The following is a 144,179-nucleotide window of genomic DNA, read 5'->3' as shown; positions in this document are numbered from 1 at the left end:
CCTACAAAGCTACCCTACCAACTCAGGGAAGCAGTGAAAATGGGGAGACAAAGAAACAGATAACAAACCAAAGAAATGGAGGAAAACAAATGACTGGACATAGAGTTCAAAACCACGGTTATAAGGTTTTTCAAGAATCTCCTAGAAAAGGCCAATTTATTCAGTGAGACCCTCGAGGGTATGCGAGAGACCCTAGAGGATATGGAAAAGGACCAACTAGAAATTAAACATACACTGACTGAAATAAAAAATATTATACAGACACCCAACAGCAAACTAGAGGAACAGAAGAATCAAGTCAAAGATTTGAAATACAAAGAAGCAAAAATCACTCAACTGGAAAAGCTAAAAGAAAAAAGAATCCAAAAATTTGAAGATAGTGTAAGAAGCCTCTGGGACAACTTCAAGCATACCAACATCAGAATTATGGGGGTGCCAGAAGAAGAGAGAGAGCAAGATACTGAAAACCTATTTGAAGAAATAATGACTGAAAATTTCCCCCACCTGGTGAAAGAAATAGACTTACAAGTCCAGGAAGCACACAGAACCCCAAACAAAAGGAATCCAAAGAGGACCACACCAAGACACATCATAATTAAAATGCCAAGAACAAAAGACAAAGAGAGAATATTAAAAGCAGCAAGAGAAAAACAGTTAGTTACCTACAAGGGAGCACCCATACGACTGTCAGCTGATTTCTCAACAGAAACTATGCAAGCCAAATGGGAGTGGCAATAAATATACAAAGTGATGAATAGCAAGAACCTACAACCAAGATTACTCTACCCATCAAAGCTATCATTCAGAATTGAAGGTCAGACTAAGGGCTTCACAGATAAGAAAAAGCTAAAGGAGTTCATCACCACCAAACCAGTATTATATGAAATGCTGAAAGGTATTCTTTAAGAAGAGGAAGAAGAAGAAAAAGGTAAAGATAAAAATTATGAACAACAAGGACATATCTATCAACAAGTGAATCTAAAAATCAAGTGAATAAAAATCTGATGAACAGAATAAACTGGTGAATATAATAGAATCAGGGGCATATAAAGGGAATGGACTGACAATTCTCAGGGGGAAAGGGGTGTGGGGCGTGCGGAAATAGACTGGACAAAAATCGTACACATATGGATGAGGATAGTGGGGGGGCGGGTAAGGGCAGAGGGTGGGGTGGGAACCAGGTGGAGGGGAGCTATGGGGGGAAAAAAAGAGTAAAAATTGTAATTACCTGAACAATAAAGATGTAATAAATAAATAAATAAATGAGGGCAAATAATTGATAATCTGACACTTGCAAAAAACATTTGCATTATAAGAGAAAACAAGACAAAGAATGCTGGTCAACATCTTAAGGGTGAAGGTGCCCCCAAACTCAGAACATGGCAGTAGTACACTCAAACTAACACCAATAAGAATCAACACAAAATGGACAGGATTCGATATCTACTAGGGCGATCCATGTCACGCATGGTTTATGAGTGTGTGGTTGAGGACATTGTTTATGAGGAGCAAGAAGGGAGAAAGAAAAGTACAGATGACCTCAGTAAAGAGGTCAAGGCCAGAAATGTTGATTGGGGAATCTGGTTTGAAGTGCTAAGATTTAAGGATCTCTGAGAGAATTTTAAGAAAGGAATAGACTGCTTTCTGGAAGTCTGGTTCTATTTGGCTTGGTAGTTCCATTTGTTCATTAAATTCCACATATGAGTGAAATCATATGGGACTTGTCTGCTTGTGATGGTGTTGGTGTTGGGGGTGGTGTAGGGATGGAACAAAAAAGAGAAAAAATTAGAGAGGACTCATGGACATGGACAACAGTGTGGTGATTTCTAGGTGTGTGAGGGGGTTGGGTGGAGATGGAAGAGGCCATAGAGGGGATACATCCTGGTGGAAAGGAAATAAAAAAGAAGTGAGGTGAAAAGAAATGAAGAATAAAAAAATAAAAATGGGAACCTGGGCGATGAACCTATGGAGAGCCAATATAATATTCTATCTTCTTTTTTTTGTTTTGTTAGAAATATTCTATACCAAAAGGTGAAAAAAAAAAACACCGTATTGTCTTAGGTGCCCACTGTCTCTATCCGCTGCTGGACCTGAGCTCCCCTAATTTATTCTTCAGAGTATTCCTCTTCTGCGTATGTCTGGGACTTGATCCTATCAGCTTTCTGTCTTTTAGGGATTCTTAGTTTGAGGCTGTTATCTTTCTGAAATTCCTCATAATTTCTATTGTGTTGATTAGACACTTATTTGTTTATGCTAAATACATAATCTCTAGCCCTTATCTTTAGCTTAAATATTCAAAACAAAGGTCATTAAATTATAAAACCAGGTATTGAGTTTCTTAAACTTGTTGCATCTCCCTTCAACCTTAATGTAGTTCTAGTCCATGGCATGCAACAGGGTGAAGAAAAATAAACATACTACCACTTCCTTCCCCAAAAACCAAGCAAAAATAAAAATAAATAAATAGAAAAGGAATAGACAGAGTGGAAGACTGTACATCATGGTTACTGTTTAGAAATGAACTGCGGTTGGAGGACCAGAGGGAGAGTGTGTATGTGGTCATTGTTATTTTATTATATATATATATATATATATATATATATATATATATATATATATATATTATATTTTATTACAGAGAGGAAAAAGGAGGGAGGGAGGGGAGAGAGAGAGAGAGAGAGAGAGAGAGAGAGAGAGAGAGAGAGAGAAAAGAGAGAGAGAGAGAAACATCAATGATTCATTGATAGGCTGTCTCCTACACGCCCCCTATTGGGGATTGAGCCTGCAACCCAGGAATGTGCCCTTGACCTGAATCAAACCCTGGACCCTTCAGTCTGCAGGCTGATGCTCTACCCTCTGACCCAAACCAGCTAGGGCTGAAATCTCAAAAATTAAAGCCAGTTTGTTTCCTATGGAGAAACACTGTGCTATAACATAAGCAAGCTTGAAGTAAGCTAGAGGAGAAATTGTATTTAAATGGTGCCAAGAGGCATTGCAGTTGTTTTGCCACTGAGCTTTAAAATGATTTCATAATCCTCTCTGTTTCCTCACTGAGGAAAGGAAAGCTTAGTCCTAACCTTGGAGTGCTTCTCTGTGGCCCTTGGCTGTTCCCTCTGAGACTTTGCTCTGTCCTTTTCATAAGAAATGGCCTGTGCTTGCAGCTCTTTTTGCAGCCTGCTTCCTCTCTGTGGAACAACTAAGGCCCACAGGTTCTTTTGATTGTGTACTGTCCTGTTCTCCCTTAAAGAGGCCGAGCTAGCAGGCAGGGTTTCTCCTACTACCATTCTCTTAGAAGCTTTGAGTGTCCAGTTAATTTTATTGGGGTTCATGGCATTAGAAAAGCCACCTCACAATTTGTTTTCAGGTAAGCTCTTCACCTTGGGCTTCCTGGAGGTGTTGTAGGACAGTGCCTTTAAAATGCTTACGTTCTGAAAATCCTTGAGGCACCACGTAAATGCTTCTGAGGTCTTAAGGGTTTTATAAGTCTTGGCTTCATCCTTAGACCATGGTTTCCTGGACACCTTGGATCTGATGTTAGCCCAGAAGCCATTTCTTTATTTAACATTATTTGACAATTGGACATGTGGGAGAAGGTATAAACAGGAAATGGATATTTGAAACCCATAAATGTGGGTTCTTTTTTATTTAACTGTCCTTCTTCAGCTTATCTTTCTCTTTGATTTCACTTTCAGCTGCTTCCTAGCGAGAATCCCTGTCATCCTCGTTTCACTGTCACTGTGCTCACTTTCCCAGAAGCCCGTGCTGTCAGTCTCCTCAGGGGCCATCAGGCCTCCACTCATCCTTTCTTGGAGGCCCTTTTGGCTTTCATTCTCACACTTCTCTACATTATGTCGGCTTCCCCCTGCCTCCTGTTCAAAGGGACTCCCACACGTGTGTGTGTTTCTTTTTAGTGTCAGCACCCTATTTTTAATGTCAGTATCTGTGCCAGTTACTTATTGCTGCTTAATAACCACCTCCAAACCTCGTGTCTTAGAGCACCATTTACTTGTTCACAAATCTGCAGTGAGGCCAGCTCATTTCTTTCCCACTTGCCACCAGCCGGGATGACCTGGAGCTGGGAAGTGGAATCATCCAAAGGCTTGTTCGTTCACGGGTTTGTCAGGTGCAGCGGGCTTTTGGCTGGGACGTTCGCTGGGGCAGCTCAGCTGGACACCTGTATGAGGACTGACCACGTGGCCTGGGCTGCTTTGTTCTTCACAACATTGTGGCTGGGTTCCCAGGGTGAGCTTTCTTGGGGAGAGGGTCAGATGGCACCAGACATAGCAGGCACACAGCAGTCACCATATCCTATTCACCAGAACCCAGTTAGCCCTCAGACCAGCTCCTATTTCATGGACAAGTGCCAAACAATCTGGAGACGTGCTTCAAAAACTCGGCATTCCTCACCTTGTCTTACCAAATAACCATTGTATCTGAAGGAAAGTAGTTCTGCCCAAGTCATGATCACTGACATTCAGGCAAGTTTGTTGTTGATGATGATGTTGTTTTTGTTTAGTATGTTCTCTTATTTTATGGGAAGTAACAGAGAATTTCAAGATAGCACTTTTGGATTAAGCCACCATACCCATTATTTTTTTATTCTAAAAAAAATGTAGGGCTCATCTCGCTAAACTTTTACAGTGAGAGATGTAACACAGGGAATCATTTCTTTTTGGAATGCAATTCAAATTAGCATCAAACCTTTGTAGTTCAGTAAAAGATGTATGGCATTAGAGTCTATATTTAAAGATTCATTAATTAGTTTCATTTTGAAAGTCTTACTTTTGGAGGCGCTTGTTGACTAAGTCCTGAATACCTCAATATGATATCCCTAAGACGTTTTTTTTTTAAAGATTATGAAGTGTTAAGATGGGAGAAAAGGTAAGAGTCTTTCTACCAGGAGCAATGTGTAGTCATTTTGTGGAAGAAAGACATGAAAAAGTCATAGAAAAAAGAGTATAAAATCAAGTGCAGAAGAGATATTGTGTGGCAAAGACGACAACAGTAAACATATTTTTGTGACTCCTGGTTGTTTTCACTTTGGTCTTGATTCTGAGTAATTTAAGGTTTCACATTCTAAGACCCTACCAGAGTATAGGTAACATTTTATTGCAACTGAATTCATTTCAAAATTTCATACTGGTGTCCACACTTTCATAACTAAAGTATATATTTTTTTATTCATGCAGAATGATGAGCTTATAGCAAAACTGCAACCTTCTTCTTCAAAATGTATACGTCTGGATAAAGAAAAGGCACCTCAACAGGAGTTATCAGTGGAAGCACTTCTAAAGAGACGTGAAGAACTAAAGGATAGAGTAAAGAAGGCGAAACAAGAAGCAATAAACCTCAGAACACATATGGAAACGAATATGGTAGAATCCTGTGAAATAGAAGAGTATAAAAAGAAGAGTGAAGAAAGAGCAAGACGGGATGTAACAGACACAATAGAAAAAGTCAATTCACTTTTAAAGGTTAATTTATTGATTTAATATGCTTTAATTCATTTCACTGCAAATTACTTTTCGGATAAATACAGTATTTTTGCCTTTCCTCTACTTCCTTTAATAGCAATTTATTTTGTAGATTTCTGGAAGGAAGGTGGCGTTTGTTTTTCCTTTTCAGTATTTTAGATTCCAACATTATCACTAACTTGATCTTTCCAAATGATTTTTAGTAGAGGATCATTTTAGTTTTAAGACTAGTTGATGTAAAATAAGACTATTAGGAAGAAAAGGTAAAAAACGTGATTTTAAAATTGTACCATACACTTGAATTAAGTTACATTTTTAACTTTTAATATCTTATACCAATTCTATTATTCTTTGAATTATCAGATTATAGGAGTACTAATAGAAGAATGATTAACTTTATAATTCAGAATTAATTCAGTGGACATTGATGATAAATATATTAAATTTCAGCTTTTTAACATTTAAAGCTGATCTCTGAGTTGATGACTCAAAACCAAAGAAAACAAATATAAGTGTTCAGGTTATACTTACTTTAAGAATTTATACTTTTTATTTGCTGTAGGCTCAAAGAGCATCTCAAGAAATGTCAGAGCAGATGATAAATAATCACCCTTCAACGATGAGTCATTGGGAACGCAAAAATAAAGAGGTGGAATCAGAAATCTCTAAAGCGAAAACTTCTCAAGATGATATCAAAAGAGAATTGGAAAAGTATGTGCAACTCTACCAAGAAGAATTGGAAGGCATAAAGTTATTGGAAAATAAGCTAACTGAGTAAGTCAAATGCAGAATAAGAGAAAATAAATTTAACTCATTAATTCGCCTCTAAACTTTAAGCATAGTTACTATTGGGCCAGGTTCATAGATTAGTAGTTCGTGAAAGCCAACTAAATCTTATAGCTGTGGAAAGTGATGTTACTAAATAAACTTACCTTTCAAATGTTCCTTCAAGACAGTTTCATCTCTCCCCCTTTTTTGCTTTTACATGCCTTTATTCTCCCCCCCTACCCCCCGCGCCTTAATATTTTCATGTAGTTAACTGGGTCTACTACTAGTCTTTAAGCTGAGTGTCTTGAAGCTCTAAAATTTAGACAGTGATATTATTATAAAATTGCTTGTCAGAAGTCCCCTAAATAGAAATACTTAAGATAACAACTTAAACACAAAGGGTTAAATTACTCCAACACATTCTGGTACTTGGTATATTTACTTTCTTGATTGTGATCTTTGTTATTATCAATAGGCTAGAGGCCTGGTGCATGAAATTCGTGCATAGATAGGGTCCCTAGGCCTAGCTGGTGATCAGGGCTGATCGGAGCCTTCTGGCTACTGGCCAGGGCCTCCTTCCGTTCCGCACCACTCCCTGGTGGTCAGCGCACATCATAGTGAGTGATCAAACTCCCAGTCTCTCAGTCGAACTCCTGAGGGGACACATTGCATATTAGTATCCTATATATACTATATATACAAAATTGCACGAGACCCAGACCTGCCGCACCTGCGGGACCCAGACCCACCACGCCAGTGGGACCCCAGACCCTCTGTGCATGAGTAGCCCGCTGCCTCCAGGCTGCATGAGCCACAGGCCCCACAGCCACAGGCCCCACCTTTGTGCCAAGAGGCTCACAAGTGGGGGGGGGGAGGGGGAAGAAGGACTGAGAGGTGCTCCATGCACCTCCTGGTGACCGGTTGTTTGGTTGTACTTGCATTCCGGTGTTATGGCCTCGGGCCTTTTATAATCTAGATAGATGGCCTCTGGAGCTGTTTTAGTTCATTTGATCACCAGGCAGGTTATCTTGTTCTCCCTTAGAGGCTGTTGCTCTAAATTATGCCTTGGTGTCAAATGATTAATACCTCCAAGGTAATGAGTGTATTTTGTACACGGTGGTGAAGGCAAATGCTTGTCAATGTCTTTGAGGGATGTTTTTTTAAATCTCTAAAGTGGCTACTAAATATGTCCAAGGGCATCTTCAAGGGTCTTGTAAGTACAGCCCTTCCAGAGGCAGCAAGTATGACCTGATCAGCCGTCTGCATCACTGACAGCCTCCCTACTTTGGGTTAAGTGTTTAGCTGGGACCCCCTCCCCCCTCTTCCTGGAAACATCAGTACTTTGTTAGAAAAATTAAGAACCTAGACTTGAATAGAGTAGATCGGCTCTGACACATTTTCTTTGCTAAAATGATATTTAATGGGCAATTCCATTTACTATCCTGGCTACTTTAAAAAATTATAAGTCACTTTAAGGAAAAATAAAATACTAAGCATTTGTTGTTTACAGTTTTCCCAGAACTACGGAGAGGCTATCAGAGGTTGGCAACAAACTTTTCGTAGAGCAACAGCTGAATGCAGTATTGCTCAGCAAGAGAACTTCTACGCCAGGAGATAACTTGGGGATTCCTACCTCAAGGCCATGCACTTCAACTTACCGCAGGGTTAGTTATATTATCTTTTTTCCCCTTGGGCTTCAGATTTCTGATATAATCCTTGTGTTTCATTTGGTGAAATTCTGAGCTGCTTAATTGACTAGTACACACTAATATAAAATCTTAATTATTGTGCTAATATAGAAAGAAGACAGAAGTTTTATAATCATTTTTAAGTCCCTGGAGCTCTCGTTTTTAAGAGATACCTATCATTAACTTTATTTAATCAATGTGACTAAAGTGACACATTTTAAACTTCTTAAAAAGCTGCATTTCAGTTTGCTTATATATAGTAATTGTCTATATATAAGCAATACAATTGTATAGTATTGTCTAATAACCAGTGATTATGATTTAATGATGTTTTATGGTCTTTTTCAGGCCAAGAAAGGTAGCACAGGCCTTTGCTAAATGAGACTTCAACCTATTTTTTTCAGTGTGCTTCATCATAACACAACATAGAAGAGCAAAGCTAAGAATTTCTAGAGAGCCTTTTGGCCAAATAAGGTCTCAGTTTTCACAAATTTGTGAAACTGGGCTACTGGTACAAAAAAAAATCAAATAGTTTTGTGAATTGTTAGGCAAAACTATGATGCAGACTTGAAATGTTCTCACCAGAAAATCAGAAAATGTCTTATTTTCCAAAATTAAGAAGAAAGAGTACGTAAATGCAGAAGCAATGCAAGGGAACATATTTGAGGAAATTTTTTTTTTGTTTGCTATTTTGGGAGAAATGAGGTGCTTACTTTTACAATATCTATATAAATTGAAAAAATAGTTGATTTTAAACTTAACATTGTAGTTTCAAAGTATACGTAGTTTCCTTATCGGGCATTGGTTCACCAAATAATGCTAGACTCTGTAAGAGAGAGTATGAAGCACCAATCTATCAAGATATAGAGATAGGTCACCAAAATTTCTTTTAAAAAAATACATTTTATTGATTTTTTTACAGAGAGGAAGAGAGAGGGATAGAAAGTTAGAAATATTGAGAGAGAAACATTGATCAGCTGCCTCCTGCACACTCCCTACTGGGGATGTGCCCACAACCAAGGTACACGCCCTTGACCGGAATCGAAACTGGAACCCTTGAGTCCGCAGGCCAACGCTCTATTCACTGAGTCAAACTGGTTAGGGCACAAAATTTCTACAGCAACTGTTGTTTACAAAATTCTTAGACTTATTGAAAGAAGGTGCCTTATAGAATCACTGGGGATGTAGTTATTGCCATTAGGAAAACAACTAATTCTATGAGAGATGGTAACATGTTGTCAAAATAATAGAAAGGAGTGGGTTTTGGGATGGGGCAGTACAAAACAACAAACTTCTAAATATTTTTAAATTATGATTTTAAAGAATAAATGTTACAAATACATCAATATTGAATTTGTTTATCAATCCCTTTATTTGTAAAGGTTTAAACATTTTGGACTATTCCTACTGTGGTGTTCTGTCTTATTCGGCATTGTTTTTCTAACTTTAAAGACAATCCTTCCTATCTAATAAAGATGTAATATGCAAATTGACCATCACTCCAACACACAAGATGGCCACCCCCTATGTAGTCAAATTTAGCCGCCCCCATGTGGACACAAGATGGCCAGCAGGGGAGGGCAGTTGTGGGCCATCAGGCCAATAGGGGAGGGCAGTTGGGAGGGAATAGGTCTGCAGGGGAGGACAGTTAGGGGCAACCAGGCCTGCAAAGGAGGGCAGTTGGAGGCAACTAGGCTGGCAGGTGAGGACAGTTAGGGGAGACCAGGCTGACAAGGTAGGGCAGTTAGTGGTGACCAGGCCAGCAGAGGAGGGCAGTTGGGGGTGACCAGGCCTGCAGGGGAGGATAGTTAGGAGCAACCAGGCCAGCAGGGAGGGCAGGTAGGGGTGACCAGGTTGACAGGGGAGGGCAGTTTAGCACAATTGGGCCAACAGGAAATAAGTTAGGCATTGATCCGGTTGGCAGGGGAGTGGTTAGGGGCTGATCAGGCTGGCAGGCAGAAGTGGTTAGTGGCAGTCAGGCAGGCAGGCAGGTGAGCGGTTGGGAGCCAGCAGTCCTAGATTGTGAGAGGGATGTCCTTCGGGATCAGGCCTAAACGGACAGTCGGACATCCCTCGAGGTGTTCCAGATTGGAGAGAGTGCAGGCTGGGCTGAGGGACACACACCACCACCCACCATGCACGAATTTCGTGCACTAGGCCTCTATTGATTTGCATAATAAAGTAGCACTCTAATCTGTGATTTCAGTTCTCTTCACATTGATGATATTTAGGTTTGTTGCCTTTGACATCATTACATGGAGGTGAGCCTTGCCCAATTGATTGCATTGTACTGATATAGATTGCTACATATCAGTTTTGCTAAGTCTTACTGTTAGTTTTCTTCACATTCTAGTTTAATTCTGGATGTTTATCCAATGTATCAGAAGTGATTTCACAGATTTATTTATGTTATTATGATAAATTACAAAAGTTAAAATTAGCTTGTCATATCACTTGATTTTCTTGCACATAGAATTGTTTTCTTAGAACTGAAAACTTAAAAATTTATTCCCAACAATTTTATAACAGATAGAATTTATTTGATTTCAAAATCTTTTATATTCAACTGCTTTTCAGTATTTGTGTTCCTAACACAATGCATGTCACATAGTTCCTCATTGTTCTTTCAGTTTGTGTTAAATAGGGAGACTCAATTTTACATTGATTGATTTTTGGACTTTTGGTTCATTTCTAAGACTTTCATAAAATGTTATAACTTTAATAATTTATTTAATTTTTTTCTATTTCCCAAATGTGTATTCAGTTAGCAACACTTGGTATACAAATACATGAAAGCTAAAACAGTTCCTGTTCCTAAGACTTTAGCTTTGTACATGGCAGACAGAACATTGCATCTCAACACAATGTTGAGTCTCAGTGCTTCCTGATGAAGCATAGACCTCATGTTTACATGAACAAGGCAGTGTCTTTCTATTCTGAATTTTACGTCTATTCACTCTCTCACAGTGGGTATGCTAGTTTCTCAGAAGACAGGAACAGAGCTTAATAAACTTGTTTATCACATCAATTATATGCTCTAGATAATTCCTCATGTCTTCACTTTATTTTGTCCACTTAGACAATTGCCCTGTAGTCATTTCTGTAAGTGTAGGGTAGTCAACTTTCTTGTTGGAGCTGGGCTGGGGTAGGTGGCAAATGACAGCCCTGTTTCCCTCTTGAGATTACATCACAGGCGTCAGGCAGATGGAGATGGACTTACCAGCTTGCTTACTCACACATACTAAGGCATTGGAAAATGTGGTTTAGATGTGGGGTCACAGTTGGCTTCTGAACACTCATCCCAAACCAGGCAGTTTCACACCCAGTTGTGAGTGGAGGAAAGAGATAGCTGACCCCTGTCCCTGGGCAGGCTGCTCCCTGCAGAGATGAGAGCAGACCCAAATTCATGTGACTGTGGGCAGACATGTCTTTTCAAACAAGTGTTTTGGAGTTAAGCAAGCATCCTCAGTTCCTTTTCTCAAGTGCACACATCAGGTACACCTCCCATCCTCTCGTGAGGAAGGTAGAGGGAGTCTAAGGCCTCATGTGGAGACTGGAGGACAGAGAAGTGAAGGTGCTCCTATAATTTCTGATGGGGTTAAATCACAATGGAAATTAAGTTCATGTCTTGTGTACAGACCAACTAAGGATGAAAAAGGATGGGCAGAAGTATACTAGACGGTAAAGAGAAATTTGTTTTGTGTTTTACTGGTAAATTTTGCTATATATAACCCCCAACACAGATAATTCATTTGTTGATTGATTTTGGTAAATCAAGTTTTATTTGGAGGGAATGGATAGTTCCTTTAAGGAAGAATTTCCTTAGTTTAACTAAAAAAATTCTCCTTCAAGTTTCTTGCCCTGTGGCTAAATAATCTGTGCTTTATAAATTGAGTGTAAAGACTGCTACTAATAGGATTTATGTTATTAACTAGTGGCCTGATGCACGAAATTCGTTCACGGGGTGGGGTGGGGTGTCCCTCAGCTAGGCCTGCAACCTCTCCAATCTGGGAACCCTCGAAGGATGTCCTGCTGCCAGTTTACAGGGATCAGGCCTAAACCAACAGTCGGACATCCCTCTCGCAATCCGGGACTGCTGGCTCCTAATGCTGTCATGCAGTAAAGGCTCAGACAATCAACACTGGGGATAGAGGGGAGGGGACCAGCCAGGCTGCAGCCCGGGAGAGGGACAAACCACCCAACCCGGGATCGGTGCCAGTGCCAGCGCCTGTGCCTGCAGCCTGGGAGAGGGACAAGCCACCTGCCCCATGGTCCCAAGCACCTGCACCTGCTGCACAGGCGAATCACCTTCCCAGGGTCCCCTGTGGCTGCGGCCAGCCCTGGTAAAGCTGGCCTGTGTCCTGGGTACCCACAGCTGGACAGAGGGAGGGAATTCTGTGCCCCAGGTGCCGGCGACCAGCCGCAGGAGGGAATCCTGGGTTCCAGTTGTGAGACGAGGCAGAGGCAGTTAGGGCCAATCAAGCTGGCAGGGGAGTAGTTAGGGGCAATCAGGCAGGCAGGCAGAGGTGGTTAGGGGTGACAGGCAGGCAGGCAGGTGAGTGGTTAGGAGCCAGTGGACCTGGATTGTGAGAGGCAGTCGGACAAGGGGTCCCAGATTGGAGAGGGTGCTGGCTGGGCTGAGGGATCCCTGAATTTCGTGCACTGGGCCTCTAGTCTGAATATATTGAGTCCAGAGTCACTTATCTCTTTTATGGGCTTTTCCATGATTTAGAATGCAGACCCCATCTTCTACCAGCATATCCATGACAGCCCGAGTCAGGCTGCATTTGGATCCCCAGCATTGAGAACAGGGTCATCGGGGGTCACCACAGGCTCCGGTTTCCTCGAAGACACCCCATCTTTCCCTGCAAAGGCCACTGCTCCAGGTACACCTCAGAGGGGTTCCCATTCCTGTGGCCTGGGCTATGCAGGACAGACCAGTGGGCTGGGACCTGGGGATCAGGAAGGAGTGGCATGAGGTGCAGGAGAAGCTGAAGCACCACCAGGAGCAGACCCCTTACCCAGCAACACAGAACCCAGTGTGGCCCCTCAGCACCTCCATGGGCCGCCTCCCGCCTCCACAGCAGGGAAACGCAGCTTAGGGGGGCTGGGGGCTAGCAGCACTTGGCCTGAAGGGGGCTGGAAAGCTCATTTTAAAGAAAAAACAATTTAAGTTAAAAAAAAAAAACCTTAAATTTTTATAAATAGCAGTTTTTCTTGGAATCACAAAGTAATACATTCGGTGTGAAATATGACTTGACTTGTTTAAACTTCTTTAAACCAATGGTATCAAGTATTTTCTGAAGTTATGGTTATTCAATGGACCAATAATAATTGCATTTTTATCAGATTAATCTAAATAGCATTATATATGCCTGTTCTCTATTATCTAAAATTAAAATGAGTCTGAATTAATTTTATTTATGTGATTACTTTTCTATTTGTGCAATCCCCAATGCTCCAGTCTCTAAAAGTAGTATTTAAAGGACACATTTCATAAGCTATACTGTATATCATTCCTCTAATAATGTCTCATTTAACTTAAATACTAAAAATAATATTTGATCTATTTCAGATGTCACAGGATTATGGAAAAAACCTATCTAGAGAAATGAAAGATGGTATGTTGCCAAAGTTTATTAATAATTTTAGATATTATTGATTTTTTAAATAAACTGAGAATAGGAAATGGCATCTGTTTCCATGTTTGGATAAAAATATACTTTATTAAGTATTTTCTTATCCATGTGAATGGAAAATATGAAATATAAACAGTCATAAGGAAGAATATGTTTATTCCACATGTAATCATTATGTTCTAAAGCTCTTTAAAGATCTCAGAAGTCTACCAGTATGTATGTCTCTTCATTTCTGGCTATTCTCTTCCTTCCCTCTGCCGTGGACTGTCGACATGCACACTGAAACTATGGTCAGAAAACTGGCTTCATCCACTCCTCATGTTTTTGCTAGTGCTATAAGGCCAAATAACCAGACTCATCTAGTAATACTGAGTCAGACAGTTACAGTTCATATAACTGTCAACTGAGGGGCAATATTCAAAATTCCAGTCATTGACTTTGGCATTCTTTTACCTTGCACCCTCATGAAAAACTCCAAATTCGTTTGCATGGAGTAAAAACACTGAGGTCCACTTAGTTCTTGCCAAATAACGCAGCCTCATATTTGCAGCTCTGCCCCTTTGCTCTAGCAGCTAGCTAAACTAGACTATTTCTAGTTCCACAAATGGTCTTCCTCATTCTAGTCCTGGCATCTGCTTCATTTCTCTTTCTGGCATTCTTTTCTTTATTCCATCAGGCATGAACTTACATATCACCTCCACCAAAAAGCCAACAATATTGACACAAAACTGGGATGTCTCCTCTGTGCGCTCCAATAGTGCCTTGTGTTACATTGGTTGGTAATATCTATCACTCTGAGTGGAAATTGCCTGTTCGTTTGTTGTATTTTTTCAGTTTATAGTAAACTAGAGGCATGATGCACGAAATTCATGCAAAGGTAGAGTCCCTAGGCCTGGCTGGCAATTAGGGCTGATGGGAGCCTTCCAGGTTCTGGACGGGCCTTCCTTCATTCCATGCTGCCCCCGGTGGTCAACGCATGTCATAGAGAGTGATCAAACTCCTGCATATTAGCCATTTATATATACAGATGATTGTTCAGGGGTGGGCTGTGTCATCTTCATCTTGTAACTCCACTGCTTGTCATACTACCTTAGTGCATGGTGTTGAATAAATAAATGAAGGATGGGGAAAACCAGAAGCTTGGATACTTAGCCATGATACCAATTAATACAGTGTGCAACCACTGAATTAATAATTAAGCCATGGTATTCTTGTGCTGTGTATCCAGTTATAGATGTCTTTATTCTTCTTAACACTCATACATAATTGTAGTTTAAAGAATATAATTCTTTTTCTTTCCAGGTGCTGCTAAATTTCAAGCTGAATCCTATAGAGTTTGTCCTGAGGATCTGTAGGATCAATCAGTCAGTCAAGTTCATGTCAAGATCTACAAGAATATAAAGAGACTTTGCTGGAAAATCACATGGTCTGAAATGCTGGAAGCCAATTCCAGCATGCCAGGAGGGCTGAATCATCTGGGATGGCTGAAAGGCATTTCTCCAAACCTGAAAAGGATGATTGCTTGCTGCCAGACAGCTCAGGGCATCTTAATCTACATGTTATTGCCTCCTCCTGGCCAAACACCTGAACAGCTGGAGGTAACTCCACCAATCTGACAATGGATTTGTGTATGAAACCCTGACCTTTGATGTGCTATCTCCACTTTGCCTTAGGACAAATTGTGTTCATAAAAAGCCAGGGGTCCTGAGACAAGGAGAACTTAGTTCCTTTAGCGAAGTCTTCTCTGACTCCCTGTAATGCCTATCAAGATTATGTTTCATCTCTGGACTCTTATTTAATTTATACACAGCCCCTTCTCCAGATTGCTGAACGCTTCTAGATGCTGGATCAAGACTACCGGCTTTACTGAAACATAAACAGTAAAAAATTATTTACTGGACTGTTTATATAGCATTTTGTTTTCCATTAGACTCATGACATGAACTTTTGATTAAAGAAAAAAGTTTTGATCATATGTTTGATGAAATTTTATATTGTATTTTAAACTGGGGTATTTTGGGGGAATCTAACTAAGTTTTAAGCACATTTTGTACATGAAAGCCAGCACTATTGAATTATACATACTCAAATTGCCCAAATACCAACTGTTTAAACAATATCCAAACAAACAACTTGTCATTCATATTTTAACTAGAGGCCCGGTGAATGAAAATTCATACACTGGAGGGGGGGTCCTTCAGCCCGACCTACCCCCTCTCCCTCAGGGGCGGGAGGCGACCCTGTGATCAGGGAAAGGCGATGCCCCATCACACCTCTGCTGCTGCCACTGCTGGCAGCGCAAGCCTCGGCCGGCCCTGGTTACCTGAGCCTTGGGTGGCCCTGGACAGCTGGGCAGCCACCATCTGAGACCACCATATTTTAATGATGCTTGTTGATAGATTTTTTTTACATATTCCAATTTTATCCCCATAGTTGGTCCTAAAGATTTAGACAGACACAATTTTGATAGTTGCTGCTTTGGCTTCTAGTTAACTGTATTAAAAATGTTATAGTGCCATTGGACTTACATAATTTTAAACACTGATTTAAAAATCTTTCCTCATGGGGGAAATAAAGTTTGCCTAAGGCTTTTCTACTTTTCCACTTATTGCTTTTTTAGAAAGTCTTAAAATTACAAAAAAGTTCCAAGTTTCAGTACAAAGAACTCTCTTGCCCTGAACCATATGAGAGTAAATTGTTGACACTATGCCACCATGCCTTATTCCTTTAGAACATTCCACTTGCCTACCATACCACCTTCACAGTCAGAAAATTCACACTAATACCTTCTATAATTTCATCCTCACATTCTTTTCAATTTTTGCCACTTGTCTGTGGCATCTGTTATAGCATAAAAACCCTGTTCAGATCCATGTGTTACACTGAGCTGTAGAGTGTATTCTTCCCCTTCAGTCTGGAACAGGTCCTTAGTCTTTCCTTGACTTTCATGACCTGGAATCTTTGAAGAGGAAGTTCCACTAATGTATGGAGAATGTCCTTCAATTTCAGATCATGGATTTTTCTGATGTTTCCTATGACAATACTTAGATCAGACATTTTTAGCAAGCGCATCACAGAAGTAGTCCTTTACTCTCCTCATTGCATCCTGTGATGTGACCTACAATTTTGATTTGCTATTCTTGGTGATGCTAATGTTGATCAGTGAAGGTACTATCTGCTGGGTTTCTCCTCTGTAATGTTTCCTTTTTCACTTCACAAGTATTGCTTTATAGGGAAGTTTTTAGAGTCAGTGTAAATATCTCTTCATTAAACTTTTGATTTATTCATTTATCAATATGAACTCAGTTTATTTCATTTAATGGGTTATAATTTGTTAAAATTATTTTTAGAATTTTTCTTTTAAAAATATTCTGTATTGGAAGTTTCAGTCTTATTGAAAAGTTACAAGGATAGTACAAAGAATTCCTAAAACCATTCCCCAAAGGTTAACATTTTACTACATTTACTTTATCCTTTCTCCCTTCCTGCCTATTACCGAAATAAATGTAAATATAGGTTTGTTAGATATAATATATGAATCATTTGTAAGTTGCAGACATGATACCTCTTTACTCCTAAATACTTTAGTGTGCATTTCCTAAGAAAAAGGAGTGATCTTACATAATCCTATATAATAAAGAGGTAATATGCAAATTGACCATCACTGCAATACACAAGATGGCCACCTCCATGTGGTCAAAGATGGCCGCCACTACATGGCCGGTAGGGGAGGGCAGTTGTGTGCAATCAGACCAGCAGGAGAGGACAGTTGGTAGGGACCAGGCCTGCGAGGGAGGGCAGTTAGGGACAATCAGGCCTGCAGGGGAGGGTAGTTAGGGGTGACCAGGCTGGCAGGGGAGGGCAGTTAGGGGAGACCAGGCCTGCAGGGGAGGGCAGTTAGGGGTGAACAGGCCAGCAGGGGAGGGCAGTTAGAGGCATCCAGGCCTTCAGAGGAAGAGAGTTAGGGGTGACCAGCCCTGCAGGGGAGGGCAGTTAGAGGTGACCAGGCTCGCAAGGGAGTGGTTAGGGGGTGATCAGGCTGGCACACAGAAGTCCTTAGGGGCAATCAGGCAGGCTGGCAAGTGAGTGGTTGGGAACCAGCAGTCCTGGATTGTGAGAGGGATATCTGACTGCCTGTTTAGGCCCCATCCCTCGAGGGGTCCCAGATTGGAGAGGGTGCAGGCTGGCTGAGGGACACACATCCCCATGAACAAATTTTGTGCACCAGACCTCTAGTTGTAGTATAATTATCAAAGTCAGAGAATGAAAATTGGGTCAGTATTAATATTTAATCTTGGATATTATTCAGATACTAGAGGCCCGGTGCACGAAATTCGTGCACGGACGGGGGTTGTCCCTCAGCCCAGCCTGGACCCTCTCCAATCTGGGACCCCTGGAAGGATGTCCGACTGCCCGTTTAGGCGTACATCCCTCTCACAATCCAGGACTGCTGGCTCCCAACTGCTTGCCTGCCTGCCTTCCTGATTGCCCCTAACCGCTTCTGCCTGCCAGCCTGATAACCCCCTAACTACTCTGCTGCCAGCCTGTTTGCCCCCAACTTCCCTCCTCTGCCGGCCTGGTTACCGCTAACTGCCCTCTCCTGCAGGGTTGATCACCTCCAACTGCCTTCCCTTGCAGGCCGGGTGCCTACCAACTGCCCTCTCCTGCTGGCCATCTTGTGGTGGCCATCTTGGGTCCACATGGGGGCAGGATCGTTGACCACATAGGGGCAGCTATATTGTGTGTTGCAGTGATAATCAAGCTGCATAGTACTCTTTTATTAGATAGGATAGAGGCCTGGTGCATGGGTGGGGGCCAGCTGGTTTGCCCTGAAGGGTGTCCCTGATCAGGGTGGGGTTCCCTTGGGGCGTGGGGTGGCCTGAGCGAGGGGCCTGTGGTGGTTTGCAGGCCGGCCACGCCCCTGGCAACGCAAGCGGAGGCCCTGGTATCTGGAATTTATTTTCCTTCTACAATTGAAACTTTGTAGCTTGGAGCAGAGCCAAGCCTGGGGCTCCCTCCGAGGCCCGCAGCCATTTGTGTTGGGGTTATAATTGAAACTTTGTTGCCTTAAGCGGGTGGGCCCGGCCAGGGTGTGCGGAAAGCTTTGCTTCCCCTGTTGCCGGCGGCAACCCTGGCCTGCTCTCTCAAGCTCCATTCTGCCGCCATTTGTTTGAATTTGTTTACCTTCTATAATTGAAACTTTGTAGCTTGAGTGGAGGCTTAGGCCTGCAACGACTGGCGGAAAGTTTGGCTTCCTCTGTTACCTAGGAAACCTTGCTCTCTGTGGCTGTAGCCATCTTGGTTTGGGTTAATTTGCATACTCGCTCTGATTGGATGGTGGGTGTGGCTTGTGGGTGTGTCAGAGGTATGGTCAATTTGCATATTTGTCTATTATTAGATAGGATTTGCTATTGTCTCAATAATATTCTTTACAGTCCAAGTAAATCCAAGATGATGTGTTATGTCCAATGTTCTGTTTCTTTAGTCTCTTTTAATCTGGGACAGTCCTTCAGGTTTCCTTTGCTTTGCATGACATTCACAGTTTGAAGAGTATAGGCCAGTTATTTGTAGACTTTCCATTTGGTTCCTGCTGAAGTTTCATCATGTAGCTTCACGTTATGCCATGTGGCAGGAGTGTCACAAAAGCGATGCTGACTTCTTCCCATGCAGCAAATCTGCAGGCAAATGCTCGGCCCCTTACTGCCAGTGTTGACTGTGATCATGTGGTTACAAAGTGTCTGCCAGGTTTGTTCACAGTAAAGGCACTGTTTACCTATTGCATGTCACAAATATCTTGTGTGGAGGTACTCTGAGTGTCTGTAAATATTTTGTTACTCCTTAAAATTACACATACTAGATTTAGCATCCATTGATTATCATTTCAGGAATCAATTATTATGTTGTTTGCCAAATGATATTCTTATTATTTCATTCCTCCTACATTGATAAATGCTTAATGACAAATAAACAAACAAATAAGTGAGGGAGAAGGGAAAGCTTATTATTTTGGTGCTTAATTTCCCTAGATGGGCCAGTGGTCCCATTTCAAGGTGAGTTCATGTGTTTTGACCTGTCCCCATTATTGTTTGGACACTTCCTTCCTCTCTGGACAACAAGATGTTCCAAGCTCATCCTGCAGTTTTCTGCCCCAGCCCTTTTTCATAAAATCCCAGATTCCTTTCAGGGGCCAGTGATGTTTAGAAACAAGATCCAGGCACGAATTGTGGTAGATGTGCATATTGCTATTGGGGTTGTCATTGCTCATAGGTTCCTTCAGTGAGCAGCAGGGAATCATGTGTGCACATATATACACATACATAGATGCATACATTAATCTCCAGTTCTGCATAAAAATATATTGAAAAGCAAGAGTTCTTACCAATACTTCCATTCCAGTCTAATCCAACATGGTTCATTCTAGTTGTTCGCTTTCCATTTTTACCTTCCTTTCTGACAGGAGGCTGGCTCTCATTATTAGTATCGTTGATGAATAGTTCAATCTTCTTGTTGTAACCAGTCTCTGTTGTCCCTGCCCCTATGCACATGTCCTTCTCCCCCGCCGCTTGAATTGTAACACCCCATATTGAATTGTCTCCACTGCTGTCCCTTCCAACTGTATGCCCTCTGTACCCCATCCTTTCCCAGACCCCTGTGCCGCCTCTTCTGCAGATGATTGCCCCCATCAGGCTCTGAAAACCCAAGAGGGGCTGTCCTTCTGCCCTGTATAGATGCCTCCTGACTTTGTTCAGTCTTTGATCTCTCATCCTATGTCGTTCACCTTTCAGGGATGCTCTGACTTAAGCTCCAGCACTGTACACCTTCCTCATTCCATCCAGGCTCCAGCACCTCACTCTGGGCCACCACACCGCCCTGATTTTGTCCCCATGCCTTAGAACCAAATGTTTGGGAAGGGAAGAGAGCAGGAAGGGCTCCAAAGACCTTTTATAAACACCTGGTCAAGCACTACAAATACACCATCAGATTTTGACCGGTACTGTATTGTATCTATAAATAAATTGTAGAGAAAAGACATTTATACTAGCAAAACTGAGTTTTCCAAACTATTTAATAGTCTGATTGATTAACTCTCAATGTTTTAAATATTTCCCATAGCCATCTTGCATTTGTTTTTTAGATTTAATCTCAATCATTTAATACTCTTGATCCTGGTATAAATATCAATTTAAAATTCTATTTTCTTTTTCTTGCTAGCATTAGAAATAAAATTATATTGCATTTTGAGCTTGGATTCAGTACCTTGCTAAACTCTTGTTTTTTTCTTACATGAATAATTTATCTGCAGATTCTTTTGGATTTTCTATATGAACAGACATGTAATCTACAAATGGTGATTGTTTTGTTTCTTCTTTTCCTGTTCTTAGAATTTTCTTTCTCACTGCAATAATGGTCTCAAAAAAGGGGGTGTCCACGTCTTGTTGAAATTCCAAAGGAGAAACAGAATATCTCTCTGTAATTATGTATATAGTAGGGTTTTTAAAGTACACATCCCTTATTAGTGTGTTCGTTTCTCTTGCTCTAAAACAAGTTGTTATCAGTGGAAGTGAAGTTCTTGGGGTGCTGCTGGAAGAAGCATTTCTTGAGACCCCCAGACAGGATGAGATATGGTGGAAAGGTTTATTTCTGTGGAATTACACCGCTGGGTTTCCAAAGTCCCATTTCCTTTAGTCCAGTCATTGAAGAAGAATAGCCGGGGTTGCAGTGGAGCAGCAAGCAAAGCCATTGTCCAGAGTTTCCTTTCTATGTTGGAGCTGGGTCCAGCTTAGCATCAGGCTAGTCACAGTCCATTAGTCCAGTGCGTGGGGGGTCCACATGGAACAAAAGAGCTCCATAAGCCCCAAGTCTCGCAAATCCCAAGAGAGCCAAGAACACAAGAGAGCGAGCTCCTTTGTTTCAGGGGTGGGGAACCTTTGTTCTGCCAAGGGCCATTTGGATATTTATAACATCACTAGTGGCCTGGTGCATGGATTAGTTGCACATTAAAAAGAAATTAATTAGAAGAAATATTTTAATATCACTATTCGCCCTTTCTCTATAATAGAAGTGTCAGGGATGAAAGAAAATTAGTAACATGTATATAAAAATAATATATAAATTGATTAATAAACATTAACAGCATGATATTACAACAATAACATGATCTGAAAACAACAAAAACATGATATTAAAACAACTGATAAAAACAATGACTGATAAACTTATTCTAACACTGAGGCCAGTGTCAGATGTAGACAAATCAATTCGTGGAATCAGAACAACCTCTCCTCCGCAGATTCTGTTAATACTTCAGCTTCAATTATGTGAGGTCGCAATCTTTTGATAATAAATCTAGTACCATTACAAAGACCCCATTTACTATTAAGATCTCTCAGTAGCATGATGACTGCACCTACTTTCAATTCTAATTTATGACACAGCATTCCCAAAGGAGTAATACTTTCAAGAAATTTGATGGGGAAATTTTCCTTTTCAGCATCATCTGTTGAATCTAGTATTATTGTCAATTACACTGTTGTCTCTGATTCTTAATGCAATATCCATTCCCCAGCCTTTTTCACCATGTGGGAAAAGAATAGAATACATCATTGCATCTAATGTAGAAAACAGGATACTGATTTGTTTCATTTTAGTGGCATTTGGAGTATTGGAATTTGGATTACAAATGAATGAGCAAGTCCCTTTCCAAATGAGGTCCTCCATCTAACTTTCTGAATATGACAGCAACTTTGGTTACACAGGGATAATTTTATTTACCCAGATCACTATTAAGGTCATATTTAATCACCATTGTTACTTCTGTGCAACACTGCCACTTTCTTTTACCTTGAGAATGTCAACAAAAAAAACAAATTCACGATCGACAATGACAGATCCAAAAACACACGTGCGATTGGTGGTGCCAGCAAGAGTTTTATATGTATCATGCATGTGTGAGTCAATGTAGCCTTTTATAGATATAGAGCAAACTTGCTTAATTATACCTGCTTTCTTTTTTTTTTATTGAGGTATTATATGTGTACATATCTTACCATTCCCCCCCACCCCACACCCATACATGCCCTCACCCCCCAGAGTTTTGAGTCCATTGTTTATGCTTATATGCATGCATACAAGTCCTTCGTTTGATTTCTTATCTCCCCCCTCTCCCTAACTTTCCCCCTGAAATTTGAAAGTCTGTTTGTTGCTTTACTGTCTCTGTATCTATCTTTTTGTTCATCAGTTTATAATGTTTTTTATTATCCATAAATGAGTGAGATCATGTGGTATTTTTCTTTCATTGACTGGCTTATTTCACTTAGTATAATATTCTCCAATTCCATCCAGGTTGCTGCAAATGATGAGAATTCCTTCTTTTTTATGGCAGCATAGTATTCCATTGTGTAGATGTACCACAGTTTTCTGATCCAGTCATCTGCTGACGGGCACCTAGGCTGTTTCCAAATCTTAGCTATTGTAAATTGTGCTGCTATGAACATAGGGGTGCATATATCCTTTCTAATTGGTGTTTCTAGTTTCTTCGGATATATTCCCAGGAGTGGGATTACTGGGTCAAATGGGAGTTCCATTTTCAGTTTTTTGAGGAAACTCCATACTGTTCTCCATAGTGGCTGCACCAGTCTGCATTCCCACCAGCAGTGCACGAGGGTTCCTTTTTCTCCGCATCCTCGCCAACACTTGTCGTTTGTTGATTTGTTGATGATAGCCATTCTGACAGGTGTGAGATGGTACCTCATTGTCGTTTTGATTTGCATCTCTCGGATAATAAGTGACTTTGAGCATGTTTTCATGTGTCTCTTGGCCTTCCTTCTGTCTTCTTTTGAAAATATTCTGTTTAGGTCCGTTGCCCATTTTTTTATTGGATCATTTATCTTCCTCTTATTAAGTTGCATAAGCTGCCTGTAGATGTTGGAGATTAAACCTTTATCAGTGATAGGATTTGCAAATATGTTCTCCCATGCAGTGGGCTTTCTTGTTGTTTTGTTGATGGTTTCTTTTGCTGTAAAAAAGCTTTTTATTTTGATGTAGTCCCATTTGTTAATTTTCTCTTTAGCTTCCATTGCCCTAGGGGCAGTGTCAGTGAAGAAGTTCTTTTGGCATATGTCTGAGATTTTGTTGCCTGTGGATTCCTCTAGTATTTTTATGGTTTCCCGTCTTATGTTTAAGTCCTGTATCCATTTTGAGTTTATTTTTGTGTATGGTGTAAGTTGGTGATCTAGTTTCATTTTTTTGCATGTGTGTGTCCAATTTTCCCAACACCATTTATTGAAGAGACTGTCTTGACTCCATTGTATGTTCATGCCTCCTTTGTCAAATATTAATTGAGCATAGTGGTTTGGGTCAATATCTGGATTCTCTATTCTGTTCCATTGATCTATATGTCTGTTCTTGTGCCAGTACCAGGCTGTTTTGAGAACAGTGGCTTTGTAATACAGCTTGAAATCTGGTATTGAGATCCCTCCTACTTTATTCTTCTTTCTCAGGATTGCTGCGGCTATTCGGGGTCTTTTTTTATTCCAGATGAATTTTTGGAGAGTTCTTTCTGGGTCTGTGAAATATGCTGTTGGTATTTTGATGGGGAGTGCATTGAATCTGTAGATTGCTTTGGGTAGTATGGACATTTTAATGATGTTGATTCTACCAATCCATGAACATGGTATGTTTTTCCATCTGTTTACGTCTTCCTCTATCTCTTTTTTCAGTGTCCTGTAGTTTTCCGCGTATAGGTCTTTTACCTCCTTAGTTAAGTTTATTCCTAGGTATCTTAATTTTTTTGGTGCGATGGTAAATGGGATTGCTTTTTTAGTCTCTCTTTCTTTAAGTTCACTTTTGGTGTATAGAAATGCCATAGATTTCTTGGCGTTAATTTTGTATCCCGCTACATTGCCGAATTCCTTTATTAAGTCTATTAGTTTTTTGATGGAATCTTTTGGGTTTTTTATGTACAATATCATGTCATCTGCAAATAAGGACAGCTTCACTTCTTCTTTTCCAATTTGGATGCCTCTTATTTCTTCTTCTTGCCTAATTGCGGTAGCTAATACTTCCAGTACTATGTTGAACAGGAGTGGTGAGAGTGGGCATCCCTGTCTTGTTCCTGTTCTTAGGGGAAATGGTTTTAGTTTTTGCCCATTGAGTATGATGTTTGCTGTGGGTTTATCATATATAGCTTTTATTATGTTGAGGTATGATCCTTCTATTCCCACCTTGTTGAGAGTTTTTATCAAGAAAGGGTGTTGGATTTTGTCAAATGCTTTTTCTGCATCTATTGATATGACTATGTGATTTTTATCTCTCAATTTGTTTATGTGATGTATCACATTTATTGATTTGCGGATATTGTACCATCCTTGCATTCCTGGGATAAATCCTACTTGGTCATGATGTATAATCTTTCTGATGTATTGCTGGAGCCGATTTGCTAGGATTTTGTTGAGGATTTTGGCATCTATGTTCATGTGGGATATTGGTCTGTAATTCTCTTTCATTGTGTTGTCTTTATCTGGTTTTGGTATTAGGGTGATGCTGGCTTCATAGAAGGAGCCTGGAAGTGTTCCTTCCTCTTGAATTTTTTGGAATAGTCTGAGGAGGATAGGTTTTAGTTCTTCCTTGAAAGTTTGGTAAAACTCTCCTGTGAAGCCGTCTGGCCCCAGGCTTTGTTTGCCGGAAGCTTTTTGATGACTGCTTCAATTTCTTCCATAGTTACTGGCCTGTTGAGCTGTTTAGATTCTTCTTGATTGATTTTTGGAAGGTTATATTTTTCTAGGAATATGTCCATTTCCTCCAGGTTGTCCAGTTTGTTGGAATAGAGTTGTTCGTAGTATTTTGTAACAATCCTTTGTATTTCGTCGGGGTCTGTTGTTATTTCACCTCTTTCATTTCTGATTTTGTTTATTTGGGTCCTCTCTCTTTGCTTCTTGGTGAGACTGGCTAGAGGTTAATTAATCTTGTTTATCCTTTCAAAGAACCAGCTCTTGGTTTTGTTGATCTTTTGTATTGTTTCTTTGGTCTCTATGTCATTTATCTCCGCTCTGATCTTTATTATTTCCTACCTTCTGCTTAAACTGGGGCTTTTCTTGTTGCTCTCTTTCTAACTCTTTGAGTTGTAGGGTTAGGTAATTTATTACCATTGTTTCTTGTTTTTTTGCAGTAGGCTTGTAGAGCTATGAACTTCCCTCTCAAGACTGCTTTCACTGTGTCCCATAGATTTTGGATTGTTGTGTTTTCATTGTCATTTGTTGCCATGATATTTTTTATTTCTTCCTTGATCTCTCAGGTAACCCAGTCATTGTTTAATAGCATGCTGTTTAGTCTCCATGTGTTAGATTTCTTTGGATTGTTTTTATCGTAGTTGATTTCCAGTTTTATGCCACTGTGATCTGAGAAGATACTCGGTATGATTTCTATCTTCTTGAATTTGAAGAGACTTTGCCTATGTCCCAGCATATAGTCTATCTTTGAAAATGACCCATGTGCACTTGAGAAGAATGTATATTCTGTGGCTTTGGGGTAAAATGTTCTGAAGATGTCAATTTATTCCATCTGGTCTAATAAGTCATTTAGGATTGCTGTTTCTTTGCTGATTTTTTGTTTAGAGGATTTGTCCAATGGTGATAGTGGGGTATTAAAGTCTCCTACTTTAATATGAGTGTATTGCTGTCAATCTCTCCCTTGATTATCCTCCAGGAGTTTTTTATGTATTTGGATGCTCCTGTATTGGGTACGTATATGTTTCCCAGAGTTATTTCTTCTTGATGTATTGCTCCCTTAATATTATGAAGTGGCCTTCCTTATCTCTTGTTATGTCCTTCACTTTGAGATCTAATTTGTCAGATATAAGTATTGTTAGCCCAGCTTTTTTTTCATTTCCATTCGCCTGAAAAATCTTTTTCCATCCCTTCACCCTCAGTCCGTATGCGTCTTTTTTTCTGAGGTGGGTTTCTTGTAGACAGCAGATATATGGGTCTTGTTTTCTTATCTAATCCGTTACCCTGTGTCTTTTGATTGGGGCATTTAACCCATTTACATTTAAAGTTATTATTGATAGGTACTTATTTGTCACCATTCTTATTCTTAACCCCTGTGTTCCTTCTTCACTTCCTATATTGTTTTTTACACAGACCCTTTAACATTTCTTGCATTGCTGGTTTAGTGGTGATAAATTCCCTTAGTCCTTTTTTGTCTGTGAAGCTCCTGATTTCATCCTCAATTTTGATTGATAGCCTTGCTGGGTACAGTATTCTTGGATTCAGATCCTTCCTTTGCATGACTTTGTATATTTCATTCCATTTCTTTCTGGCCTGATGAGTTTCTGTTGAGAAATCAGGTGCTAGTCTGATGGGGATTCCTTTGTATGTAACTTTCTGTCTCTCTCTCTGGCCACTTTTATGATTCTTACTTTGTCATTGGTGTTTGCCAATTTAATTATAATGTGCCTTGGCATCGGTCTTTTGGGGTTAATTTTGCTTGGGACTCTGTGAGCTTCTTGGATTTGTGTGGGTTTTTCTTCCCTATATCGGTTTTTTCTTCCCTATATGGGTTTTTCTTCCCATATATCGGTGAAGTTTTTTGTCATTATTTCTTCAAACAGGTTTTCTATTTCTTGCTCAGTTTCCTCTCCTTCTGGCACCCCTATTATGCAGATGTTGTTTGTGTGTGTGTGTGTGTGTGTGTGTGTGTGTGTGTGTGTGTGTTGTCCCAAAGTTCCCTTGGGCTCTCCTCCTGCTTTATAATTTCTTTTTCTAGAAGCTGCTCTAATTGTATATTTTTTCCCACCTTGTCTTCTAGTTTACTGATGTGGTCCTCTGCTTTTTCTAGTCTACTCTTGATGCTTTCTATTGAGTTCTTTATAGCAGCGATGTCATTTTTCATTTCTTCTTGGTTCTTCTTCATTTCTTCTTGGTTCTCACTCATATTGTCAAATTTGTCTTCCATTCTTTTCAGCCACCTTGTGACCATTTCTCTCAGTTCTTTCTCTGACATGTTGTTAGACTCTATTTCGTTTACTTCCTTTTCTGATGATGCCTGCTTTTCTTTTATAAGCGGGCTATTTCTTTGTCTCCCCATGGTCTCTCTTCTCTGGATGTCTGGTTATGTAGTTCTCTCTCTCTTGCATTGATATAAAGGCACAAAATATGACACAACCAGGTACAAAACACAAGGCACTGAACAGAAATGTATTCATGCTATTGGTAACCCCCCTTAAGAGTGACCACCAGAGAAAGGCAAATTAGGGAATGGAGAGAAAGAAGAAGAGGAAAGAGAAAAAAAAGGAGTGTCAGAATGAAATTGGGAAAAGGAAAAAAAAGTAAGAGAGAAAAGAAAGAGACTAAGAAGGAAAAGGGGAACAAACTATATATATATGAGGAGAAAACTCCAGTAGAACAGCCACTAATCCCAGCAAATGCCAGCAACAAGTACCTGAAGATTAATACAAACTACAAACAAGAACTAATATCAAGTGAGGTGAGGGAACACAGAAGCAAAAAACAAACAAAAACAAAGCAAACAAACAAAAAAAAGAATAAGCAGAACAATCTCACAAAAAAGCATAAAGAATCAATATAGTCAACATTCAAGCAAACAACAGCATAAGGACAGAGAGAAAAACAATTTTTTGGATAGTTAAGACAGAGAAGAGAGAGGTGTGTATGGATGTGGAGCAGGGGATTGGAAATTAGATATATAAGTAGGGTGAAATTTTAACAGGGCGTAAACAGAAGGAATAGGGAAAATCTAAAGCAGGAAAAGGGTAAGAGAAACAAGTCATCTAAAGGGAAAAGGTTAGGAATAGAGTGATGACATAAAGTTAGAGTTGAGATAGAGTAAAACAATGCAAAAGGAAAGATGAAATTAGAATGGAGAATACTAATCCCAAAGTAAAATAAAGTGAAAATAAAATGACACATTAAGAAAAAGTAAAATAGTATTAGTAATAATACTGATTGAAAATAAAAACGTGAAAATTTAAAATGTAAAAAATCAAGTGAGGAAAGAAGAAAAAAATTAGTTTCTTAAGTAAAAGATGAAGAAAATAAAAATAAAAAACAATAAAAAATTTTAAAAATAAAATGTGCAATAGTGAAGGTCATTCACTCCCTCTATTGTTCTGTTTGGCACACCTGTTTCCCAGTCAGGTCAGTGGTGCAGATACCTGCGTTCCACTGCTCCTCAGTGTTGTAAGCCAGTCCTGATTTTTAAGCAGGCGGTGTCTTAATTTCTCATATTCCTTTATTTTTGATTACACAAGAGTCAATTTGTGATTCAGCCCCTGGGTGGCAGTGTTTCTGGATTGACTTCCAGGTCTATATGGCCTCTCTAGCCTTCTTTCCCTGTGGCACTCAGTACCGGTTTGTGGGAGTGAGCTGCCTCAGAGCCGGCTCTCCTAAAGTCACTTCCCACTCTGATCCCCAGGCTCCAGAAAAACAACTTTCCCCTGCAGTCTCCCAGGGTGTCCCCAACTGGGTGATCCTATGTATTGGGCTTAGTAATCAGAAACAAGGATTTGAAGAGGAAAAAGCCCAAGTGTGCGAACAATGGGGCTGCAGGCAAGTCTGTGTATCCCCTTTTCCCCCTTGGGTCTAAGCAGCCGGCACACTTTTAAGATCCTTAGGCTTTTCTTTTGCTTCAGAACAAAATGGGTTGCTTTTTAGAGGTCCCTTCTGTTAGCAGCTCTAGAGGACCCCCTTCCACATTCATGGATCATGCCAGCCCCATCAGCCACGGACTTTTCTAGGCACAGACTTCCCCTGGTCCTCCAGCTCCTGCAGTGCACGCGTTTCTCTCTCCTGTCGGGACCAGAGACATCACCTTATCCCAGGCGAAATCTGACCTTTCCGTGGTGGAGTGTAGACCTCTTCTGAAACTGCATCTTTGTGCCAATTAGGTATCGGTGTTCTGGGGCTTGCAGCTGTTCGGTGGTTGCCTCAGTTGCAACTTTTCAAGCTTCCGATAAGATCCACTTTCCCTTCAAGATGGCGCAGTTTCCGCATCCGAGCCGGTCGCTCTGAGAGGGAACCCAATCACAGTGGGAGCTGCCCGGTTAGGGGAACCTTGTCCAGCAGTCCCCCACCTTCTCCTGGAGTTTAGCTGTCCTTTAACTCACCAACAAATACCCCCCGTGCGACCCTCAGCTGTTCCTTCTTTCTGCTCCGGGACAAGGCTCGGGACCTGTCTGTATATTCTGCTGCCATTTTTTTTTCTAAGTTTTTTTTTTTTTTTTTTTTTTAGATGCTGCTCTGCTTGTGTATTTTTTCCTACCTTGTTTTCTAGCTTACTGACGCTGTCCTCCACTTCTAGGGCAGTGGTCAGCAAACTCATTAGTCAACAGAGCCAAATATCAACAGTACAACGATTGAAATTTCTTTTGAAAGCCAAATTTTTTAAACTTCTTCTAACACCACTTCTTCAAAATAGAGTCGCCCAGGCCATGGTATTTTGTGGAAGAGCCACACTCAAGGGGCCAAAGAGCCGCATGTGGCTCACAAGCCGCAGTTTGCCGACCATAGTTCTAGGCTACTCTTGATGCTTTCTATTGAGTTCTTTATTGCAGCAATATCATTTTTCATTTCTTCTTGGTTCTTCTTCATTTCCTCTTGGTTCTTATACATATTGTTGACTTTGTCTTCCATCCTTTTCAGCAACCTTATGACCATTGCTCTGAATTCTTTTTCTGTCATATTGTTTGCCTCCATTTTGTGTACTTCCTTTTCTGGATATGCCTCCTTTTCTTTCATATGTGGGCTGTTTCTTTGTCTCCCCATGATTGCTCCTCTCAGGGTTTCTGGTTATGTAGCTCTTTCTCTCCTGCGCTGACTTTCTTTAGCCAATGCCATCTGTGTTTAATTTGCCAGTACTGGGTGAGTGCTCTTTGATTCAGCTGTTCCTTCTGCTCTGTGGGAAGGCACTGGGCCCGTCCACGAATTTGCAATTTTTGTCTCCCCCTTAGCCTACCTCCCAGGCGCCCATGGTCAGGGAGGTTGGAGTTCCAGTGTTTGTGGATTCCTAGCTGAGGTAACTGGTCTCTGAGCATTGTGGTTGTAAGGTCCCAGGAGGTATCTGAGATCTCCCCAGTTGAAGGTAAGGCTGGAGTTCCAATCAGAGTCAGTCTACGATCACAGCTGTCTCCACTTCGCAATGGCGCAGCCTCTGGAGCAGAGCTGGCCGCTCAAGGAGAGATTTCAGCCACAGTAGAGGCTACCCAGTCAGGGTTGGGGGGAGGCGTTCATCCATTCATGTATTGAACATGTAGGTTCTCAGTCTCATGCAGTATTCTATGCAGAATATACATAAACCTTTTAGTTTCTGGACTGTTAGTCAGTTCTAATCTAATGGTCATTTCCCAAATTAAACCCTACCCAACAGTGAGGAATTCAGATCAAGCAAAGAGTAAGGCTTACAATTTCCTGGACAATGAAATTACTGAAATGACTAAGAACATTTTCCCCAAATGAGAACTACCTTATTTAAAAGTGTTAGGTGTGCCAACCACGTAAGATCAAGTATCAAAGGAAAACTGCTACTCTATCTGCTTAATTTATATGGTAATTTGGTTGAATCATCAATAAAAGAATGTTAGGCCTAGGTAAGAAAGGACTTAATACTGGCTTCTCTCCTTTCTGATCTCTCTTCCTATGAAGGGCCAATGTATTTAATTGTAAATTTAAAATATTATTTCTTGACCTACTAAACTCAGAATCTCCAGAGACAGAATCTCCCCAAGTGTGGCTGACAAGATTTACTTTCTAAGTGCCACTGCTCAGGTATGCCAGTGGGTCCCTTCCCCACTCCTAGAGATAAGTCATGATTTGTCAATATCAGTCTTTGTAATGCCATTCCTTTTTTCCAGCTGTTGGCTTAGGGCTAAGCATGATTCATTTCTTGCCAATGAAATTTGTGCACGAGGCTATTGAGGCCACTGTGTAAGATTTTCCTTCCTAATAAAAAGAGGCAAGGGAAAATTTCTTTTTTTTTTTTTGTCTTCAAAGGCCCTTGTGTTTGTGGGGGGGGGGGAGATGGAAGGGGGAGGGGAGATATGGATGGGGACTGTGTTTCTTGGAACTCTAGCAGCTATCACTTACCCATGACAAAAAAAGTCAAAATTAGCTCATAGTAAGCAACCTAGACCCTGCTATCATTGAGCTACTGGGCAAACCCTGTATCTACTTACTTTCAAACATCTTGTTGTATGAGAAAAGTAAACTTAAATTTTTAAGGCAATTTTGGCCAAATATCCTGTTATTTGCCGCCAAAAGCAGCCTAACCAGTATAACAGATGATTCTGATGCAGAGCCAATTCTGCGAAGCTATGATAAGGAGTTATGATGAGCAAGGAAACTTTGGCTTACCCAGTCTCCCTAGCTTTTTGACATGGTGCAAAAAAATGAATGATCACAACATAGAAGATGAATGATCACAATACCACCTTTGTATTGATAATTCTCAAAAATTTCCAGAACAAAGGAGGCATGAACATACAATGGAATAAAGACAGTCTCTTCAATAAATGGTGTTGGGAAAATTGGACAGATACATGCAAAAAAATGAAGCTTGATCACCAACTTACGCCATACACAAAAATAAACTCAAAATGGATACAGGACTTAAACATAAGACGGGAAACCATAAAAATACTAGAGCAATCCACAGGCAGCAAAATGTCAGACATATGCCAAAAGAAATTCTTCACTGACACTGCCCCTAGGGCAATGGAAGCTAAAGAGAAAATTAACAAATGGGACTACATCAAAATAAAAAGCTTTTTCACAGCAAAAGAAACCATCAACAAAACAACAAGAAGGCCCACTGCATGGGAGAACATATTTGCAAATGGCATCACTGATAAAGGTTTAATCTCCAACATCTACAGGCAGCTTATACAACTTAATAAAAGGAAGATAAATGATCCAATAAAAAAATGGGCAACAGACCTAAATAGAATCTTTTCAAAAGAAGACAGAAGGAAGGCCAAGAGACACATGAAAACATGCTCAACGTCACTAATTATCCGAGAGATGCAAATCAAAACAACAATGCGGTACCATCTCACACCTGTCAGAATGGCTATCATCAACAAATCAACAAACGACAAGTGTTGGCGAGGATGCGGAGAAAAAGGAACCCTCGTGCACTGCTGGTGGGATTGCAGACTGGTGCAGCCACTGTGGAGAACAGTATGGAGTTTCCTCAAAAAACTGAAAATGGAACTCCCATTTGACCCAGTAATCCCACTCCTGGGAATATATCCGAAGAAACTAGAAACACCAATTAGAAAGGATATATGCACCCCTATGTTCATAGCAGTGCAATTCACCATAGCTAAGATTTGGAAACAGCCTAGGTGCCCGTCAGCAGATGACTGGATCAGAAAACTGTGGTACATCTACACAATGGAATACTATGCTGCCATAAAAAAGAAGGAATTCTCATCATTTGCAGCAACCTGGGAGGAATTGGAGAACATTATGTTAAGTGAAATAAGTCAGTCAATGAAAGAAAAATACCACATGATCTCACTCATTTATGGATAATAAAGAACATTATAAACTTGAACAAAAAGATAGATACAGAGACAGTAAAGCATCAAACAGACTGTCAAATTACAAGGGGAAGGTTAGGGAGAGGTGGGGGAGATAAGAGATCAATCAAAGGACTTGTATGCATGCATATAAGCATAACCAATGGATGCAAAACTCTGGGGGGTGGGGGCATATATGGGAGTGGGGTGTGGGGAGGGCAATGGTAAGATATGTACACATATAATACCTTAATAAAAAAATTGAAAAAAAAAAATTTCCAGAAAATAACATTTTAGTGCCAAGGATTTTAGTGTCATTCTTTTAGCCCACAGATATTATGTAGATTGTAAGGTTATATAGTTTTTCTCCTCAACCCTTACAACTTGAAGTGAAGTTGTAATGTTTGAACACTGAATGAAAAAAATAGCCGAACTTATCAGCATTTGTTTTCTAAATTTCTACTCAAGTAACAAGCAAAACAACAACAACAGAACACCATTATCATTGCTGCCTATAACATTTTTTTTTTTTTTTTTTGCTTTCTCTACTTGGCAAAATTCTACTAGTTACTCAAGATCTAATTTAAAAGTCACCTCAATTAGTATTTCCCAAGTTCATGTAAACTAACTCTGTCCTTTTTAATTTCTGAAGACTCATTCATTTAACAAACATCTATTAAGCTCTTGTCAAGTTCTAGCACTTGTGCTGGAATTCAAAAGTTAACAGGCTATAATCTAGTCATAGAATAATAGTTCATTCCTTAAGCAACCATAATGAAGTGTGGTAACTTTCAATTTTAGACACATGCACTAGCAACCTCACCCCTTTACAATCTGTGAAGTTCATCAGACTTTTCCTGGGTATCTATGGTGTGTAAGGCAACAGAAGATACAAAGGTGACTGAGATGCTGTCTCTCTTCTGTAAGAGGGTGATAGAGACGGATATGTCTTCACCATACTAGTTTCCCCCAGCTGCCTGGGCATTTAGATACTTGACATTTCCCAGCCTTCCTGCAGGTCAGTGTGGCATGTGACTGAGGTCTGCCCAATGGGATGTGGGAATAAATAATGCCTACTTTCATTCCTTACCTGTAAGAAACATATCATGCAATCCTCCACATACCTACTCTCTCTTTTCCTGACCACTGCCTGGAAACTAAAGTCTTAGGGGATGGCAGAGCCCTAATATACAAAGAGTTTGGGTTCCTGCATCACTGAATCAAAGACCACCAGCTAAATACCATTACATGAGTGAGAAATAGGCTTTACCTGAGGGAGAGATAAGCTTCCATTGCACTGTTACTGTGATTCTGGATTTCATCTGTTACACCAGTTGGCATTATCCTTAGGTAATATGATCATGATGTGAGAAATGTAGGCATAAAGTTAAGCAGGGGAGAGGAAGTATTGACTTGCTTGGCTGGGGTCAAGTGATACTTGAATAAAGCCTTGAACAATTACTTAGTCTTGTAAATAAAATCAAGACCATTACAGGCAGAGGAACTACATGATTAAAGGATGAGAGGTGGGAAGGGAAGTGCATTAGGGAACTCTATGTATGGCTATATTAATTACAGCATCATGTTCAAAATGTGGAGTGGTCAGACGAATATGGAGATGAAAATCCTGAGTGTAAATCCTGTGACACTTCCTCCTACTTGGGCCATTTTGGGCAAGTGAACCAGTCTGGATATGTTTCTTCACCTGTGAAATGGTGATAATGCCTATGTCCCAAAATCTTAAAGCAGTACGAGGCACAGGTTAGAGTCCCCATGCAGTGCTCCCAATGCTTTATCTTCCTTTTACAAGGTTTTCCCTGAGAATGCATATACTGTACTGAAGAGCACAGATAAGAGACACTGGCATATTAAACCTTCCAGTCCTTCATTTAAATTTTTAAATAAATTTTTAAAATGAATTTTTAAAAAGGCAAAGAGCTTTTAGTATATGGACAAGATATACTTAATTACTTTTTAAGGCTGTTAGAAAACTCTAGAACTTTTCACAAGTGTGCCTTCCTTAATCTGTACTACACATGACTACAAAATACTGAGAACACCCTCTCATCACACAAGTGCATACATTGATAGCCCCATTTCCCCCTAGACAATGCTCCTAGTCTTTATCTAAAACAGATGTAAACCCTTTCTCGGAGAAACCAAGTTGGCGCCATAGGTAAACACCTAAACTGCTGCCTCACACTACAATTTCAAAACTACAACTAAAAGACAGAATGGACATCATCCAGAACCACAGGAAAGCTGGCTGAGTGGAAATTCTACAACTAGAAGGAAAGAGAAAAGCTCATTGAGAATCAGAGGAGCAGCAAAGGACTGAGGTATGGATACAAGCGCGCAGAGAGGAAGGGCGGCTGAGTGCCTGGCTGGCTTTCTCTGGCAGGAGAGGGAAGGAAGCTCTCGACTGCACTGAACTGCAGTTCCGATTGCACTGAACCCCAGTTCCGGGTGAAACCCCATAGACCCAGGCTCATACAGGGGGAGTCTGGACTGTCAGGTAGAGAGAAAGGCACACGGAGACTCAGAGACTCTGGGAAGCCACTGCGGGCAGAGGTCTGGAGGCACGAGTGTGCGCAGAGAAGACTGACTGCGGAGGTTGCCACTAGCTCTCCCTGGCAGAAGGGAGTTGGAAGCTCCTGACTGCACTGAACCCCAGTTCCGACTGCACTGAACCCCAGTTCTGGGCGAGCCTGGGAGAATCTGGACTGTCAGGTGGAAACTCAGGGGAGCCACGGAAGGCAGAGGTCTGGAGGTGCTCACACAAGGGCAGGCCTGACAGGAAGCCAAGACTATCTGCTCAGCCCTGAGACACCGCCCCATCCAAGCTGAGCACAGAGGCTTTTGCAATTTTGCAAGTCTGGTCCTATAAGGCTATCTCCAGCATAGGTCTCCCTGCGTAGACACAGCTGATACACATAGCCAATTGGCCTGGAGGTCAATTCCTCCCAGTGACACCAACAACAATCAAGACTTAAGTACAACAAGGCTGTACACACAGACCACAAAGGGGTGCACCAAGAGTGTCCACCTCAGGTGACAGGGGAGGCTGACCCACTGGGCCATATAGGAAACCTAGCAAACAAAGCTACCCTACCAACTCAGGGAAGTGGCGAAAATGTAGAGACAACGTAACAGATCACAAATAAAGAAATGGAGGAAAACAAACGACTGGATATAGAATTCAAAACCACAGTTATAAGGTTTTTCAAGAATTTCCTAGAAAAGACTGATATATTTAGTGAGACCCTCGAGGATATGAAAAAGGACCAACTAGAAATTAAACATACACTGACTGAAATAAAAAAATATTATACAGAGACCCAACAGCAGATTGGAGGAACGCAAGAATAAAGTCAAAGATTTGAAATACAAAGAAGCAAAAAACACTCAACCGGAAAAGAAAAAAAAAAGGATCCAAAAAGTTGAAGATAGTGTAAGAAGCCTCTGGGACAACTTCAAGTGTACTGACATCCGAATTATGCGGATGCCAGAAGAAGAGAGAGAGCAAGATACTGAAAACCTATTTGAAGAAATAATGACAGAAAACTTCCCCCACCTGGTGAAAGAAATAGACTTACAAGTCCCAGAAGCACACAGAACCCCAAATAAAAGGAATCCAAAGAGGACCACACCAACACACATCATAATTAAAATTCCAAGAGCAAAAGACAAAGAGAGAATATTAAAAGCAGCAAGAGAAAAACAGTTAGTTACCCACAAGAGAGCACCCATATGATTGTCAGCTGATTTCTCAACAGAAACTATGCAGGCCAGATGGGAGTGGCAAGAAATATTCAAAGTGATAAATAGCAAGAACATACAACCAAGATTACTCTACCCAGCAAAGCTATCATTCAGAATGGAAAGTCAGATAAAGAGCTTCACAGACAAGAAAAAGCTAAAGGAGTTCATCACCACCAAACCAGTATTATATAAAATGCTGAAAGGTATTCTTTAAAAAGAGGAAGAAGAAGAAAAAGGTAAAGATAAAAATTATGAACAACAAATACATATCTATCAACAAGTGAACCTAAAAATCAAGTGAATTAAAAAACTGAGGAACAGAATAAATTGGTGAATATAATAGAATCAGGGGCATAGAAAGTGAGTGGACTGATAATTCTCAGGGGGAAAGAGGTATGGGGGTGCAGGAAGAGACTGAACAAAAATCGTACACCTATGGATGAGGACAGTGTGGGGGGGAATTAAGGGCAGAGGGTGGGGTGGGAACCAGATGGAGGGGAGCTATGGGGGAGTGGAAAAGAAAAACTATTGTAATAATCTGAACAATAAAGATTTATTAAATTTAAAATTAAAAAAAACCTTTCTCACAGAGGAAAAGTCTGTTTAATCACTGGGGTTGGTGTGCTGACCAAAGAGTCAGTGGCCTACTGATTATTACTAGTAAATAATTGGTCATGAAGCAGATATTCAACAATCTCTATAAATGCTTTAAACAAAGAAATGTTTTACATTATATATTTGTAGAGCAAGAGACTTGAGAGATAATCCAGTCTATAGATAACAAACTCAAATGCCTTCAGTGCCAAACTCAAACCTGGTGTCTGAGGCCATTGGAGAAGGCACATCCCCACTGAAGACATTCAAATCACTGCCAGCCTCTGGATCTAACCTCATGGTTTCATTTCTCATCTAAGGAAACTGAAGAGATTAGGTGCAGATGACTCTTAGAGGTTATATAGCAAACATATTAATCAGAGTCAGGGAGAGCAGAAAATTGAAACCACTCCAGGTATTTTAAGCAGAAAGAAATTTTATACAGGAAATTAAGTGAGCTGTCAAAAGGGCTAGAAGTACAGGATCTAGGCTGGGCCTCCAGGAATGACTTGTATAATATTAGTAACTGAACAACCGAACAGTGTACTGTTTTTGCACAATTAGGAAAGCCAACAGGGACTGTGGAGTTCAAGAATACCACCTGTAACTGTGACCCCAAGAAGCTGGGATCTGGAAGCTGTCTGGAGAGGGAGCACAGAGTATGTTATTCACCACCTTCCTCAACTGCCTCTTGATAGTACAGAGCTGGTGAGTCAACATAGCAATGCTGTGTCTGGCTGTCCCAGGCTGTAAGTCCCGCAATTCTGGAGACTGGACACTGGCATCTCCAGACCTTCTTTGCCAACAGAAGACAGTCCCAAATAGCAGGAAAATGGCCTCTGCCTCACCCCTGCCTTCAAAATCTCAGGCAAGTCATCTATTTGCCTAACCTTAATTTTATATCCATAACTCTAGGCAGTACAGGGAATGTTTTCAGCTCTCCAGTTTCTCTGGTACAAGAAGGCACACAGGAAGCAGGAGGAATGGATTTGAGCGCCAAACTTCCATAACCAGCCAGCACAGCAACTTCTAGTGTAGGCTCCTGGACTCTGACCTACATTACGGACCTTTCCCACTTATTCTATAAGGCCTTCTATGCAAATCCTAAAGAATAAAACAACAAAAACAATGGGCATAAACATTAGTCAGTAGGGGTATAATTCTAAAGATCTTAAGAGTCTGGAAAATACATTGTGTGAATAAGTCACTTTGCTCATATTCTATCTAATAAAAGAGTAGTATGCAAATTGACTGTCACTCCAACACACAAGATGGCCGTCCCCGTGTAGTCAAAGATGGCCGCCCCCATGTGGACCCAAGATGGCCGCCACAGGATGGTCAGCAGGGGAGGGCAGTTGGGAAGGACAAGGCCTGCAGGGGAGGACAGTTGTGGGGGACCCAGGCCTACAGGGAAGGGCAGTTGGGGGGAACCAGGCCAGCAGGGGAGGGCAGTTGGGGGGATCAGGCCTACAGGGAAGGGCAGTTGGGGGGGACAAGGCCTGCAAAAGAAGGCAGTTTGGGGACCAGGCCTACACGGAGGGCAGTTGGCGGGGAGGACCAGGCCTGCAGGGGAGGGCAGATAGGGACAATCGGGCCAGCAGAGGAGCAGTTAGGCGTCGATCAGCCTGGAAGGGGAGTGGTTAGGGGGTGATCATGCTGGCAGGCAGAAAGAGTTAGGGGCAATCAGGCAGGCAGGCAGGCGAGCAGTTGGGAGCCAGCAGTCCTGGATTGTGAGATGGCAGTCAGGCATCCATCCCTCAAGGGGTCCCAGATTGGAGAGGGTGCAGGCTGGGGTGAGGGACACCTCCCCCCATGCACGAATTTCATGCACCGGGCCTCTAGTGTTAGTATAGCATGAATCACACTACCTAACGTCTTGCTAGGTACACTCTGACCCTTTGGATTTAGAACTATTGAAAGGCAGAAGCTGTATTTGATTTCTATTTGTATCTCCTATCCCCAGGCCTGCTTTGCCCAGAGAAGACATACAGGTATCTGCTGAATTGAGATGTTTCACTCTGGACTTGGAGAGAAACAGCCAGATTTCATGAGTACTATGTAGCTGTAAGGTCCAGTGAGGTCCTGTTACAGAGGAGTGGGAAAAGGGGTGTTAGTCTTTCAGTGAAAATGGGTTGAAAGGTCCCTGTACTGTCCATTTCTTGATGGGATGCTTAAGCAAATGGACAATTGACACCTCCTGGCACCTCTCCTCACCCCTCATGGGGTGGGGAGGGGAGGGGAGGGACAGGAAGGAACCCTGGGAGGTTGGCCGGCCTGGGGGAGGGGCTACAGGAGGTTGGCACACTCCTAAGAGATTAGGAAGATATAAATGAGCATTCAAGAAAATAACACAAAACATTTACCTGCCTGATAAGGACCAATAAATCCACATTCTGGTCTGGGTTCCTGACCACAAGGAGAACCAGAGAGCTTTTCAGTAGAAGTTATTTTTAAAATTACCAGTAATTTCCTTCATTTTACATTAAGCTGTTGTTTCCTTCTATACAAATAATCTGGCTGAATAAAACAAAATTAAATCACTGATTGCAATTCTCTCTGAATCGCAATTACAACAGAAATAGCTATAGTACATTTGCACCTTTGTCAGTGAAATGCTATAAGGAGAAAACATCTGACTGAGATCTCCAAAAAGCAGCACCCAGAGCACCATCTAGTGGGGCAGAGATCCCAAGTTAAGAACACAGGCAAGTACTTGGTAAATAGCCTAAATCTCCTTCCAATTGCCCACACCTCCAGAGAGCTGTGACCATCAGATGAGAGGCCTCATTTTCCACACAAATGAACAGTATAAAGTTTCTTTATGGGAATTTTCCTTGGGCACTAGAAATTTTAATTTGTTAGGAGAGGAAAGATTTCAAATAGAGATTTTCACTTAGAACCACTCAGTTTTGTTTTGTTTTGCCTGTGTATAAAAATACTTTTCTGGCATGATTCAGACTATTTTAGCAACCTCTGACAATATTCCTAACAGACCATATTTCTTCACTCTGATATAACCATCTCCATCTCTGACTCATGTACATGTGGTCAAAAGGGTATGCAGAAGCTTGCTTGATGGTGGGGACCTTGCTGGGTCCTGGATTAAGTCCATGATGGGTACAAAATCAAGTAAGGAGTCCAGTAACCTGGGGCTGAACTCCTTTTCTCTCTAGGGCCTTGAGTTTATGTACCTGTAAAATAGATACCACCTGCCTGCAGGAGGGGAGGAAGATAATAAATTTGACCCCATGCTTTGAACGTCTCAATCAAAAGATCTACATGGAAATACTAGTGTGTAGAATGCACCTGGAAGGGGTTTGGCTCCAAGAGTCCTCACGGTGCCTTTACTGATGAAACGTGACCTGCACCATTTCTCTTGTGAATGAAAAAGGTTATGTTAAACAGATAAAAGAAAAGGTAACAGAAAATTCAAAGTGCTTCTTTATAAGTAAATCAAATCATAGTTAATTGCCTAGGACTTGTCTGCAAAGGGTTACTGCATGAGCAGCAGGTGCATCCCTAAAACCCAGAGATTGTTTCCAAAGAGGCTTTTTTAAAAACAAGTTTGAAATCGGCTTAAACTTTTTGAGAAAATAAAATGTGTATTTTTACCCTCGCCCTTGGGAGAGAGACAGAAGCAACGTCCCATGACCACAGCCCTCACAAATCTGCATAGGCATTCCTTCCTCATCAGCATCCACCGCCCCCCTCCTTACCCCCCACTGCAGACAAAGGTGAGCCACCCTGCTTCTGTCTACTTGTCACTGATAGATCCTCCCTTTCCCCAACAGATGGACAGAGTATGACGTAAACTCCACCTGCAGCCCGAACATTCCTGAACACCTTATATGAACTGTACATTGAACCACCAATCAGCACCTGCCAAATACCCTAAGCCCCTGATTCCTAAGTCCCTAGGTGCCTAATCAAGTGCCTTGTATGAAACCACCAATCAGCGTGTGCTGAGTGCCCTAAGACCCGTCCCCTCCTTCCTCCCCTTAAAAGGCGCTTTCACCCCCGCACGCCCTCTTTTCTCCTCTGGAAGGGAGCCGGCAGGGTCTTCTCCTCCAATAAAGCCTGTGTCCTGGTTCTCCAGCCCTCTGTTTCATCTTTCAGTCACTTGAGAAAAAGCCCTTAAACAATTACATGAGAAAGAATGCTTTTAATTTTAAAGGTAATAACTAAGCAATGTTAATGTATAAATCTCACTACAAAGCACCAGTGTCTGAAAATGTGTGATTAACACTACCCAAGTAGAGACACCTTTCTCAATTAAAAGAAAAAAATGTTTTAGAAACTGAGTAACTTAAAACTACCAGCAGTGGGTCCTTTTCCTTAGGGCGCCTGACTCAAACTCAACTCCCAGGTTTTCCCTTCACCTGCACCCTCTCCCTGGCTCCCTTGGGCCCAGCTGCCTCACCCAGGGTCCTTCCAGGTTCTCAAGGGGCCCGCCCGCAGCTGCTGAGGCCCCATGCCCTCGGTCCCCTGGCCCAGCCCCACCCCATCTCTCCGCCAGGTACCCCCCCTCCCCACTGCCACCCCCGCTGTGAAGGCACCTGGAGGTGGCTGGTGGCAGGGGATTCTAGATCTGGGTCAACAGTCATGACAGACTGAGCCCAGAGGGGGCATTCAGGACAGCTGCCCAGACTGCGCGGTGCTAAGAGGAGAGGGGCCTGCAGAGGCGCAGCTCTTTCCCCTCTTTGTGGTCTTTGCTTTTTTTTTGCTGAACCTAGTTCATAGGACCTTTCAGATATGGACACTCACCTGTGGCTGAGGTTCAGGAGAAGGTGCAAATTTGTGGAGTCTGGGGAAAGGCTGGGGAGAGGAGAGTGTCCAGGAGAGGTAGCTGCAAGTCTGGTGCTGAGTCATACCTGATGTGCGGGACCTAGGTAGCCATTTTCTCCTGAAGAGATAGCTCCTCCCTGCAGTCTCCAGGCAACCAACACAGCCACACCCAGACTACACCCTGAGTGGTACAGAGGAAACAAATTTAAAAATCTGAATAGCCCCTGAGAATTCACATGGACTGGCCTGAAGAGAGGCCTTCAGTCCCAGCAACAGGAAAATGAGAAGCCACAGATAGTACAGAAGAGTGAGATATTAAACCAGCCAAAGGAACAACACTTCACTTTTTCATTTTTATTTTATTATTATTTTGTTATCTTTTTTTCTTTTCCTTTTTTTGTTTGTTTCTTTATTTTCTATTTCTTTTCATATTATTTTTCCATCATTCTAATTTATTTTATGTTTTTGTCCTATTGTTTTAATCAATTTTTAAAAAATATGTTATTTTCTTCTCTTTCTCTTTCTTCTTATCCACTCATTCTCTTTGTACTTCCTCTATACTGAACTGAGGTCCTCCCCATATTCATCCAATTCTTAACCTTACTTTCTGTATATAAGATTCTGTCCCCACCCTCTTTACTGGGAAGTTGGTGTTTGTATGATGTGGTTTACCTGTTTGTTCTCTGGTATTAACTCCATATAAATATATATATATATATATATATATATATATATATATATATATACACACACATATATATGTATTTCCCCCTTTTTCTTCCTTTTTCTTTTCTCTCATACCATTTTTTCTCTCTTCAATATTTGTGCTCTCTTTTCTCCCCCCTAATTCTCTTTTGTCTGGTGGTCACTTATATTGGAGTTATCAGTGTCATGAGTACGTTTGTGTTATGTTCCCTCTATGTATTGTCATGTTGAGGTGAATTTTGTCCTGTTTGGCCAATGTGTTAGAGAGCGAGCCACACAGACAGACACCCAGAGAGGAGACTTCATCCACAAATGGGTCAATAATACTCCAGACCCAACTACAGAGACAGGAAGAAGGCGGCAGTGAGGGAGACACTGTGAGTGAGGGAGGGAGCAAAGAAAGAATGTGTGGTCATGTGTGGTGTGTGTGTGTGTGACTGAGGCACAATTAGATCCCACAGGACCTTTCGGGGCAGGCTAACGGGGCTCGCCTAACTAGGCAGCCTCTGCTACCATTGTGGGCAGTCCCAGAGCGGCCGGCTCTTCCTCGGAGGCCTCAACTTTTTGAAGGGGAGAGCTACTGTGACTGGGAGCTCAGCCTCACCTCCACCCAGGGTTCCCTTGGATAACACCTGGGACTCTACAGCCACCACTGCTGGGGACCTGATGCCTTGGCTACGGTCCCATGGTCACTGAAACTTCAGCTACCATGGGTGCAGGATACGGTGAGTTCCGAAGTGTGCTCCCCTCTGACTGGCCCAACACTTTAGCCCAGGGCACTGTGACCATGTGAGCAGCAGACACACAGGCAGCCCGCTCCCATCTGAGGAGCAGCAGCCCCATGAGCAGCCTGCCCCAGGCCGAGGAGAGGCAGCTTCACAGGGCCTGCCCCCATCCAAGGAGCAGCAGCCAAGCGTGCAGCCCACCCCCATCCAAGAAGCAGAAGCTGCAAGAGCAGCCCACCCCAGTCCAAGGGGAAGCCCGCCCCCGCCCCTGCCTGAGGAGCAGCAGCCACATGAGCAGCCCACCTACAACCAAAGAGCAGCAGCCCAGTTGGCAGTGGATCCCAATGCAGGCTGCACCCATCCGAGAAGCAGCAGCCACACACAGCCCACCCCCATCAGAGGAGCAGCAGCATTGTGAGCAGCCCACCACTGTCCAAGGAACAGCAGCTGCATAAGCAGTGTCCCCCTACCAGCCAGAGGAACCACCACTGCTGGGAACAAAGCCCACCCAAGGATCCACTGCCAACTGAGGAGCAGCTGCTGCGGTGACCGTCCAAGGAGCAGCTGCTGCCTGAGGAGCCACTGCCACCCAAGGAGCAGCCCCTGCACAACTCAACACCTAGATCCGTTGGTGAGAACAAAAATGGGTAGATAAAGAAACCCCCAAAGGAAATAAAAGGAGGAATCACTAGAAAAGCAGCTAAGTGAAACAGAGGCATGCAGTATGTCAGAAAAAGCTTCAGACTAAGGGTCATACAGTTCATAAACTGGATGGATGAAAAAATCAACAACTTATGTAAGAATCAAGAAGAAATGAAGAGTGATATAGCTGCAATAAAAAACACTATGGAAAGTTTCAACAGTAGACTAGGAGAAGCAGAGGACCGAATTAGCGAATTAGAAGACAGGGAAGCAAAACACACCCAAACTGAACAGCAATTGGAGAAAAAATTAAAAGACAAGAGGAGAACCTAAGGGAGCTGTGGGACATGAAACAAAGCAACATACAAATAATAGGGGTGCCAGAACAATAGGAAGAGGAATACATTTTAGAAAACTTATTTGAAGAAATAATATCAGAAAACTTCCCCGATGTGGGGAAGAAAAAAAGCCACACAAGCACAGAGAGTCCCAAACAAGATGAACCCAGCAAGACCCACACAAGGACAGGTCATAATTATGATGGCAAATGTTCAGGACAAAGAGAGAATCTTTTTTTTTTAATATATTTTATTGATTTTTTACAGAGAGGAAGGAAGAGGGATAGAGAGCTAGAAACATCGATGAGAGAGAAACATCGACCAGCTGCCTCCTGTACACCCCCTACTGGGGATGTGCCCGCAACCAATGTACATGCCCTTGACCGGAATCGAACCTGGGACCTTTCAGTCCGCAGGCCGACGCTCTATCCACTGAGCCAAACCGGTTTCGGCCAAAGAGAGAATCTTAAAGACTGCAAGAGAGAGACAGAAAGTTATGTACAAGGGATCTCCAATTAGATTATCAAATGATTTCTCAACAGAAACACATCAGGCCAGAAAATAATGGAAGGAAATTTACAAAGTGATGCAAAGCAAGGGACTGCATACAAGAATACTCTATTCAGCAAGGCTATTATTCAAAATTGAAGGGGGAATAAGGAGCTTCACAGATTAAAAAAAGGCTAAGGGAGTTTATCACTACCAAGCCAGCAATGCAAGAAATGCTAAAGGGACTGGTGTAAAAAGAAGAAATAAAAAGGGAAGAAGGAACACAGGCACAAAAAATAAAAATGGTTACAAACAAGTACCTATCAATGATAATGTTAAACATAAACGGACAAAATGCTCCAATCAAAAGATATCAAGTGGCTGAATGGTTAAAAAACATGACCCATATATATGCTGTCTACAAGAGACCCACCGCAGAACAAGGGACTCACACAGACTGAAAGTGAAGGGATGGAAAAATATCTTTCAGGTAAATGGAAATGGGAAAAAAAAAAGCTGGGGTAGCATTATTTGCATCTGAAAAAATAGACCTCAAAGTGAAAGCCATCACAAGAGATAAGGAAGGCCAATTCATAATACTAAAGGGATCAATACAATAAGAGGATATAACCCTGATAAACATATATGCACCCAATGCAGGAGCACCAAAATACATAAAAATGCTACTGAAACATATCAAAGGAGAGATCAACAACAATACAATCATAGTAGGGGACTTTAATACACTGCTGACATTACTGGATAAATCCTCTAAATAAAAAATCAGCAAAGAAACACCAATCCTAAATGACTCACTAGATCAGATGGACTTAATTGACATCCTCAGAACATTTCACCCCAAAGCCATGGAATATACGTTCTTCTCAAGTTCACATGGATCATTTTCAAAGATAGACCACATATTGGGTCACAAGCAAAGTCTCTCCAAATTCAAGAAGATTGAAATCATATCAAGCATCTTCTCAAATCACAATGGCATAATATTAGAAATAAACTACAATAAAAAAAATCAAACACTTGTAAGCTGAATAGCATGCTATTATACAATGATTGGGTTACCAAAGAGATCAAAGAATAAATTTAAAACATCCTGGAAAATAATCACAATGAAAACACGACAATCCAAAATGAATGGGACACAATGAAAGCAGTACAGAGAGGGAATTTACAGCTATACAGGCCTACATAAAAAAAAAAAAGAGAGAGAAAAGAAAAGAAAAAATGGTAGTTAATCAACTAACTCTACAACTTAAAAAATTATAAAGAGAGCAACAAGAAAAGCCCAGAGTGAGCAGAAGAAAGGAAATAATAAAGGTCAGAGCGGAGATAAACAACATAGAGACAAAAAAAAAAAACCCAATATAAGATATCAACAAAAACAAGAGCTGGTTCTTTGAAAGGATAAACAAGATTGATGAACCTCTAGCCAGGCTCACCAAGAAGCAAAGAGAGAGGACCCAAAGAAACAAAATCAGATATGAGAGGTGAAATAATAACAGACCCCACAGAAATAGAAAGGATTGTTAAAAAATACTATGAACAACTCTATTCCAACAATCTAGACAACCTGGAGGAAATGGAAATATTCCTGGAAAAATACAACCTTCCAAAACTCAATCAGGAAAAATCTAAAAATCTCAGTAGTCCAATAACTATGGAATAAATTGAAGCAGTCATCAAAAAGCTTCCAGCAAACAAAAGCCTGGGACCAGACGGCTTCACAGGGGAGTTTTACCAAACATTCAAGTAAGAACTAACACCTGCCGAAACCGGTTTGGCTCAGTGGATAGAGTGTCGGTCTGCGGACTGGAAGGTCCCAGGTTCGATTCCGGTCAAGGGCATGTGCATTGGTTGCGGGCACATCGCAACCGGGGTTTGTTTGCAGGAGGCAGCTGGTTGATGTCTCTCTCTCATCGATGTTTCTGGCTCTCTATCCTTCTCCCTTCCTCTCTGTGAAAAATCAATAAAAAAATATTAATAAAATAAAATAAAATATATTTTTAAAAAAAGAACTAACACCTATCCTCCTCAGACTATTCCAAAAAATTCAAGAGGAAAGAACACTTCCAACCTCTTTCTATGAAGCCAGTATTACCCTAATTCCAAAACCAGATAAAGACAACACAATGAAAGAGAATTACAGGCCAATATCCCTCATGAACATAGATGCCAAAATCCTCAACAAAATCCCAGCAAATCGAATCCAGCATTCATCAGAAAGATCATACACCATGACTAAGTAGGATATATCCTGGGGATGCAAGGATGGTACAATATCTGCAAATCAATAAATGTGATATATCATATAAACAAATTGAGAGATAAAAATGACATAGTCATATCAATTGAGGCAGAAAAAGCATTTGACAAAATAAAACAGCCTTTCTTGATAAAAACTCTCAACCAGGTAGGAATACAAGGATCATGCTTCAACATAATAAAAGCTATATATGACAAACAGCCAACATCATACTCAATGAGCAAAAACTAAAACCATTTCCCCTAAGAATAGGAATAAGACAGGAATGCTCACTCTCACCACTCCTGTTTGACATAGTACTGGAAGTACTAGCCATTGCAATCAGACAAGAAGAAGAAATAAAAGGCATCCATATTAGAAAAGAAGAAGTAAAACTGTCCTTATTTGCATATGACATGATGCTGTACATAGAAAACTCTAAAGAATCCATCAAAAAAATTAGTAGACTTAGGGAGGAACCAAGACGGCGGCAAAGTTAAACAACTAAACTGCCGCCTCGCACAACAATTTCAAAAATACAACTAAAAGACAAAACGTCTACCACCCAGAACCACAGGAAAGCTGGCTGAGTGGAAGATTTACAACTAAGAAGAGAAAGGAGCACAAACGCTGAAAAGCTGAGGTACGGAGGCGCGCGAACCGGGCTGGTGGCGGGTGACTGAGCATGTGGCTTGTTTTCAACCCGAAGGGAGACAAGCTCTCGATCACTCTGAAATCCAGTTTCTGGGGACACGCAGGGGACCCAGACACCTACAGGAAGAAGCTGGACTCTTGGCCATCAGGTCGGAAAGTGAGTGTGACATTTTTGCAGAGGTGCGCCCAGCAATCATTGTTTACTGCGCTGGAGCGCGGGACGCAGGGACTTGGAAACGCGGAAAGGCAGAGACAGCTGATGGCAGCCATCGCCGTTTGCCACGCCCTAGCCTAGAGATGCCCTGAGACCCCGCCCCGCCCTGAGACCCCACCCTACACATTCTACAAACCCACCCAGGCTCCACACAGCGACTTTTGCATATAAATGGCCTGTTCTGTGGCAGCTTAAGCAAATTAACTGCAGCTCCAGTCAGACTGCTCCAAAACTGCCCAAGCAAAGAGGAGAAAACTGTAGTTCTTGTTGTAGCTCCTGCTGGGGGGCCTCAGACAGTAGCTGACCTGCACCCCATTGGAGATCCAGACACTAGTGTATCTAGTGGTCAGTGTGAGACGACACCAGATTTCAACCACTCTCATAAGGGACACATTCAAGAGGCAGACTCAGTGAGCACCAAAGCCCTACTGGAACAAGTCCTGCCCCATAAATGTGTCTCCAGCACAGCAATTCTTCTGTTATAGACACAGTGGGTCCTCACAGCCAATTGGCCTGGAGGTCAATTCCTCCCAGTGACACCAACAACAATCAAGACTTAACTACAACAAGGCTATACACACAGTCCACAAAGGGGTACACCAAGAGTGTCCACCTCAGGTAACTGGGAGGCTGACCCATTGAACCAATAGGACACCTAGTACACAAAGCTACCCAACCAACTTAGGGAAGCAGCGAAAATGAGGAGGCAAGGAAACAGATCCCAAACAAAAGAAATGGAGGAGAACAAACGAATGGACATAGAGTTGAAAACCACCGTTATAAGGTTTTTCAAGAATTTCATGGAAAAGGCCGATAAATTTAATGAGACCCTTGAGGATATGAAAAAGGACCAACTAGAAATTAAACATACACTGACTGAAATAAAAAATATTATACAGTGACCCAACAGCAGACTAGAAGAATGCAAGAATCAACTCAAAGATTTGGATACAAAGAGGCAAAGGACACTCCTCCAGAGAAGCAAGAAGAGAAGAGAATTCAGAAAGTTGAAGATAGTGTAAGAAGCCTCTGGGACAACTTCAAGTGTACCAACATCAGAATTATGGGAGTGCCAGAAGAAGAGAGCAAGACGCTGAAAACCTATTTGAAGAAATAATGACCAAAAACTTCCCCCACCTAATGAAAGAAATAGACTTACAAGTCCAGGAAGCACACAGAACCCCAAACAAAAGGAATCCAAAGAGGACCACACCAAGACACATCATAATTAAAATGCTAAGGGCAAAAGACAAAGAGAGAATCTTACAAGCAGCAAGCGAAAAACAGTTAGTTACCTACAAGGGAGCACCCATACGATTATCAGCTGATTTCTCAACAGAAACTATGCAGGCCAGACGGGAATTGCAAGAAATAGTCAAAGTGATGAATAGCAAGAACTACTCTACCCAGCAAAGTTATCATTCAGAATTGAAGGGCAGATAAAGAGCTTCACAGATAAGAAAAAGCTAAAGGAGTTCATCACCACCAAACCAGTATTATATGAAATGCTGAAAGGTATTCTTTAAAAAGAGGAAAAAGAAGAAAAATGTAAAGATAAAAATTATGAACAACAAATACATATCTATCAACAAGTGAATCTAAAAGTCAAGTGAATTAAAAATCTGAGGAACAGAATAAACTGGTGAACATAATAGAATCAGAGGCATAGAAAGGGAGTGGATTGATAATTCTCAGGGGGAAAGGGGTGTCTGTGTGAGGGGTACGGGAAGAGACTGATACAGCTCCCAGAGCAATGGAAACTAAAGAGAAAATAAACAAATGGGACCACATCAAAATAAAAAGCTTTTGTACAGCAAAAGAAACCATCAACAAAACAACAAGAAAGCCCATTGTATGGGAGAACATATTTACCAATGTTATCACTGATAAGGTTTTATTCTCCAACATTTATAGGCAACTCATAGAACTTAACAAAAGGAAGATAAACAACCCAATCAAAAAATGGACAAAGAACCTAAATAGATACTTTTTGAAAGAAGACATAAGGAAGGCCAAGAGACATATGAAAACATGTTCGAAGTCACTAATCATCCGAAGGATGCAAATCAAAATGACAATGAGGTACCATCTCACTCCTGTCAGAATAGCTATCATGAACAAATCAACAACGGACAAGTGCTGGTGAGGATACAGAGAAAAAGGAACCCTCGTGCACTGCTGGTGGGAATGCAGACTGGTGTAGCCTTTGTGGAGGAAAGTATGGAGTCCTTAATAAAACTAAAAATGGAACTCCCATTTGACCCAGTGATTCCACTTCTAGGAATGTATTGCAAGAAACTAGAAACACCAATCAATAAGGATATATGCACCCCTATGTTCATAGAGGCACAATTTACCATAGCTAAGATTTAGAACAGCCTAAATGCCCATCAGCAGATGAGTGCATTAGAAAACTGTGGTACATATACACAATGGAATACTATGCTGTGGTAAAAAAGAAGGAATTCTTACCATTTGCAACAGCATGGATGGAACTGGAGAGTATTATCCTAAGCGAAATAAACCATTCAGAGATAGATAGATATCACATGATCTCACTCATTTATGGAATATAATGAGCAACATAAACTGATGAACAAAAACAAATCCAGAGACAGAGAAACATCGACCAGACCATCAAACATCAGAGGGAAGGTAGGGGAGCATGGGGGTAAGGAGGAGATATCAACTAAAGGACTTGGATGCATGCATATAAGCCTACCCAATGGACACAGACAACAGGGGGGTGAGGCATGAGTAGGGGAGGGTGAGGGGGCAATGTGGTAACAAGGACACATATGTAACACCTTAATCAATAAAGAAAAAAAACATTGCCAATATTCTAAGAAAATATGAATATGTAATTTCAATTTATTATAATCTGAGCAATAGAATAATGTTAGAAAAACGTGGCAGCCAGGAGATCTCTATGTTTGGTAGTTGATTTTATCACTACAAAAAGGAGAATGAATATTGCTGCACAGAAATCTCACAGGTGTCATATAAAAATATGTGAACATCTAATTTGTATAAAGCTAAATCACGTGTTGGTCCTCATTCAAATAAATAGCAGTATAAAATCCTTCCAAATATTGAAAAGCAGTTTAAATCTTTACTGTGGCATAGTTGGCATACATTGATTAAAGTTTTTTCTGTTTATATTCTCATACCCATTGAACAGGCCATTTCCCCCTCTCCCAGCCCCTGGCAACCAGCATTCTACTCTCTGTTTCTCAGGTTAACGATTTTCAATTTCTCATGTAAATGGAATCACGACTGGCTAATGATGGAAAAACATTCTCCGCTTATATATTGAAAGACTTAATGTTAAAGTGTCCATGCTACCCAAAGATATCTACAGATTTAGTGCAATCCCTACTGAAGTCAAAACAACTTTAAAGAAAAAATAGAAACATAAAAACAATCCTAAAATTCATATGGAACCACAAAATACCCCAATTAGCCAAAATAATCTTGAGAAAGAACAAAGATAAAGACATCTCACTTCCAGGTTTGTAAAGTGCATTACAAAGTTGTAGTAATTAAAACAGAATGGTACTGGAATAAACACGCATATAGACCAATGGAACAGCATGCATATATGGTCAACCGAATTTCTACAAGGATGTCTAGAATACACAATGAGGAAAAATAGTCTCCTCAACAAAAAGTGTTGAGAAAAGTGGATATCTACAAGCAAAAGAATAAAATTGGACCCTTCTCTTACACCATACACACAAACCAATTCAAAATGAATTAAAGACTAAGTATAAGACCTGAGTCTAGAAAACTCTTACAAGAAAACATAGGAGAATAGCTTTATGACATTGGTCTAGGCACTGATTTCTTGGATGTGACACAAAAAGCACAAGCAACAAAGGCTAAAATAGGTTAGTGGGGACTATGGTCTTGCTTTCATCTCCCTCAACTGCATTCTGCATTGTAAGCACCAAGGGACTCTGCTGACAGACACAGTAACTTTCTGAGCCAACATTATAAGAACAAGAAAAAGACAGAGACACAAAATAAAGTCAAAGTTTATAATCAGAAGGTGACATCATGGATAATTTAGAAATGCATTTTATTTTATATGCTTTACTTCATTTTTACAATGATAAAAATTCATTAGTTGCAAAATAAATTAAAATCTATGATATGGAAAATAAACATATACATATGCCAATGATTCTCAATATTGTTAATACATTTTAATTTTACCTAAAGCAGATCAACACTTCCAAATAAAATACTTCATTTTCTATAATATTTTAGCAAACGTCTTATTTTTAATAGTAGTTTGATGAAATTTAAAGGACAAACTAGTAAATACACAAGTGCATAAAAGTTATTTCTATAGTTTACATGGCAAACAAAAGAGAAATACATATAAAGATCATGTAACTATTGTTTCCAATCACAAAAAGACATAATAGTGTAACCATTTTGTGATATAGATTTCTACCAAGGAGTCACTGCCATCATTTTACAAAATGCTAACAAAAATTAGATCCTCTACACAGCTGGTCTTGGGTAAGAGTTTAATGAAATCCAATATTAAGAGGGATAAAATGAACTGAGCTACCAAGTATCAACACTTGTGAATATTTCTCTCTTCTCTGTATCCAGCGCAGCTGGAGAGTGGTCCAGTTCCTGAGTAGGGGCTGCTGGGGATTGAGGAAATGAAAGAAAGAGACATACACAGAGATAGAAGGAAAAAGCTAGGGCCACGTAGGACCACTGTCCTCTGACAGGGACAGGGACCCAGAGCCAATACAGCACGTTTATTTTATACAACAAAAAACAGGAAGTTTTACTAAAAGTCAAGACAAAGGAGATTATGTGCATTCTTGGGTGGGCCCGAGTTGTATTCATTTCTGGTGCTTGGCTGGATTTAAATAACAAAACCCACCCCCTGGCACCTGGGCTGAAGGTCAACCTGACAACACTCCAGCCTCTGGCAAAGCGTGTTTCCAGGACGTGGCTTTGCTAACACCACTGGATTCAGCTGAGAATAATTAAAGACATGCCCATGTGCCTTCCCAGGTGCTCTCTACAAACACTGTGAAGGTTTGTTGTAGTATGTTGTTAAAAGCCAATTTTCTTATTATTAGAATTTACTTTCAACACACTCTTAATGTAGTAAGAAACCCTGGAGGGTCTTGAAGGCTTTGAGACTTGAGTGTTTTTCCAGAACTATGAAAATAACGCTTATTATCCAAGGCAAAAAAAATAAAATAGAAAGGATAGTGGCATTGCTTTATCATTTTGAAAATCTCTTTTGTGTTTGGTTTATAGAAGAGAGTTTATTCATTCTCTTATAGTAAGTACAAGTTCACCTGGAAATTCCTTCGTAATCACCTCCTTTCTCCACTAATTCTCTATTATACGCTCTTGTTTTAGTTCTATCATTAATTTATTTCCCAAACTTGGTATGTTAATATTATGATAATGACATTGACAGTTTCTGTGGACCTTACCTTTTCAGTGAAGGAAACACAAAGATTGCCCATGATTAGATATGTATCATTAGCCTATTACCCTTCTGAATTAGGGGTTCCATCTCAAAGGAGGCAATAATTTTTCCCATATCTTACGTAGTTTTTAAAAATGGTAATGTCTACAAATATATACTATAGACTGTAATGTGCTGTGGGGCCCTGTCTAGGAATACACCGGATGTTTAAGGCGGCTCTAAGCGTGGGCCTAATCGGGGTGCTCCAACATACTTTTCAGCAGGTGCAAGACCACAGCGATCTCACGGCATACTGTGCCTGTGTGTCCTTCTATAGCCAAAATGATTGATGTCACTATTGGCACAAAGCCTTCTTTGTCTCTGGGGTAATATACAGGTTACTGCCCAGCTAGTCTGGAGTGCGAAGATGAAGCTGGAGACACGGAGCTGAGAGCTGGTACTGCTACGATGTAAGGCTAAGAGCTCATAGAGAGCTCAGCTATAGCTACCATGTTCACCAGCTAGAGTGTGCTGGGCAGGAGAGACAGGAAGAAGCTGCTGAGCCAGCAAGGCTACTGAGGCAGTAGCTCTAAGGGAGCGCTCAGGCATTGTTTTTATGTAAAGCTATAGGTTTAGAGGCAGCATGTGGCTCCTCAGATAATATCTGTGGGTACAGAGATTAAAGCTGCTTTGTAGGAAAGACATCTATTTACCGGCCCGTGTACTGCTGCCTGCCTGATTGGGACACTGTTATGAAAGACCTCGTTGTCTGATGACTCTATAGACACTGGCTTCTGCAATAAAGACTCTTTCTCATACACCCACAACCTCTCACGGCTTCTCTAAGTCCCCGTGTCCAAGGAGGTCCAGCCCCAGGCAGAGGGGCTCGGACCCAACAGCTGTAACTAGTGAGCAGAAGAAAAAGGAAGAGCTTGGACTAAGTTCCCAACAGTTAGTACAGGGTTTGAGAAGGGATCTGCCCAGGCGTAGACAGGAAGAATTTTGGAGAATATATGGACTCAGAGCAACTCAGAGCATCAGTGCCCGTGCAGAGCTCAGGCTGTGCTCTGACATGCGCTGTACAGACATAAGCTATAAATATTTCAGTAAAAGTAAACACAATACTCTTCCTTAGTTGTAAGTAAATTCAAGTCACATATGTGGCTCCATGAATAGATGATGCCTAGATCACTAATATCCAAACATTAGTGTGAGAATATGATTCCTGGCTGGGATTTCATCATAACTTTTGGGAAGTTGTATGGTTTTTCCAGTTACTTGTGACATAGGAAACTCAGTTTAACTAACCATAGATCCTCATAGATTTAGTGGTTACTAGAAAATACAATTAGTTCTGAAAACACTTTGGGACATTTTAATTTTGTTATAGTAGTTAACTTGTGATAGCTGATAAGCAGGGCAAGTGTGTGTATGTTAAATTATGAATTATTTGACACTAGAGGCCCGGTGCACGAAATTCATGCACAGGGGTGTGTGTCCCTCACCTCAGCCTGCACCCTTTCCAATCTGGGACTAGTCCTACCTGGACCGGGCCTAAACGGGCAGTCAGACATCCCTCTCACAATCCAGGACTGTTGGCTCCCAACCACTCGCCTGCCTGCCTTCCTGATTGCCCCTAACTGCTTCTGCCTGCCAGCCTGATCACCCCTTAACCACTCCCCTGTCAGGCTGATTGATGCCTAACTGCTCCCCTGCCAGCCTGTTTGCCCCTAACTGCCCTCCCCTGCAGGCCTGGGTCCCCAAAAACTGCCCTTCCCTCAGGCCCAGTCGCCTCCAACTTCCCTCCTCTGCCGGCCTGGTCACCCCTAACTGCCCTCTCCTGCAGGGTTGATCACCTCCAACTGCCCTCCCTTGCAGGCTTGGTCCCTCTCAACTGCCCTCCCTTGCAGGCAGGGTGCCTCCCAACTGCCCTCTCCTGCTGGCCATCTTGTGGTGGCCATCTTGTGTCCACATGGGGGCAGGATCTTTGACCATATGGGGGCAGCTATATTGTGTGTTGCAGTGATGATCAATCTGCATAGTACTCTTTTATTAGATAGGATAGAGGCCTGGTACAGGGGTGGGGGGCAGCCGGTTTGCCCTGAAGGGCATCCCGGATCAGGTGGGGGTTCCCTTGGGGTGTGGGGTGGCCTGAGCGAGGGACCTGTGGTGGTTTGCAGGCAGGCCACGCCCCCTGGCAATCCAAGCAGAGGCCCTGGTATCTGGAATTTATTTTCCTTCTACAATTGAAACTTTGTAGCCTGGAGCGAAGCCAAGCCTGGGGCTCCCTCCAAGGCTGACAGCCATTTGTGTTGGGGTTATAATTGAAACTTTGTTGCCTTAAGCGGGTGGGCCCAGCCAGGGTGTGTGGAAAGCTTTGCTTCCCCTGTTGCCGGGGGCAACCCTGGCCTGCTCTCTCAAGCTCCATCCTGCCGCCATTTGTTTGAATTTGTTTACCTTCTATAATTGAAACTTTGTAGCTTGAGTGGAGGCTTAGGCATGGCAAGGGCAGGCGGAAAGCTTGGCTTCCTCTGTTACCTAGGAAACCTTGCTCTCTGTGGCTGTAGCCATCTTGGTTTGGGTTAATTTGCATACTCGCTCTGATTGGATGGCGGGTGTGGCTTGTGGGCATGGCTTGTGGGTGTGTCAGAGGTATGGTCAATTTGCATATTTGTCTATTATTAGATAGGATTATTATAGATTAGAGGCCCGATGCACGAAATTCGTGCACGGGGGAGAAAGGGTGTCCCTCAGCCCAGCCTGCACCCTCTTCAATCTGGGACCCCTCAAGGGATGTCTGACTGCCTGTTTAGACCCGATCCCGGTGGGTCTAAACGGGCAGTTGGACATCCCTCTCTCAATACAGGACTGCTGGCTCCCAACTGCTCGCCTGCCTGCCTTCCTGATTGCCCCTAACTGCTTCTGCCTGCCAGCCTGATCATCCCCTAACCACTCCCCTGCCAGCCTGTTTGGCCCCAACTTCCCTCCTCTGCCAGCCTGGTCACCCCTAACTGCCCTCCCCTGCAGGCTTGATTGCCCACAACTGCCCTCCCTTGCAGGCCGGGTGCCTCCCAACTGCCCTCCCCTGCTGGCCATCTTGTGTCCACATGGGGGCAGGATCTATCACCACTTGGGGGCAGCCATCTTGTGTGTTGGAGTGATAGTCAATCTGCATATTACTCTTTTATTAGATAGGATAGAGGCCTGGTGCATGGGTGGGGGCCAGCTGGTTTGCCCTGAAGGGTGTCCCGGATCAGGGTGGGGGTTCCCTTGGGGCGTGGGGCAGCCTGGGCGAGGGGCCTGTGGTGGTTTGCAGGCTGGCCATGACCCCCGACAACCCAAGTGGAGGCCCTGGTATCTGGGGTTTATTTATCTTCTACAATTAAAACTTGTAGCCTGGAGCAGAGCCAAGCCTTCTGCTCGCTCCATGGCGGCAGCCATTTCTGTTGGAATTTATTTATCTTCTATAATTGAAACTTTGTAGCCTTAAGCGGAGGCCTGGGCTGGCCAGGGTGTGCGGAAAGCTTGGCTTCCTCCATCACCAGGGAAACCCAAGCCTCCCTCCTGCTCTCTCATCTCCTGCCGCTGCCATCTTGGTTGGGTTAATTTGCATACTTGCTCCTGATTGGGTGGTGGGCGTGGCTTGTGGGAGAAGTGGAGTGATGGTTAATTTGCATGTTTCTCTTTTATTAGATAGGATTCTCCCAACGGACTGGGCATTCCAACTGTCAAGGGTAATCATTATTTTTTTTATAAATATATATTTTTATTGATTTCAGAGAGGAAGGGAGAGGGAGAGAGAGATAGAAACATCCATGATGAAAGAGAATCGTTGACTGGTTGCCTCCTGCACGCCCCCTACTGGGAATCGAGCCCGCAACCAAGGTACATACCCTTGAACGGAATTGAACCTGGGACCCTTCAGTTCGCAGGCCAACGCTCTATCCACTGAGCCAAACCAGCCAGGGCGGGTAATCATTATTTTGTTTTTGGATTGAAATAAAGAATCCCTATTGGCCTGATCCTATCATTGCAATTCCCTTAACCATAACAGTGGGGTACTAACATCCTTTGTGTCTACATGTTACAATTGTTAAGTGAGAACATACATCAAAGCACTGCGCACAGTTCCTTACAGATCATGAAGCCTCCATCAATACTCAGTTCCTCCTTCTCTACTTAAAAAATATTACAGGCCCACTACACCAAGTCAGGAATCTCTGTTGGAAAGACCACAGGGTTATAAAAGGAAAGAGAAAAATAAAGATCATAAGGTTATTATAAAATGCTCAGATACATAGCCCCGCCTTTCTGTGTGCAGGAAGATGGAACAGCATTTACCTGCCATGCTTAAGTGAAGTCACATCTAATTATCATACACCTGTAGATAGTGTATTCTTAACAAATTATATTGAAAAAAGTTTATGCTTATGAACTAAAGAACCAATTTCTACATGTAATATGATGAAGCTTTAGAGATTAATTTCAAAGACATTTCTTTCTTGAAAAATATTTCTTTGCTTCATTTGTTCCATCAACAGTCTATTTAAATAGCTAGCAATTTAGTAATAGCTAAAACATATACACAAAAATGATCCAGGGTGATCTCTTTCAAATGGTAGCCTAAAAGGATAAAATGATATATTTGTTCATCCTTATCCCATCCCTTTAACTGAGAAGTAGAGGATAATTTAGGGGTACTATATTCTTAAAAGACATAGGTAAGGGGCCAGGCAAATTAAATATCTATTATCATCACAGAGTCTTTCCTCATTTCAAAACATGTTAACTTCAAAACACAATCCCTTATAGCAAAAATGAATAACTATTTGGGGAGGGATAACAATGCTCTAAAAGTGATTGTGGTGAAGGTAACACAAGTCTGAATATTCTCAAACCTATTGAACTGTACACTTTAAATGGGTAAGTTGTATAGTGTGTGAATTACATCTTGATAAAGCTATCATTTTAAAAAATGAATGACTTTCATCTACTAATAGACTTTAAATGCTCTACAATTACATTAGGCAACTCAGGCTTTACTAGATTTCAAAATAAGCAGGAAAACAGAGAAAAAGTATATTTTATTGGTATTTATGCCTCGCACAATTCAATTCAAATAAAATGGAACAGATTAACTTATTTAATTTAAGTAAAACATAAACATTTTTAAAGTGTCTGTCTCTTTTACCATCATATAATTGTGTTCATGCAAGCACAATCATCAAAACTGTCCTAAGCATGTATCATAGCACCACCTCATTTTTGCAGTACTTGATGTAAGTTCATTATTAAATATATCTGACTTTAGCAATGTAAACATTTGCTACAAGTAAACTTTAAAAGGTAAAGGTGAATGATACTAATGAATAAATCAAAATAGAACTGAGCATCACATGAGATAATTCAACAAAATATTATATAATACTGTTTCAATAAGAATTACAACTTAATAAATTTCACAAAATGGAAGGAGAAACAAAAAGTAATGTGTAAACTTCCAAAATAGTGTTAAAGTACTGAGGGATTTACTAGTAGTGTAAAATTTACCTCAGAAAAACAAAGGGAAAAAACATAGCCATGCAGAGAAAACCAAATTTGTTTTAATAATTACAAGTCATTTCTTAGTGTAAAGGCTTTCTAAAATATACTCTCACAAAATGGTTTATTTTCTATCTCCCTTTTAAAAAAATCATGTTTAATCACATAAGTTGGGTATGTGTGGGAACTTCATATTTATTATTAGATTGGGGATTGTTACCAAAAAAAATTTTTCATCTCTAAACTATTTTTCCAGATGACCAAAGACATTATATTATCTTCATGAAAATTACTATATATAGTCAAATAATTTCTAAACAAATCATCATAAAAATAATTTGCCTTAACAGATTAAGTACAGAAATACTGTATACATAAGTGATGAAAATCACAGAAAAATATTCAATGAACAGGCAAAAATGTCCACATTTATTACTGTTGATGATTTTGTTTACTTTCTAGCTAAAATTAAGAAACAAGTTTTCAAAAGTCAGTATACATATTCAGTGCCACTTGGTCTACAATATACAAATGAGTTGTGTCTCTTTTGTATAAGACAAACTCTATTCTTACTCTTTAACATAATTAAGTTATAAAGACCTCAATTTTCCAAAACCAGTTATAATACTGTGGCAAGCAAAGTAAGTTTGTTCGTATTGCTCTTATATTCCAGCTTAATCTATAAATGTGAATATTTTAGCATATGTTGCCTCAAACCATACTAAAACAAGAGTGTAGAGATATCTGTTGATTTCCACAGATTAATTGAAAAGAAAGAAAAAGAAAACTGAAATATTATTTCATCTTCTTAAATGTCTTTAACATGTTTAGCACTTCAAGCAGCACTTGACACAGCAAGTTTCTTCAAATGATCCATGAACACTTGTAAACTAACATCATCTGTGAGAATAGGTGCTCCAGACTCCTAGGAAAAAAGATATTTGCTATTTAAACAGTGTGATACCATCAAATTTATAAGCAGTGTATAAGCAAATGTTTAAAACAAACAAGTAAATCATTTTAAGCACAATAATGCCTCCTTTCCTGCTGTGAAATAAAGAATGTGACTGGCCTTTGTCCCTAGGTTCCTGAGAGGGGATTCTGTATCTTTGGAATTTCCTAACAGCGGTGTCTTTGTTCTTCATGAACCCCTCAGATCACACCTGAGTTTATGCTATGAGATGAGAAGACTCAGGATGGAGGCCAGTCATCAGAAAGATCAACCACGTGATTGGAGTGTTGGGGCTTTAAGACAGGCAGACCTCCAGGGAGGGGGAAGGAGAGGAAGGAAAGGGAAAACCATGGGTTGCAGGGAGTTGAAGATTGGGTTCAGTGAGGCACCAGTGATTCAATCAATAACACCTATGGAAAGGAGGCACTCAAAAAAAACTCTGGATACCAAAGCTCAGTGGAGTTTCCTGTCTGACAAACACATCAATGTGCTGGGAGGATGTCACACACTAATTCCATGGAGAAGTGACAGACCTCTGTATCTGGGACCCTTCTAGGCCTACTCTGTCTCTTCATTTAGCTGGTCCTAGAATGTAATCTTTATAATAAAGCTATAATCATAAATAAGGTACTTTCCTAGGTTCCATGAGTTGTTCTATCAAATTATTGAACCTAAGGGGAGTCATGGAAACACACACTTAGCTAGTTGGTCGAAAGTGTGGGTAGCCTGGGATCCTACTTGCAGCTAGCATCTAAAGTGCAGGCAGTCTGGTATGGACCATGTCCTTTAACTTGTGAGGTCTGAATCAACTCCAAGTAGTGAGCATAATATCTGGTGTTACAAGAGCTCCATATTAAATTCTATTGGTGTTAAAAATAGCTCCATATCCAAGTTAAAATAGTGTTAATGTTTTTTAATGAACTGGTGCTTTTATCTCGTTTAAAGAATAAGTCTCCTTATTGCTGCCTGTTTACTAAAATTGTATGTATTTTAACAGAAATGCCAGCTATAAGGAAGCAAACATTTTTAAATAAACTATGCTTACAAGTGTCCAAGTCATTTTAATTTACTTTGTAGATTCTACTAGTAAGTTATTCACAAGAGTTAGGGGAAATTCCTAATTTCTATTTGAATGAAAACAATATGGACAGAATGACCCTGGCAACCCAAGACATCAATAATGAATTTTTATTACAGCAAGAAGAAGGTTTCCTATATTAATTTTTAGCAGCAGTTGGACATCCTTAGCACTGCCCCGGAGGCAAAAGAGGCTCCCACCACTGCCACTGCACTTGCCAGCCATGAGGTGGCTTCTGGCTGAGTGGCACTCCCGCTGTGGGAGCACACTGACCACCAGGGGGCAGCTCCTGCATTGAGCATCTGTCCCCAGTGGTCAGTGTGCATCATAGTGACCAGTCATTCGTGTGTCCGGTCAATTTGCATATTAGCCTTTTATTATATAGGGTTTTTTATACATATTTTCCCCCATCTCAATTCACTCAAACTCTAATCTATTTTTCCCAGTCAAGACAAAATATAAATATGGATTTTCTAAATTATATTTTAGATCTTATTTGAAATTATAAATATAAATGTTCAACTAAATGTTATCAAAAATGTGAAGCTGGTTGATCTCAATCTTTCAAATGCACCCTTTTTCTCTTTAAAATACAACCAAGATTAGGCAGAAAGGCCAAGCTTTATGTGATTTAGTATAAGAAGCACTGCAGCAAGGCTGCAGCATCTTGTCACAGAAGCAGCGTTGCAGTGGTGCCCTCTTCAGGCCACCCATAGATACTGGGTACTTGTTTTCTGGCAGAAAGAAAACTAAGGTATTAGAATCCATATTTTTTAGTAAAATGCCTGGCTACCAAGTTAATTACATAAAACTGCAGTCATCAATTTAGCTTAGTGATTAAAAATTCAGATTCTAGAGTCAGACTGGCCTACGTTCAAATCTGGACCCTGCCACAATTTAGCTACGTGATCTTGGAAAGCTTTAATTTCCTTTTCTAAAGTATAGGGTTAATAGTACCCACCTCACAGAAGTGTTTTAATAATTAAATAGTAGCGCATAAAAACCAAAGCATAGTAACCAAAACATAACAGTCAGTTGTTTACCTTTGCTCTAAATTATTCTTTAATGTGCCCATCTTTCTTACCTTCCGCTCCAAATTACCCCCAAAGTCTTTCATCTCTCATGCAATAGCTGAACTACAAAGCATAGTTAATGAGCATTATGGAAGCATGCTCTATAAACTGTTAGTAAATAAAATGGCCCTCACCACTTCTGTAAAAGCCTCTTATTCACACTCTGTTGATCTCTTATACTTCTTGTACTTATTTTTAATCTTTTTTATTTTCTAGCTTTAACCCCAGCATTTCTCGCTCTTAGCAAGTAATTTTCTATTATTGAAAAGAAACGCAATTATCCAAGATGAGCTTTCCCTTCTCAAACTCTTATCTTCAGCCTTCTCACCCTTTGCTTATGGAGAAATACCAATACTACACTTCCATGTATGTAGTGCTGGTGATCACACTGTCTCCTTTTGAGGATCTTAAACATCTATAAGCTGTTCTTTTGTGTGTCCCCATATTAGCTCCTTAAACTTGGTCTACAAATAACTTCTGTGCCCTAATTCTAATAATCATCCTTTTATCCTACTAAACTCAGGGTATTTTTAGAAAAAAATCATTTTTACTTATACCCACTAATTCCTTACAAACTTCTACTCAATCACTATATTAAACCTGCTTATCAAAGGCAACAAATGACCTTCTAGTCACCAAATCTATTTGCCTTTTTTCAGTCTTTATCCTCCTTTAAATGTCTGTAGCATCTCAGTGTTTGTTACCTCGTCTTCTTCCTTTTATAAAGTCCTCCCTCACCTATTATAACATGGTATTCTTTTCATTTTCTGTTCACCTTTTTGATTACTTATAAAATTTTCCTACCACTCATACTTCAAGGTTTTATCTCACTCCTCATTTGCCTCTTTACTCTCTCCTTGGACAAGCATCCACTGTAATGACTTTAAGTATCAGGTTTCCACAATCAACTTTCACATCCTTGCCCTGATCACCAAACCAAAATTTCCAACAGCAGGCTTAATCTAAATGGTACCTCAAACTCAATGTGTCTAAAATCAGAAGTTCTTTCTGGTCTCCCACTCACTGACACATGTTCTCCTAGTTACCTAGGCCATAACCCCAAATTACTTTGTTTTCCTTCAGCTATTTATTTTCTAAAAATTCAAACCTACAGAAAAGTTTTTTAAAAAGTACAATGAACAGCCACATACTCTATAAATTCACTGATTAATATTTTGCCACATCTGCTTTATGTTTCTATATAACTTTCCTTTTCATTTTCTTCTTGAATCATTTCTACAAGTTGAAGACATCATGGCATTTTACCCCCAAACCCCTAAGGATGTATCTCCTAAGACCAAGGACAATCTCCTACATAACCACGACACCATTATCACACTCAAGAAATCTGACCACATACTGGTATCTGACATATATTCCAAACTCTAATTTCACAAATCACCCCAATTACGTTCTTTCCCTCATATCTCTCCCTCTAATCCAGGATCCAATCAGAATTCAGATTTTGTGTATAGCTGTCCTGCCCTGGAAAAACTTTTACATTCCTGCAACTTCTAACCGAGTCTCATGGTGTCTACTTTGGAGTTATGTCCCAAATCAGTTCCTTTTCACCATCTTGCCTTCATTCTCTCTCACTTAGATTCCTTCAGTAGATACAGTTTCTTTTTTGTTTGTTTGTTTGTTTGTTTTGTTAATCCTCACCCAAATATTTTTTCCCCATTGATTTTTAGAGACAGTGGAAGGAGGAGGGAAGACAGAGAGAGAAATATCAATGTGAGAAAGACACATCAATTGGTTGCCTCCCGCATGCACCCCCACCCGGGTTAGGGATTGAGCCTGCGACCAAGGTACATGCCCTAGACCAAAATCAAACCAGAGATTCTTCATGAAGTCCTCGGGCTGATGCTCTAACCACTGAGAAAAACCAGATAGGGCAGTAGATATAGTTTCAAGCTACAGGCTGCTCCCAATAAATCTCATCATGCGACTATATTATCTAAGACTCAAACTTCCCCCTCTGTCTAAAAACCTCTAATAGCATTTTATTGCTTAACGAAGACTCATCTCCTCTGTCCTCAGCCTGGCATTCAAGGTCCTCCACAATTTGGATGTACGATGCATTTCTAGTTTTTATGTTCTACTATTTGTGCCTAAATGTACTCTGTACCTTAGCCCTTACTACCCTCTACCTAGAATTCCCTTCCTTAGGTAATTTCCACCTACTGAAATAATAACCATTCTAAAAGGAAATGTCCCCTTTTCTGATCACACACCCTTCTGCTGCAGGCGGTGGCAGTGCTGTGTCAGGTGGGCGGGGCATCCCTCTAGGGGGAGATCCATCGTGGAGCCCTGGCAGGGTGGGCAGGGCCTACCTCTTTGGGGAGATCCATCATGGAGCCCTGCGATTGATAGAACCGCAGAGGAAGGCCTAGGATACCTGGCCGGTGGCGCTGTAGCAGGTGGGCAGGGCCCCCCACCTCTGCAGGGCAATCAATCATGGGCTCCCAGACTGTGAAAGGGCACAGGCCCCCTCCCCCAGTGCATGAATTTTGTGCACCAGGCCTCTAGTAGATTATAGGCTCTTCAAAGGCAGCAATGTCTGCTGTGTGCCCTCAAGTACAAATATCGAGTCCTGCCTATTGTACACTTGATAAATGTTGATATATGTACCAAGAGGTTAAACTTTTACCAAATTAAAACATATTGATAATGATTTCCAGGCCTCCAGGCTCTCCTGCTCAGCTATAATCCCTGACCTCTCCTGGCTTACTGTTGTAGCCTTTTGTGGGTCATGGCCTAACAGTAAGTTTAAATCATCACTTCTGCCCAGATGGTGTGGCTCAGTGTTTGAACATCAACCTATAAACCAGGACATCACGGTTTGGTTCCTGGTTGGGGGGCACATACCTGGGTTGAGGACTCATTCCCAGTGTGGGGCATGCAGGAGGCAGCCAATCAATGATTCTCTCTCATCAATGATGTTTCTTTTCTTACTCCCTCTCCCTTCCTCTCTGAAATCAATAAAAATATATTAAAAAATTAAAATAAATAATCACTTCTATCTTATGTTATACACTTTTTTTCTCAAGGGTGTGGTGCTAAATTTGGAATATGAAAGGGTTCCATCTATTTGATATGGTCACTTTCTTATTTTCTATGGTGTCACCAAATACTAATTCTATTTTCTACTCTTATTTTTTCATTGCTTTTCCAACAGAAATTGTTATCAAATATAGGGAAAATGTAGTTCTCACGAAAATAACAAACTATAAATACACAAAGAAATAACTTCCAAGATTTGTTATTTACACTTACCTGTCCCCAGGCATACATATTATTATGAGTCTGTGAAGGGTTGACTTTTGAAAGCAGAAAACGGGCCTTGAAAGCAAAGAAGACATAACATTATCCATCAAAAACAGGTTTAGTCAATATTAAGTTGAACAAATATATCATGCCATCTAAAATCAATTTTATTAAAATATAACTTTTTAAAAAATGAACTATATTTTGAAATATGTAGGCCACTATACATTACAAATAAATAATAAATATACTCTCTTCTTTCCAAATCATACATTCATAACAGCAAATAATAAATTGTTGAGTCTAATACTCAGCATATAAAAATTATGTGTGCAACAATTATGACAAGGTCAGTATGAAATTTATTAAGCACTTGGTCTGAAACATCATCAGAGGTTTGACATTCCAAAATATGATAAAAATAAAAATCATAAAAAGAAATATTAATAACTAAAAATAAAAATTGTGAAAACCTACATATTGTTACTTTAAACAATAACTCTCAAACTTTTTAAACTGTAGGTTAGTCTATGAGACAAACTACCCAACATTTTACCCATCTATCCACTGTGCCTTATCATCATGAAAAAGCCAGAATAAAAGAGGAAAACAGCACTGCCATGGTGAAACATCAATGAGAGAACCAGTCATAAATGATTATTTTATATTGGAAAATCACAGGCTGTCACATTTTTTGAAACTTAGTACCATACAGAATCTTTTTTTCTAATCTATGTAAACAATTTAGCACAAGACAACTGGCTCTACAGTTAGAACATCTAGATTCAAATCCCAACTCCTACATTTACTATGTTGTCTAGGCCACAAGTAACCCAAGTCCCAATTTTATTATCTGTATAAGAGAGATAACAAAAGGACTATTAGGAGGATCAAATGAGAAATGGTGTGTAAAGTTCTAACTATTAGCTTTGCAAATTCTCAATACACAGTAGCTACTATATAAAATGCTAATATTTCTGAATATAGTAAAATGCTAATAATAATTACTGTTATTTCTGAAGAACAGTTATTGGTATTTACTACCTACTTTGTAATAATAGGCATAGGAATGCAGCAAAAATAAAAAGTATGATCACTGCCTTTAACAAGCAAATGAAATAGACTTTAGTTAAAACAATTTATAACTAATTTATTATAACTGAAATAAGTACAGTAAAATGTATTTTAATAACGTAAGTTAAGGGGTCCTAGCCTAGACTTCTGAAAGGATCAAAAGGGCCATGTGTATATGTACATGTTATCTTGTTTAATCCTCATGTAACTGTAAAAAACCACAAAACCTTTTTTAATACCATAATGCTTTCCTTTGCATGACATTTTCTAGAAAACTAGAATGATAGAATGAGGAAAACAGGAAAACTATGTGACCATAAACTTCATATTCACAGACTTAATCAGTAAATAACAGCTTTAAGAAAAGTACACTAAGTTATTTCCCACATTCTCCATGTCTTCTTGCTCACCTGGAGCTGGCATACCACCATAACACTAACCTGGCTCTGTTATTGGAGCTGGGCTGGAGGCAGAAATGGAGAAACTGCCAGCATTAGTCCACTAGTCAATAATCGTATAGCTCTGCTCTCAACACTATGGCAAAAGGTAAGTATACATACTCTAGATACCTTCTCCTTCCTATCTGCCTGGTAGACCAGTCTATTCAAATTAAAGTCAGAAGGCAAATAGGAACAATTCATTGCAAAAGCAGCAACAAACAAACACACAGATTAACAGTGCTTACCTGGCTGCCGCCATGTTCAGTATCGATGTATCTCGGCATTGGAAACCTGGAGTGAAGAATCTCCTGGGCGTCATCCACTGGGGCTTGCAGAAGGTGGCGGAAATTTTCATATTCTGGCATGTCCTGGTATCCTGACTTGCGCCATTGGGCTATGGTCTTATTTTAAAACAATTAACAGAATTATTATTTTTAATTTCTTGTGTATCTAAAAAATTTTAAAGACATTTTTTTCAACAGAAATAATCTTCAGATAATAAGAAAATTATAGATTATTCCATTTATCTCTATTTTTAAAGCTAAGAATATGAATTTCAGTGTTCTTGAATAAATAGATACACAATCAGGATATTTCTTCTCCTTTAAAACAATACACTTATCAAATTAATGTTACTAAAAGCTATCTACCTAAGCTTATGATAAATGAGGGAAGTTTTTATTACAGAAGATTTCCCAGAGACTTCTAAATGACCTATTATTATGAAGTCTTTACCAATGGAGTTACATTCTGGCAAGATAAGTAAACATAAAAACTTTAATAATAATAGCAATACTATTATCAAGATAATATACCTGTAAAAGAGCATTTCAATCAATTCTTTCATTAAAGTAAATGGCTCCAAATTAAATCATCCAAAAATTTAAACCCGGCTTGGTTTCTAAGTTAACTGAATCAGTCAACATACTCTATAGTTTTATATAATCTACATTTATGATTTTTTCCTTAAGCACATTAACAAGTGATTTGAAGATATGAACATTATAAAAAAACACACAAAGAAATATGCAAAAACCTAGCTCTATCACGTTACAGGAATTATTCTTAAAAAGTAAAGAACATTAATAATGTTGCTCAGTGAATTGTTAGACCAACCAGTGACAGGAGGCAGGCAATAAGAACTGTTTGTGCCCTTGCCAGTTTGGCTCAGTGGATAGAGCATTGGCCTGCAGACTGAAGGGTCCTGGGTTCAATTCCGGTCAAGGGCACATGGTTGAGTTGCAGACTCGATCCCCAGTAAGGGGCTTGCAGGAGGCAGCCAATCAAGGATTCTCTTCATCATTGATGTTTCTATCTCTCTCTCCCTCTCCCTTCCTCTTTGAAATCAATAAAAGTATATTAAAAAAAAAAAAACTGTGAGGTTATTAAAAACATGGAAAAAGGGTTGTTAACAGAACTCACTAAAACATCCACAGGTAGGAGAAAAGGTGAATAAACTATTTGTTAACTCATAAAAATAATAATAATAAAGGATGTTAATAACTGGTATCAATTAAAAATAATCCTAAATCTTTTAAAAGTCCCAAATAATATCATTTAAAAAGATATTTTAAGCAATGCCTTTGCTATATAGTGCAAATAAAAAATCATTTACAATTTTTAAAAAATTCTGACTGATAATAATGCACACATTATTAGAATATTAGACTATAAACTTGGGTGTGGGTCTGTGACTAAAGAATGTCTATTTTCAAAGCACCCAGGTACAGTGCTTTTTTATACAGAGGAGGCACTTAAATATTGGCTGGATGAATAAATGTAGGAATGAATTAAGAGTTCTGCTCAGTACTTTAATGGCTACTCAAATATTCTGCTCTTTTCAATCATTTACCATTCCAATTAAGTGAAGTTATAAATTTTAATTCACTTAGGCTTTCAATGAGTTTTCAAGATCATGTGGATTATTGTTTAAACACTTTAGGTTAAAAGGGTGCTGCTTTCATCTATGGAGTTGTCTGTCTCACTGCTTCACTAATAAACTCACTTTCACTTTAAACAAAAACAAATAAACACAAAAACCTTTACTAGTAACTACTTCATCTGGAATACATTTTAAATGATTACACCTAACCAGAGTGGCTCAGTTAGTTGAGGGTCATCCAGTGCACCAAAAGGCTGCTGGTTCAATTTCTAGTCAGGATACATACCTGGGTTTTGGGTTTGATACCTAATCAGAACACATACAGAAGGCAATCAATCAATGCTTTTCTTTTTCTTTCTCTCTTCCTTTCTTTCTCTCTCTCTCTTTCTCTCCCTCTCTCTCTCTCCCCCTTCCTCTCTCTAAGCATGTTCTTGGGTGAGGATTTAAAAAAAAAAAAGAACATTTTATGCCCTAGCTGGTTTGGCTCAATGGATAGAGCATCAGCCTGCAGACTGAAAGGTCCTGGGTTCGATTCCAGTCAAGGGCCAATCAATGATTCTCTCTCATTATTGATGTTTCTATCTCTCTCTCCCTCTCCTTTCCTCTCTGAAATCAATTAAAATATATTTTTAAAAAATAAAAATTAAAACTATGTTTAAAAAAAAGAACATTTTAAATGATTACATAAAATAATGAAAAGGAAAGTCTGCCCACTGACAAAGGCTGATTCTTCATTCCCCTCTTAATGCCTTTTGGTAAAACCCAAAAGTATGATCTGCCTATGTATATATCAATGCTTTTACTTTCACAACACTATGCTTCTTATAAATCTACTAGAAGCCTGGTGTAAGAAATTCGTGCACGGGGGTTGGGGGTGCGGGGGGTTGTCCCTCAGCCCGGCCTGCACCCTCTCCAATCTGGGATCCTTCAGGGGATGTCATCCTAAACTGGCAGTCGCACATTCCTCTCACAATCCGGGACCGCTGGCTCCTAACCGCTCCCCTGCCTGCCTGCCAGCCTGATTGCCCACTAACCGCTCCCCTGCCTGCCTGCCAGCCTGATTGCCCACTAACCGCTCCCCTGCCAGCCTGATTGATGCCTAATTGCTCCCCTGCCGGCCTGATCACCCACAAATGCCCTCCCCTGCTGCCCTGATCATCCCCAACTGCCCTCTCCTGCCAGCCAGATCATCCACAACTGCCCTCCCCAGCCAGCCTGATTGCCCCCAACTGCCCTCCCCTGCTGGCCTGATAGTCCCCAACTACCCTCTCCTGCCAACCTTGTCACCCCCAACTGCCCTCCCCTGCCAGCCAGATCGCCCACAACTGCCCTCCCCTGCTGGCCTTATCGCCCACAACTGCCCTCTCCTGCTGGCCTGATTGCTCACAACTGCCCTCGCCTGCTGGCCTGATCACCCCCAATTGCCCTCCCCTGCTGGCCTGATTGCCCCCAACTGCCCTCCCCTGCCAGCCTGATTGCCCCCAACTGCCCTCTCCTGCTGCAACCCGCCTCCTCTGTTGGGCCCCGCCTTCCCTGCGCATGCAGCCAACTTGTGATGGCCATCTTGTGATGTGTGAGGGCATGATGTGTGAGGGCATGATGACCACTTAAGCTATTATTAGTACAGATTTGTTTAATCATGTGTGGACAAAAAGATAAAATTATCACAGGTGAGTCAACTGCAAATGAAGTAGGAAGAACCACATTTTATACATATTTTATAGAAATGGAAATAAAAGTTTATCATAGTGGAAAACACTAGCTATACAGTGAAAGGAAAAGACTACTACACCTATGTACACAGCTTTAAATGTCATGGAATCTTACCTCACCATGATAAATCAAAATCTGGAAGAATGTGTCCATCAGAAGAATACGATCTGCAAGAATGCTGCTGCTATCAAGAAGAACCGGCTAAGGTGAACAAAATGAGAAAGGAGGAAGAAGGAAAAATAAATTAAAGACACACAAGATCTTTCCAGGATCAATTTAAATTTTTTAAGTTTTAAATTTGTATCATATTACTTAAAACCTTTTGCTATTATGAATTCTCATGGCATATTTTAACTTTATTTTCTCAGAAATCTCTAAGCTGAGGTTAACAATTGAAATATGAGTAAAGAAGAAATCAAGGATGACTCAAGCTTAATGATGGCACCACTGAGTAAGAGGGGAAAAGCTTGGGATAGAGCAAATTTGGAGCAGACTGTAAGTAGGGGTTATGAAATGAAAGGGAGTGGCCTGTACTAATGACATAAATTTAGATATCACACGCATGAAGATGGTAATTAAACCTATGAGATTAGACTGCATCACATAGAGAGAGGGAAGACAGAGAAGAAGTCAGAGTCCTGGAGCAGAACTTAGAGGTCTGAAAGGGAGAAGCCAACAACAAAAGGAACCTGAGAAGGAACAGGCATAAGTAGGAGGAAACCTGGCAGGTAACTATAGGTGTCAGAGAAGCCTAGAGCAAAAGGTTTGCAAGGAGTCCTCACTAGGAGAATTCTGGCAAGATGTAGGGTAATGTTGTGAGTTGTTTCAGTATGATGTTAGGGATAAGAGTCTGACTAATACAGGTAGAGAAGAGAATATGAGGTGAGAAAGTATAGACAACAAGTAAATTGTGAATTTGGCTGTGACCAGAACCAAGGATATGGGGTGTCAATTAGAAAAAAATATCAAGACAGGGTTTTTTGTTTTAACATGAATGCCTTTTTTAAAAAATTAAATTTATGCCTGGCCGGCATGGGTCAGTGGTTGAGCTTCATCCTATGAACCAGGAGGTCATACTTCCATTCCCACCTGGTTGCTGGCTTGATCCTCAAGGGGAGAGAGGGGAAAGGGGCATGTAGGAGGCAGCTAATCAATGATTCTCTCTCATCATTGATGTTTCCATCTCTCTCTCCCTCTCCCTTCCTCTCTGAAATCAGTAAAAACATATTTTTAAATTAAATTTATTGGAGTGACATTAGTCAACAACTATGAGTGCTTTTAAGGTTTATGTTAATAATAATAATCCAGATGGAGAGAAAATATGATAATGCAGGATAGAAAAGAGGAAAACTCAAAAGCAAAGCCTAAGAAAATGAAGCTAATAGGACTCATGGACTAAATGGAAAGGCTGGAACTTGACAGAAGCAGGTACTAGAGATGATAGGGTTCCAATTTTCTTCTAAACACTATTCTACTCTTTCCAATGCCTACAATTTACATATATTACTCTGAAATTTTTAAGTTATTTCTAAACTTTCTCTCTTGATTCAAAGAACTACAAGAGCAAATACATAGTTAGGTAAACATTAAAAACATATATTTTCATAAAAAAGTAGAAACTATGAGATAAATACTAAAACAATTATAGTAAAAAAATAAAACATTTTATCCAAATTTTTTTTACAAAATAGTAAATAAAGGCCTCATGAGGGATCATTAATCAATCAGTATTGTAAGTATCCTCTTTATACTGACCTTTCCTAAAGTATTATTTCCAAATATGGTCATAACATACATTTACGTGATAAAACAGGCAATTTTAACTACAAGATGAAAAAACTGTTTACTTGATAAGTTAAAATAAGTGGGACAGTTTGTTAAGGAAACTAAATGGATGGCTTTATCCCTTTTCTAAGTACATGTCTATATAATCAACTGTAGCTTATATTCAAAAAAGACTAGAGGAAAATGAGATATTAAAGCAAGAGGTTTTGTTAAGACACTACACTCTGGAATAAACTACAGATTCTAGAATCATTATCACCGCTAGACATTGTTAAAAATAGAATCAAAAGCCCTAAAGAATTTGATCAACCAAATGACTGGACAAAATGATCTTAAAAGTCTCTTCTATCTCACTGTCTCATTATTTGTTTAATGATTTCCTAATATGACCTAGCATGGACTCTAGCACATGGTAAGCACTCATAAATATTTTAAATAAATTAATAACTTGACAATTATTCTTGAATTATATTCTTATATTTAGTGCTGTGTTTCAAGAAAACGTTTGTTGTTTTCACTTTCTAATGGCACACATCACCGAAACAAAACCAATTTTTTATGCCCCTCTTACCTCTGGTGGTCCACTAAAAGAATATGCATACAGAATAGGTTGAATCATGATTAGAGACTGGGTCAGGTCTTGACGCATAAAATGGTGACGATAGTATGAACTCTCATCAGGGCTATTGTTAAAAACTTGCAAGAAAGGAGACCTTCTTAAGTGAAACATAAACTACAAGATAAAACATGTGAGACAGTTTTTTAATGATTTTAATATTGCAATAGGAGTTTACTGTTACAAAAAGCATTTGATTACAACTACTAAAACCACAATAAAACAAATTATAACAGCATTGAGAATTATATTCCTAAGAATCTTCTTCATATTTATCAGTTACTTGAAAATGTAATTCAACAATTAAAAGATTAAAGTAAAAGAGGTGACTCAAAAGAAAAACAAAATTAGAGACAAAAACCTCTAGCTCAGATTTAAGTTTTTCAGAGGCTGATGCCAGATGATGCACATCAGCATTCTTTGTTTTTATCCCTCATTTCTCAGACCACATCTCTGGGCTTTTTATTATTATTATTCATTAACACCATCACAATACTCTAAGAGAACATAAAAATAGATTAAAAATTTTTCTGCTTTTTGTGAAACTCCCACAAATTGCACTGGAAGAGTCTGCACTGGTTTTTAAAAAGACTTACACACACCCACTTGTTTCTTAATATTGAAGGTCTTCCTTATCTCTAGGTAACATTCCCTACAGCGTTTCATTTATTCTTTCCCCTCCCACTCACTCTTCATATGAAAGATATCAGAGAGGGGGAGAGTAAACCTGAATGAAGGACAGCTCCACTGTCCTCTGATACAATCAATAGGATCGGTTCCAAAGTACTCCCACCCATTTATCTTTCAGTTACTTCTCTCACCTTCCTTCGGCCCTCAGGTCTCAAGTGTCTACATGTTGCTCCTGAAAAAAACTCACTCCACATTTCTTTCTCCCAACACAGGCCACTCACTGAAATTCTCATTCCTTTTCCTAATGTACTGAGCCGTTCTCTAGTCCCTTACCATTTCACCCACTCCTGCTTATTCATAGGAATGAGTAAATGATAAAAAGACCTCCATTAAATTTAGTCTATGTCACCTTTTAGATCATCAGCTTTGAAAATCCAAAGCAGAAAGTCTTTCTGGGTCTTCTGGTCTATGTTTCCCACAAGAGGGGAAAAGATGGGATGCACAGATTTCTCAGAATCTAAAAGCCTAAAGAGAAGGTGTAAAGTAGGGAGATAAAAGAAAGGGTGAATTTAGTCAAATGCTTAAGCTAATACTCTCATTTCCTTTTCCATTAGTTTCTGCTATGGAGATGAGGCCTGAGAATTCCCAACACAGCAAGGGTTTTTGCCTGCCTTAAGACAAGAGGACTCTGCCTTTTCCCAGTTCTTTAAAACTTCACCAGAAATTTAGAGAAGTCTTTCTCTGTAAACATGGAGTTTCTATGTTACAGATCAATAAAACATTTTTCAAAAAATGTAAGAGGAGCTCTGAAAAGTTGAGGCTTTAAACAAAGTTTTCATAAGCAAAATTTTGAATTTTTACTTATTACTATTAATCATCGTTCCAGGCTGAGCAAAAAAGCCACCTCTTCTATAAATATGTAACTAACTGCCCTAGCCAGTTTGGTTCAGTGGATAGAGCATCAGCCTGCACACCAAAGAGTCCTGGGTTCCATTCCAGTCAGGGGCACAGACCTCAGTTGCAGGTTCCTCCCCGGCCTAGACCCTGGTCAGGGCACCTGCAGGAGGCAACCAATCCATGTGTTTCACATCTTTATTTCTCTCTGTCCTTCCCTCTCTCTTCCACTCTCTCTGAAAATCAATGGAAAAATATACTCGGGTGAGGATTTAAAAAAAAAAACATAATTTCAACCACTCTCATAAGGGACACATTCAAGAGGCAGACTCAGTGAGCACCAAAGCCCTACTGTGTCTCCAGCACAGCAATTCTTCCATTATAGACACAGCAGGTCCTCACAGCCAATTGGCCTGGAGGTCAATTACTCCCAGTGTACCAACAGCAATCAAGGCTTTTAACTACACCAAGACTTTCCACTCAGCCCACAAAGGGGTGTACCAAGAGCGACCACCTAGAGTGATTGGGGAAGCTGAGCTACCGGCCCCTATAGGTCACTGACCACACAAAGCCACTCCATCAACACAGGGAGGCAGCCAAAATGCGGAGACACTGAAGTAGGTCACGAGTAAGAGAGATGGAGGAAAGCAAACTAATGGACGACACAGTGTTCAGAACCACATTTATAAGGTTACTCAAGAATCTTCTAAAATCCACTGAGAAACTTGAAGAGACCTTCAAGAACCTTAATGAGAATACCAAAAAAATGGAAAAGGACCAGTCAGAAATTATGCATACACTGTCTGAAATAAAGAATATACAGACACTCAACTGTAGACCACCGTACCCGAAGAGTCAAACCAAAGATCTGGAATATGAGGAAGAAAAAAAACACCCAACCAGAGAGGCGGAAAGAAAGAAGAATCCAAAAGTGTAAGGATAGCGTAAGGAGCCTCTGTGATGGCTTTAAGCATACCAATATCCGAATTTTTGGGGTGCCAGAAGGAGAGAGAGAGCAAGATACTGAAAACCTATTTGAAGAAATAATGACAGAAAACTTCCCCCACCTGGTGAAAGAAATAGACTTACAAGTCCAGGAAGTGCACAGAACCCCAAACAAGAGGAATCCAAAGAGGACCACACCAAGACACATCATAATTAAAATGCCAAGGGCAAAAGACAAAGAGAGAATCTTACAAGCAGCAAGAGAAAAACAGTTAGTTACCTACAAGGGAGCACCCATACGACTGTCAGCTGATTTTTCAACAGAAACTATGCAGGCCAGACAGGAATGGCAAGAAATATTCAATGTGATGAATAGCAAGAACCTACAACCAAGACTACTCTACCCAGCAAAGTTGTCATTCAGAATTGAAGGGCAGATAAAGAGCTTCACAGATAAGAAAAAGCTAAAGGAGTTCATCACCACCAAACCAGTATTATATGAAATGCTGAAAGGTATTCTTTAAAAAGAGGAAAAAGAAGAAAAAAGTAAAGATAAAAATTATGAACAACAAATACATATCTATCAACAAGTGAATCTAAAAATCAAGTGAATTAAAAATCTGAGGAACAGAATAAACTGGCGAACATAATAGAATCAGGGGCATAGAATGGGAGTGGATTGATAATTCTCAGGGGGAAAGGGGTGTCTGTGTGTTGGGGTACGGGAAGAGACTGGACAAAAATCATACACCTATGGATAAGGACAACGGGGGCGGGGGGGAAGTAAGGGCAGAGGGGGGGTGGGAACCGGGTGGTGGGGAGATATGGGGGGAAAAAAGGAGAAATAATTGTAATAATCTGAACAATAAAGATTTATTAAAAAAATAAAAAATAATAAATTAAAAAAAAAACATAAATATGTAACTAACCGCCCATTTGGAAAGATTCCTTCCAGTTTCCTTTAAATTCTATATATCTCTCATACCATTTCTCGTTTTCAGTTCTGCGATCTCACCCTTCAGATTGAGAGCTCCTTAAAAATGAGATCCACAACTGCTCCCAGGCCACATGAAGGCTAGAATGTGTGTCCTCCTCTTTTAGGTGTGGGGAAGTCATGTCTCCTCTTGCAGTTTACAGACAAGCGGTTCCAGCCTGTCCACAACCTCACCATAGGTGTGGAGTTTGGGGGCCGTATAGTCAACACTGATGGAAAACAAATCAAACTGCAAATCTGGAATACGGCTGGGGAAGAATCCTTCCATTCTATCACCCATTCCTACTACAGGGGAGCAGCTGGAGCATTGCTGGTGTACGACATTACAAGATGTGAAACCTTCAACCTACTGACCTCATGGTTAGAGGATGCCCGGCAGCACTCTAATTCCAACATGGTTATCATGTTGGGAATAAGAGTGACTGAGAGTACCACAAGGATGGGAAGCAAGAAAAAGAGGAGACCTTTGCTCGAGAGCATAGACATATATTCATGGAAACTTCAGCCAAAACAGCCTGCAATGTTGAAGAGGCCTTCATTAACACAGCCAAAGAAATATATAGGAAGATCCAGCAGGGTTTATTTGATGTCCAAAATGAGAGGCAAATGGCATCAAGATTGGTCCTCAACAGTGTATTTCAACATCAGTGGCACCCATCGCCTCCCAGCGGAACTCTGGTGACATAGAGTCCAACTCTGGCTGTTGCTGAATATCTCGCCTGGACATGTGTGTGTGTTTTCTCTTCCAGGAACAGCTTCAGATCAATAGGCTTACAGAGGGCTTACTAACTTTGGGAAAAGCCTCTTTTGAAGGTGTGATGTTATTCCTTTCTACTTAAAGACCGGGGAAAATTTGGGCCCTTACTGACCTGTCCCTTCTTCAGGGATGTGAGCATTCCTTATAGATTAGGGCTCTTTTTATACTCCTACTTTATTTTTTAAAAATTTTTTTATTGATCAAGGTGTTACATATGTGTCCTTATTCCCCCATTATCCCCACATCCCCCCCATTCATGCCCTCACCCCGCTGTTGTCTGTGTCCATTGGTTAGGCTTATATGCATGCATACAAGTCCTTTGGTCGATCTTCCCCCCCTTACTCCCACCCGCCCCTACCTTCCCTCTGAGGTTTGATGGTCTGATCGATGTTTCTCTGTGTGTGGATCTATTTTTCTTCATCAGTTTATATTGTTCATTATATTCCATAAATGAGTGAGATCATGTGATATTTATCTTTCTCTGACTGGCTTATTTCACTTAGCATAATGCTTTTCATTTCCATTCCATGCTGTTGCAAATGGTAAGAACTCCTTTTTTATTACTGCAGCGTAGTATTCCATTGTGTAGATGTACCACAGTTTTCTAATCCACTCATCTGCTGATAAGCACTTAGGCTGTTTCCAAATCTTAGCAATGGTGAATAGTGCTGCTATGAACATAGGGGTGCATATATCCTTTCTACTGGGTGTTTCTGGTTTCTTAAAATATATTCCTAGAAGTGGGATCACTGGGTCAAATGGGAGTTCCGTTTTTAGTTTTTTGAGGAAACTCCATACTGTTCTCCACAGTGGCTGCACCAGTCTGCATTCCCACCAGCAGTGCACGAAGGTTCAATTTTCTCTGCATCCTCACCAGCACGTATCTTTTGTTGATTTGTTGATGTTAGCCATTCTGACAAGTGTGAGATGGTATCTCATTGTCATTTTTATTTGCATCTCTCGGATGATTAGTGACTGAGCATGTTTTCATATGCCTCTTGGCCTTCCTTTTATCTTCTTTCGAAAAGTATCTATTTAGGTCCATTGCCATTTTTTGATTGGGTTGTTTATCTTCCTTTTGTTAAGTTAGTATGAGTTCCCTGTAAATGTTGGAGATTAAGCCCTTATTGGTGATAACATTGGTAAATATGTTCTCCCATGCAGTGGGCTTTCTTGTTGTTTTATTGATGGTTTCTTTTGGTGTGCAAAAGCTTTTTATTTTGATGTAGTCCCATTTGTTTATTTTCTCTTTAGTTTCCATTGCCCTAGGGCCATGGTCGGCAAACTGCAGCTAGCAATCCACATGCGGCTCTTTGGCCCCTTGAGTGTGGCTCTTCCACAAAATACAATGGCCTGGGCGAGTCTATTTTGAAGAAGTGGCATTAGAAGAAGTTTAAGTTTAAACAATTTGGATATCAAAAGAAATTTCAATCGTTGTACTGTTGTTATTTGGCTCTGTTGAGTAATGAGTTTGCCGACTACTGCCCTAGAAGTATCAGTGAAGAAAATGTTTTGGCATATGTCTGGGATTTTGCTGCCTGTGGATTCCTCTAGTATTTTTATGGTTTCCCGTCTTATGTTTAAGTCCTTTATCCATTTTTAAATATATATATTTTATTAATTTTTTACAGAGAGGAAGGGAGGGGGATAGAGTTAGAAACATCAATGAGAGAGAAACACTGATCAGCTACCTCCTGCACACGTCCTACTGAGGATGTGCCCGCAACCAAGGTACATGCCCTTGACCGGAATCGAACCTGGGACCTTTCAGTCCGAAGACTGACGCTCTATCCACTGAGCCAAACCAGTGAGGGCAGTCCTTTATCCATTTTGAGTTTATTTTTGTGTATGGCATAAGTTGGTGGTCTAGTTTTTTTGTTTGTTTGGGGTTTTTTTGCATGTATCTGTCCAATTTTCCCAACACCATTTATTGAAGAGACTGAATTGACTCCAATGTATGTTCAAGCCTCCTTTGTCAAATATTAATTGAGCATAGTGGCATTGGTCGATTTCTGGGTTCTCTATTCTATTCCATTGGTCTATATTTCTGTTCTTGTGCCAGTACCAGGCTGTTTTGAGAACAGTGGCTTTGTAATAGAGCTTGATATCTGGTATTGAGATCCCACCTACTTTGTTCTTCTTTCTCAGGATGGCTGCAGTTATTCAGAGTCTTTTATTATTCCAGATGAATTTTTGGAAAGTTCTTTCTAGGTCTGTGAAATACGCCATTGGTATTTTAATGGGGAGTGCATTGAATCTATAGATTGCATTGGGTAGTATATACATTTTAATTATGTTGATTCTACCAATCCATAAACATGGTATGTTCTCCCATCTGTTTATATATTCCTCTATCTCTTTTTCTTCAGTGACCATTAGTTTTCCACGTATAGGACTTTTACCTCCTTAGTTAAGTTTATTCCTAGGTATCTTAATTTTTTGGGTGCGATGGTAAATGGGATTGCTTTTTTAGTCTCTCTTTCTGTAAGTTCATTATTGGTGTATAGAAATGCCATAGATTTCTTGGCGTTAATTTTGTATCCTGCTACATTGCCGAATTCATTTATTAAATCTAATAATTTTTGAAGGAGTCCTTAGGGTTTTCTTTGTACAGTATCATGTCATCTGTGAATAAAGACAGTTTTATTTCTTGTTTTCTGATTTGGATGCCTTTTATTTCTTCTTCTTTTCTGATCGCAATGGCTAGTACTGCCAGTTCTATGTTGAACAGGAGTGGTGAGAGTAGGCATCCCTTTCTTCTTCCTGTTCTTAGGGGATATGGTTTAGTTTTTGCCCATTGAGTATGATGTTGGCTCTGGGTTTGTCATATATGGCTTTTATTATGTTGAAGCATGGTCCTTCTACTCCCACCTTGCTGAGTTTTTATCAAGAAAGCGTGTTGGATTTTGTCAAATGCTTTTTCTGCACCAATTGATATGACTATGTGATTTTTATCTCTCAATGTATTTATGTGATGTATCACGTTTATTGATTTGCAGATATTGTAACATCCTTGCATCCCTGGGATAAATCCTACTTGGTCATGGTGTATGATCTTTCTGATGTATTGCTGGATCCGATTTGCTAGAATTTTGTTGAGGATTTTGGCATCTATGTTAATGAGGGATATTGGCCTGTAATTGTCTTTCATTGTGTTGTCTTTATCTGGTTTTGGTATTAGGGTGATGCTGGCTTCATAGAATGAGCTTGGAAGGGTTCCTTCCTCTTGAATTTTTTGAAATAGTCTGAAGAGGATAGGTTTTAGTTCTTCCTTGAATGATTGGTAAAACTCCCCTATGAAGCCGTCTGGCCCCGGGCTTTTGTTTGCTGAAGCTTTGTGATAACTGCTTCAATTTCTTCCAAAGTTAAAGGCCTATTGAGATTTTTAGAATCATCTCAATTGAGTTTTGGAAGGTTGTATTTTTCTAGGAATATGTCCATTTCCTCCAGATTGTCCAGTTTGTTAGAATAGAGTTGTTCGTAGTATTTTTTAACAATCCTTTGTATTTCTTTGGAGTCTGTTGTTATTTCACCTTTCATTTCTGATTTTGTTTATTTGGGTCCTCTCTGTTTGCTTCTTGGTGAGCCTGGCTAGAGGTTCATCAATCTTGTTTAACATTTCAAAGAACCAGCTCTTGGTTTCATTGATCTTTTGTATTTTTTTTGTCTCTATGTCATTTATTTCTGCTGTGATTTTTATTATCTCCTTCCTTCTGTTCACACTGGACTTTTCTTGTTTCTCTCCTTCTAATTTTTGAGTTGTAGAGTTAGATATTTTATTACCATTTTTTCTTGTTTTTTGAGGTAGCCCTGTAGCACTATAAACTTCCCACTCAGGACTGCTTTCATTGTGTCCCATAGATTTTGGATTGTTATGTTTTTATTGTCATTAGTTTCCAGGATGTTTTTAATTTCTTCTTTGATCTCTTTGGTAACCCAATCACTGTTAAATAGCATGCTATTCAACTTGCAAGTATTTTAATTTTGGGGGCTGTTTTTATTGTAGTTTATTTCTAATATTATGCTATTGTGGTATGAGAGAATGACTGATGTGATTTCAATCTTCTTGAATTTGGGGAGACTTTGCTTTTGACCCAATATGTGGTCTATTTTTTAAAATGTCCCATGTGCACTTAAGAAGAACATATATTCCATGGCTTTGGGGTGAATTGATCTGAAGGTGTCAATTAAGTCCATCTGATCTAGTGAGTCATTTAGGATTGCTGTTTCTTTTATGATTATTTGTCTAGAGGATTCATCCAGTGATGTCAGTGGTGTATTAAAGTCCCCTCTATGATTATATTGTTGTCGATATCTCCCTTGATATCTTCCATGATTTTTTTAATGTATTTAGGTGCTCCTGCATTGGGTGCATATAAGTTCATCAGGGTTATATCCTGTTGTTGTATCAATCCTTTAGTATTATGAAATGGCCTCCTGTATCTCTTGTTATGGCCTTCACTTGGAGGTCTATTTTGTCAGATATAAGTATTGCTACCCCAGCTTCTTTTTCATTTCCATTTGCCTGAAAGATATTTTTCCATCCCTTCACTTTCAGTCTGTGTGAGTCCCTTGTTCTGAGGTCGGTCTCTTGTAGACAGCATATATATGGGTCATTTTTTTTTAATCCATCAGCCACTTGATGTCTTTTGATTGGAGCATTTAGTCCATTTATGTTAAAAGTTATTATTTAAAGGTAATTGTTTGTAGCCATTTTTATTTTTTGTGCCTGTGCTCTTTTATACCTTTTTATTTCTTCTTTGTACATCAGTCCCTTTAGCATTTCTTGCATTGCTGGCTTGGTAGTAATAAATTCCCTTAGCCTTTTTTTGTCAGTGAAGCTCCTTATTTCCCCTTCAATTTTGAATGATAGCCTTGCTGGATATTCTTGGATTCAGTCCCTTGCTTTGCATCACTTTGTAAATTTCCTTCCATTCTTTTCTGGCCTGATGTGTTTCTGTTGAGAAATAATTTGATAATCTAATGGGAGCTCCCTTGTATGTAACTTTCTGTCTCTCTCTTGCAGCCTTTAAGATTCTCTCATGTCATGAACATTTGCCATCGTAATTATGATGTGTCTTGGTGTGGGTCTTTTCAGGTTCACCTTGTTTGGGGTTGTCTGTGCTTGTGTGACTTTTTTCTTGCCCACATCAGGGAAATTTTCTGACATTATTTCTTCAAATAGTTTTTCTAACCCTTGTTCCTCTTTCTGTTGTTCTGGCAGCCCTATTATTCGTATGTTGCTTCATTTCATGTTGTCCCATAGCTCCCTTAGGTTCTCTCCTGTCTTTTAATTTTTTTCTCCAATTGCAGTTTAGTTTAAGTGTGTTTTGCATCCCTGTCTTCTAATTTGGTCCTCCGCTTCTCATAGTCTACTGTAGAAACTTTCCATGGTGTTTTCTATTGCAGCTATATCACTCTTCATTTCTTCTTGATTCTTACATAAGTTATTGATTTTTTTTCATCCATTTCTTCTTGATTCTTACATAAGTTGTTGATTTTTTCCTCCATCCAATTTATGAACTATATGACCTTTATTCTGAAATTTTTTCTGACATATTGCTTGCCGCTGTTTTGTTTAGCTGCTTTTCCGGCGATTCCTCCTTTCCTTTGGGGGTTTCTTTGTCTACCCATTTTTTATCTCACTGACTGATCTAGATGTCAAGTCGTGCTGGGGCTGCTCATTGGCTGGCAGTGGCTCCTCTGGCTGCAGTTGCTCCTCAGGCGGTCACAGAAGTGGCTGCTCCTCAGTTGGCAGTGGCTCCTCTGGTAGGTGCTGTTCACAGCAGTGGTATCTCCTCTGGCTGGTGGGGGAGGCTGCTCGCACAGCTGCTGTTCCTTGGATGGGGGTGGGCTTCTCACGTGGCTGCTGCTCCTCAGACAGGGGCGGACTGCTCATGTGGATGCTGCTCCTCGGAGAGGGGACGGGCTGCTTGCGTGGCTGCTGCTCCTCCTCAAGTGGGAGTGAGCTGCACGTGCGGCTGCTGCTCCTCAGACGTGGGCAGGCCTCTTATCCAGCTGCTGCTCGTCAGTCAGGTGTAAGCTGCGTGTGGCTGCTGTTCCTCGGACCAGTGCAGGCTGTGCAGGATTGCTGCTCCTTAGGCGTGGGTGGTCTGCTCGTGTGGTTGCTGTTCCTTGGTCCAGGGCAGGCTGCTCGGGCGGCTGCTGTTCCTCGAATGGGGGTGGGCTGCTTGTGGTACTGCTGTTCCTCGTATGGGAGCGGGCTGCTCACACAGCTGCAGCTCCTCCTCGGATGGGGACAGGCTGCTCGTGCAGCTGTTGCTCCTCGGTATGGGGCGGGTTGCTCGGGCGGCTGCTGCTCTGCAAATGGGGGCGGGCAGCTTGTGGTGCTGCTGCTCCTCGAATGGGGGCAGGCTGCTCATGCGGTTGCTGCTCTTTGGACATGGGCAGATTGCTCGCGCGGCTGCTGCTCCTCGGACAGGTGCAGGGTGCGGGCTGCGCATAGCTGCTGCTCCTCAGATTGGGGTGGGCTGCACGGGGCTGCCATTCATCAATCGTGGGTGGCCAGGTCTTGTGGCTGCTGCTCCTCAGATGGGGTGGGCTGTTCATGTCGTTGCTGCTCCTCGGACGGGGGACCACTTATACAGCTGCTGCTCCTTGGACAGGGGCAGGCCATGTGAGGCTGCTGCTCTTAGGCCTGGGGTGGGCTGCTTGCGGGAGCAGGCTGCTCACCTGTCTGCTGCTTGCGTGGTTGCAGCCTGGGCTAAAGCAGGCTGGTCAGAGTGAACCCTGCTTCAGAATTCACAGGAGCCTGCGCCCAGTGTGGCTGGAGACTCGTTGACCGTGGGACCACAGCTGAGGTAGTAGGTCCCTGACAGGGGTGGCTGTAGCATCCCAGGTGTTCTCTGAGGACACCCTGGGTGGAGGTGAGGCTGGGCTCCCAGTTAAAGCAGCTCTTCCCTTCAAAAAGGCGGGCCTCTGAGGACAAGCTGGCCTCCCAGTACTGTTTGCAATGGTAGCAGAGGCTGCCTAGTTAGGCGAGCCGGTTAACCTGCCCCTAAAGGTCCTGTGGGATCTAATTGTGCCTTACTCACATACACACATACCCACCCAACATGACCACACACTCCTCTTTTGCTCCCTCCCTCCCTCACGCTCTCTCCCTCACTGCTGCCTTCTTCCTGCCTCTGTAATTGCATCTGTGGTGTTATTGACCCATTTGTGGATGGAGTTCCCTCTCCAGTTGTCTGGTTAATGTGGCTCGCTCTCTAGCTCCTGGCCAGACAGGATAAAATTCACCTCGACAAGACACAACAGAAAGGGAACAAAGCACAAATATACTTATGACACCTATAACCCCACTATAAGTAACCACCTGAGAAAAGAGAATTAGGGGAGAGAAAAGAGAGCACAAATGATATCAAAGAGAGAGAAAAAGATAAGAGAGAAAAGAAAAAGAATATATATATATATATATACACACACACACACACACACATATATATATATATATGTATATGTATATATGTGTATGTATATATTTCCATATATATATATACTAGCGTTCCCGTTGCAGGAAAAATCCTGCAATAGGATTTCCTGCTGCATTCTACCCCGCCTCCGCTCCTCCCTTGTCGCCCGCCCCGCCTTCTCGGCCAGCCCGCCTGCTTTTCCCTTCTCCCCCGGCCCCGCCTCCGCTCCTCCCTTGTCGCCCGCCCCGCCTTCTCGGCCAGCCCACCTGCTTTTCCCTTCTCCCCCGGCCCCGCCTCCGCTCCTCCCTTGTCGCCCGCCTTCTCGGCCAGCCCGCCTGCTTTTCCCTTCGCCCCCGGCCCCGCCTCCGCTCCTCCCTTCTCCTCCCCCCCGGCTTGCTTGCTTCTCCGAAGCTTTACTCCCTTCTGCAGCTCTTGGGTTCTTTGACGCTGTCTTGATATGCAAATTAGCCGACATCTTTGTTGGGGTAATTTGCATACTCGTCCTGATTGGTTGGTGGGCATGGCTTGGCTGGTGGGTGTGGCTTGGGCGTAGCGAAGGTGCAGTCAATTTGCATATTTGTCTATTATTAGATTTTATGTCTATTATTAGATATATATATACACCACAGAACCAATAGATAAACCAAAGAAAATACAAACACCAAACACCCAGCAAAGAGGGTGGGGGCAGAATCAGTAGAGGCTGAGCTTATATACAGAAAATAAGGTTAAGAATTGGATGAATAGCCCCAGCCAGTTTGGCTCAGTGGATAGAGCGTCTTCCTGTGGACTGAAGGGTCCCAGGTTCGATTCCGATCAAGGGCACATGCATGGGTTGTGGGCTTGATCCCCAGTGGGGGACATACAGGAGGCAGCCGATCAATGATTCTCTCTCATCATTGATGTTTCTACCTGTCTTTCCCTCTCCCTTCCTCTCTGAAATCAATAAAATGATATTTAAAAAAATAGAATTGGATGAATATGGGGAGGTCCTCAGTTCAGTGTAGAGGAAGTAGAAAAAAGATGGGTGGATAAAGAGAAAGAGAACGAGAAGAAAATAAACTTACCTAATAATAGACAAACATGTAAATTGACCATACCTCCGCTACACCCAGCAACCAATCAGGAGTGAGTATGCAAATTAACCCACCAAAGATGGTGGTTGATTTGCATATGCAGGCATGGAGCGAAGACTGAAGGCTCCTCCCGGGGCCAGAGACAAGCCTGAAGGCTGCAGGCTTGGCACTGCTGTGGCCCGGGTCCCGGGTGCCGGAGGAAAACCAGTGCCGTTAGCCAAGGGAAGGAACACCTATTGCACGAATCTTCGTGCAACAGGCCTCTAGTAATAATCCTATCTAATAAAAGAGTAATATGCAAATTGACCGTCACTCCAACACACAAGATGGCTGCCCCCATATGGTCAAAGATGGCTGCCCCCATGTGGACACAAGATGCCGCCACAAGATGGCCAGCAGGGGAGGGCAGTTAGCGGTGACCAAACAGGCAGAGGAGGGAAGTTGGGGGCAACTGGGCCTGCAGGGAAGGGCAGTTGGGGGGGGATCCAGGCCTGCAGGGGAGAGCAGTTGGAGGGGACCAGGCCTGCAGGGGAGGGCAGCTGGGGGGGACCAGGCCTGCAGGGGAGGGCAGTTCGGGGTGGGAGCAGGCCTGCAGGGGAAGGCAGTTAGGCCCGATCAGGCCTAAACGGGCAGTCAGACATCCCTCGAGGGGTCCCAGATTGGAGAGGGTGCAGGCTGGGCTGCGGGACACACACTCCCCTGGTGCATGAATTTCGTGCACTGGGCCTCCAGTAATAATGATAAATTTACAAAAAAATTTTATTTCAAAAATGGTATAAAAAATAAAACATAGCAAATAAAATAAAATAGAGTGATGGAAAAATAATGCAAAAAGAAATAGAAAATAAAGCAACAAATAAAAACAGGGAAAGAAAGGAAAAAGAAGAAAAAAAAGAGGTAAAATAATAATAAAAATGAAAAAGTGTCGTTCCTTAAGTGGCTGGCTTAAGATCCCACTCTTCTGTACTGTCTTTAGGCCAGTCCTTTTGGACACTCAGGGACAATTTAGATTTTTTTTAAATCCTTTGTGCAATTCAGGGTAGGACTGGGTGTGGCTGTATTGGTTGCCTGGAAACTGGAGGGAGGGGCTATCTCTTTAGGACAAAATGGCTGCCCAGATCCTGGGCTCAGGTATGACTCAGCGCCAGACTCACTGCCACTTCTCCTGGGACCCTGCACTCTCCCCAGACTCCAAGAGTCCGCACCTTCTCCCTCACCTCAGCCATGGGTAAGTGTCTGTATCCGAAAGGTCCTATGAACTAGGTTCAGTGAAGAAAGGCTCAGGCCACAGAGAAGGGAAAGACTGGGTCTCTCCGTGCTCCTCTCCTGCCAGTGCTGCGCAGTCTGGCCATCCCTTTGGGCTGCAACCTCTGAGTTCAGCCTTTTGTGACTAAGGACCCAGTTCTAGAATCCTGTGCCACCAGCAGTCCTGTGGCCCTTCTTTCCACAGTCAGACACTGTGCCTGCCCCAGGGACGCAGCTTGGTGCTGTGCGGGTTCCCTCTGACCCTCTCAGCTCAGAGGTCTGGCAGATGCTCATGCCCAGATCCTTAATTTTACTTTTTTCAAGGGATCCTATGCCCTTCCTGACTGCAAACTATTATACTCCTACTTTAATTATTAAAATGTAAGTATCAAAGTTGATTGTTATGTCAATAAAAAATAATTATTTTAGAAGTATAAAAAAGATGGGACCCAAATCAGTCATCTTTATTCTCCTAAAGTTCCGTGCACATAGTACTTAGTTGAAGAAATATTATCTGTTACTCATATAAATAACCTAGACTTTAAAAATATCTATCAACACAATAGATAGAGGGATAGATTCCACTGCCCAAATGAAAAGCTTCTGTAAGATAAATCAAATTAGCTTCTTTTCTATTTATCTGGTATATCTCCATAAAACTGTTCTTGGGTGCTGATACCATGCTGTAAGACTACTTGATTGGTTGAACCACTTCAGGTGAAGTTCTTTTGGTACCTCTGTAATTAGACCCCTTATATCTACCTCTAATTCTATTCCATAATAGGGTTCTTGTGTAGATTTCTATTCACCACAAATAAATGACTATTTCCAAGGGAAACATAAAAATACTATATACTTTTTTTCACTGACTAGTCACAGCACATTTCTTAGCTATCCCAAAACTTAACTAACCAAAAGAATAACCCAATACAATAGGCTTTGTAAGTTGAGTAATAAAAGTCAATAAGGAAAGTGAGACCCAACACTATTATCAACACAAAAAACACAGACCTTTTATTTACTCACCTGTGGATAAAGGGAGAAAGTTTCTGAAAATCTGAAGGAACTTGGATCATCTTTGTGATACTCTCCAAATTTCTGACACTAAATCAAATAAAACATGTTAGTAACATAATTCCTGGCATAGAATTAAAACTGTAGCCTATATATATTCTATTTTAAAAAGCTATTATCCTTTAGGAGGCAGACATTTGATATAGGCTAAATTTGGAATACTGCTTATAGACTTACTAAAAGACTTATTACAACCAAAGGAATGTATTTGAATTTCAGAAGTACTATATCATTCATGTGTTTATCTATGCTTTATAGGGCATATAAAAAGGCATAATTGATTTGATCACATTTGTGGCTTCCAGGAAAATCACTTCAGACCCACTGTTATCCAAAGAATAGAAATGCTATAGTTGTAAAGCCAATCCTTAGAAAACAAATCTTGCTATCTGGAAATAAGAGTATGGCAGACTCCAATGTTTCCTAATTATACTTCACTGGTGAAACTTATAGATTAAGATAATAATCTTCACTGTCCAATATGATAGTCACTAGCTACATGTGGTAATTTAAAGTAATTAAAATTTTTTAAAAATTCAGTTCCTCAGTTGCACTAGCCATACAGGGGTGGGCAAAAATAGGTTTACAGTTGTAATAAAAATAAATAACACAGTAATTAATAAGTAACACAAGGATATATTGTTTCGCATACTCACAACTATAAACCCACTTTTGCCCTTCTCTGTATTGGAAGAGCTCTATAGCGACATGTGGGTAATAGTTCCATATGAACAATGCAAACTATAGGTATTTTCACCACTGCAGAAAGTTCTCTTGGATAGTGCTGACCTAGAATATCTAATACCTTGAAAAGATGTGAAAAAGCCAATATGTCAGGCATTATTCAGAACAACAAATCACATTATATTAAATATACATATTTTCTATTGTACATAGAATTATATTAAAATAAAACATTAGGGAGAGAAACCAAGATGGCGGCATAGGTAAACACCTGAACTTGCTGCCTTGCACAACCACTTCAAAACTACAACTAAAAGACAAAATGGACATCATCCAGAACCACAGGAAGGCTGGGTGAGTGGAAATTCTACAGCTAGAAGGGAAGATAAAAGCACACTGAGACTCAGAGGAGGTGTGGAAGTAAAGTACAGAGTACAGAGGCATGTGCGCAAAAAGGGCTGGCAACTGAGGACGAGATTGTCTTTTTCAATCGGGAGGGAGACACAAGCTCCCGATGGCTCTGAACTCCAGTTCTGGGTGAGACTCTGGGGACCCAGATGCATACGGGGGGGGAAACTGGACTGTCTGGCATCGGGCCGGAACACAAAGGTGGCTTTCTCTCAGAGGTGCTTGCAGTGATTACCAAGGGACACTGAGACCCGGGGGCCACTCAGAATAAACTGGTGAATATAATAGAATCAGGGGCATAGAAAGGGAGTGGACTGACAATTCTTGTGGGGGAAGCGGGTGTTGGGGGTGTGGGGGTACGGGAATAGACTGGACAGAAATGGTACACCCATGGATGAGGACAGTGGGGGGGGGGGCGGTTTGGGCAGAGGGTGGGGTGGGAACCGGGTGGAGGGGAGCTATGGGGGGAAAAAAGAGGAACAACTGTAATAATCTGAACAATAAAGACTTATTAAACATAAAACATAAATAAATAAATATGTGAGCTTTAAAAAAAAAGATTATCAGCAACAAATATTTACTACAGATAAAGGCATACACAGATTTAGAAAAGCACCATGTTCACTACATACCAGTCGAATGAGCTGTCTGTCTAGCCATCTAAGCACATCTGGCCCTTCCTCTGTCTCTGCTCTATATATTGCCAGCCTGGCCATTAGAATGGCAGCAGCCTCCTGGTCAAAAGATGCAGCAATGTTCTGGATTTGAGTTTGAGCATCTGCCCAGCTAAAGACAAGAAGAAAGCACAGAAATGCTTCTAAATTATTATATTCACAATATTGTAGTTGGGCTATCACACATATTTTAACTCTTTGCACTCGCTTGCTTTTTTCTCGGTTCCTTTATTCTACTCGGGATTTAATTTTTTAAATACCCCAGATTTTACAAAGTGTGGCAGTAGAATAAAAAACTGGAGTTTCTTTTCATACAAACTTATTTATTTGGATTTTTTAATATTTCAAATTATTGATACATTCAAAGAGTAATTTTAATCTTGACATCTGAGTGCAAAAGGTTAATTTAAAAGATACATAAAATTACTCCAATATTTTAAAATTCCAATATTATCTAGATGTCCCCTGACTGGGAATCAAACCCACCACTTTTTGGTATATGGGAGGACGCTCCAACAAACTTAGCCACACCAGCCAGGCTAAAAAGTGGTGTTTTTGTTTGTTTGATCCTTTCACCTTTTTCACCCAGCACCCAAACCCCCTCCCCTCTGACAGCCATCAGTCTGTTCTCTGTATCTATGAGTCTCTTTCTATTTTCTTTGTCAATTTATTTTGTTCATTAGATTTCATATATAAAAGAAATCACATGGTATTTGTCTTTCTCTGACTGGCTTATTTCACTTAGCATAATACTATCCAAGTCCATCCATGCTGTTGCAAAAGGGAAGATTTCCTTCTTTTTTACAGCCACGTAGTATTCCATTGTGTAGATGTACCACTGCTCATCTACTGATGTGAACTTGGGCTGCTTCTAAATCTTGGCAATTGTAAATAACGCTGCAATAAATATACTAGTGCATATATTCTTTGGAATCCATGTTTCAGAAGTCTTCAGATATATTCCCAGAAGTGGAATTGCTGGGTCATACGGCAGTTAGTTTCATTTTTAATTTTTTGAGGTAACTCCTTACTGCTTTCTACAATAGCTGCACCAATCTGCATTCCTACCAACAGTGCACAAGGGGTCTCACATCTTCATGAACAGTTGTTTGTTGATTTATTGATGACAGCCATTCTGACAGTTGTGAGGTGATATCCCATTGTACTTTAATTTGCATTTCTCTGATGACTAGTGACATTGAGCATCTTTTCATTTGCCTATCGGCCTGTACGTGCTCTTTGGAAAAGTATCTATTCAGGTCCTTTGCCCATTTGGTATTTAATTATAGGTGTGTTTTTTTGGCGCTGAGTTCTATTAGTTTGTTATAAATTTTGGCTATGGACCCTCATCAGATGTATCATTGGTGAATATGTTCTCACAATCAGTGGGGTGTTTTTTCATTTTGTTGATGATTTCCTTTGCTGTGCAAACTTTTTAGTTTGATCCAGTCGAATTTGTTTACTTTTTTCCTTTGTTTCCATTGCTGGTAGCAATACATCAAAAATATATATATATCGCTACAAGAAATGTCCAAGATTTCACTGCCAATTTTTTTTCTAGGATTTTTATGGTTTTGAGTCTAACATTTAAGTCTTTAATCCATTTTGAGGTTATTCTTGTGTATGGTGTGAGAAGATAGTCTAGTTTCATGTTTTTGCATGTTTATATCCAATTTTCCAAACACCATTTATTGAGACTATAGTTACTCCATTATATGTTCTTTCCTACTTCGTCAAATATTAATTGACCATAAAGGCATGGGTTTATTTCTGGCTCTCTATTCTGTTCCACTGATTTATACGTCTGTTTTAATGCCAGTATCATGCTGTTTTGATAACTATAGCCTTGTAATATAGTTTGATATTAGGTAGCATGATTCCTCCAACTTTGTTCTTTTTTCTCAAGATTGCTATGGCTATTCTGGGTCCAAATTTTTGGAATATTTGTTCTAGTTCTGTGAAATATGCCATTGATATCTTGATATGAATTGCATTGAATCTATAGATTGCTTTGGGTAGTATGGGCATTTTAATGATGTTAATTCTTCCTATCCATAAACATGTTATATGTTTCAACTATTTTTATATTATTCAATTTCTTTGTTCTGTGTCTTAATTTCCAAGGACAGGTCTTTTACATCCTTGGTTAAATTTATTCCTAGGGATTTTTTTAATGCACTTGTAAATAGGTGTTTTGTTTTGTTTTCTTAGTTTCCCTTTGGTGTATATAAATGCAACCGATTTCTGGATAATTATTTTGCATCCTGCTACTTTACTGAGTTCATTTAGCAGTTTTAGTAGTTTTTCAGTGGAATCTTTAGGGATTTCTTTATACAGTATCATGTCATCTCCAAATAATGAGTTTTCTACCTTTTCAATTTGGATGCCTTTTATTTCTTGTCTAACTGCTGTGGCTAGGACTTCCAGTACTATCCTATATAATAAAAGTATAATATGCAAATTGACCAAACAGCGGAACGACTGGTCACTATGATATGCACTGACCACCAGGGGGCAGATGCTCAACACAGGAGCGAGGGGCCCTGGACTGCAAGAGCCCCGGAGACTGCAAGAGAGTACAGGCCGGGCTGAGGGACTGCCCCCGCCCCCTCAGTGCACGAATCTCGTGCACTGGTCCTCTAGTGTTGAATAAGATTGGTGAAAGTAGACATCCCTGTCTTGTTCTGGATCTTAAGACAAACGCTTGTAGTTTCTACCCACTGAGTATGATGTTGGCTGTTGGTTTGTGTATAGCTTTTATTACGTTGAGGTATGTTCCCTCTTTTCCTACTTCGCTGAGAGTTTATATCATGAATGGGTGTTAGATTTTATAAAATGCTTTTTCTGCATCTATTGATATGATCATGTGGTTTTTAACCTTCATTCTGTTTATGTGGTGTATCAAATTTATTGATTTGTGGATATTGTACCAACCTTGCATACCTGGAATAAATCCCACTTGAGCATGGTGTATGATCTTTTTAATGTATTGCTGGATCTGGTTTACTAATTTTTTTTTTTTTTTTGAGGACTTTAGCATCTATGTTCATCAGGGATATTGGCCAATAATTTTCTTTCTTTGTAATGTCCATATCTGATTTTGGAATTAGCATCATGTTGGCTTCATAAAAAGACCTTGGAAGTGTTTCCTCCTCTTGAATTTTTTGGAATAGTTTGAGAAGGATGGGTTAGTTCTTCTTTGAATATTTGGTAAAATTTACCTTTGAAGCCATCAGGTCCAGGATTTTTGTTTGTTGGATTTTATTACTGCTTCAATTTCACTAGTTATGCTCTGTCTATTCAGATTATCTGATTCTTCCAGATTCAATTTTGGAAGACTATATGTTTCTAGGAATTTACCCATTTCACACAGGTTGTCCAATTTTGTTGGCATATAGTTGTTCATAATATTTTCTTACAGTCCTTTGAGTTTCTTTAGTGTCAGTTGTTACTTCTCTTTCATTCCTGATTTTATTTATTTGAGCCTCTCTCTTTTTTTCTTGTTAAGTCTAGTTAAGGGTTTGTCAATCTTATTTATCTTTTCAAAGAAACAACTCTTGGTTTCATTGATTGTTTCATTGCTTTTTAGACTTTATTTATTTCTACTCTGATCTTTATTATTTCCTTTCTTCTACTCACTTTGGGCTTTGTATGTTCTCTTTCTAGTTCCTTTAAGTGTATAGTTAGATTGTTCTTGTTTTTTTATATACAACCATGACTTTATTATTATATATTTTTTAATCTTATTGTTGAAACTATTATATAGGTCCTCCTTTTTCTCCCATTAACCTCTTCCAGCCCACTCCCATTCATCCCAGCCAGGCCATCATCACCCCACTGTCTGTGTCCACAAGTTATACATATATGCATACAAGTTCATTGGTTGATCTCTTCCCATCCACCCTCCCCTGCTTTTCCTCTGAGTTTGACAGCCTGTTCATGCTTCTATGTCTCTGGGTCTATTTTTGTTCATAAGTTTATTTGGTTCATTAGATTCCACATGAGTGAGATCATGAGATACTTCTCTTACTCTGACTGGCTTATTTCGCTTAGCATAATACACTCCAGGTCCATCCATTCTGTTGCAAATGGTAAGAGTTCTTTCTTTTTTATTGCCACCTAGTATTCCACTGTGTAAATATACCATAGTTTTTTATCCACTCATCTGTTGATGGGCACTTAGGCTGATTTTAATCGTAACTATTATAACTTGCACTGCTATGAACATAGGGGTACATATATCTTTTCTGATGAATGTTTTGGGTTTTCTAGGCTATACTACTAGAAGTGAGATCACTTAGTCAAATGCAGGTTCCATTTTTAATTTTTTGAGGAAACTCCATACTGTTTACCATAATGGCTGCATCATCCTATATTCCCACCAGCAATGTACTGCGGTTCCCTTTTCTCCACAACCTCTCAAACACTTGTTGTTTGTTGATAATAGTCATTCTGACAGGTGTGAGGTGATATCTCATTGTCATTTTGATTTGCATCTCTTGGATGATTAGTGACTTTGAGCATTTTTTCATGTCTCTTAGCTTTCTGTATGTCCACTTTGGTGAAGTGTCTATTTAGGTCCTTTGCCCATTTTTAAATTGGATTGTTTGTCTTCCTTTTGTTAAGTTGTGTGAGTTCCCTATATATTTTGGAGAGTAAACCCTCATCAGATGTATCATTGGCAAATATGTTCTCCAATACAGTGGGCTCTCATTATTTTGTTCATGGCATCTTTTGCAGTGCAAAAGCTTTTTATTTTAATACTAGAGGCCCAGTGCACGAATTCATGCACAGGTGGGGTCCAGCCTGTCGGGATGAGGAGACAGCAGGAGGTTGGCCAGCCAGTCCGCACTCATTGGCCAATCAGGGCCTGGCTGGTTGGGGGGTGGGGCCGCAGGTGATTGGCCAGTGGGCTCTACCCCTGATTTGGGGGGGGGGGTGACTGGGGTTGGGGCCGGCTGTGGGGAGGGGCTGTGGGCAGTGGGCCAGCCTGCCCCGCCCCCAAATGGGGTGGGGTTGGGGCAATCAGGGGTCAGCAGCTAGGGGAGGGGCCGTGGGAGGTTGGCTGGCCAGCCCCACCCCCAATTGGTGGGGGGGGGGGCAACAAGGGGGTGGAGCTGGCTGGGGGAGGGGCTGCAGGCAGTTGGCTGGTGGCCCTGCCCCTGATTGGGGTGGGGGGGCTGATATGGGGTGGGGCCAGGTGGGAGGAGGGGCTGCAGGAAGTTGGCTGCTGGCCCCGCCCTGTATTGGGGTAAGGGGTGTGACTAAGGGCGGGGCCAGCCTGGGGGAGAGACTGCAGACCATTGGGGTGGTGGGGGCCAATCAGGGGCAGGATTGGCCAGGGAGAGGAGCTGGAGGAGGTTGGCCAGCTGTCCCCGCCACTATTGGGGTGGGGGGGTGATCAGGAGCAGGGCCGGACAGGAAGAGGGGCTACAGGGGGGTTAGCAGGCCACCCAGGCCTCCCCCACCGCCGATTGACTGGTTCACTGGCCGCAGTGGGTGTCATAGCCACTGGTCATTCTGGTTGCTGGCATTTTATATGTATCGATAGTCCTATTTGTTTATTTTCTCCTTAGTTTTCCTTTGTCCTAGTAGATGTATGAGTAAACATACTGCTATAAGAGATGGCTGAGATTTTACTGCTATAGTTTCTTCTAAAACTTTTATAGTTTCACATCTTACATTTAGGTTAAAGTTAGATTGTTTATTTGAGATTTTTCTTGTTTCTTGAGATAGGCCTGCAATGCCATAAATTTCCCTCTTAAGAATGCTTTCCCTGTGTCCCATAAATTTTGGTTTTTTATGTCCTCATTTTCATTTGTTTCAAGGTATCTTTTGATTTCTTGCTTGATCTCATTCTTTACCCATTCATAGTTTGGTAGCATGTTATTTAACATCATTGATTTTTAATTCAATTATCACTGGTAAAAATTACCTAATTAAAATTACTATGTATTTTTTTCTCCATGTGAATACACTGACTAAAACCATTTAAAAGTGAAAATTTTAGTCTAAGGGATTAATTTAATATCATGTATACAATAGTAATTTATTAAATTAACATGCTCTATAAATCCAATCTAAACCTGGGCAGACCCAGCAACAGTTTTTATTTGTTTGTTTGTTTGTTTCTTTGTTTTAATATTTCACTGACAGCATTTTGTAATACTTCAGCTGAACCCAGTTCTAATGTACTTAACTTTGAGCAAGACTGGCAATACTGATAGACTTCTTGAAAAGCTGAATCACTTTTACATGACTCAAATATGTAAAAAGAGATCCCAAGGTAATTCAGGCAGTAACATGTTCAAAATTCTTCTTCCTCTATTTTTAATATTTTTCTCTTTATTTAATTCATTGATTTGAGAAAGAGAGGAAGGGGGAAAGAGAGAGAAACACAGATCTGTTGTTCATCAAACCTGCAATCTTGGTGTATCAAGAAAACACTCTAACCAACTGAGCTACCTGGCCAGGGCTTTAATTTTCTTCAAATAGACAAATAATTTTTTTAATATTTTCCAAATAATTGCCAACTGTGTTATGTCAGTCTATGCCTAATTACTGTCTTTTGGAAACTGTTAACTATCTCAACAAATATAGGATATAACTTTGCTACACAAAACACTACCCTATAATGTTAACTATTAGGAGACTTTGCTTTGTGGTCTCGACCAGTGCTAGTCAAAGTGTGGTATTTGAACCCAGTGCTAGCTCATCATGAGCTAAAAATTGAAAATGAGAGTATATGTTTATAAACTTCTGAGCAATTTAACAAAATAATTTTATGTCTTATGAATCTGACAAAAAAATAGCGACTTGTATTTTGAATTATTTTTTATAATTTCATTTTCCTAGTAATTCATTTTCTTATGTTTAATAAAAGTATTAGTCTACAAAAGATTGAAGGAAAAAATTTTTTAAAACTGGCTCTTCACCATAGATATTTTGAGGACTAGTCTATCCCCCATCATCGTATAGCAGACAAAGTACGTTCACATCATTTGCATTCTACACCCTCTCCCAAAAGTACCCAGTCTATAAAGCAGATGCTAAATAAAGGTTTCATAAGTGAATTAAATGACTAACACTTGAAAATAAATATGATAAAAGTAGCTAAGGACTTTATTATCAATTGAAAAGTAATCCTATTGATTATTATATGGTTATTATATAGGTATATAATACATCATATATATTATTATTATTAATAATAATAGGATAATATTAGCTTTTCTCCTACCCTCAGGAGAGTAAGATAAATAGAAGAATATTTTATAGAATATGTCTTAGGAATAGATTTTTTAATTGCTTTACAATTCTTAACAATGAGTATTTTAGCAAATAAGCTCAGCTAGAAAGAAATAAAGTGCTATTAATCATAAATGTTCATTTTCTAGTCATGGATATCACTCAAAATAGGAACCCAGTTTGGGAGCACAATTCAGAATAGTATTGATACGTAAATTAAATCTCTAACAAATACAACTTACTTTCTTGCAATGGTGGTCACTCGAATGCGTCTCTGCCCACTTGAATGCTGATACTGAGTCACAAACTGAATTGCACCACGCCCTCCTTGAGGAATTGGAGCATTATGCTGTTTAAAAGTAAGAGTGAAAATAAGCAAAATCTATTATGTTGTTGTCATATAGTCATTGACTGCATATCCTAGCACTAATAAAATAAATTCTAATATCGATTAGAAGGATTTTTTTACAGTACATACAAAACAGTTGTAATATGTCCCATAAAAGAGAACTGGATTTGGCAAAGGGGGAAAATGATGAAGGATAGGAGTGAGTCCAACTAGGATATCAATTTCATGTAATACATAATTCAGAAGGATATGAAAGAAGAAATTAAGGGAGAAGTGTAAAGAAATTAACAGATAAGGAAAAGGCTGAACTAAGTCATACTCCCCTGTGAGTGTAAAATGAAAACAGAACTTTTAGGAAGATAATCACATGATGAACAGATGACCAACAGAAAACTATTAATGAGAAGAGAGTAATCCTACCTAATAATAGACAAATATGCAAATTGACCGTACCTTCGCTATGCCCGCGATTGGTCAGGAGGCGCGGGGGGGCGGGACTCGGGGTGGTCGGGGTAGCCGATTGGGCCAGCGGGACACTGAGCTCGCGTTGCCAGTGGCGGCTGGAGCTCAGCGTCTGCGCCATAGCTGTGCTGCGGCACAGAAGGGGCCTCTGGGGCAGCGAGCTCATGTCCCACCGCGGACCATCAAAAGCGGGGGAGCTGGGTGCCTGTCCGCTCCAGCACCAGGCCTTTCAGAAGCCTTCGGCAGGGCAGAGGCTTCTGAAAGGCCTGGTGCACCAGCGGACAGGCACCCAGCTCCCCCGCGATCGAAAGCAAAAGCGTGGGAGCTGGGTGCCTGTCCGCTCAGGCACCAGGCCTTTCAGAAGCCTTCGCCACGCCAGAGGCTTCTGAAAGGCCTGGTGCACCAGCGGACAGGCACCCAGCTCCCCCGTGATCGAAAGCGAAAGCATGTAGGGGACCCTACACGTGCATGATTCAATCATGCATTGGGCCTCTAGTGATTATATAATGATCCTCAGAAAGAAATAGCAAGTAGTTAAAAGGAAAACTTCATGCCCTTTGACAATAGATATTCTTGCTTTGATTTTGTTTGTTTGTTTTGGTCAGTAACAGCCATTATATTTTTCCCAAATTTTAACTGTTTGAAAAAAAAAATCTTGTACCTATCTTAGAAAGGCTGACTGTTAATAGTCTGTGGTTCATTTTATGCCTAATAACTACTGGTATATAAATCAGTAATTTATACATTAAATGATTTAATGTATATATATGATTTAATATAACTTCATCATGTAGCAAAAAAAATCTTTCCAATTATTGGAATCTTTTTAAAATTTTTACTTTCTTGATTTTTAGAGAGGAAGGAAGAGGGAGAGATAGAAACCTCAACAATGAAAGAGAATCATCGATTGGCTGCCTCCTGTACACCCCCTACGAGGGAATAAAGCCTGCAACCTGGGCATGTGCCCTGACAAAGAATCAAACCATGACCTCCTGGTTCATAGTTGATGCTCAACCACTGAGCAACACCAGCCGGGCCAAATATTGGCATCTTTACCTAGTAATTTTTTTCTGTATTTTCACATACTAAACTTTCTTGTGCTCGCTTCAGCAGCACACATACCAAAATGGAATAATACACAGAAGATTAGCATGGCCCCAGTGCAATAATGACACACAAATTTGTTAAGAATTCCATATTTTAAAAAATATATAAAGGGGGGAACCTTCTTGTCGGACTCATATGTCATTACACATATGTACCTTGTCACAATTAGGAACTAGATATCAAATTACAAAAACACATAACTAGAACAAAATGTAAGATTTTACTTACGCTTCAATTTTATATTTAAAAACAAAAATGGAAGCTAAATTGGGGTGCCCAAGGTTGGGCATCTGCCAGTTTCCCTAACATCTCTTTCTGTTACAGTATGTCCTCTCACAAGAAGTTTAGCTTTGAAAAATAGAAAATAAGAAAAATTTCAAAATAGAATAAGCTTTGGGTTATATTTACTATTGGAAGAAAAAATATGAAAAAATCATGGCCTAAATTAAGTATTTGTTTAAATATACGTTTCAATATTCCAATATAAAGAGTCATACCTGATTGACAACCTCAAAATATATGGCTAAGGTTGTAGTGGGACTAAGTCCGCATATCTTCCATTGACAAGTGCCACCTGTTCCTATCTCCTGTAGAAATAAAATATAATACGTTTGAAAACTAGACAACATAATTTATTACTATAATATATACCAAGGTGAAAAGAGGGAGAATAAAACCTCCAGTAAGAAAAAATCCATTTCAGGTTTCTAACAAATTCACTGAATATTAAAAACTTAAAAATTTTAAATCATATAAAACATACATCAAATAAAATTAAGCAACTTTTACACAATAATATTATAAAATAATTCACATTTTTGCTAAGTAAATACAAAAGTGTTGATATAAGTTCTCCATATTGTAGACTTTAAAAAAGTATATACCATTGAATGAAGTAATTACAACTAACATCCTTCTACTGAACTATTTGATATGTGTAAAGAAATATTGATTTAACACATAATATATGCACATAAGAATACAGGTTCTCAAAAAAAATAAATAAAGAAAAGAATACAAGTTCTCTGGATCAGAACTGCTAAGCAGGCTTATTTCCAAGAAAAAATTTAAGAAATAAATCTTCATCATGTAAACTACTTAAAATTAATTTTCAACTCAGTCATTTTAAAGATGTTTACCCACTTTGTGTTATTTATCCCATCATCCTCTCTACAGTAACAGTACATAATTCTACCATTTTTAAGTGCATTATACATCCACTAAATGGAATAATAAGTATGGAATTGAAACGTAAGTCTGTCTAATTTGTTTACTTTGTTGTAGATTCTACTAACAAAAAATTCAGAGAAACCAAGATGGCGGCATAGGTGAACACCTAAACTGCTGCCTCGCACAACAATTTCAAAACTACAACTAAAAGACAGAATGGACATCATCCAGAACCACAGGAAAGCAGGCTGAGTGGAAATTCTACAACTAGAAGGAAAGAGAAAAGCTCACGGAGAATCAGAGGAGCTGCAAAGGGCTGAGGTAAGGAGACATGCGCAGAGAGGAAGGGCGGCTGAGTGCCTGGCTGGCTTTCTCTGGCGGGAGGGAGAAGGAAGCTCCTGACTGCATTGAACCCCAGTTCCAACTGCACTGAACCCCAGATCCGGGGGAAACCCTGTGGACCCAGGCTCATACGGGGGAGTCTGGACTGTCAGGTAGAGAGAAAGGCACACGGAGACTTGGAGACTTGGGGGAGCCACAGCGGGCAGGGGTCTAGAGGCGCACATGCGTGAGTGCACACAGAGAGGAATGACTGCTGAGGTTGCCGCTGGATTTCCCTAGCGGGAGGGAGTCAGAAGCTCCCAACTGCACTGAACCCCAGTTCCAACTGCACTGAACCCCAGTTCTGGGCGAAACCCTAGAGACCCAGGCTCTTATGGAGGGAATCTGGACTGTCAGGAGGAAACTCAGGGGAGCCGCGAAAGGCAGAGGTCTGAAGGCGCGAATGCGAGTGCACGCAGAGGACTGACTGCTGAGTGTGCCGCTGGCTTTCTCTAGCTGGAGGGAACCAGAAGCTCCCGACTGCACTGAACTCCAGTTCCGGGCGAGAAACTGGAAATCCAGATTCATTGGGGGAGAAACTGGACTATCTGGCAGCGGGCAAAAGTCGAGGGCAGCTTTCTCAAAGAGGTGCTTGCAGCGATTACCAAGGGACACTGAGACCCAGGGGCCTCATAGGCAGGGCTGACGGGAAGCCAAGACTGCCTGCTCAGCACTGAGACTCCGCCCCATCCAAGCTGAGCACAGAGGCTTTTGCAATTTTGCAAGTCTGGTCCCATAAAGCTGTCTCCAGCACAGAAGTTCTCCCGGCTGATCCTCACAGCCAATTGGCCTGGAGCTCAATTCCTCCCAGTGATACCAACAACAATCAAGACTTAACTACAACAAGGCTGTACACACAGTCCACAAAGGGGTGCACCAAGAGTGTTTACCTCAGGTAACTGGGGAGGCCGACCGACTGGGCCATGTAGGACATCTAGCACACAAGGCTACCCTACCAACTCAGGGAAGCAGCGAAAATGCAGAGACATAGAAACAGATCACAAACAAAAGAAATGGAGGAAAACAAACGACTGGATATAGAGTTCAAAACCACAGTTATAAGGTTTTTCAAGAATTTTCTAGAAAAGGCCGATAAATTTAGCGAGACCCTCGAGGATATGAAAAAGGACCAACTAGAAATTAAACATACACTGACTAAAATAAAAAATATTATACAGACACCCAACAGCAGACTAGAGGACCGCAAGAATCAAGTCAAAGATTTGAAATACAAAGAAGCAAAAAACACTCAACCCGAAAAGCAAAAAGAAAAAAGAATCCAAAAATTTGAAGTTAGTGTAAGAAGCCTCTGGGATAACTTCAAGCGTACCAACATCAGAATTATGGGGGTACAAAGAAGAGAGAGAGCAAGATACTGAAAACCTATTTGAAGAAATAATGACAGAAGAAATAATGACAGAAAACTTTCCCCACCTGGTGAAAGAAATAGATTTACAAGTTCAGGAAGTGCAAAGAACCCCAAACAAAAGGAATCCAAAGAGAACCACACCAAGACACATCATAATGAAAATGCCAAGAGCAAAAGACAAAGAGAGAATATTAAAAACAGCAAGAGAAAAACAGTTAGTTACCTACATAGGAGCACCCAAAGGATTGTCAGCTGATTTCTCAACAGAAACTATGCAGACCATACGGGAGTGGCAAGAAATATTCAAAGTGATGAATAGCAAGAAACCTACAACCAAGATTACTCTACCCAGCAGTTATCATTCAGAATTGAAGGTCAGATAAAGAGCTTCACAGATAAGAAAAAGCTAAAGGAGTTTATCACCACCAAACCAGTATTATATGAAATGCTGAAAGGTATTCTTTAAGAAGAGGAAGAAAAAGAAAAAAGTAAAGATAAAAATTATGAACAACAAATACATATCTATCAACAAGTGAAACTAAAAATCAAGTGAACTAAAAATCTGATGAACAGAATAAACTGGTGAATATAATAGAATCAGGGGCATAGAAAGGGAGTGGACTGATAATTCTCAGGGGGAAAGGGAAGAGACTGGACAAAAATGGTACACCTATGGATGAGGACAGTGCGGGGGAGGTAAGGGCAGAGGGTGGGGTGGGAACTGGGTGGAAGGGAGCTATGGGGGGAAAAAGGAGAAACAATTGTAATAATCTGAACAACAAAGATTTATTAAATTTTAAAAAATGTCAAAAAAATTAGAATTAATTTTGATTTTCATAAGTCTCCAAATTTCTAAATCATACTTGCTGTTTTTTTAGGCACACTGGGGTAAGGAATAACTTAGGCGTAATAAATAGAAGACTGGTGACAGTACAAAAGTTTAAATTTAGGAGTGGGTAGGAAAAGGAGTATTCAGACATAGCAATTACAAACAGAGGTATGCCGATAGAAGCTGAGCCACATTCTACTAAAAAACTGAGTCCACACAATATTTTTAAAGCAATGCAATAAGCTGCCACCCAGGTCTCTGTTGGTTCTGTCCTGAGAATTAAACTGTACTTTATTTTTAGAATAAAGGCGACTTACATTTTCAGACACACAGGGTCCTTTAGAATTGAGAGACACACAGGGTCCAATAGCTCCTGAAACTTTTATTTCCCTTGAGGTCTGCAAATAAAAACATAGTACACTTTGGTGTGCTCAAAGATAAGCTCAAACATTCAACTATAAGTATATAGGAATAAATATTTTTTTCCACATTTAAAGTTCAATGAAAATATACTAATGTTAAAATAATTAATCAGTGAGCACTTCTATGTTAACTTCCAAATTTAAAATCTAGCCTTGCCGAAACCGGTTTGGCTCAGTGGATAGAGCGTCGGCCTGCGGACTGAAAGGTCCCAGGTTCGATTCTGGTCAAGGGCATGTACATCCCCAGTAGGGGGTGTGCAGGAGGCAGCTGATCGATGTTTCTCTCTCATCGATGTTTCTAACTCTATCCCTCTCTCTTCTTCTCTGTAAAAAATCAATAAAATATATTTTTTTAAAAAATAAATAAATAAATAAAATCTAGCCTTGACCTAACATTAATCCTCTATTTCAGTTGCACAGAGGAGGTCTCCATTTGATAACTCACCCTCAATTAAATATCATACCATACCCAAAATATGTCCTAACTCAAAACCTTAGACACCAGCTTCTATTTTTCCTTAACCTTCAATGGCTGCTTCAGCCTACACATGCATCTGCAAACTGCAATCAACACACAGAATTAAACTACTTCCCTTACATTCCAATACAAACCATCCACTCTCACTGGGCAGTTTCCCCAAATATACTGTGCTGATTCTCACCTCTGTGTCTCTCCTCACACTGGGCTCCTGACTAAAATGCATTCTCTTCAACCAACTTAAATTCTGCCATTTTCAAAATCCAGTGTAAGTCACATAAAATTGTTTATTTTCTAGGATAAACTGTATCCCAGATGCATTTACCTTTCATTCCTAAACCTTTATAGCACTTTCATAATCTACTATTATTAAAATCTATTCCATATTAAACTTTTCTTTCTATCAAAACTAAATCTGTTTATAAGAAGACCTGTGCTTTAGATATCCCTTATGATCTCTACAATTTCTTAGCTTAATACTGGACATTTAGCAAGCATTCAATAAAATAGCAAGAAATATTTAATGAAAATTCAGTATCTATGTGCTTTCAATGCACTTGATACTAGCACTAAACCTTTGGGTTTTTAAAATTAAAATTTGAAATGAATGATAGAAAATAATATCAACAACCTAACAACTATAAAACAATTGCTGATTATTCAAGTACACCAGAACAGGTTTCTCTTAAATTAGATAAAAATTACTGCAATTTTAAAAAATCTAGCACTAGCATAAGCAAATTCAGCCCTAAAAAAGATCAAATGCACTAAAAATGTTAAACCCTACATAAAAAAAAAATAAAGTTAAAGCAAATTTTACCTATATAATATCTTCTTTTCTAGCAATTATGCAGAAATGCTCAAGTAAACTTTCATTGTAAATTTCATAATGACACATCTTTCTAATGAACAAAACATCTAACACTGAGTTTCAATATAATATAACCACTATTTTTAAAGCATATGTTGTATGTGATTAATGGTAAAATTATGATCAAGCCTACAAATTTATCTTGATAACATACCACACGTGTCAAGTTTTGCTTCTTACCTTTATTTCTAATGTACCACCAAAACCCATTTTAAACTGCCCATGCATATCTTTGGTGAAGACTCTTTGAAAAGTTTGCTTGAATAAGGAAGTATTAAAAGAATCGCCCATTACCATGTATCCTCTGCATGGAAAAAAAAAAACAAAAAACAATGTAGGTGACACAAGTGTCTAAATATGTGTTAAAACCAAAAATATAAATTACATCTTAGTACTACTAACAAATTTTAAAATACTTCCTAAAATGTGCTACATAACCATTAATTTTTAAAACAAACATTTGATAATGTACTCACTGCGCAAATAATCTAAACCCTGGGGGTAACTGCATTTGTCCTAGGTAATTTTTAAAAAGTCTTTTTTAAAGAGGTAACACATCCACACATAATAACATTCAAAACATGCAAAAGAGTACACAGTAACAAACGTGGTCCTCCCACCGAACCCACCCTATTCTCCACATTGGTGAAGATACCTGACTATTTACAGTCTGCATTCTCATTCTTAATAATAAATAGATATATATGTGTGTATGTCTATATATGCAAAATTGTCCCTCTGTGTGTCATATAAAAGTTTGTGTTATACCCGATGAATGAGAGTAGGACATTGAGGAACCATTTTCATTTTATGTACTAACTAAAGGCCCGGTGCGTGAAACATTCATGCACTGGAGGGGGGTCCCTCAGCCTGGCCTGCCCCCTCTCACAGTATGGGAGCCCTCAGAGGCGGGAGGTGACCTGGCGATCAGGGGAAGGCGATGCCCCCATCACACCTCTGCTGCTACCACTGCCGGCAGCACAAGCCTCGGCCAACCCTGATAACCTGAGCCTTGGGTGGCCCTGGGAAGCTTGGCAGCTGCCATCCAAGGCTTGCCTGCGCCTCGGGCCGGCCCTGGGTGGCTGGAGGTTGAGGGGACTGGGGGACTCTGGAGGCAGGCGCATGGAGCGGCTTGACCCGCCTGGGGGCAGTCCCGGCCATGCTGCATACCTGCCGCCCCAGCGGGGCTAAGGGGAGTGGACAACGCCATCTTGAGGATGTGGCAGTCAATTAGCATATTCCCTCATTGGCTGTGGGTGCTGCCATCTTTGTGAGGGTGTGATGGTCAATTAGCATATTCCCTCTTTATTAGATAGTATGTATTGTTAATCCTTTTTTTCAGTAAGCATGTACCTATTTTAACTTTTTAAAGTTTTAAGAAACAATAACTGTCAAAAACTATTCCAAGATTCTTCGATAATCAGCAAAAATTACAGTTTGACAACATATTCTGTTGAAAATGCTGTGGAAAAACAGGCAGTCTCATACATTGCTGATGGAATAAAAAGTGTGCAATCCCAATGCAGAAGAACTTGACAATATCTAACAAAATTACATGTGATGTGTAGTTTCTCTTTAACCCAGCCATCCCACTATTAGAAATCTATCCCACAAATATTCTGGAAAAAATAAAAAAGCAAAGTATATACATAAGGCTATTCACTGAAGCACTTTTTGTAATAATAGAATATTGGAAACAATCCAGATTTCCATTTATTAAGAGACAAGTTGAATAAAATATGGCACATCCACACATTGGAGTCATACACTGCTATAGAACAATTTCTAATACAGAAGTGAAAAGTGGGGGGAAGATGTGTAGATTTTCTATTTATATAAAAAGGGGGATACAGCCCTAACCGGTTTAGCTCAGTGGGCAGAGCATCAGCCTGCGGACTCAAGGGTCCCGGGTTCGATTCCAGTCAAGGGCCTGTGCCTTGTTTGCGGGCACATCCCCGGTAGGGGGTGTGCAGGAGGCAGCTAGTCGATGTTTCTCTCTCATCGATGTTTCCAGCTCTCTGTCCCTCTCCCTTCCTCTCTGTAAAAAATCAACAAAATATATTTTAAAAAAATAAATAAATAAAATAAAATCTGTCCCCAGTACACATACTTGATTTTCATTATAGCTCCTACAGTTCACTCATACATCCTCTTTCCTTCTTTAACTTTGCTCTCTACTGACTCCTTTATAAAGTTCTTCCCTCCTTCCCTCCCTTCTTAAAGCTTCTGTTGGGGGAGAGGGGCACGTTAACCTCCAGGCCAGGGCTCAGCCCCAGGCCAGGTGTTTGCCGCCCCCCTTCTCTGGCCTCCCCGCCACTGTCCTGCTCCCATTCCCTGCCTGGGATGCCTGGCCCAGCAAGGGTGGCCAAGGCCCATGCAGCCTGGGCGCTGCTGCCGCGAAGCAGGAGCGCCTCCACCGAGAAGGCCTTGAACTGACATCCACTCCTTCTCGGACTGTGGGCGCCTCCCTGCCAACGGCTGCCACCACCCTCCTCTCGCCTCTGGGTGGGGCTCCCCACTTTGTGCTGCCTGCACCCCGCCCCTCGCCAGGCGCACCTGCTCCGCCCCCCCCCCGCACCGTGGTTGCCACCCCCTCCCGCGTGCAGCCCCGTGTTTCCTTCCCTTTTCCATTCCTGCATACTTTTCTTGTTCCCTTTCTGGATTTCTGTTTCTCCTCTCGGCCTGTCTGCATGCAGGCCTGCCTTCCTCTCCCTCTCCTTTCTTGTCCCCTCCTATAGTATCATATCCTACTCCAGGGGGGCTTGCAGCTACCTGAGCAGAGGGCAGGGACACAGCCTGCTGATCCGGTAGTGACATGATGCTGTAATGGATAATTTGCATATTTCTCTATGCTTAGTATAGATAACTACAAAAATTATAAAAATTTAAATACATACCCAGTAAGGTTGGGACAGCATTTCATCTCCAGGAGACCTGTCTGATCTAATGCGCATGCATAAATATCAATAACGTGACCAGTCGTGGCAGCTCGATTAGCCAATGCTTCAAAATGCTACAAAAGATTTTTTAATCACATAACATTAATATATAAGCTAATCATCCTATAATTCTTTTCCCCATTAATAAAAATAATCTAAGAAATACTAAAACAAAAATCCACAATAATTTTAATGCAATGTGTTATAACTTAATTGTAATGTGTTATAAAATAATATAATAACTTCTATAAATATGCTACTTTCACATTCTTCTTTAAAAGCCATTCTGCCCAGTTGGCTCAGTTGATTCAGTTGGTTGAATGTTGTCCCATGCTCCAGAAGGTCACCTGTTCAATTCCCAGTCAGGGCAGAAGGTTGCTGGTTCAGTTCCTGGTCAGGGCATATACCCAGGTTGGGAATTCCATCCCTGGTCAGGGTATGTACAGGAAGCAACTGATCAATGTTTTTCTCTCACGTCGATGTTTCTCTCTTTCACACACACACACACTCTCTCTCTCCCTCTCTCCCTGCCTAACTTTTCCTCTCTCTCTACTATCAATAAAAATATATATTTTTTAAAGCCATTCTTTCTAAATACAGTGGTCTCTGCTTATCCATGTTCCAAGACCTCCAGTGGATTCCTGAAACCATGGATATTGCTGAACCTTATATGTGCTATGTTTTTTCCTATACAAACATTCCTTTTCAATTAAAGAAAGCATTTTATTGCTTCTCTTCGGCATATTCAAATTGCCATCACAACTACTCTTTCACTTTGAGGCCATTATTAAGTAAAAGTTGAACACAAGAACTAGGATAGTGACAGATTTGAACACAAGAACTAGGCTACCATGACAGAAATGGTTACTAAGTGACTACTGGGCAGGTAACATCTACCGTGTGAATTCACTGGGAAAAGGGATTAATCATGTTCAGAGATTATTCTGTCCCAACAGAAGTAAGCAATGTGAAATTTATGAATTCTTTATTCTGGAATTTTCCATTTAATATTTTCGGACTGTAGCTGTCCATAGGTAACTGAAATTGCAGAATGTGAAACCACAAATAAGGGAGGACACTGTAAACTCCTAAATTAGGCTAAACTTAAAGAAAGGCACACTGAACAATTTATTCTTTTTTTTTTAATTTTTTTACAGAGAGGAAGGGAGAGAGTTAGAAACATCGATGAGAGAGAAACATCAATCAGCTGCCTCCTGCACACCCCCTACTGGGGATGTGCCCACAACCAAGGTACATGCCCTTGACCGGAATCGAACCTGGGACCTTTCAGTCCGCAGGCTGATGCTCTATCCACTGAGCCAAACCGGTTTCAGCCAATTTACTCTTTATACATAAAAATTGTAGAACAGCACAGAACTCTTTTTCCTGGTTAAATCCACACCCAAGTAACAAAAACATCAAAATAGACAATAAAAAAGCAGTAAGATAAACAAACATAAAACATTTTTTGAAGTTCTAAGAAAAATTCCAAGCACAAAAGAAAAATTAAATGGCAGGGAAAAAAGCATTTATAGTGACAAAAATTATTTGTTATTAAATACACTTAAAATTACATGATAAATACCCTGACCAGTGTGGGATAGTGGTTGAGCATCTACCCATGAACCAAGAGGTCACTGGTTCAATTCCAAGTCAGGGGACATGCCCAGGTTTCGGGCTTGATCCCCAGTGGGGGGTGTGCAGGAGGCAGCCAATTGATGAGGTTTCTCTCTCCTCGATGTTTCTATCTCTCTATCCTCTCTCTTCCTCTAATTCTAAAATCAATAAAAACATTAAAAAAATAAAAAATATATATGGTAAATAATGACTACCAAAAGGACATCCTATCTAACAAAAGAGTAATATGCAAATTAACCATCACTCCACTACACCCACAAGCCATGCCCACCAGCCAATCAGGAGTAAATATGCAAATAAACCCAACCAAGATGGCTACCGCCAGAGAGAGCAGGAGGGAGGCTTGGGTTTCCCCGGCAATGGAGGAAGCCAAGCTTTCCACCTGCCCTTGCCGGCCTAGGCCTCCACTCAAGGCTACAAAGTTTCAATGATAGAAGATACATAAATCCAAACAAAAATGGCGGCCGCCACGGAGCAAGCAGGAGGCTTGGCTCTGCTCCAGGCTACAAAGTTTCAATTATAGAAGATAAATAAACCCCAGATACCAGGGCCTCCACTTGGGTCGCCAGGGTGTGTGGCCAACCTGCAAACCACCACAGGCTCCTCATCCAGGCCACCCCACACCCCAAGGGAACCCCCACCCTGATCCGGGACACCCTTCAGGGCAAACCAGCCGGCCCCCACCTGTGCACCAGGCCTCTATCCTATCTAACAAAAGAGTAATATGCAGATTGACCATCACTCCAACACACAAGATGGCTGCCCCCATGTGGACACAAGATGGCCAGCAGGGGAGGGCAGTTGGGAGGGACCAGGTCTGCAAGGGAGGGCAGTTGTGGGCGATCAGGCCAGCAGGGGAGGGCAGTTGGAAGGGACCAGGCCTGCAAAGGAGGGCAGTTGGGGGTGATCAAGCCTGCAGGGGAGGGCAGTTAGGGGTGACCAAGCTGGCAGAGGAGGGAAGTTGGGCCTACAGGGAAGGACAGTTGGGAGGGACCCAGGCTGCAGGGGAGAGCAGCTAGGGGTGACCAGGCCTGCAGGGGAGTGGTTAGGGGGTGATCAGGCTGGCAGGCAGAAGCAGTTGGGGGCAATCAGGAAGGCAGGCAGGCAAGCATTTGGGAGCCAACAGTCCTGGACTGTGAAAGGGATGTCCGACTGCCCGTTTAGGATCAGGCCTAAACAGGCAGTCAGACATCCCTCGAGGGGTCCCAGATTGGAAAGGGTGCAGGCTGGGCTGAAGGACACCCCCCCCACCCGGTGCATGAATTTTGTGCACCAGGCCTCTAGTATGATATAATATAGTACAACTTAAATTAAAATTATAAACTCTAGAGAATTTTTTTTAAAGGGAAGCCCTGGCCAGTTACTAAGTAGTTAGAGTGTCAGCCCATGCACAGAAGAGTCAAGGGATCAATTCTGATTAAGGACACATACCTGGGTTGCAGGTTTGATCCCTAGCCCCTGTCAGGAGACAACCAACTGATGTGTCTCTTTCACATCAATGTTTCTCTCTCTCTCTCTTCCTCCCTGTCCCCATTCCATACTCTCTACAAATTAATGAAAAATACATATCCTTAGGTGAATAAATAAATAATTAAATAAATAAATAAATAAATCCTATATAATAAGAGCCTAATATGCTATGTGTCCGGTTGTCCAGTTGTCCGTTCAACCAATCAAAACGTAATATGCTAATGATATGCTAAGGGCGCTCAACCGCTTGCTATGACGAACACTGACCACCAGGGGACAGACAGTCTACCAGTCGCTATGACATGCACTGACCACCAGGGGGCAGACGCTCAACGCAAGAGCTGCCCCCTGGTGATCAGTGCGCTCCTACAGGGGGAACGCAGCTCAGCCAGAAGCCAGGCTCACAGCTGGCAAGAGCAGCAGCAGTGGCAGGAGCCTCTTCCACCTCTGCGGCAGTCGGACATCCCCTGAGGACTCCCAGACTGTGAGAGGGTGCAGGCTGGGCTGAGGGACTACCCTACAGAGTGCACAAATTTCATGCACTGGGCTTCTAGTAAATAATAAAAAGGGAACATTAACAAGCAAAACCATTACAAGGGAGTCAAAAAATCAACATTAGTGAAAAATGTACTGGCACATATACAAGTAAAACTAAAGTTACATGAACAGAAAATAAATCACAAAAAAATGATAGACTGTTCAAGCCACGAAAAATATACATATCTAAAGTACAGCCTCTTGGAAATAAAAAATTTTTAAATGCAAGAAATTTTTCCTGAAGGGAGAGACATTCCTTAACATGAATATTAAAAAAGGCACATAGATGTAGCTCAGTCGACTGGGTGTTGCCCTGTGCACCAAAAGGTTGCTGGTTCAATTCTTGGTCAGGACACATGCCCGGGTAGCAAGCTGGATCCCTGGTAGGAGGGATGCAGGAAGCAGCCTATCAATGTCTTGATTTCATACTGATGTTTCTCTCTCTCAAAACAAAAAGAAAGCCACACATGCAGAGTTTCTCTCAGGAGTAATCTTTGAAGAGATACCTATTGGTGCATACTATTAAATTTTTAAACATTTAAAACTAGAATTATTATAACATAAGTTATCAAGAAAGAGACTATTTCTCAATTCTGAACAGTAATTACAGTATCAAATTTCACAATATCAGATTTATCATAAAATATTTGTACTCTTCCTCTTTTTTTAGTTGTTTCTTTTTATTAAGGTATTACACATGTGTCCTTTCCCCCATTCCCCGCACACATACTCTTCCTCTTTTATCAAATAAATTTTTCTAATAAGGCAAAAAGAATAAAAAACAAAATTACCTTAGTTCCCTTTTTAACATATTTGGCATTGTCTTTTTCAATGTCATGCCATGATCTTATAGGTGTCTTCAATTCATCTCCGACCACCATTCCTGGCCCCTGAGTGGCTGGACCACCAATGAACATCATGATACGGGCACCAGTGTTGGGAAAAGTACACTATCAGATAAAAGTGACTCATCAAAAGAGTTTAAAGGAAAATATATGAATGTACATTTCTGATAATAAACTGTGATAGTCTTTCTAGAAAACAGGCTATCATACATTTTTCAATAAATAAAATAATCAAATGTTTAAAATGAAATTTAAAAACAAGATGTTTGTTTGAATACCTTCCTTTTAAAACCTTCTTCTAAATAATAGTGCCTTCCTAATTTTAAAATAAAACCTGGCAGAAACCACCTTAACCAAGTGATCAAAGCTAACTACCATCAGCAATAGTAAAACAAGTCAGTATTATGAGCCTCCTGATGTGCTGTACTAAGAACACAAATCAGTTCTGTAACATTCCGGGAAAAGGGTATAACCTAAATCTACTCATGAGGAAAGATCAGAAAAACCCAAATTTAGACTTATTCTACAGAATAAGTCTATACTCTTAAAAAATATCAATGTCATGAAACACAAGAAAAACTGAAGAACTATTACAGAATAAAGGACAATAAAGAGACATATCAACTGAATGTAATGCATGTTCCATAATTTTCTTTTGCTATAAAGGGTATTATTGGAGTAACTAGTGAAATGTGAATTGAGTTTATAAATTAAAAAAATTATGTTATATCAATGTTAATTTCCTGATTTTGTTAACTGAACTGCAGTTAAAAAAATTATTTCTGTAATTAAGAAATACACACTGAAGTATTTAAAAGTAAAGGGGCATCATGTTTGTAACTGACTTCCAAATAGTTTTCTAAAATTTACATGTGTGTGACATATAAATAGACATATACAGAGAGAGACATATAACTATCGAGAGAGAAAGGTAAAACAAATGTAATAAAATATTACCATTTGATAAAAGTTCAACTAATCTTTGAATCTTTCTCATAACTTTTCCATATGTTTAGAATTATCTCAAAGTAGAAAGTTAAAAGAATAATGATAGTAACAGAATATAATTCACTATATAAAATAGGAAACCATGACTACGTAGTGACATTAATAAACAAATGAATAAATTGAAAGTCTGGTGAGTAAGGGAATATTTGCATGGTTTCAAAGCTCCTCACCATCTAATATTGACTAATTACAAAGAGAGGGGAAATAATAATTTTATAGTGGAGAAACCTAGGAGATACAACCTTAATGAGTGATCAAAGTGATTATCATCGGTGATGGGACAAATAAAAATCATGTGCCACCTGATAGAATGCAACAAGAATAAAGCATTACTTCTGTGATATATGTAAGACCTGAATCCAATTGTGAGGATACATCAAAACAAACCTAAGTTGAGAGACATTCATAGAATAACTGGTCTGAATCTTCCAAAGTGTCAAAGTCATGAAAGACAAGGAAAAGCTAAAGAACTGTTCCAGACTGAAGGACACAAAACAGACTTAACCACTAAATGTATGCCTTTGAACTAAATCCTTCTAATGAAAGCAATTACTGGAATAATCAGCAAAACTTGAATGAGGTCTGAGAATTACATGATAGTAATTTATCAGTGTTAATATTCTGATTTGAATAGTTGTACTGTTGTTATTTATATAGGAGAATATCCTGGTTTACAGGAAATACAACCAAAGTATTCAATGGATAGGGAACATCATATCAGCAACTTAATCTCAAATAATTCAAGGGGGAAATGCTTTGCAACTTTTCTGTAAATTTGATAGCATTTCAAATTTTTAAAAAACATTTTAAAATAACTCTTCCCTAAGCGATGTAGCGTAAAAATTTCAAACTCTACTTAAAAGTAAAATGGCCCTTATCCTACCACTGTTAACATTTAGTGACCATCCTTCCAGAAGCCTCTTTATACACAAAAGGATACAGTGCAGATCAAACTTTAAATAAAATCATATACTCGCTCAACTATGACCTCATTTATTTCACTCAACATTACCTTGTACATATCATCCCATACACAAATACATTTACATTGCAAAATGAAGCTATTGTCACTACCTCAAGTAGTCCTACAGCTATGGAAAGTGCCACCCCAGAAGAACGCAAAGGTCTCTTTCCCTGTGGTACAGGCCAAGGGTCTCGCTGCAATTCCCCCAGAAGATCTGTGAGATTCATGTCTATTTTCTGTACTGGCTGCAAGAACCTGCAAAATAAAATTTTAAAAAAGCCATTTATTTGTGGGTGAGTGTTTAAGAAACAAACTATCCATTTTTTATTTTTTTATTTTAGAGAGAAAGAGGGAGAGAGAGAAACATCTATTGGTTGTCTCTGTGCCCCAAACGGGGACTGAACTCACAACCTAGGCATGTGCCCTAGGGAATCAAACCAGAGACCTTCTGGTATATGGGATAATGCTCCAACCAACTGAGCCACACCATCCAGGGCCATCCATTTTCTTAAAAACACAGAAAAAGAATTTGAATACAGGATACACCAATGGTTCTCAAAACTATTATGTACATCAGAAGCGGTAGAAGGGCTTGTTTTAACACACATTGCTGTTTTAACACACAGAGTTGTGCCCTAACCGGTTTGGCTTAGTGTACAGAGCGTCGGCCTGTGGACTCAAGGGTCCCAGGTTCGATTCCAGTCAAGGGCATGTACCTTGGTTGCGGGCACATCCCCAGTAAGGGGTGTGCAGGAGGCAGCTGATTGATGTTTCTCTCTCCCTCTCCCTTCCTCTCTGTAAGAAAATCAATAAAATATATTTAATTAAACACACACACACACAGAGTTGTTTCAGAAAATCTGGGGTGGGCCCAGCAATCTGCATTTCAAACAAGTTCCCAGTTGATGCTGACACTACTGGTCCAGGAACCACACTTTTGAGTACAACTGCTATAAATGAAACAGTCAAGCCAAATATTACTTCAGGACTATATCTTTCATTTACCAATCTAGTAAGTATTAAGGTTATTGAAATAGTTATGAGAAGAGATGTCAACTCAATTTTAGTAATACCTCCTCGGATTTGAGAGTTTAGGGGGAAAAGCTACCTCTAAAGCTAAGAAGGCAAAATGAAAAGCTTTTGAGGCTATAGTTTTTTTGCCCGCCCTCAACCACAAAATTCCGTTTTTCCAAACTGAAAAACAGAAACTCAGGAATATATCAAAACAATAGTAAATCCTTACATTATAATGATAAGAAACCAGCCATTTTACTAGTAATGATGGAATTCTGTCTCAACTCTTTTAAAAATATAATAATGCAGTTAGTATATTCTATAATTATATATAGAATATAATGCAATCTACTTATATTCCAAAAAATATTTAATAGTATCATTGAATGTCTATGTTCAAGTTAAGGGTAAGGGATGCTTAAAATAGCTGGATGAATTGTCAAATTCTCTTTGTCATATTTAATTATTACCTATTAGAAGGAGGTGGCTGCTGTACCTGAGGACCACGTGTTGCTTGAGTAACGGGTACTTTAGAGAGCCCCAGCATTTCCTGTAAAGAGATTATTTCTGTGATATCCATATCATTACTCCTAAAAGATGTCTCAACAATTTACCATGTGCAAGGTTCTATGTTAGGTATTGGGAACCCAAAAATAAAGAACAAGTCTCTTTCCTCAGAAATCAAAATGTCTAGCCCAAAGCGGCCATAGGTGACCTCTGAAAATGGTTTGCTATTCACTCGACCCAGAAAACCCCACGAAATCATAAAAATCAAGAGGCTCAAATCTCCATGTTCACTTTAAGAACACTTGTAAAACTGCCCAGGCGATCAGGACATGCATATTCGAAAAGCCACCAAGTATCTGAAGGATGTCACCTTAAAGAAGCAGTGTGCCATTCCGTCATTACAATGGTGGAGTTGGTAAGTGTGCCCAGGAGAAACAGTGGGGCTGGACACAGAAAAGAAGGGTGGAGAAAGGGGAAGAGAGAGAGAAACATGGATTTGTTGTTCCCACTTATTTATGCATTCATTGGTTGATTCTTGTGTGTGCCCTGACTGGGGATCGAACCCACATCCTTGGTGTATGGGGTGCTCTACCAACCGAGCTATGTGGCTAGGGCTAAGACCAGACTCTTTTCAACTTGATGGTTAATGATAAAAGATAAGAACATTTCAATGGAGGAGAAAAAAAATTATAAGAATTTATAGCCTGTTGCAAAAAGGCAGTTTTGTGTTACATATGTATTATATAACTTAAGTAAAATATACTCTATACTCAGAACTAACATTAAGTCACACTTTAAATTAACAATTTAAAAATAACAACAAATACATAAAGGCACAATCCATTTCATTCTCATGACCACCCCGTAAGGTAATTACTGTTCTTATCTCCCTTTTACAATTGAAAAAAATAAGGCACAGAAAGGTTATAACTTGCCCGCTTACTCTCTTGTCTCATGTAAGGTACTCTACTTCCTATGCTCCTGAAAGAATCCCTACCATGTCTTCTGAAACCTCACTCTCCTCATCTCGCCCTGCTTTCACCCACCCGCTTTAGTCTCTTTCCCTTCTGTGTATAAACACATTCAAATGTCTCTCCTAAACAAAACCTTTGTCCCTCCTAAACAAAACCACTTTAACTCAGTTCTCTCTCTCTCTCTCAAACATCCACACTATCACCTTCCTTACCTTCAACAACAAACCTCAGGAAAGAACACATACTCTAATTTTCTCCATGTCCTCAAATTTTATGCACTACCTTATTCACTATTCACTATCCTCCCCATCCAAACCTGCAAATTAAATTCCTCCAGGATTTTCTATCTCATTAACTATAGCACCACTACCCCAGTCTGCCGAGTTCCAAATAAGAGTCATCCTCAAAATTTTTCCTTTTTCATTGTGAGCTACCTGGATGCCTCCAAAGTCTGATTTCAGGCCTGTCTACTTTAGGCCAGGCTTATCTTTTAGGGTAACTATTCTCAACTGGGGATTGTATTAGAACCTCTTAGAAAGTTTTTGAATACTTACATGAGCAATCTACCTTCCAACCACTTCCCAATACAAGCACATATTCACTCACTTTCTCATGATCTATCAAAATCTCTGGGCAAAAAAAAAAATCTTTTGAAAAATATCCCAGATGATCCTAGTATGCTACACATAACTCCCTGGCCTTGAAAGCTTCATTTTGCCCAGAAGATAAAAATGTCGTCCTAGCATAAAAGAAATACATATACCTATAGTTCTTATATTAAAAATTCTAACACCTTAAATTGTCTCCTTTTGCCAAACATAGTAAAAGTGTTTAGTTCCTAAGTGATAGATGTCAAGAAACAAAAGCTAATATTCTGCAGTTGCTTTTGCTTGTCTTCAGTATGACACTTCTATAAGGCCTTCAAATCTCTAGTAAAATACTTGGTTTTACTCTAAATGTTAAAGATGCCATTAAAAGTGAAAGATCTTTGATCTGTATGATAAAAATGTAAGGCAAATAAAAGAAAACTGATGCCAACACTAAATGTAAAGCCTTTGTTACAATACAATTATATTAGTCAATTACAATAAAAATATTTCTAGAAACTTACATCCAGAAGCTTTTTCAGACATATCTAGAATGATGCTCACAGATAGGCTGCTGTTTACCTGCAGTTGTTTGGCAGACAGATCTTTTGTTCCTCTGAAGACATAACTTTTTGAAATGCCCTCACATCCAAGTTCATGAACCTGCACCATTCTCCCAAAAGTAATAAGTCCAACCAAGGCTGTAGGTGGTAAAAGACTTAATGACATCTGCATAGATTCCTTCAGAGCTTGTAAATCTTCATCTTCCATGCAAGTATCAACCACATAGAGGAATATCAAAGGCATCTGAGGGCCACGCTGTTAAAACACATTGCCATCAGAAAAAAAAAAAGTTGTTTTAAAAGTATTAACACTTCAGTGCAATATATAAGAATAATCAACAGTACATTCATACAATGGAGCCCTAATAAAGCCATTTCAAAAATGAAACAGGTTATATATGCATGGAGAGACATCCAAGACATATCATCAAGTGAAAAATTATTCACTGTAAAAAAAAAGTATTTACAGTTACATAGAGGAAACATTCTCAATTTTATTTAACTGCATGAGGTTTAATATCTTATAACAAGTATTTACTCCTATTAAAATTAAAAAAATAGTAACTCTAAAGCTTAAAAACATGTAGTGAATTTATAAAATAATTGCCTAAACCTGAATTAGATTGTGAGAGAACTGGACACTAGCCAGGTTGAACACATTACTGACTGGCTCAAGTGAACCATATTCTGCTTTCTCTACAATATTCATAAAGGCTATTATCATTTTCACTCTTAAATACAGAAACAACTAAGTAAAGCTATTCAGAGAGGGAAGAAAAACTAATTTTCCTAGGAAGAACCAAAACAAGAATAATTTCATTAACTAGCCTCCAGCATCAGATTGACTAAATATTTGTAAACTAAGCAAGAGTGATACTTTAGTGTTTAATGATTTGCTCAGTATAGCAAAGCACACCATTCCATCCAATATCCTGGCCACCCATCAAATAACTACAAAAGAGAATATTACCTTGCTTAAAATGACTAAGAAGTCTTATCTTTGAAATGCTCCATCAATTCAATGTGAAAATCAAGAATGCCGCCTTTTAAGTCATCTCCATTTAACAACTATTTTGGTATAAATTATTAGATATTTAAAACTTCATTAAAGATTTACTCTTATGTTCTTACCAGAACTACATATTCAATGCTAGAAAACTGAGGTAAAAGTTCAGCAGGCTGATTCAGTTCAGATATACCAGCATAAGTAGGTGGAAACTACAAATACAAAAGAAACAAAAATATTTAACAAATTATTTGTCAGAAAGAGTAATGAAATTTTAAACTAAAGATAAATATTTCCTGATCATATAATAATGAAAAAATCAGTATTTTCATCATATGACAATTTCATCTTTCTTTTTAAGTATACATATTTAGACCAGTATCACAGCATTAACATCTGTAATGGGGATTTTCTTACCTGATTTCTTTGATAACAAAAGTTGCAAGCCCAGAGTTTTGCTCGATAATCCACTTGACTGTTTTAAGAAAAGATACAACAGCTCATATTTCAGTTCTATTTTACAAGAATCATAATATCAATAAAATTAATTTCTTTCTAAAATCTGAATGCATTCAAATATAGTCAGTGATCTTCAAAAGCCATCTATTTTTAAATGCTACCAATATCTAATTCATACTTTTAACATATACAAGTTTACTTATAAATAAATATACTATAACTTTTAGTGTATAGTAAATATTAATGAAATTAAGATGACTACTCAGATGTAGAAAAATTAAAAATGTATTTATTGAATGCTTAACATGTACCAGCTATTTTTCCAAGTGATAGTGATAGTGAACAAGACAGTCAAGGTCCCTGGTCTCAGAGTTTATATTCTAGAAAAGACAGACAATAGACAAGTAGATACATAAGCATAGAAGATATTTTTTGTTTGTTTGTTTATTTTTAGAGAGGAAGGACAGAAAGGAAGAGGGAGAGACAGAAACATCAATGATGAAAGAGAATCACTGATCTTCTGCCTCCTGCATGCTCCACACTGGGGATCAAGCCGAAACCTGGCATATGCCCCACCTCCTGGTTCATAGGTCAATGCTCAATCACTAAGCCACACTGTAAGGGCACTTTTTTTTTTTAAAGAAGATCAATTTTTTAAAATATATTTTATTGATTTTTTTACAGAGAGGAAGGGAGAGGGATAGAGAATTAGAAACATCAATGAGAGAAACATCAATCAGCTGTCTCCTGCATACCCCCTACTGGGGATGTGCCCGCAACCAAACTACATGCCCTTGATTGGAATCGAACCTTGAGTCTGCAGGCCGACGTTCTATCCACTGATCCAAACCGATTAGGGCTGTCAGAGCACTTTTTAAAAATATATATATTTTAATTGATTTTTGAGAGAAAGAGGAAGGGAAAAAGAAAAGAGAAAGAGAAACATAAATGTGAGAAACATCTAGGCTTCTGCCACACCTCCTGCTGGGGATTGAGCCTGCAACCCAGGCATGTGCCCGGATTGAAAATTGAGTGGACAACCTTTTAGTGCACAGAATAACACCCAACCAACTGTGCCACACTGGCCAGGGCTAAACAGACGATACTTTTAGACAGTAATAATAAAAATTAATGAAAACAAAGCAGGATGTGAGAATGTGTTTGTGAGTACTACCTTAAAGGAAGGCCTTCTTAAACAACTGAAATATAACCTAAGTGAAAAGGAACCTGTCACAGGAAAATCTGGGGGTAGAGCAATCCAAGCAGACTACATAACTATTACACAAGTTCCAAGGTAGAAATAAGTTTGGTATATTCAAAAATCAGAAAGAGGGGCCCTGGCCAGGTAGTTCAGTTGGTTAGAGTATCGTCTGATACACCAAGGTTGGGGGTTCAGTCCTGATCAGGGCACATATAAGAATCAACCAATGAATGCATAAATAAGTGGAAGAACAAATCTATCTCTCTCTTTCTCTCTCTCCCCCTCTTCCTATCCTCATCTCTAAAATACATACATACCTACTTTTTTTTATTTTAAGTCAGAAAGGGGGTAAGCTATAAAGTAGATGAGCCCAGCCAGTGTTCCTCAGTGGTTGAGCGTTGACCTATAAGCCAGGAGGTCACAGTTTGAGTCCTGGTCAGGGGACATGCCTGGGTTGTGGGCTCGATCCCAAGTGTGGGGCATGCAGGAGGCAGCTGATCAATGATTCTCTCCCATCATTGATGTTTCTATCTCACTCTCCCTGTTCTTCCTCTCTGAAATAAATAAAAATATATTTTAAAAATAAAATAAAATCTTATAGCTCTTTGGATTTGACTATCATCATTTGAAAAATAAAATAACTATAAACAAAGACTATTTTATATAAATGAGTGAGAAAGAAACTACATTTCTAAATCATACTGCCATATATGTTTTTTCCATATATATTAATTACCATAAAGGATTCAAAACTGCACGGCAAGTGGTCCTACTACACAAAACAGGTTCATATTGAATAGGCGGTAAATCAGGTCTCTCCTTTAGTGGTGTAAATAGGGCTGCTACTGGAACAACCATTCTTGTAGCTTCCAGCCGACTTGATGGCCAGACATTCCAACTAAATCGTACTCCATCTCGTTCTTCATTTTGTTGTATGAATTCCAAATAGGTTGTCATTGTGGAGCTTGAGTCTTATTTCTGTAAAAGAATTAAAAGATATTCTCAGAGACTTTCCTCCTAGAGAAACCAAGATGGCGGCATTGGTAAACACCTGAACTGCTGCCCCACACAACAATTTCAAAACTACAACTAAAAGACAAAACGGACATCATCCAGAACCACAGGAAGGCTGGCTGAGTGAAAATTCTACAACTAGAAGGAAAGCACACAGACTCACTGGAGCTGCGGAAGTGCAGAGGTACGACGGCACGCGTGCAGAGAGGGCTGGCAACTGAGTATGCAGCTGGCTTTCTCAATTGGGAGGGAGACAAGAGCTCCCGACTGCTCTGAACTCCAGTTCCGGATGAGACTCTGGGGACCCAGACTCATACGGAGAGAAACTGGACTGTCTGGCAGCAGGCGAAACTGCAGGGTGGATTTCTCTCAAAGGTGGTTGCAGTGATTACCGCAGTACACAGAGACCCAGGGGCCTCTTAGGGCAGGGCTGACTGGAAGCCACTGCTGTTTGCTCCGCCCTGAGATCCTGCCCCACGAAGCCAATGCAGTTTGCTCCGCCCTGAGACTCCATCCCATCCAAGCTGAGCGCAGAGGCTTTTGCATATGAATGGCCTGGTCCTTTTGAATTCTAAACTTACCTAACAAACTGCAGCTGAGTCAGTAAGACCCAGAACATCCAAAAGAAGTCCTAAGGCCCCACAGCAGCTTGCATTGCTTCACAGCTGGGCCTCAGAACATCCAAAAAAAGGCCAAGGCCACGAGCAGCTTATGTTACTTCACAGCTGGGCCTAATCTGGGCACCTCCAAAACCCAAACAAACAAGAGGAATCTGCAGATCTCTCCATAGCTCCTGCTGGGTGGCCTCAGGCAGAGGCTAAATTAGCACCTCCTTGGAGAGCCAAGAGCCAGTGTACCCAGGGGTCAGAGTGGGGATCAGCCAGATTACAACTCCTCAGATCCATAAGTGACCCACTCAGGGGGCAGACTCAGTGAGCACCAAAGCCCCACTGAAGCAAGTCTTGTCTCATAAGGGTGTCTCCAGCACAGAAGTTCTCCTAGCGTAGACACAACTGATCCTCACAGCCAATTGGCCTGGAGCTCAATTCCTCCTAGTGACACCAACAACAATCAAGGCTTAACTACAAGACTGTGCACACAGCCCACAAAGGGGTGCACCAAGAGTGTCCACCTCAGGTAATTAGGGAAGCTGAGCCAGTGGGCCCTATAGGACACCTAGCACACAAAGCCACTCTATCAACACAGGGAAGCAGCCAAAATGCGGAGACAAAGAAACAGGTCACAAATGACAGAAATGGAGGAAAGCAAACTACTGGATATAGAGTTCAAAACCACAGTTATAAGGTTTTTCAAAAATTTCCTAGAAAAGGCTGATAAATTAGTGAGACCCTCGAGGATATGAAAAAGGACCAACTAGAAATTAACCATGCACTGACTGAAATAAAGCATAATATACAGAGACCCAAAAGCAGACTAGAGGATCCCAAGAATCAAGTCAAAGATTTGAAATACAAAGAAGCAAAACACACCAAACCAGAAAAGCAAAAAGAAAAAAACAATCCAAAAATATGAAGATACTGTAAGGAGCCTCTGGAACAACTTCAAGCGTACCAACATCTGAATTATGGGGGTGCCAGAAGAAGAGAGAGAGCAAGATACTGAAAACCTATTTGAAGAAATAATGACAGAAAACTTCCCCCACCTGGTGAAAGAAATAGACTTACAAGTCCAGGAAGCACACAGAACCCCAAACAAAAGGAATCCAAAGAGGACCGCACCAAGACACATCATAATTAAAATGCCAAGAGCAAAAGACAAAGAGAGAATATTAAAAGCAGCAAGAGAAAAACAGTTAGTTACCTACAAGGGAGCACCCATACAATTGTCAGCTGATTTCTCCACAGAAACTATGCAGGCCAGATGGGAGTGGCAAGAAATATTCAAAGTGATGAATAGCAAGAACCTACAACCAAGATTACTCTACCCAGCAAAGCTATCAGGCCCTATAGGACACCTAGCACACAAAGCCACTCTATCAACACAGGGAAGCAGCCAAAATGCGGAGACAAAGAAACAGGTCACAAATGACAGAAATGGAGGAAAGCAAACTACTGGATATAGAGTTCAAAACCACACTTATAAGGTTTTTCAAAAATTTCCTAGAAAAGGCCGATAAATTAGTGAGACCCTCGAGGATATGAAAAAGGACCAACTAGAAATTAACCATGCACTGACTGAAATAAAGCATAATATACAGAGACCCAAAAGCAGACTAGAGGATCCCAAGAATCAAGTCAAAGATTTGAAATACAAAGAAGCAAAACACACCAAACCAGAAAAGCAAAAAGAAAAAATGAAGAATTGAAGGTCAAATAAAGAGCTTCACAGATAAGAAAAAAGCCATCCTGATTAGGGGACAAAATCAAGCTATATCTCCACCTTGTTACTCTCTAACTGCTTATCTAAGAAGTCAGCTTTCCTACCTAGGCAACAATTCTATCTCATGTTCTCAAACTGCAACAGTGGTTAGTGATAGAAAGAAATCAATAAAAAAAATATTAAAAAAGAAAAAGAGCCAACATGGATATTGAAGTTGCTAAGAACAATGAGGAACTGATTCTCAAATATAAGTGAGGGGAGAAAAAATATAATTCAATAAAAGTATATTATAGCCCTAACTGGTTTGCCTCAGTGGATAGAGCATCAGCCTGCGGACTAGATGGCCCCAGGTTTGATTCCAGTCAAGGGCATGTACTTTGATTGCAGGCACATCCCCAGTGAGGGGTGTGCAGGAGGCAGCTGATCGATGTTTCTCTCTCTCATCAATGTTTCTAACTCTCTATCCTTCTCCCTTCCTCACTGTAAAAAAATCAATAAAATATATTTATAAAATAAAAGTATTATATAATTTTAATTTTAGAAACATTTTCAAATAAATTTTGATAATACAAATTACAGAAAGTGAAGCTTAACAAATATAAGTATCTTAAGCAGCTAAGAGCTTCCTCTACTTTAAAGGAAATAAGATGCCAATTATACCTCAATTAATAATAAAATTAAAATTAACACATATAATACCTTAATAAAAAAATGAAAAAAATAAAAAAATAAATTAAATTAAACAGTATTTCCTCCTATCAGAATCTGAGAGACAAGAACAGAATCTTCTGTTAAACAAGAGCAACCATGGGTTTTACAAAGGATGATAAAGAAAAAAGAGAAATTCTAAGATAACTAAATATATTTAGAAAAAAATTATTTTGGAGGTACATTTTATATAGGAGATAGCTTTGAGAAGGATGATATGAACTCTCAAGAAAAAGCAATTGTTGAAAGATAATGGTAAAACAAAGGCCTGAGATAGTCAAAGGGGAGTTAGAACGTGCCAACCTTTCTAACACAGGCCACAGTAGGAGAAACAATCTCCTCTGGGAGAGAAATCCAGTGTTTAGCAACAGTTTCCATGCTACAGATGTAAACATAAATTCTAGGACTATGCAATCCCTCCTATTATATCTACAGAAAATAAAGCAAATGTAGTTTTCTGTTCATTACTTAATTAAATCTATAACCTAAGATGTATCTAAAATGCATCATCAAAAAGCATTAAAATATCCACTAAAATATACCAGACCAATCAGGGTTGTTCATCTGAAACACAAAACACACACACACAAAAAAATGTTTTAAGTGACTTCTTCCTCAATTTTCCAAGAATGGTACATTATTAGTGCTTAGGTATTTGTCATACATTTTCTCAAAACTAATGAAATAAGCCTGTCACCTAGAAAACAATTGACAGTATTTATTGCCAGTGATAAAATATGAGCTTTCAAACAAATATTAAAATATTGGAAAACTTGTATCCACTACCATCAGCTTCACAGTTTCCTAATATGTAAAGATTTTTCTGGTGATATCAATGTGATTTTTAAAAATATGTTGTATAGCCCTGGCCAGTTTTGCTCACTGGTTAGAGTGTCAGCCTGTGGAATAAAGGGTCTCGGGCTCAATTCCCAGTCAAGCCAGACATGGTACCTCCATGTACCTCGGTTGCAAGTTCAATCCCCAGCACTGGTTGGGGTGGGATCAGAAGACAACCAATCAATCTCTTTCTCTCCTCTCTCTCTCTCTCTCTCTCTCTCTCTCTCTCTCTCTCTCTCTCTCTTTCTCTCTTTCCCCCACCCCCTCCCTTTCACTCTCTCTAAAATTCAATGGAAAAAATATCCTAACTCCTCAAGTGAGGATTAAAGTTTTAATATATATTTTTATACTATCCTATATAATAAAAGCCTAATATGCAAATTGACTGTCACTCTAACATACAAGATGGCTGCCCCATTCGGTCAAAGATGGCCGACCCATGTGGACACAAGATGGCTGCCACAAGATGGCCAGCAGGGGAGGGGAGTTGTGGGCAATCAGGCCAGCAGGGGAGGGCAGTTGGGGGGGACCAGGCCTGCAAGGGAGGGCAGTTGGGGGCGATCAGGCCTGCAGGGGAGGGCAGTTGGGGGGGGGACCAGGCCTGCAAGGGAAGGTAGTTGGGGTGGACCAGGTCTGCAGGAAAGGGCAGTTGGGGGCAACCAGGCCAGCAGGGGAGGGCAGTTAGGAGTGATCAGGCAGGCAGGTAGAGTGGTTAGGGGTGACCAGGCAGGCTGGCAGGGGAGCAGTTAGGGGGCAACCAGGCCGGCAGGGGGGCAGGTAGAGGGCAACCAGGCCAGCAAGGGGGGGGGGAGTTAGGGGCGACCAGGCCAGCAGAAGGGCAGTTAGGAGGCAACCAGGCAAGCAGGTAGAGAGGTTAGGGGTGATCAGAGAGGCAGGCAGGCGAGCAGATAAGAGCCAGTGGTCCCAGATTGCGAGAAGGATGTCCGACTGCCGGTTTAGGCCCCATCCCACCCGGATTGGAGAGGATACAAGCTGGGCTGAGCGACACCCCCTCCCTGCCCATGCACAAATTTCGTGCACCGGGCCTCTAGTATAGGATAATATAATAAAATGTCAACATTTGGAAGATATACATTCTTCATGAAGCAGTGTCTCCAAGTTGAGATAGTATAGGGAGATGGGCCCCGGGAATGGAAATATACCAGATGGCCAGAAAATGTCTAAACCACTGTTCCACATATGCAGTTGATCAAGGTTTGGCTGCTATAGGACCTTTCTGGGGTGACAATAATGAACAACACTATAATCTTGCCCTCATAGTGCATTTGGGGGAGACTGTTGCCAAGGAACCCAACACAGAAATTTCTACTCTCTGGAACCTTCATAAGCCCGATTTTTCACTCAAGCTCCCTTTATTCCCAGCTTATAAAAGCAGCCAAGCAGTGCCATCCCCCAGCCAGTTCAGAGGACCTTTCTTTCCTCTGTGCTGCCTCCATTGTGCTGGAGTATAACCTTAAATCTATCTGGAAATTCTCTGGGGTTTCCTCTGTTTTCATCTTGGGAAACCCAAGAACCCCAAAGGGTGATAACAAAATGATGAAGTCATGATATAAAATTGTGCATGAGTAAATGATCCATTCAAAGTGCAGGATAGACCAAGGGTTTTAATGCAAAGGAGTACAAAATGTTTACTTCTAAGGTTTCAGACTCCACACTGCAATTAACCATTGATGTCTTAATTAAAACTGTTCACTTTTTTCCCCCTAGCTGGTTTGGCTCAGTGGATACAGCGTGGGCCTGCGGACTAAAGGGGACAGGGATTGATTCCAGTCAAGGGCACATGCCCAGGTTGTGGGTTTGATCCCCAGTGGGGGGCATGCAGGAGGCAGCCAATCAATGATTCTCTGTCATCATTGATGTTTCTATCTCTCTCTCCCTCTCCCTTCCTCTTTGAAATCAATAAAAATATGTATTTTTTTAAAAACTGTTCATTTTTGGTAAGTATGCAAAATTATATGAAAAAAACTATGAAAATAACCCGCCTTTCTCCAGCTATATACTTATGAGCCAGATTTCCTTCATGTAATTCAACCAAAGCAATGTATCACAATAGACTCAATACAGAAGTAGATATGTCTTTTATTAAGCCAGGTGGATTTTTGTTTCTGTATGGGATTCTCAACAATCCTATCTAATAAAAGAGTAATATGCAAATTGACCGTACTTCCACTACATCCACAAGCCACGCCCACAAGCCAATCAGGAGCGAATATGCAAATAAACCCAACCAAGATGGCTGTGGCCACAGGGAGCAGGAGGGAGGCTTGGGTTTCCCCGGCAATGGAGGAAGCCAAGCGTTCCGCCTAACCTTGCCGGCCTAGGCCTCCACTCAATGCTACAAAGTTTCAATTATAGAAGATAAATAAATCCCAACAGAAATGGCTGCCGCCATGGAGCGAGCAGAAGACTTGGCTCTGCTCAAGGCTACAAAGTTTCAATTGTAGAACATATATAAATCCCAGATACCAGAGCCTCCACTTGGGTCGCCGGGGGGTGTGGCCAGCCTGCAAACCACCACAAGCCCCTCACTCAGGACGCCCCACGCCCCAAGGGAACCCCCACCCTGATCCGGGACACCCTTCAGGGCAAACCAGCTGGCCCCCACCCATGCACCAGGTCTCTATCCCAGTGGTCGGCAAACTGCGGCTCACGAGCCACATGCATCTCTTTGGCCCCTTGAGTTTGTGGATCACGAGCCATCGTTTGCCGACCACTGCTCTATGGTATTACCCAAATCATTGCCCTAAAGCAGTGGTCGGAAAACTGCGGCTCGCGAGCCACATACTCAAGGGGCCAAAGAGATGCATATGGCTCGCGAGCTGCAATTTGCTGACCACTGCTCTATACTACCTAATAAAAGAGTAATATGCAGATTGACTATCACTCCAACACACAAGATGGCTGCCCCGATATGGTCAAAGATCCTGCCCCCATGTGGACACAAGATGGATGGCAGGAGAGGGCAGTTGGGAGGGACTAGGCCTGCAAAGGATGGCAGTTGGGGGCGATCAAACCTGCAGGGGAGGGCAGTTAGGGGTGACCAGGCCGGCAGAGGAGGGAAGTTGGGGGTGACCGGGCCTGCAGGGAAGGGCAGTTGTGGGGGGACCCAGGCCTGCAGGGGAGAGCAGTTGGGGGGGACCAGGCCTGCAGGGGAGGGCAGTTAGGGGGGACCAGGCCTGCAAGGGAGGGCAGTTAGGGGGGACCAGGCCTGCAGGGGAGGGCAGTTAGGCATCAATCAGGCTGGCAGGGGAGTGGTTAGGGGGTGATCAGGCTGACAGGCAGAAGTGGTTAGGGACAATCAGGAAGGCAGGCAGGAGAGCAGTTGGGAGCCAGCAGTCCTGGATTGTGAGAGGGATGTCCAACTGCCCGTTTAGACCCAATCAAACCTGAATCGGGCCTAAACGGGCAGTCGGACATCCCTCGAGGGGTCCCAGATTGGAAAGGGTGCAGGCTGGGCTGAGGGACACCCCCACACACACACACCCAGTGCACGAATTTCGTGCACTGGACCTCTAGTGTTTAAGAATAAAGGGTCCTGAGAACCACTGCCATTAGGACATTAATTCAATCAGGGAGCCTAGCAGAGAAAGGCTCTGAGGCTTATCGTTTATAAAATGGCATGATTTGATAAGCACTCTCTCCCCTAATGTTTGCATAAAAGCATAAAACCAAATGAATATGACTCAGACACTATATTAGCATGCAGACTTAACATATTAGTCACTATACGTTTATTAAATGGTACAAAACACAAAAGACCATTCTAAACAAATGTCTCATTTTTCAGCACAATGTATAATCAGTGGGAATTACTTTAGTTAAATAATTTCTCATGGTATAACTAAAGCAAAGAAACAAAGTAGTATATGACTTTAACCTAGCATATCAAACATGTATCCACAGTACTTTTTAAGGCTTCACGTATGATAGTTTTTCAATATTCCCATATTAACCATTTTATAGATAACTAAGTGACAAACATCCTAACTTGCAAGCAAAATTGAATTCCTCCCAATATCAGATGTATTTAACTGAAAATTTAATGTGCCTCCTACTTTTCAGTTGTAAGATCCTCAATGAAGTATTCTCAGCTACTTCCGATGACTAGCTTTATATTAGACAAATAGCTTAACCTCTTGGATCCTCAATTTTTCATCAATAAGATAAGCGATTTGGGCTACAACTACAAGGCCCTTTCCAACTTTAAATTTTCAGTCAATTAAAAATGGTGGGAAAGACAAGGAGGAAACTTAACATTTATTTATATTTATATCGATATTTAAATATAAAACTTTTTTTAACCAAGTTAATTTGTCTTTGAGGGTGTAGGTCGAGGAAGCTCACCTGGACACATTAATTCGACAAACACACTGCAGTGGTTACATGTAAGTTTCCTATGACTTTTCCTTTCCCATCAAAAAGGGAAAACACTAGGGCAGTAAGACAGGCCCATTCTGGAAAGTGGACTCTTATTTGTAATCAAGCCCTAAGGCATCAGTTTGATCTGACTTTTCTCCTTTTCCCCCTTTAACTCCCAAGGCCAAACTACGGGTGACGAAGTCACCTCGGTTCAAAGTCTAGGGCACTTCAGATCTGGCAAGAAATGGACCAAGAAGTCCAAGTGCTCAGAAGCGGTGACGGCCTGCGGTGGGGAAGGCAGGTAGCTGGGGAGGCGGGGCCGGGGTGCGGGGCCAGAAGCCTTTTCTCACTCGACTCCCGACACCTGATCCAGGGGCGCTGGGTGCGGGAGCCGGGCCCCCAAACCCGGAAAGAACGAAGCAGAAGGTGGTGGGGGAGAGGGTGACAGGTTCAGGGTTCAAGGCTGCCCCGCCGGACTGGCGTGCCTCGCCCTTCCCCAGGCACTGAGAGGGCAGAGCGGGCACCACCCGAGAGACCCCGGCCCGCCCGCCCGCCCGCGAGGCGCCCTCCCCGCCGCCCCTCCCCCGCTTCCCACAGAGAGCCAGTCCCCGGAGGCAGCCCTCGAGTGACTCCTTACCACAGTGTCCTCTCTACGAGATCCGCGCCCGCCGCAGCCTCCGCCTGACGAAAATCAGTCCTCGGCGCCGGGCAGAAGCAGCCGTGGCAGTGCGATCAGGACCCGCGCCGCCCCGCCCCCGGCCGCCGCGCAGAACTCTGCTGGGCCAACATGGCTGGTGCCGCCTCTGCCACGTCAAGGGGAGGGGGCGGGGCGTGCGTGAGGAAGGGGGCGGGACTTGAGCCTAGGGGCGGGGCGACAGGCCGGAAGCCTCAAGGGGAGAACCTGGACGGGGTCGGAATCTTCTGCGGAGTGGGCGGGACTAGAAGGAGCGTTGAGGAAGGGGCAGGGACGGAGCCGGAGGGGCGGAGCGAAGGAAACTAACCAACCGGAGGCGCGTGGGTGGGGCCCTCACCGGATGGAGCCGGAACTGCGAGTGCGCTGCCCAGGGGAGCGCCTTTTCCCCCCCTCCCTGGGGCTGCGAGAAAGGTGGGAACTTCCGTTGCCACTCAGACTCCTCTGGTCCTGAAGAGAAATGGAAACCCTCCTCTAGGGCATCCTGCCCTCTAGGGCCCTGGTTGATTCCTAGGCCGCAAACATTTCCCCTTAAACAGAGTGAGAAGTTGTTCTTTGGAGGCAGGATAGTAAGAAACTGGGAAAATTCCTTGGTAAGTGGAATGGGGAAACGGAGACAGTGGGTTCAAACTGGCCTTATCCAGCACCCTGCCTCACTTGCCTCCTCCCCTGCAGGCCGATACCTTAAGCATTAAGCACTCAGGGCAATGAGTGTCTGACCAGCACCAAATAATATTTGGAACAAAGCCTCGGATCTGTTGACCACAGAGAAAGCCTTTTGGTCTTCTTGTAAGAACTGATATTTCATGAGTTATTTTTTTCTTAAATGTCTTCTAAGAACAAAGAGAAAATTTATTTAAAAAATAGAATTCAGCTTGTTCTATTTGCAATTACCATATAGGTCCATTGGATTCTTTCTCGTAAGTCTAGGATTCATCATGAAACTTTAGTGATCTTATTTTTCCTATATCTGGAAACATTCTACTACTTCTTTATCATTGGCATTATTTCATCATTACTCACCAAAATTATTCCAAACTATGCTTTAAAAAAAACTAAAAGAATAAGAAAATGGAAGAATGATGGAATTATCAAAGATGATAAAATAGTGACATAAATCATCACTATTGCATTATTTTTCCGTTTTCTTTTTGCAATGCTCATAGTACAGTACCATCTTTCAAGATCTTTGTATTAACCATTTATTTCTTCTATATTTTCATTAAATCTTTATTATTGACTAGAGGCCCGATGCACAAAATTCTTGCAAGGGGCTCTGCCCTGGTAGCCATGGTGACTGCCTAGGCTCTCACAGCCCTGGCTTCATCCAGAACCGTGGTCGGCAAACTGTGGCTCATGAGCCACATGCGGCTCTTTGGCCCCTTGCATGTGGCTCTTCCACAAAATACCACGGACTGGGTGAGTCTGTTTTGAAGAAGTGGCATTAGAAGAAGTATAAGTTTAAAAACTTTGGCTCTCAAAAGAAATTTCAATCGTTGTACTGTTGATATTTGGCTCTGTTGACTAATGAGTTTGCCGACCACTGGTCCAGAAGATTATCCAGATGGTCATTCTGCTGTTTGGCTGTCCAGTCTCATTAGCATATTATGCTTTTATTATTACAGACTAGAGACCCGGTGCACGAAATTTGTGCATGGGGGGGGGTCCCTCAGCCCAGCCTGCACCCTCTCCAATCTGGGACCCCTCCAAGGATGTCCCACTGCCCTCTCACAATCAGGACTGCTGGCTCCCAACTGCTCACCTGCCTGCCTTCCTGATTACCCCTAACCACATTTGCCTGCCAGCCTGTCTAACTGCTCCCCTGCCAGCCTGTTTGCCCCCAACTTCCCTCCTCTGCCAACCTAGTCACCCCAAACTGCCCTCCCCTGCAGGCTTGATTGCCCCCAACTGCCTTCCCTTGCAGGCTTGGTCCCTCCCAAATGCCCTCCCCTGCTGGCCATCTTGTGGTGGCCATCTTGTGTCCACATGGGGGCAGGATCTTTCAACACATGGGGGCAGCTATCTTGATCTTATGTGTTGTAGTGATGGTCAATCTGCATATTCTTTTATTAGATAGGATAGAGGCCTGGTGCATGGGTGGGGGCCAGCTGGTTTGTCCTGAAGGGTGTCCCAGATCAGGGTGGGGGTTCCCTTGGGGCATGGGGCAGCCTGGGCGAGGGGCCTGTGGTGGTTTGCAGGCCAGCCACGCCCCCCAGTGACCCAAGCAGAGGCCCTGGTATCTGGGATATATTTATCTTCCACAACTGAAACTTTGTAGCCTGGAGCAAAGCCAAGCCTTCTGCTCACTCCGTGGCTGTCACAATTTCTGTTTGGATTTGTTTACCTTCTATAATTGAAACTTTGTAGCCTTAAGCGGAGGCCTGGGTCGGCCAGGGCAGGTGGAAAGCTTGGCTTCCTTAGTCGCCGGGGGCAACCCTAGCCTGCTCTCCCCAGCTCCGTGGCTGCTGCCATTTTTCCTGGGATTTATCTTCTATAATTGAAACTGTATTCTTGAGTGGAGGCCTGGGCCCACCAGGGTGTGTGGAAAGCTTGGCTTCCTCTATTGCTGGGGAAACCCAAGCCTCCCTCCAGCTCTCTGTGACGGCAACCATCTTGGCTAGGGTTAATTTGCATACTCGCACTGATTGGCTGGCGGGCGTGGCTTGTGGGTGTAGCGGAGTGATGGTTAATTTGCATATTACTCTTTTATTAGGTAGGATAGTATTATATATGTCCCCTTTTTACTCCCATTGACTCTTTATAGCCAGCCCTTGTCCCCCACCCAAGACCTCCACCATCCTATTGTCTGTGTCCATGGGTTATGCATATATGCATACAGGTTCTTTGGTTGATCTCTTCCCACCCACCCACTTCACCTTCCCTCTGAGATTCCACAATCTGTTCCATGCCTCTATGTCTCTGGATCTATTTTGTTCATTAGATTTCACATGAGTGAGATCATGTGGTACTTGTTTTTCGCTGACTGGTTTATTTTGCTTAGCATGATACTCTCCAGGCCCCTCCATGCTGTCTCAAAGGGTAAGAGATTCTTCTCTTTTACTGCTGCATAGTATTTCATGGACTAATGTACCACAGCTTTTTTATTCACTCATCTACTGATGGGCACTTGGGCTGTTTCCAGATCTTAGCTATTATAAAATATGCTGCTATGAACATAGGGCATTGAGCTTTCACTAACTATAGCTAAGAATTCAGAATTCAGAAGATGGATGCAGAGACAGAGAACAGCACTCTAGATCCTAATAATGATAGCAAAATCTTAAACTATGAATCTTTAAATGACCATCTCCTAGATGAATTTCTCAAACTCAAGAATTAATGAGTTGCCTGGCAGTGTGGCTGCTCAGTGGTTAAGTGTCGACCTATGGAACAGGAGGTCACTGGTTCAATTCATGGTCAGGGCATATGCCTGAGTTGCGGAAATCAATCCCCAGTGGGGTATGCGGGAAGCAGCTGATCCATGTTGATGTTTCTCTCATCGATGTTTCTATCTCTCTCTCTCTCCCTCTCCTGGCCTCTCTGAAATCAATTTAAAAAATATATTGTTTAAATTGCTTTATTAGTTAAGGTATCACATATTTGTCCTCATCCCCCCATTCCCATCCCACACCCCTCCCCACGCATGCCCCACTCCCCTGTTGTCCTTGACCACTGGTTAGGCTCATATGAATGCACACAAGTCCTTTGGTAGATCTCTCCCCTTTATCCCCACACTCCCCTACCCTCCCTCTGAGGTCCGACAGTCTGATCCATGCCTCCTTGTCTCTGGGTCTGTTCTTGTTCATCAGTCTATGTTGTTCATCATTTCCCCTAGATGAGTGAGATCATGTGCTACTAGAAATACACTTATAAGAACCGAAAATGAGACTAGCAATAATGGTTATGCTGAAAGGCAAATGAATCAGTCTATAGTGAGTTTCTTTCTGGGCCAACAGTTCTTTTGAGACCCAATTTCAATGTCAAACAGTTCCTTATGTGTATATGTCAGTTCTAGATGGTGGACAAATGGTGGTATTGCAGGTCCAACCCTTTCTGGTTTGGTCCTGGGCAACCTGCAGGGACGCACAGCTGCTGACTGCTAGTATGGCAAGGCGACGTCGGCGTCTACCATCTCTGGACTGCTTCTCTTCTGTCTTCATGGCTGGAGTAGTCATGTCAATTCCTTTCTGTTGCAAGAATCCACATGGTCTTGGAGTTGTTTTCTGAAAATATACAAACATGTTCTCGACCAAAAGTTAATAAAGGAATATTTTCTATAAATTTGACTTGGGATCCTTTTTCATTTTTTGGCCAAGTGATTTTCCTCTGGCTTGTTTTCACACCATGTGTGTTTTTCATGGGTGTCTTGCTGTTAGCATTACAATTAATTTTCTAAAGTACAAATTTTCTAGATGTAATTTACTTACAGGATATTTTTCCTTACATGTTATTCTTCTACTATCCCCCCTTTTTTGATTTAAATATTAGGAGGCTTTTGAAATTTTTATAAAGTAGTCTTGATAACCTTTATGTTTTAATTTTTTGCACTATAATATGACTGCTTTAGGTTCATTACATGTTACACAATTTTATCATGAGATGAACTAACAATAAAAATTTTAGTTAACACTTTAAGAACTGCTTTTTGTCCAGTACAATTAATTTTTCTAGAATATTTGCTTATTTCAATTAGCCAATTTAAATTAGACTGAAAACTTGACTACTATTTTACTGTCAAATTTAATACTCTAACATAAAAAATATATTAAGAACAAAAATACTTTAAAATTTTTAAATCAATGAGTTAACAATAAATATAATGACAAAAAGAAAATATGGTATTCTCATCCAGTCAGTCATTCAAAGAGAATAACTTCATTATACAATATTTTGCCAAAGAATCTGAACAATCTCATTTTGCTAACACACATATTATAGTATTCTTTAATCCTTTATGATGTTTATAGTTTTACTTGATCTGATTCTTAAGTAGACAAATGCTAATGGTCTATACAGAGATGATAGGAAGTAAATAGATAATCTAGAAATCAAAATGTATTTGGGCCTGGCAGGTGTGGCTCAGCAATTGAGGGTCGACCTGTGAACCAGGAAGTCAGTTCAATTCCTGGTCAAGGTACATGCCCAGGTTGCAGGTTTAATTCCTAGTGTGGGACATGCAGGAGGCAGCCAATCAATGATTAGGGAGAATCATTTATGTTTCTGTCTTTCCCTGTCCATTCCTCTCTCTAAAGAAAATCAATAAAAATATATATTTTTAAAATACCTATCCCTTATAAAAAATCAGAAATTATTTTTATTTGGATTGATTATTTATAAAACTAAAAATACAAATATTTTTCAATTAGGGCGCAAAGAAGATGGCTGTCTTCTCTTCAACAAAATTATAAATCTAAAGGCTTTAAAAAATTTCTTCAAGTCCTGTGTTTTGATGATGCAAGTGCAAGAAAAAACAGAAGAAACAATGAGCTAGGATATAGTAGTGATGTATTTGAATTCTGCAATCACTGTTAATAAGATGGGTATGTTTCAGATTCATTCATCACAGGTAATGAGCAGGTCTAGTTGCATTTGTTTATTTATTTATTGTATATTTTTATTGATTTCAGAAAGAAAGGAAGAGGGAGAGATAGATAAAAACATCAATGATGAGAGTGAATTCTTGATCAGCTGCCTCCTGAACATTCCCTACTGGGGATCGAGCCGGCAACCTGGGCATGTACCCTTGACCGGAATTGAAACCGGGACCCTTCAGTCCAATCTACAGGCCAGCGCTCTATCCACTGAGCCAAACCAGCTAGGGCTCTGGTTGCATTTAGAAAGCACTTCCCATGTTGAATATATCTTCAAACCAGGAAAATACAGAATGAAAATTGGGATTTGCTAAGTTTAGATATTTATTTAAATTTCCAATGAAATTGCTTTTCATTATTTCTTTACTCTTTTATCATAACAGTTTTATTGACTATCACTTTAATCTATATAAATTACTCCTGAAATAACATAAAGATATAAATATTTTAAAGGGCTCATTGGACTCAGATGGCAAATAGTGAAGACTTTTTTTCTGGTATACCGAAAGTTAAGAGGTTTTGACCTAAGGAAGAGTAGAGAAAGCCTGGAATTTCCTTAAGCTCCTGAGAAAGAAGAGTCAGACTAAGAATTGGAGATAGGGCAGAATCTCAAAAAAAAAAAACTTCTCTTGCATTCTAACCTAAATTATAGCCATCCCTGGACCCAGGTATTTAAGATCAATCTGTGTTGTGAGGATGTTTGTTAAACATTTACCAACAGGCAACTGATTAGAATTGTTTGCTTCCAATTACACCATCTTGTGTAGGTTCTGGCACAAAATGATTATTCCCTAAATATTCATGAGTAAGCATGAAAACCTAAGCAATCATAATAATAAAAGACCAAGAGGCATTACAACCAAAATGAGCAAACAACCAGTCATCATGAGGGGACTCCCGCCACAATTGGGGCATTGGCTGGCCTGCAAACCGCTGGCGGCCCCTCACCCAGACCAGCACAGCACCCCAGAGGGGACCCCCTCCCAGATCAGGGACATGGCCAGCCTGCAAACCACCAGCGGCCCCTCGCCCAGGCCAGGGCAGTGCTGGAAGCAGGGCACATGCGGCACAGTCTCTTAAAAATAAAGACCCACTAGCTCTCTGAGGTGTCTCCTGGCCTGGCCGCCCCGCCCCCACGCCCATCCCATGCAGAGCCTCAGGCAGAGCGGCTCTGGTGGGTGTGGGCTGCACAGCTTCAGACCCCAGACCCCGTGGGGGTGGAGAGGTTCGCACTACAGCTGGTGTAGCGATGCAAGTTAACTTTGCTGATGAGGCTGGTGGGGCTCCAGTGTGTTTGGGGGCAGTCTGTTTATGCTGGGACTTGGGTGCACAGCCACACACACACAGTGGGCATGTGCTGGGAGCATGGCGCAGGCATCATATGGAAATGTATGCGTGAAAAGGTGTACATACACCTTTTTACATCTGTTTTGAGAGACAACCAAGATGGTGGCATAGAACCACAGGAAAGCTGGTTGAGTGGAAGTTCTACAACTAGAAGGAAAGAAAAAAGCTCATTGAGACTGGTAGGAGGTGAGGAAGTGTGGAATTGCGGAGGTACGGAGGCTGGCAACTGGGTGCGCTGTTGTTTTTTTCCATTGGGAGGGAGATACAAGATCCTGATTGCTTTCAACCCCAGTTCCAAATGAGATTCTGGGGACCCAGACTCATATGGGGAGAAACTGGACTGTCTGGCATCTGGCCAGAATGCAAGGGCGGCTTTCTTACAGAGGTGCTTTCAGCAATCATTGTTCCTGCGTTGGGCAGCGGGACACAGAGACCCGGGTACCTCTCTGGGGCAGGGCTGACTGGCAGCTACTGCTGTTTGCTCCGCCCTGGTGATTCCCTGAGACACCGCCCCACCCAATTTACAACGCCACCCAAACTGTGTCCAGTGGCTTTTGCATATGAATGGCTTGTCACTTTGCAACCTAAAACCTAACAAACTGCAGCTGGGTCAGAGAGCTCCAAAGCTTCCAAAAGAAGGCCTAAGGCCCAGCAGCAGCAGCCTGTATTGCTTCACAGCTGGGCCTCATCTGGGCACTTCCAAACCCCAAACAAAGAGGAGGAATCTGTAGATCTCTCTGTAGCTCCTGCCGGGTGGTCTCACGTAGTGGCTGACTTTGCACCTCCTTGGAGATCCAAGAGCCAGTGTACACGGTGGTCAGTGTGAAACCATACCAGATTACAACTCTTCACATCCGTAAGCGGCACATTCACGGGGCAGACTCAGTGAGCACCAAAGCCCCACTGAAGCCAGCCCTGCCCCATAACGGTGTCTCCAGCACAGAAGTTCTCCCATTATAGACACAACTGGTCTACACACCCAATTGGCCTAGAGGTCAATTCCTCCCAGTAATACCAACAGCAATCAAGGCTTAACTACAAGACTGTGCACACAGCCCATAAAGGAGTGCACCAAGAGTATCCACCTCAGGTAATTAGTGAGGCTGAACCACTGGGCCCTATAGGACATCCAGCACACAAGGCCACTCTATCAACACAGGGAAGCAGCCAAAATGCGGAGACAAAGAAACATGTCATAAATGAAAGAAATGGAGAAAAGCAAACTACTGGATATAGAGTTCAAAATCACGGTTATAAGGTTTTTCAAGAATTTTCTAGAAAAGGCCGATAAATTTAGCGAGACCCTCGAGGATATGGAAAAGGACCAACTAGAAATTAAACATACACTGACTGAAATAAAGCATAATATACAGAAATCCAACAGCAGACTAGAGGATCCCAAGAATCAAGTCAAAGATTTAAAATACAAAGAAGCAAAAAACACCAAACCAGAAAAGCAAAAAGAAAAAAGAATCCCAAAATATGAAGATAGTATAAGGAGCCTTTGGGACAACTTCAAATGTACCAACATCCGAATTATGGGGGTGCCAGAAGAAGCGAGAGAGCAAGATATTGAAAACATATTTGAAGAAATAATGACAGAAAACTTCCCCTATCCGGTGAAAGAAATAGATTTACAAGTTCAGGAAGTGCAGAGAACCCCAAACAAAAGGAATCCAAAGAGGACCACACCAAGACACATTGTAATTAAAATGCCAAGGGCAAAAGACAAAGAGACAATATTAAAAGCAGCAAGAGAAAAACAATTAGTTACCTTCAAGGGAGTAGTCATATGACTTTCAGCTGATTTCTCAACAGAAACTATGCGGGCCAGAAGGGAGTGGCAAGAAATATTCAAAGTGATGAATAGCAAGAACCTACAACCAAGATTACTCTACCCTGCAGTGCTATCATTTAGAATTGAAGGTCAGATAAAGAGCTTCACAGATAAGAGAAAGCTAAAGGAGTTCATCACCACCAAACCAGTATTATATGAAACTAGTGGCCCGGTGCACAAAAATAGTGCAGGGGGGTTGCAGATGTCCCTGAGCCCAGCCAGCACCCTCTGTAGGATCAGGCCTAAACCAGCAGTCGGACATCCCTCTCACAATCCGGGACTGCTGGCTCCTAACTGCTCACCTGCCTGCCTGCCTGATTGCCCCTAACCACTCTGCCTGCCAGCCTGCTCACCCCAACTGCCCCTCCACTGGCCTTCTCACCCCCAACTGCTCCCCCTTGCTGGGCTGATTGCCCCAAACTGCCCCCTCCCCGCCAGCCAGATCATCCCCAACTCCACTGCTGCCAGCCTGCTCACACCCAACTGCCCCCCCCTGCCGGCCTGCTCACCCCAACTGGCTCCCCACCGGCCTGCTTGCCCCCAACTGGCCCTCCCCGCCAACCTGCTCACTCCCAACTTTCCTCACCGTCAGCCTGATCACCCCCAACTGCCCTCCCCTCCTGGCCTGATTGCCCCTAACCGCCTCTGTCTCAGCCCTGCAACTATGGCTTTTTCTTGGCAGCAGCCACGGAGCAGGCTGGCACAACCAAGAAAGCCAAGCTGGCCGGAGAGTAGGCAGGAGGCAGAGGCTTGGCTTCCTTGGTCACCTCCTGCCTCTCGCCCGCTCTCCAGCCAGCTTGGCTTCCTTGGTCACTGGGGCAACCAAGGAAGCCAAGCCTCCACCTCCCGCCCACTCTCTGGCCGGCCTGGCGCCGTCATCTTTGTCACATCAATTTGCATATTCCCTCCTTATTGGCTGTGGCCGCCGCTAGCTTTATCACAAAGTGATGGTTAATTTGCATATTACTCTTTTATTAGATAGGATGCTGAAGGGTATTCTTTAAGAAGAGGAAGAAGAAAAAGGTAAAGATAAAATCATGAACAACAATGTGACAACAAATACATATCTATCAACAAGTGAATCTAAAAATTAAGTGAATAAAAAATCTGATGAATAGAATAAACTGGTGAATATAATAGAATCAGGGGCATAGAAAGGGAGTGGACTGACAATTCTCGGGGGGAAAGGAGTGTGGGAGTTGCGGGAAGAGATTGAACAAAAATCTTACACCTATGGACGAGGACAGTGGCAGGGGGTAAGGGCATGTGGTTGGGTGGGAACTGATGGTAGGGGAGCTATGGAGGGAAAAAAGAGGAACAACTGTAATAATCTGAACAATAAAGATTTTAAATGAATAAATAAATAAATACATCTGTTTCTCAGAAGCGAACCTGGAAAGGTGCTTTATCTGTAATAGGCAGTTTTCAAAATGTAATCCAGAGCAAGGGATCTGTGGTGAAAACACGCACACAAGAAAAGGTTTTTGATACTAAACACAACTCTGTAATTGAAGTGTTTATGCCCAAATGTACCTTGAATCAAACATATGGTGATATTTATCGTCTGTGGGTCTGTTTGAAAGGCTTGGTCGATCGGTTCTCATTTCACAAAAATAAAATAATGTAACTAAGTGATTACTAAATATGTATTTCTAAGGCAAAGTAGTTTTTACCCACTTTGTGTACTTTTTGCACATGTGTTTTTGCAAGGCTGTTTATAAAGTATAACTTGGATGATGGACAATATGGTTAAGGAAGAAGTGTGGCCGGTTCTTTTTAAAAATTAAGTACCTCACAGTTTTTAAGACAAATGTGTTAACCTAAAACCTTCAGAAGACAGGGTCAGAGGTCTTTTAAGACCTTTGTATAGGCCTAAGACATAAAAAAGCAGCTACCTTTTTAGGATGTGGCCTGAAAGAAACCTGTTATTTTCAGTTATTACTATCTTCAAAGTAAAATAACATTTTTGCAGCCTTTTTATGTGAGGGTTTGTGGGGTTTTTTCATACTTTCATTACAATATTTGAAATAGGTATTGTCATTATGTTAAAGCAATGGTTTTTTCCTCTCAATATCAGAGACCTAAATTTTCACACACACCCCAAAAATGTTTATTTGAAGTAACATGCATCTGGACTCCGGGTGGCCTAATAAGCTCAGTGATTAGACAGGTGCTTTTATAGCCAAGGTCAAAGGCTCTTTCCCCTGATTAGCCCTTGAAGGGGAAGCAGCCAGAGGCTCTCCTGACCAGCACAGGGAAAGAGGGGAGGGGCAGGAAAACCATTAGAAGAAAAGGAGTGGGATTGGAAACTCCCTCCCAACCACATGTAAGAGAGTTCAAACACTGCCAGTAGCTGCGGGCAGGTGGGCGGGGCTGGGCCTCTACTATAAAATATTATCATCAACATTTTTACGTATTTGAGATTGACTGAAAACATAAATCTGATGTAAGCCCCACCCCCATTCTAAAAAAGTCCTTTTTAAAAGCAAATACTCCTAAGATCAGTTCTTCCTCAAATCGGCATTTTTCAAAATGCCAAAGAATATTTTAAAAAGTGAGAGAGAGAGAATAAATAAATAAATAAATAAATAAACAAACAAACAGTGAGGGAGAGTTCTATGGTCAAATAAACTCAGGAAATAGCAGTTTAATTATGTGAAATAGATCTCTTGTCAGGGGTCTAAATACATTAATATTCATTGTGGATCTTTAAGAGTGGGCTTTTAGTACATTTCCTAAAGATATCTGTCCTTGGAACTTTTTTTTCTAGGACTATCTGGGGGCAAGTATTCTAAACACCCTATGACTTTATCTTCATTCATTAATTACCTTGAGTACTGGTTAATGTGTAACAGCCAGTAATTTCCTTCCTACTTCTGAACCCATAGATGTTTCTAAACTGGAGATTCCAGTAATACACAGTCATTTGAAGCATGATAATGTACATTTCTTAAAATTTTATGTGGTCACAACCAGATAGAGTTTTCACCTCTACTTTTTTGTTGTTTTTGGTTTAATTCATTATCTAATATAAATGAAGCACCTGCAGTGTGTGTGTGTGTGTGTGTGTGTGTGTGTGTGTGTGTGTACTAGAGGCCTGATGCATGAAATTCATGCAAGAGTAGGCCTTCCTTCCCTCAGCTGCCGGCGCCAGCTTCCCTCTGGTACCCAGGCCCTGGGCTTCCCTCGCAGCCTCGGCTTCATCCAGAAGGTCGTCCAGTCTAATTAGCATATTATGCTTTTATTATTATAGATAATTGATTTCAGAGAGGAAGGGAAAGGGAGAGATAGAAACATCAATGATGAGAGAGAATCATGGCTGCCTCCTGCACTCCCCACACTGGGGATCGAGCCCACAACCCGGGCATGTTCCCCAACCAGGAATCAAACTGTGACCTCCTGGTTCATAGGTCGACACTCAACCACTGAGCCATGCTGGCCGGGCCACTTGCAGTTTTTTCAACATGGGTTCTCTTCCATTTGTTCAGATGGTGACTTGATAAGGCACAGGCCAACTGTTTTTGGAGTATTCACTGGAAAAAGCAGTACTCAGATTCTGACTTTGAATTTTCAGCATTAATAGTGTGTCAAGTCCATATACATAACATACTATCATTCTGATGTAGTCACACAATGACTACAATCATATTAGATAGAATAATAATAAATAAGGCTAATTAACAAATCACACAGGAGAGTTACAGAATTATAAACTCAAATACACCTTAGTAATCATTTAGTCCAATCTCTGTATGTAATGAATATGAAGATAAGAGAGGTTACATACGTAGCATATTCAAAGTCAGGATGCTGGAGACCATTTAAAACTTACACACAATTTTTATTTCATGCCTGTCTTTTCCCCTTTAATGCTGATAAGACTTGGCATTAAAATTTTTAGTTCTTGTTGGAATCTCCAGTTTAGAAATTATACAAATGAAATAATTTGATCTGCTCTTAAACTATTTATAGTGGCCCAAAGAAATACAACATGGTTATTTCCTGACAGCTATTTTTCCTTTTCTTTTTGTCTAACATGTATTTGATTTATAAAGAACATAAGAATTATTAAAATCTACATGGCAAAGAAGGAAACTCCTACTTTAAAAGGAAGAAGCTAGATTTGTATTTTACTTTAAAGAAGTAAACTTTTGTTTTGTGTTCTATAATTAAACTAGACCTTGCCTTGATTTTCTGGCATCAATTCAGTGTTCTAGTTCTCATTATGGATCTGGACCACAAAGGTTGAGGACGGTGTTCTTAGAGAGATAAAAGAGACTGCTCATGCCCACAGGGCATGGACTAAGACTAGGATCTCCTTCCATTTATCTTCATTGCCTTTTTCTAATTTATGACCAGTGGGTCATAGAAGGTTTCATTGTGTAGAGCAGGCCCTCAAATGCCATCCTATATAATAAAATCAACTGAACAGAGGAACAACCAGTCGCTATAACATGCACTGACCACCAGGGGGCACTCAATGCAGGAGGCACCAGGCCAGCCAAGGTGGGTGCCAGTGGTGATGGGGCAATCAGAGGGCGGGGCCGGGCCAACCAAGGCGGGAGCACTAGGCCAACCAAGGCGGGTGCCAGCAGGGGCCCCCCCAATCACCCCAACAGTCTCTCCACAGATTGGCCCTGATTGCTGGCCAGGCCTAGGGACCCTACCCATGCACAAATTTTGTGCACCAGGCCTCTAGTCTCATTATAACCATGATGGGGGGCGGGGGGGGGGAACTGATTCCTGGCCAGGGTCACTATCTGTGTAGAGTTTGCACATTCTCCCCATGCATACAAAGGTTTCTCCAGGCACTCTGGTTTTCTCCCACATCCCAAAGATGTGCCTGCAAGGTGAAATGGCGTGGCTACATGTCCCAGTGGGAGTGAGCATGGGTGCATGTAAGGGGCCAGGCAATGAAAGTGAGTCCTGTCCACGGTGGATTCCTGCCTTACCAGGGCTGCCAGAACAGGCTCTTGCCACCTAACCCTGAACTACGATAAGTGGGTTGGAATGGAATTATTTTACTTGTTTTGTTGTTGTTGTTTTGTTAATCCTCACCGGAGGATATTTTTCCATTGATT

At 40.9% G+C, this 144,179-nt stretch overlaps 1 protein-coding gene, 1 long non-coding RNA gene and 1 pseudogene across 3 annotated transcripts; 2 read left to right on the top strand and 1 right to left on the bottom strand.

Moving 5' to 3' along the window:
• The first annotated feature begins 12,712 nt into the window (after positions 1-12,712).
• On the top strand, positions 12,713-14,963 carry LOC307104053. Its single transcript, XR_013813856.1, has 3 exons — positions 12,713-12,816; positions 13,506-13,551; positions 14,872-14,963. It is a non-coding gene; the product is annotated as an uncharacterized lncRNA (long non-coding RNA).
• A 44,699-nt stretch (positions 14,964-59,662) lies between these two features.
• On the bottom strand, positions 59,663-130,424 carry SEC23A (SEC23 homolog A, COPII coat complex component). The gene is made up of 20 exons (XM_079771008.1): positions 130,270-130,424; positions 121,090-121,331; positions 119,111-119,168; positions 118,819-118,905; positions 117,707-117,943; positions 115,527-115,606; positions 114,153-114,297; positions 112,017-112,175; positions 107,539-107,654; positions 104,822-104,945; positions 103,188-103,268; positions 99,619-99,708; positions 97,446-97,552; positions 89,914-90,067; positions 88,142-88,219; positions 73,097-73,258; positions 70,855-70,941; positions 67,391-67,546; positions 65,641-65,706; positions 59,663-60,186 (listed from the first exon to the last, which is right to left on the bottom strand). The coding sequence occupies exons 2-20, from the start codon at positions 121,308-121,310 to the stop codon at positions 60,097-60,099; spliced, it is 2,298 nt and encodes a 765-aa protein (XP_079627134.1). The 5' UTR covers positions 121,311-121,331; positions 130,270-130,424; the 3' UTR covers positions 59,663-60,096.
• Positions 74,135-77,629, top strand: LOC307102074 (ras-related protein Rab-2B-like; annotated as a pseudogene). Its single transcript has 2 exons — positions 74,135-74,138; positions 76,712-77,629. The product of its transcript is annotated as a ras-related protein Rab-2B-like (transcript).
• Positions 130,425-144,179: the final 13,755 nt, after the last annotated feature.

Source organism: Cnephaeus nilssonii (genome assembly GCF_951640355.1).
Source record: "Cnephaeus nilssonii genome assembly, chromosome: 1".
Lineage (NCBI taxonomy): Eukaryota > Metazoa > Chordata > Mammalia > Chiroptera > Vespertilionidae > Cnephaeus > Cnephaeus nilssonii.
This window is presented reverse-complemented; position numbering and strand designations above follow the sequence as displayed.

Bases quoted from the DNA above. Each gene is read 5' to 3' on its own strand.
- SEC23A (XM_079771008.1), bottom strand. From the start codon at position 121,310: ATGACAACCTATTTGGAATTCATACAACAAAATGAAGAACGAGATGGA. The intron at 104,946-107,538 runs GTATGTATTTAA...TTTTCCATGCAG, and splicing joins TGCTGTCCCAACCTTACTGG to AGGATACATGGTAATGGGCG. The intron at 99,709-103,187 runs GTAAGTCGCCTT...TTATTTCTACAG, and splicing joins GACCCTGTGTGTCTGAAAAT to GAGATAGGAACAGGTGGCAC.